The sequence below is a fragment of the Salmo salar genome, chromosome 01 (assembly GCF_965601325.2).
Source record: "Salmo salar chromosome 01, fSalSal1, whole genome shotgun sequence".
NCBI lineage: Eukaryota > Metazoa > Chordata > Actinopteri > Salmoniformes > Salmonidae > Salmo > Salmo salar.
The window spans coordinates 69022793-69146561 of record NC_138291.1 but is presented as its reverse complement, the minus strand read 5'-3'; the positions used below and the strand labels follow the sequence as shown (position 1 = coordinate 69146561).

Sequence of the window (123769 nt, the reverse complement as noted above, 5' to 3'; positions counted from 1 at the left end):
TTTGGTGAGTGCTAAACTTGCTGGGTGTCTAAATAGCTAGCCCTGTGATGCCGGGCTATCTACTGAGAATATTGCAAAATGTGCTTTCACCGAAAAGCTATTTTAAAATCGGACATATCGAGTGCATAGAGGAGTTCTGTATCTATAATTCTTAAAATAATTGTTATGCTTTTTGTGAACGTTTATCGTGAGTAATTTAGTAAATTCACTGGCAGTGTTCGGTGGGAATGCTAGTCACATGCTAGTCACATGCTAATGTAAAAAGCTGGTTTTTGATATATGAACTTGATTGAACAAAACATGCATGTATTGTATAACATAATGTCCTAGGGTTGTCATCTGATGAAGATCATCAAAGGTTAGTGTTGCATTTAGCTGTGGTTTGGGTTTATGTGACATTATATGCTAGCTTGAAAAATGGGTGTCTGATTATTTCTGGCTGGGTACTCTGCTGACATAATCTAATGTTTTGCTTTCGTTGTAAAGCCTTTTTGAAATCGGACAGTGAGGTTAGATTAACGAGAGTCTTGTCTTTAAAATGGTGTAAAATAGTCATATGTTTGAAAAATTGAAGTTTTTGCATTTTTTTAGGTATTTGAATAACGCGCCACGGGATTACACTGGCTGTTGAGTAGGTGGGCGTCCCACCTAGCCCATAGAGGTTAATTGTAGAATAATACAGAATAATATAGAATAATTGTTCATGGCTGACTATAGGGCAAAGAGGGAGACAGAAGGCCGTTTTCATCTTTCTGTCACTCTGCTCCCTCACCTGTCATAGCCAGCACCCATGTGGCATTTTAGAGCCCTTATCACCACTAAGTTTTCGAGGCAACCAGCTAGAATAAGGCCCTGCCAAGGAGGTGAGAGTGACTGAGTAAAAAAACAAGGAAAAAAACGAACCTCGTCTTTTACAGCTGAGCCAAGCAAACCAGTTCTGTGACAAATTGACAGACATTTAACCTTATATTTGTTAGACTGGTCAAGAATTTGACTGGAATTTCGACTATTCTCACTCTGGAAGGATATCCCCCTGATGAGGGGCATAGGGGGCAGCAACTGTGCCTTCCAAATGTCTGGTACTGGGAAACATGGGCATAGTGGTGTCCAGATGAGTGTTCTGTCTTACTGCTAGCTAGGCAGTGGTGGAAAAAGTACCCAATTGTCATACTTGAGTAAAAGTAAAGATACCTTAATAGAAAATGACTTATGCAAAAGTGAAAGTCACCCAGTAAAATACTACTTGAGTAAAAGTCTAAAAGTATTTGGTTTTAAATATAGTTAAGTATCAAAAGTAAATATAATTGCTCAAATATACTTAAGTATCAAAACTCAAAGTAAAAGTATAAATCATTTTAAATTCCTTATATTTAGCAAACTAGACGGCACCATTCTCTTGTTTTTTAAATTTACGGATAGCCAGTGGCACTCTCCAAAACTCAGACATAATTTACAAACGAAGCATGTGTTTAGTGAGTCCGCCAGACCAGAGGCAGTAGGGATGACCAGGGATGTTCTCTTGATAAGTGTCAATTAGAATATTTTCCTGTGCTGTTAAGCATTCAAAATGTAACGAGTACTTTTGGGTGTCAGGAAAAATGTATGGAGTAAAAAGTACATCATTTTCTTTAGGAATGTAGTGAAGTAAAAGTAAAAGTTGGCAAAAATATAAATAAGTAAATAAGAATATAAATAAGTAAAGTACAGATTACCCCCAAAAACTACATAAGTAGTACTTTACACCACTGTAGCTAGGCATCTCAGCTTGTGTCAGTAGTCTAATATGGGTTGCCATGCATCCCTGAAGAGTATGATTCTGTTGGGAAAATATATTGCTGAATAAATAATACATGCAATGTCCTTGGTTTAGGCCAGGTAATGCAGGTCTGTTTTTCTGTCTTTGTCTGAGTGACTAACTGTCTAGATACAGAACAATCCAGAAAATGCAAAAGCGTCTTGCAACCAAGAAACAGCATCCCCTACAGGGAAGTCAATGGTACTAGCAAATCATCCAAATGTTTCTCACTGACTCCAGTGCATAGACAGACCCAAGGTAGGTTAGCAACCAATATTAGATCAAGTGGATATAAGATTAAATATAAATGTGAGGTTAAAGTTGACATGAACTGTGACTGGAACTGTCAAATTACCACGATCTGCATTATCGTCAAGGATCACCCTACCGATCAAAAGCATTATTTGCGAACACAATATGCATTTGAGCTCTGTGTGTATGATTTTCTCTCGTGTGTGTGTGTGTGTGTGTGTGTGTGTGTGTGTGTGTGGTGTGTGTGTGTGTGTGTGTGTGTGTGTGTGTGTGTGTGTGTGTGTGTGTGTGTGTGTGTGTGTGTGTGTGTGTGTGTGTGTGTGTGTGTGTGTGTGTGTGAACGCAGGTACATGCGTGTATGCATACTGTTGTCCAGCAGTGTGTGAGCCTGAGGTGCAGTTAGTGTTAATTCCTGCCTTCCCAAAGAGGGTGAGTGTGCAGCAAGGCTACACATTGTGTGGGCAGTGTGGAGGCCAGGGCAGCTTCCCCGTTCCTGCAGTGGTGCTTCTTCCAGCTCAGTGACCTGGGCATGGATCATGTCTTCCTACTGCGAGGCTTCTCTGCCTTCCACAGCCTCTACCCCTTCCTCTGCACCTCAGGCATGGTTCTCCTGGAGCCCGAGAGGTATACCCTCACCATCTACCCCTCTGAGATCCTGGAGGGGGAGCTCTACCCGGGCTAATCTGCCCAGGCCTCTGACTACCACATCCTCGAGAACCTACAAATCACCCATGTGGTCAATGCTACGGCTGACTGCCAGATGCATTTCCCAGCACCCTCAGCTACCCACGGCTGAGTGTTGATGCCCAACAGGACTTGGTGGAGGTGCTTCCCCAAGCGGCGAGGTTCATCACTGGGGCCCTGAACCGCGGGGTTGGGGGTTGAGCGCTGGTGCACTGCAGCATGGGGCGGAGCCATAGCTCAGCGCTAATGCTAGCCTTCCTCATGCAGCACCAGTGCTGGACGCCATCCACTGGCTAAAGGAGAGAAGAGAATGCACAGAGCCCAATGTGCACTTCTTGAGGCAGCTGTTGACCTATGAGGAGCAGCTGTTCGGACGAAGGCTCACCTTGCTGGACGACATCCGTCTGTGATGGAGCGAGAGGGCGGGGAAATTATGTGGAATTCCCAGTGTGGTTTCTCTGTATACTTCATGGAGAGGGAGGGAGACTGTGGACAGAGCCCATTCTGATTCAAATAATCACTTTTTTAAGACATTGGAGAGTTGTCTGACCTTGATGGTCATAATACACTGCTCAAAAAAATAAAGGGAACACTTAAACAACACAATGTAACTCCAAGTCAATCACACTTCTGTGAAGTCAAACTGTCCACTTAGGAAGCAACACTGATTGACAATACATTTCCCATGCTGTTGTGCTAATGGAATAGACAACAGGTGGAAATTATAGGCAATTAGCAAGACACCCTCAATAAAGGAGTGGTTCTGCAGGTGGGGACCACAGACCACTTCTCAGTTCCTATGCTTCCTGGCTGATGTTTTGGTCACTTTTGAATGCTGGCGGTGCATTCACTCTAGTGGTAGCATGAGACGGAGTCTACAACCCACACAAGTGGCTCAGGTAGTGCAGCTCATCCAGGATGGCACATCAATGCGAGCTGTGGCAAGAAGGTTTGCTGTGTCTGTCAGCGTAGTGTCCAGAGCATGGAGGCACTACCAGGAGACAGGCCAGTACATCAGGAGACGTGGAGGAGGCCGTAGGAGGGCAACAACCCAGCAGCAGGACCGCTACCTTTGTGCAAGGAGGAGCACTGCCAGAGCCCTGCAAAATGACCTCCAGCAGGCCACAAATGTGCATGTGTCTGCTCAAACGGTCAGAAACAGACTCCATGAGGGTGGTATGAGGGCCCGACTTCCACAGGTGGGGGTTTTGCTTACAGCCCAACACCGTGCAGGACGTTTGGCATTTGCCAGAGAACACCAAGATTGGCAAATTCGCCACTGGCGCCCTGTGCTCTTCACAGATGAAAGCAGGTTCACACTGAGCACATGTGACAGACGTGACAGAGTCTGGAGACGCCGTGGAGAACATTCTGCTGCCTGCAACATCCTCCAGCATGACCGGTTTGGCGGTGGGTCAGTCATGGTGTGGGGTGGCATTTCTTTGGGGGGCCGCACAGCCCTCCATGTGCTCGCCAGAGGTAGCCTGACTGCCATTAGGTACCGAGATGAGATTCTCAGACCCCTTGTGAGACCATATGCTGGTGCGGTTGGCCCTGGGTTCCTCCTAATGCAAGACAATGCTAGACCTCATGTGGCTGGAGTGTGTCAGCAGTTCCTGCAAGAGGAAGGCATTGATGCTATGGACTGGCCCGCCCGTTCCCCAGACCTGAATCCAATTGAGCACATCTGGGACATCATGTCTCACTCCATCCACCAACGCCACGTTGCACCACAGACTGTCCAGGAGTTGGCGGATGCTTTAGTCCAGGTCTGGGAGGAGATCCCTCAGGAGACCATCTGCCACCTCATCAAGAGCATGCCCAGGCGTTGTAGGGAGGTCATAGAGGCACATGGAGGCCACACACACTACTGAGCCTCATTTTGACTTGTTTTAAGGACATTACATCAAAGTTGGATCAGCCTGTAGTGTGGTTTTCCAATTTATTTTTGAGTGTGACTCCAAATCCAGACCTCCATGGGTTGATAAATTGGATTTCCATTGATTATTTTTGTGTGATTTTGTTGTCAGCACATTCAACTATGTAAAGAAAAAAGTATTTAATAAGATTATTTCTTTCATTCAGATCTAGGATGTATTGTTTAAGTGTTCCCTTTATTTTTTTTCGCAGTATAACTTTAAGCTGTTTTGTTTTCTTTGTCATTGTTGCCCTAGATCTATGACCATCTTTTATTAAAGGTTCTTTGATGGATGATGTTTTACAGAACACTAAAACAATGATGTTGCAGCATTACATTGGATAAGGGGAGAGGAAGTGAACGTATTTGCATCAGTGATGATACCAACCTGTACATAGGCCATTTGTGTATTCATAGTTCGGTTAGAAGTTTGTTGAGCTCCAACATTTTGTCCGGTACCTGGTAGAGCTACGAATAATATAAACATATTTTCCTGATGTTTCTGCTATCACTGAACATTGCACCATTTAACAGCTATGTTAAGAAGAGAAGAGAGTCATCTGGTGGTTCTTACAGATGTTGCAAAGTAAGGATGCTCTGTATATGAAACACATGGACATAAGTTCCTGTTGAAAGAAACTCAAGAGATCGAAGTTGTGTTATTGTTAACATATTATGAGGGGAGGAAAGAAAAGCAGAGGTAATGGAGCCAGTATCTCAGTATCAGTCCCAGATTATGTGACTGGTTTATCTCATTTGTCCCCTCATCCCCATGCAGGAGCGTTCCTGTACTCTGGCAAATTGTTTAATTCCTCAATTCTACAGTGGGAAAAACAGTAGTCTCTTCTGCAATATGTATGATTCACCACTGTGGAGGTTTATTATTAATTTAGTAGGTTATAACTGTTATAACATGGTAATAAACTGTACATAAATTGGTACAATAGTATGTTTTAAAAACTGTGTCGTGACATTGGCACCATTAATGCGATGACAATTATTTTATCAAATTAATTAACTATGTTTAATTATTACAATGATTAAATTAATCATGTAACAATTAACTCATTAGCAATCTTGGGGCACCACAGAAAACCTTTGTTTTATGAGTTTCCAGAATTAACTCTATCAGAATATATCGCTATCATTTTAGTCATCCATTAATTATTATTACCTCATTTGTCAGTCTCATTCTGAATGTCGTAATATCCCATAAATCTGCACGAACCCTAATCTCTGTGATGAATCAGCGATACACAAATTGGCTTAATTATTTATTTACTAACTAACTAATGACACAGAATTACATAAAAACACACACACAGGATAGATTATATGTTGGGGGGGAGACAAAGGAATTCAACTATCATACATACAGCTGAATACACTCATCAACAATATGGATATTTAGCACCCCAACAACCGCTCATTCGAATTTAGAAATGCAGGTACATATTTGCACTTGTATGTCTTTGTCATCACACTCTGCTGAAAACACCTGATCAGTCTGTGGAGTCAGTTGACAGAAAGTCTCTGGTTGTGTTGTCCACAAGAGGTCCCCATGTCCTTTGTAGTCGTAGCGTCTTGGTCTTGGCGTGTCTGTTAGAATGGGTCTTCCAGAGGTGTAACACACAGTGTTCAGCGGGCCTTGTCCTTCACTCTGTTTGTTTAGAATAGATACCTTAGAGATATCTATAGTGGTGTGCATCAACAGTCTATCAACAGCTGCAGACTGAATGTTCCTGTGTAGTCTTCTTCTTCAGAGGGTCTTACCATTTTCTGGTATTGTAGTCCTTAATGTTAGGGACAGACGTTCCGCTAGCGGAACGCCTCACCAATATCCAATGGCGCGAATGTGGCGCGAATTACAAATACCTCAAAAATGCAAAATCTTAAATTTTTCAAAGATATGACTATTTTACACCATTTTAAAGACAAGACTCTCCTTTATGTAACCACATTGTCCAATTTCAAAAAGGCTTTACAACGAAAGCAAAACATTAGATTATGTCAGAGTACCCAGCCAGAAATAATCACACACCCATTTTTCAAGCTAGCATATATGTCACAAAAACCAAAACCACAGCTAAATGCAGCACTAACCTTTGATGATCTTCATCAGATGACATTTCTAGGACATTATGTTATACACTACATGCATGTTTTGTTCAATCAAGTTCATATTTATATCAAAAAACAGCTTTTTACATTAGCATGTTTTGTTCAGAACTAGCATACCCACCGAAAACTTCCGGTGAATTTACTAAATTACTCACGATAAACGTTGACAAAAAACATAACAAGTATTTTAAGAATTATAGATACAGAACTCCTTTATGCAATCGCGGTGTCCGATTTTAAAATAGCTTTTCGGTGAAAACACATTTTGCAATATTCTGAGTAGATAGCCCGGCCATCACGGCTAGCTATTTTGACACCCACCAAGTTTGGCACTCACCAAACTCAGATTTACTATAACAAAAATTGGATTACCTTTGCTGTTCTTCATCAGAATGCACTCCCAGGACTTCTACTTCAACACCCAATGTTGTTTTGGTTCCAAATAATCCATAGTTATATCCAAATAGCTCCGTTTTGTTCGTGCGTTCAAATCACTATCTGAAGGGTGACGCGCCGGCGCGTTTCGTGTCAAAAAATTCAAAATATTCCATTACCGTACTTCGAAGCATGTCAAACGCTGTTTAAAATCAATTTTTATGCGATTTTTCTCGTAAAATAGAGATCATTTTCCAACCGGGAGACGTTGTATCCGTTCAAACACTGAAAGTAAAACATGGAGTCGTCACATGCACGCGCACACCAGTGCCATTGTTCTCAGAAGTACCACTCTCCAAAACCCCTACTGTTTTTCGCCCAGAGACTGCAGAGTTATCATTCAATGTTCTGGCGCCTTCTGAGAGCCAATGGAAGCCTTAGAAAATGTCACGTTACAGCAGAGATCCTGTATTTTCGATAAAGAGGCTACAGAAGGCCAAGAAATGGTCAGACAAGGCACTTCCCATGTAGAATCTTCTCAGGTTTTGGCCTGCCATATCAGTTCTGTTATACTCACAGACACCATTCAAACAGTTTTCGAAACTTTAGGGTGTTTTCTATCCAAATCTACTAATTATATGCATATTCTAGTTTCTGGGCAGGAGTAATAACCAGATTAAATCGGGTACGTTTTTTATCCGGCCGTGAAAATACTGTCCCCTATCCCAAACAGGTTAAGCCATGTTTGGATAATCCCAACAACCCAACTTGTTGGGTTATTCTCGCAATCCAAATGGCTGGGTCACAATAACCCAGCATATGTTCTGTCCAATATTTACCCAGCCCTGGGTTACCAAATAACCCAAATTGTTTTTTTTTTTAACGCATTATTTTGTGCATGAAGGATCAGTGATTAGATTCCCACTAGGGTTACTGTAGGACCAGATACACCTCCATGCACAGATGAAGTCATACTAAACAGTACGGTATGACACATTTGCAGAGGATGGATACAAATGCAGAGGATGGAGCAGACAAATGCATTGTTTATTTAAAAATGAAAGTCAAAGATAGACCTAACAGTACTTCCATACAATATGTAAAGCATTCATGACAAAGTTCTATGTGCTTTTACCACTAGGCTACATATACTGTAAGCTCAAAACCATGACCAAGCCATGCTACTTTTATAACATCTCAATAACATGTTTACAACTATCTACAATGTGGCCCACAGTTATTTTCCAAATGGCTTCAAGGCATATAACGCCTACAATTGTATCCTGGATAGATAACCAGCTGACATGCATGGGTTAAAACCTCTTATTTTCTGAAACCACAACCGCCTCTCCTCTCAGGGATCAAATCACTCCTTCCTATGACCACCTCTGGGTGATCTATTTAAGCAATAAGTCCCGAGGAGGTGTGGTATATGGCCAATATAACACGGCTAAGGGCTGTTCTTAGGCACGACGCAAAGTGGCCATATATCACAAACCCCCAAGGAGCCTTATTGCTATTATAAACTGGTTATCAATGTAATTAGAGCAGTAAAACAAAATGTTTTGTCATACCTCTGGTATACGGTCTGATATACCACAGCCTTTAGCTAATCACAATTCAGGGCTCAAACCACCCTGTTTGTAATTACATATGGATCACTAATCTAAGAGAGCTACTGTTTGTTGATAATTTTCTGTTAAACAAGATACAGATGGAGTTTGATGCAAAGACAATTTTACATTATTTCCCTACTGTAGAATACATAGATACATACTGTCTTTGTTAGTGGTATTTGCCCACCTACAGAGACACTTTACTGTCCCCCTATGGATTCTAAACTCATCAAAAAAAATCAACGTCCCTTTTTTAGGACCCTGTCTTTCAAAGATAACTCGTAAAAATCCAAATAACTTCACAGATCTTCATTGTAAATGGTTTAAACACTGTTTTCCATGCTTGTTCAATGAAGCATGAACAATTTAATGAACATGCACCTTTGGAACGGTCATTAAGACACTAACAGCTTACAGACAGTAGGCAACAACTAAGGTCACAGTAATGAAAACTTAGGACACTAAAGAGGCCTTTCTACTGACTCTGAAAAGCACCAAAAGAAAGATGCCCAGGGTCCATGCTCATCTGCGTGAACGTGCCTTAGGCATGCTGCAAGGAGGCATGAGGACTGCAGATGTGGTCAGGTCAATAAATTGCAATGTCCGTACTGTGAGACGCCTAAGACAGCGCTACAGGGAGACAGGATGGACAGCTGATCCTCCTCGCAGTGGCAGACCACGTGTGACAACACCTGCACAGGATCAGTACATCCAAACATTACACCTGCGGGACAGGTACAGGATGGCAACAACAACTGCCTGAGTTACACCAGGAACTCACAATCCCTCCATCAGTGCTCAGACTGTCCGCAATGGGCTGAGAGGCTGGACTGAGGGCTTGTAGGCCTGTTGTAAGGCAGGTCCTCACCAGACATCACCGGCAACAATGTCGCCTATGGGCACAAACACACCGTCACTGGACCAGACAGGACTGGCAAAAAGTGCTCTTCACTGATGAGTCGCGGTGATGGTGATGGTCGGATTCGTGTTTATCGTCGAAGGAATGAGCGTTACACCATTCCCCCCAGAAATGTCCGGGAACTTGCAGGTGCCTTGGTGGAAGAGTGGGGTAACATCTCAAAGCGAGAACTGGCAAATCTGGTGCAGTCCATGAGGAGGAGATGCACTGCAGAACTTAATGCAGCTGGTGGCCACACTAGATACTGACTGTTACTTTTGATTTTGACCCCCCTTTGTTCAGGGACACATTATTCCATTTTGGTTAGTCACATGTCTGTGGAACTTGTTCAGATTCTGTCTCAGTTGTTGAATCTTATGGTCATACAAATATTTACATATGTTAAGTTTGCTGAAAATAAACACAGTTGACAGTGAGAGGACATTTCTTTTTTTGCTGAGTTTATAATCTAACAGGTGAGGTTAAAGTCCATCTAGATGTCAATAACTGTGTGCTTAGTGTTCGTGAAGGTTCTCATGGAAAATGCATTCCGCTCAGGTCATTGGCCATCAGACAATCCACAACTGCCATACGGAGAACAAAGCAAGGGAACTTTTTTTAACCTGTTTTATAAGGAACATTCATCTGTGGTCAATATAACCACATCAACCTGTTTCATCTGTGGATATTGGTTGGAGAGGAGAAGGAGACGAGGGACAGTGGAGGAGATTGTGGAATATCAAATAAACACCTAATGTAAAAACACCATAATGGAACAATTCAAACTCAGTGGTAAGTCCATCAGTTTTAAATGTTAAAACTATGTACATTTTCTTCAGTGTAACCATTTTAAATTTTCTGTTTCTTTGAAAACATTATCCTTGGTATTGGTCTATTTGTGTTTTATATGGTGCTTATGTCACCTGCATGTTCATGATTCTTGTGTGTGAGTGGTTACAGAAGATAATTGCGCCGGAGGAGAGGGCCGCCGTTTTAAGGTCTCCTAACCAATTGTGCTATTTTGTGGGGGTTTTTCGCGATATTTGTAAATTATTTTGTACATAATGTTTCTGCAACCGTATTTTACGGCAGAAAATAGCTTCTAGATATCAGGACAGCGGTCACTCACCTCGGATTAGACAAAGATTTTTACAACAGCAACAACAGCAAGCAGGACTCACACGATATTCTCCAAACACCCCACAGGGCAGACATCCCAATTTTTCGCAAAAGGAAGCGATGCAGAGGAAGAAGAGCGGGATGCCTCGGCCGGACCCGACGAAGGCAACTAGGAAAGCTGCCGTTTTGTCAATATTACTCGCCAACGTGCAATCATTGGACAATAAACTAGACGAGGTACGATCACGAATATCCTACCAACGGGACATCAAAAACTGTAATATCCTATGTTTCACGGAATTGTGGCTGAATGACGACATAGATATTCAGCTAGCGGGATACAAGCTGCACCGGCAGGATAGAACAGCACACTCCGGTAAAACGAGGGGGGGCGGTCTGTGCATATTTGTAAATAACATCTGGTGCACGGAGTCTCTAGATTTTGCTCGCCTGAAGTAGAGTATATTGTGATAAATTGCAGGCCACACTACTTGCCTAGAGAGTTCTCAGCTATACTTTTCGTGGCTGTTTATTTACCATCACAGACAGATGCCGGTACTAAGACCGCACTCAGCCAGCTGTATAAGGAAATAAGCAAACGGAAAACCACTCACCCAGAGGCGGCGCTCCTAGTGGCCGGAGACTTTAATGCAGAGAAACTTAAATAAGTTCTACCAAATCTCTATCAACATGTTAAATGTGCAACCACAGGGAAAACAATTCTAGATCACCTGTACTCCACACACAGAGACGCGTACAATGCTCTCCCTCGCCCTCCATTTGGTAAATCCGACCACAACTCTATCCTCCTGATTCCTGCTTACAAGCCAAAATTAAAGCAGGAAGCACCAGTGACTCGGTCTATAAAAAAATGGTCACATGAAGCAGATGCTAATCTACAGGACTGTTTTGCTATCACAGACTGGAACATGTTCCGGGATTCTTCCGATGATATTGAGGAATACATCACATCAGTCACTGGCTTTATCAATAAGTGCATCGAGGACGTCGTCCCCACAGTGACTGTACGTACATACCCCAACCAGAAGCCATGGATTACAGGCAACATTCGAGCTGAGCTAAAGGGTAGAGCTGCCGCTTTCAAGGTGCGGGATTCTAACTCAGAAGCTTACAAGAAATCCCGCTATGCCCTGCGACGAACCATCAAACAGGCAAAGCGTCAATACAGGGCTAAGATTGAATCATACTACACCGGCTCTGACGGTCATTGGATGTGGCAGGGCTTGCAAACTATTACAGACTACAAAGGGAAGCACAGCCGTGAGCTGCCCAGTGACACGAGCCTACCAGACGAGCTAAATCACTTCTATGCTCGCTTCGAGGCAAGCAACTCTGAGGCATGCATGAGAGCATCAGCTGTTCCGGACAACTGTATGATCACGCTCTCCGTAGCCGATGTTAGTAAGACCTTTAAACAGGTCAACATTCTCAAGGCTGTGGGGCCAGATGGATTACCAGGACGTGTGCTCCAGGCATGTGCTGACCAACTGGCAGGTGTCTTCACTGACATTTTCAACATGTCCCTGATTGAGTCTATAATACCAACATGCTTCAAACAGACCACCATAGTCCCTGTGCCCAAGAACACAAAGGCATCCTGCCTAAATGACTACAGACCCGTAGCACTCACGTCCATAGCCATGAAGTGCTTTGAAAGGCTGGTAATGGCTCACATCAACACCATTATCCCAGAAACCCTAGACCCAGTCCAATTTGCATACCGCCCAAACAGATCCACAGATGATGCAATCTCTATTGCACTCCACACTGCCCTTTCCCACCTGGACAAAAGGAACACCTATGTGAAAATGCTATTCATTGACTACAGCTCAGCGTTCAACACCATAGTACCCTCAAAGTCACTAAGCTAAGGAACCTGGAACTAAACACCTCCCTCTGCAACTGGATCCTGGACTTCCTGACGGGCCGCCACCAGGTGGTGAGGGTAGGTAGCAACACATCTGCCATGCTGATCCTCAACACTGGAGCTCCCCAGGGGTGCGTGCTCAGTCCCCTCCTGTACTCCCTGTTCACCCACGACTGCATGGCCAGGCACGACTCCAACAACATCATTAAGTTTGCTGACGACACAACAGTGGTAGGCCTGATCACCGACAACAACGAGACAGCCTATAGGGAGGAGGTCAGAGACCTGGCCGGGTGGTGCCAGAATAACAAGCTATCCCTCAATGTAACCAAGACTAAGGAGATGATTGTGGACTACAGGAAAAGGAGCACCGAGCACGTCCCCATTCTCATCGACGGGGCTGTAGTGGAGCAGGTTGAGAGCTTCAAATTCCTTGGTGTCCACATCAACAACAAATAAGAATGGTCCAAACACACCAAGACAGTCGTGAAGAGGGCACGACAAAGCCTATTCCCCCTCAGGAAATTAAAAAGATTTGGCATGGGTCCTGAGATCCTCAAAAGGTTCTACAGCTGCAACATCGAGAGCATCCTGACTGGTTGCATCACTGCCTGGTACGGTAATTGCTCGGCCTCCGACCGCAAGGCACTTCAGAGGGTAGTGCGTACGGCCCAGTACATCACTGGGGCTAAGCTGCCTGCCATCCAGGACCTCTGTTTATCTTATATGCATAGTCACTTTAACTATACATTCATGTACATACTACCTCAATTGTCCCGACCAACCAGTGCTCCCTGGTTGGTCGGGACAACCAGGGAGCACTGGGCTATCTGCATTGTGTCCCACCACCCGCCAACCCCTCTTTTTACGCTACTGCTACTCTCTGTTCATCATATATGCATAGTCACTTTAACCATACCCACATGTACATACTACCTCAATAAGCCTGACTAACCGGTGTCTGTATATAGCCTTGCTACTCTTATTTTCAAATGTCTTTTTACTGTTGTTTTATTTCTTTACTTACCTACACACACACCTTTTTTTTCGCACAATTGGTTAGAGCCTGTAAGTAAGCATTTCACCTGTTGTATTCGGCGCACGTGACAAATAAACTTTGATTTGACTTGCTATGTACAGTATCATCGTCCATTCAGTAAGTTCAGTTTAATAAGTACAATATAAATGGCTTATTTACATAATTACTTTTTCAATCTGATATAGTTACTAAGAGCACTTTTGTAAAAACAAACCAATCTTTCCACCCTATATTATAGATCACAGATAGAACGGTGGATATGAAATGTCTAGGAAACAACATACATTTTTCTTATGGAGTATTGTCTGAGTAAATATAGGGTATAGTCCACTTGAAGAGTTTGGGAAACCCTGTTGTAAATTACTAAAATGTCAAGGTAATTGTTTTACATACAGATCTCATATTACTGTATTGAATTATAATTTTTTTAGATATTTGTCACAAATGTATCATTTGTGCAGTTCTTTATTAAAAATGTAGTTATGGTACATTTGACAGTGTAAACCCTAGCAGTACTACTTATTTATCTGATAGTGAGGCAGATATAACAAAATAATTTGTCTCTAATATAACAACCCCATGTCATTAGATAGTGAAAATAAAACACCAAACTCTTTCAGAATTTCTTTAAAACAATAAAAGCTAATTTACCAACATTTCAGAAAATGTATATATGGCGCTTTGGAATGAAACTCTTAATGTATTGTTTTGTCATAGTATTTTGGCAGTTACAAAGACAGAACGCCCACGGTAATGGTGAAGTAAATTAATGAAGAAATAAAGATGTTAATGTGATTTATGCCATGGAAGTGATTGGTTAGCGCCCATTTTTTAGGGAGTGGAGGAACGATGGCTCTCTACCTCCATTACCTGCTGCAGTAGAGGGGTTGATGAGAGGCAGTTGGAATATGAGGATGGACCCCAGGGATACCTACCCTACTACCAGGGTCTGTCTCCTGACAGAATGGTAGTCACCGGTTTTCTATAATAGTTTAATAGTACTTAATTGCAGACACGAGATATATGCAGTTCATTGCAGTGTATTCCAATTTGTTTAAATGTTTCTATCAATAGTCTCCTGAAGTACACTCCTTCTGTATTACTCTCTGTACCATTGTGTTCCCTAAACAGTCCTTGGTGGATGAGATGGAAGAGGAGTGCTTGTACACTGAGGAGGTTTTTGCCTGATGTATGGAAGCCTCTGGTGCCATTACTCAGCTTTAGTGCAATGCTATTGGTCATGGTGTTGTATGCCCTGGCAGATCGGCTCCGCAGCTTTGTTGCTGATATCTTCATTCCCCAGTACCACTACCCGTTTGCTGTACCAATCACATTTGTCCAGGTAGGGCACGATTGGCTTAGGGTTACTATAAGAGTAATCTGTGTCAGGTTTTGAGTTGTGGTGTTTGGATTTTGCATGAGCCATCAATGTTTCTTATCATCATTAGGCCTTTGCTAAGTGGTAACTTTTAGAAATAATAATGACCAGAATTATTGTAAAATTATCTTCAGCCGGCTTGTGTGCGACTGTAGCAAAGCTGGTTTGACTTTGGATAGCCTATCTACAGGGCTAGTTAGGGACCGTCAATAAATTACACAATATAAATGGGAAAATGTTTTCATGTTGCAGACCTTTGTTGTCTCATTAAATGCTTTCAATATTTGTAAAGGAATTTCTACAATCTATAGTTGGTTCGAGATTAAGTATATGAAATTGGGAGCTATTGACATTTTAAGATATTGTTCCATGTACATTGTGTAATTTACGGATGGTCCCTAACTAGCCACATAGGGATATCAAATGTCAAACCAAATTGTAATGCCCATTGTCAATCTGGTCGCATGCAGCTGTGTTCCCAATTGATGATTGCTTGGGTGCTGCCGGCTGTGGGTATGTGGGCTTGACTGAAATAAACCCAACCCAAGGAAAACTGTTACGGAACCCTCATTATGTGACATACTATCATCTCGCAAATCTCAATTTTGGATGACACAGACTATGACCACTTATTTACAATTCATAGTCAATTTTGACACTAGAATAAATGTTTGACTTATCGATGCCAAATAGGCAATTTTCAAAAGGAGAAGTTGGTTTTTAGGGGCAGTTGCTCTTTAAAATGGCTAATGATGGCTAATGTTTGCCTGTGTTTATGGCATGTCTTTCCCAGGTGCTGGTGACTCTGCTATACTTGCTGCTCCTCCATGCCATGGGCCTAGCACCACTGAAGCCCTACTCTTTGTCTCTGGGTGAACGCCTGCTGGTGCCTTCTATTTGTGGCAGTGCCCAAGCTGTGTTGGGTGTGTGGGCAGAGGCCAGTGCCCACTCTGGCATGTATGCCCTCACCATGCGCCTGCTGCCCCTGCTCTGTGTGGGCTGGAGTCACGGCCTGCGGCTGGCAGTACCACCATCAGTCCACCTAACGAGCCTTATCACGGTCATCACTTTGACCTCCGTCACTATCACAGGTAAATGCATTTACAGTGTTTAGCTTGAGGGGAAAGTCAAAGGGGGAAATCTTAATAGTCTCATAAAATTGAATGTGTTGGCGTGTCAATCATCAGTTGTGTCAGTACACTAACTTACCCCTTCTCCCTGCAGCGTCTCAGGGTCTCCCGTCAGTGGAGGTTCTGGAGTGTCTCTACGCCCCGCTGGCCCTCCTTCTCCATAGCCTCTCTTTGACCTGGCTGGCCAAGGTGGCTGAGACCGAGCGCCAGCGCCACAGCAGCTCCCACACCTCGCCTTTTGACCTGTACTTCACCCTGATGGTGAACCAGAGCCTGGTGCTTGGCTTCCTGTGCCTGCTGCACCCAGAGGGCCCCCGGGCACTGGGCGAGGGTAGCTGGCACAGCCTGCTCTTCATGGGCTACCTGCTGGCAATACTGCTGCTGGGAGCTCTACAGCACCTCTTGGTGGACATGGCTGCTCTGACCTACTCACCGCTGGCTGCAGCGCTACTCCACACGGCACACAGATTAACAAGACCGTTGTACAGCCTGTTGTAGATGATCCAACATGTAGGAGGATGAAGTTGACCCTAGAGACTAGTCAGAAGTCAGTTGCCTCCGTCACATACACATGGTTAGCAGATGTTAATGCGAGTGTAAATGCTTGTGCTTCTGGTTCCAACAGCGAAGTAATATCTAACAATTCTCCAACACCTAATACACACATATCTAAAAGGGGTGAATGAGAATATGTACATATAAATATATGGATGAGCGATGGCCGAGCTGCAATAGATGGTATAACATACAGTATATACATATGAGTAATGTAAGATATGTAAACATTATTAAAGTGGCCAGTGATTGGGTCTCCATGTAGGCAGCAGCCTGAGTTAGTAATTACTTTTTAGCAGTCTGATGGCATTGAGAGAGAAGCTGTTCTTCAGTCTCTCGGTCCCAGCTTTGATGCACCTGTACTGACCCTGCCTTCTGGATGGTAGTGGTGTGAAAAGGCAGTGGCTCGAGTGGTTATTGTCATATCTTTTTTGCCTTCCTTTGACATCAGGTGCAATAGGTGTCATGGAGCGCAGGTAGTTTGCCCCCGGTGATGCGTTGTGCAGACCACACCACCCTCTGTAGAGCGTGGCGCAGTTGCCGTACCAGGCTGTGATACATATGCCATTTAGCAGACCCTTTTATCCGACGCAACTTAGTCACGCGTGTATAGGTTTTACATATGTACGGTCCCGGGAATCGAACCCACTACCCTTGCGTTACAAGCACCATGCACCACCAACTGAGCTACAAAGGATAAAAAGCAGGGCATGATGACCATCAAATTACAATACGAGAATAGTCTTGAACCTTATAAGCTAAAGGTCAGCCATTTTGGTCTGGGAGTTGGTCAACCATGGTTTGCCAGTGCTATGATAAGATAGTGTAAAATAATGCATTTGAAGAATTTGTATGTTTGTTAGCCATCCAAATTTAGAGGAATGACTCCATGCATTTTTCCAACTGCCAATATTCAATTCAAACAGTCAATCCACAGACATACAATACATTGGCTGAAAACAGTTGATAGGACTTAGAAAAGTTGTAAATCTACCGAATAAAAATCAGTTCAATGTGCATTTTCTACTCTACCCATTGTTGTTGCGTTAAATAGCAACAGTTAGTTATATAATAAACACTAGCCAACAGCTCACATATACAGTGGGGGGGTGGTTTATTATGGATAAGAGCGAGATCATTTTTGTCAAATAAAATATCTATTGGAAAGGCGCAGCAAACTCACCACCCTGTGAAGTTCATAACATATTTAATCTGTAAACTTTCCCCAAGTCGTAGTGGGACGACCACACAACATATCTTCGCATGACTCCAGGTTTACGTTATTAAATCAATATTTGTGCATGAAGGTGTTTCCACCACCATTTCCTGCATAATTAATGTTACTGACAAATCTCACCTTGTCTAGAATATTTTGTTGACATTTGGAATGTTTACTGACAAATTTGCTGTTTCCCATCAGGCCGGTCCTGACATGTACAGTACTTTACTGAGATGAAAAGGTTAGATGGAAACCTGGTCAGTGAGCAAGTCAACGCATTTATCTGAACATGTATTATTGAAATTGGCTGGGCTTTGGTTAATATTTAATAACAATCAAGGCACAGGGTAAGTGAAGAAAAGTTATTTTCACTGCCTTGAAACCACATTTAACTTAATTTAGAAAATGGTTACACATTTTGTCCCCAAAAAGTAATGGCTTTATTATTTGACTATTTCATGCATTCTAAGTGCTGTAAAGAAAAAAAAAATAACACATTTAAGACAGTCAGAATCAGATTAATATATCCAACAGGGATACAAGTGTCTCCGTGTTAGAATCACAAAGTTTTAGGGTTACAGTTAACTTTTAGATCCTGCCATTCTGAATGCAAACATGATCCAGTTGTCAAACCCTATCCTGATGATCAATATTGATTCTGGCCCAGTGTACTCTGAGCCAAGAGTTTAAAGTCCTGTGCAGACAGTAAGATATGGACGCTAGGTCATAATGAAAAGTCAGTGTTGGGGGGCAGGTGCTCATGAGCGGTCAGTGATGGGGGAGGGCAGGTGTTCATGAACGGTCAGTATTGGGGGGCAGGTGGATGCCAAGACTCTGCAGCAGGTTAGAGGCAGGCCCGGCCAGCCCAGCCTGGGAGCTCAGAGACTCCAGGAGGTTAGTGACCAGGTTAAGGTCTATGTTCAGGGGCTGAATCTCTTCATCATCCTCACCCAGCAGATCCTCCTTGCCGGGGCCTGCTTTACTGGTGTCCTGCTTGAACCATAGAATAAAATCGTTATTTAACATATTTCTATGCAACTAATTCAACTTATGCAGCCTCTCTCCAAATAACTCTTTTCAGAATTTGCACACTGCAACAAGAGGTAATAAATATCCACCACAAGTCAGACTTGCCTGCTGGTTGAAGCTCTGTCCGATGTTCGTGCCCATAAGCTCATGGTCCATCTCATCCATGTACTTCTTAAGACCTTCCAAAGCTTCTGGCCCTACTCCTAGCGGTCCAGTAGGACCCTTCACTCCATCATCATCATCATCATCATCATCATCATCGTCATCATCATCATCATCTAGGTCGTCTGAGTCCAACTCCTCGTCCTTAGCCCCTGAAATATTTACATAGCACATTGTTGAAAAGTTCGGACTAGACAGGCCCCGACATTATACATCGGGTTAGGGCCGGGCCTGTCTTTTTTAAATCAATAACTAGGTAAGGGCAGGGCTCAGGTATACTCTGCTGTACAGTAAAAGCATATCAAATAAAATGTTATTGGTCACCACATATTTAGCCGTTACTGCGGATGTAGCGAAATGCTTCTGTTCCTAGCTCCAACAGTGCAGTAGTATCTAACAATTCACACAAATATAAAATAATGGAATTAACAAACAAATATTAAGACGAGCAATATCAGAGTGGCATTGACTAAAATACAGTATATACACATGAGTAAAGCAGTACGTAAACATTATTAAAGTGGACAGTGATTCCATGTTTTGTATAAAGGGCAGCAGCCTCTAAAGTGCAGGGTTGAGTAGCGGCAAGTGACAGCAATTTAACAGTTTGAAGGCCTTGAGATAGAAGCTGTCTCTCAGTCTCAGCTTGGGGCAGCAGGTAGCCTAGTGGTCAGAGCCACTAACCGAAAGGTTGCTGGATCGAATCCCCGAGCTGACAAGGTATAAATCTGTTGTTCTGCCCCTGAACAAGGCAGTTATCCCACAGTTCCTAGGCCGTCATTGTAAATAAGAATTTGTTCTTAACTGACTTACCTAGTTAAAGTTAAATAAAATAAACTTAACTGTACTGAGCTCGCCTTCTGAATGATAGCGAGGTGGTTGATGTCCTTGATCTTTTTGGCCTTCCTGTGACATCGGGTGCTGAACGTGGCCTGGAGGGCAGGAAATGTGCCCCCGGTGATGCGTTTGGTAGACAACACGATTGCGGGTAGTGCAGTTGCCATACCAGGCGGTAATACAGCCCAGGATCGAGCGCGATGGGACAAGGACAAACCCTTCCCTAACCCGGATGATGTTGGGCCAATTGTGCACCGCCTCATGGGTCTCCTGGTTGCGGCCGGCTGCGACAAAGCCCGGGATCGTACCCGGATCTGTAGTGACGCCTCAAGCACTGATGCAGTGCCTTAGACTACTGCGCCACTCAGGAGTCACTCAACTGTGCATCTGTAAAAGTTGAGGGTCTTAGGAGGCTATAGAAATTTGGTTTGGCCTCTGAGGTTGAAGAAGAGCTGCTGCGCCTTCACCACACTGTCTGTGTGGGTGGACTATTTCAGATTGTCAGTGATGTGTACACAGAGGAACTTAAAACTTTCCAACTTCACTACAGTCCTGACGATGTGGATAGGGGCTTGCTCCCTCTGCAGTTTCCTGAAGTCCACGATCAGCTCCTTCGTTTTGTTGACATTGAAGCGGCCTCGTCATTGCTGGTCATCAGGCCTACTACTGTTGTGTCGTCTGCAAACTTCATTGAGTTGGAGACGTGCATGGCCATGCAGTTAATGGGTGAACAAGGAGTACATAAGGGGGCTGAGCACACACCCTTGTGGGGCCCGTGGGTTGAGGATCAGAGAAGTGTAGGTGTTGTTTCCTACCCTCACCACCTGGGGGCGGCCCGTCAGGAAGTCCAGGACCTAGTTGCACAGTGCGGGGTTCAGACCCAGGGCCCCGAGCTTAATAATGAGCTTGGAGGGTACTATGGTGTTGAAGGCTGAGCTATAGTCAATGAACAGCATTCTTACGTAGGTATTCCTCTTGTCCAGATGGGATAGGGCAATGTGATGGTGATTGCATCGTCTGTGGATCTATTGGGGCGGTAAGCAAATTGAAGTGGGTTTAGGGTGTCAGGTAAGGTAGAAGGGATATGATCCTTAACTAGCCTCTCAAAGCACTTCATGATGACAGAAGTGAGTGCTACAGGGTGATAGTCATTTAGTTCAGTTACCTTTGCTTTCTTGTGTAAAAGAACAATGAGGGACACCTTGAAGCAAGTGGGGACAGCAGACTGGGATAGGGAGAGATTGAATATGTCCGTAAACACTCCAGCCAGCTGGTCTGCGCATGCGCCGAGGACGCCGCTAGGGATGCAGTCTGGGCCGGCAGCCTTGCGGGGGTTAACACGCTAAAATGTCTTACTCACGTCAGCCACGGGGAAAGAGAGCCCACAGTCCTTGGGAGCGGGCCGCGTTGGTGGCACTGTGTTATCCTCAAAGAGGGTGAAGGGGTTTAGCTTGTCCGGGAGCAAGATGTCGGTGTCCGCAACGTGGCTCATTTTCTCTTTGTAATCAGTGATTGTCTATAGACCCTGCCACATACATGTCAGTCATTGAATTGCAACTCCACTTTGTCTCTGTACTGACATTTTGCCTGTTTGATTGCCTTATGGAGGGAATAACTACACTTTTGTAATCGACCATATTCCCTTTCATTGTGCCATGGTTAAATGTGGTAGTTCGAGCTTTCAGTTGTGCAAATGCTGCCATCTATCCAGTTTGAGTAGGTTTCAATAGTCAGTGGTAACAATATCCCCTATACACTTCCTGATGAACTCAGTCACCGTGTCCACGTATACGTCAATGTTATTCTAAGAGGCTACCTGGAACATCTCAGTACACGTGATCAAAACAATCTTGAAGCGTGGATTCCGATTGGTCAGACCAGCGTTGAATAGACCTTAGCACAAGTACTTCCTGTTGGAGTTTCTACCTATAGGAAGGGAGGAGCAAAATGGAGTCGTCATCTGATTTGTCGAAGGGAGGGGAGGGTCTTGTAGGCATTTCAAAAGGGGGAGTAGCACTGGTCCTGTGTTTTTCCCAGAACAAGTACTACAGTCAATGTGTTGATAGAACTTCGGTAGTGTTCTCCTCACATTCGCTTTGTTAAAAATCCCCAGCTACAATAAATGGAGCCTCAGGATTTGTGGTATCCAGTGTGCATAAAGTCCAGTGTAGTTCCTTGAGGGGGAATATACTCGGCTGTGACTATAACAGAAGAGAATTCTCTTGGGAGGTAATACGATCGGCACTTGATTGGGAGGTATTCTAGGTTGGGGGAACAAAAGGACTTGAGTTCCTGTATGTTATCACACCATGAGTAATTAATCATGAAACATACACCACTGCCTTTCTTCTTCCCGGAGAGTTCTTTATGCCTGTCTGCACGATGTACCAAGAACCCAGCTGGCTGTATGGACGGGGACAGTAAGTCACAAGTCCGTGAAACCGAGTATGTTACAGTCCCTGATGTCTCTCTGGAAGGAGATCCTCACCCTGAGCTCGTCTACTTTGTCCAGAGACTGAACATTAGCGAGTAATATACACTAAAGTGGTGGATGGTGTGCTCCCCTCCAGAGTCGGACTAGAAGTCCACTCCGAATACCTCTTCTCCGCCAGTGGTGTCTCAGAGCAGCCTTTGGGATAAGTTCAATTGCCCTGGGGGTACGAAAAAAAGGCTCCAATTTGGGAAAGTCATATTCCTGGTAAGTGACCGCCGCTCTGATATCCTAAACTTATTTCCGGCTGTATTTAATAACACAAAAAACGTTCTGGGCAATGTAAGAATTAACACAAAAACAACAATACTGCAAAGTTTCTTAGGAGATATAAGCAGAGCTTCCATGTCTGTCGGGGCCATCTGACTAAGACCATAACAATTTCAGAAGTGCTTCAACCTCGTCCAATAAAAAAAACAGGAGATTTCACAGAAAATAATGTTCCTCAAGTTCAGAGTGACGAATATTACACAACTGCTCGCTCATGTCTCTTCATTGAGCAGAGCAGCCCAAGTTGATCCATTGCTATGGATACTCAGACTCAGAGCATCATGAGCAGAGAGGGCTGCGCACAGGGAGCGAGTGAGACAGCGAGGAGCAGCTAATGGATTTACAAACAAAATAAGTTATTTCAGATTTCGGGCCGGGCCTTAAATTTGGCAGAATAAATCTGTCCTGGGTAGGGCATGAATGTTGCAGGCATGGGAGAGCTCTGGCTTTAAATTCATACCCGTGCAGGGCTCTAACGCAGACCACCACTTCAAGCTAGTTCTAATGTAACATATGGATTTCATAAAACAGTAGCCCTTATTCAACTACATACCCATTAGTCTGTCCAGTGCACCAGCCATGGATTCTGGATCAAACCTGAACGGCTCATTTGAATGGGACCTGTAACAAAGGCAAATTACATATACCTGAATACCCGTTAGTCAGCTAGCGTACATTAACGTTCTATACAGTATTATTGCATAGCCCTTTACGTGGGAAGCTAACTGCTAAGTAGAACAGTGTGGACAGACAGTGAATCAGCCACTCAGTCTCACCAGGGTAGTTCGGCCCCCTCGTGTGAAGACATGGTGTTGATGAAGTTCTTCATGCCCTGAGTCACAGCCACTAGGCTGTAGCTGCCCTCCTCCTCCCCTTTCTCACTCCTTCCCCCCTGCGTATGTTTGCTCAGGCTGGGCTTCGAGCCACCCAACCACACTCCACTCCCCTCTCTTTCCTCCAACAGATGCTCCAGCTCCTGGGCTGAAATATCCAGCCAACTTTCACCTGGAGATGGGGGGGGAGAGAGATAAGAGAAAAATCAGTGTTGTCATCAACCTTGAGCTCATCTTTATGGAAACAGCTTCTTTGTCCAGTTTACTACATGGGTATGTTCACTACAGGCTGATCCCTTCCCCTAATGAGCAGTCCTTATGACTGTGGTTTTATCTAACATGAAAGCCAGCATGCTACTTTGTGGTGTGAACATATCAGTTCAGTGAGTGAGATATAATAACATGAACTTTACTCAATGCACCTGAGCTGGTACAAGACTGACTGTTGTACTACAGTAAAGTGAGGTGTTGTACTCACTATCCTCTGGGGGTAGATGGGCCTCCTGTTTACTCAGCTCATCCAGGTTGTAGGGAGCACAGCTCTGTAATAGCTGAAGGACCTCCTCAGCTGGGGCCCTGCCACCTGAGCTACAAACACACACAGGATAGTGTATTCACACAGTGTTTCCCCTATATGCACTTAGCAGTGGCGCACTGCTAAAGAATTTTCAGTGTAAACTTAAATGACTAAAACCAGATAGAAAGTATGTAGAAAAGCTAATGGAGCAATATATTTTTCAATAAGATCCTCTTTAAGAACTAACAATAAAAACTAGACAGTCAGGGAGAATCTGAAATTCCCAAAACGTAATTTTGTCATGTTTGAGTCACTTAGATGGCTTGCGCCATGTCAAAATGCACATAATTGTTAGGAAATTAGCTTTACAACTGAAAGTTCTCAGCCCCATGACAAAATGTGTAGAATTGCAAGAATTTTTGTTTGAAACTGCACTTTTTTTCTCTCTGCCCCATGGTAAAAATTGCAGGAAATTAGCTTTAAAACAGCTACATTTGTCTCTGCGGCTAAGAGGGCTTCTAAAACCACGGCATTGAAAATACCACACGTGTACCTACACACACAAGCTGAGAGCACTCACCTGTGTGTTGGGGTGATTGACTGCTTAAAGAAGTTCTCTGCTGAGGTCATCAGTTTTCTGTAATGTGCAGAGCCCTCCAGCTCCCCCTGCCACAGACAACACAATAATATGTCACCAAAAGGTATAACGCTATGAATCACTGACAATTGCAATGCTAACAGCACAACACTGCTATCCTCAATGAAACGCGAAATAGAGGATTGTTATGAGTAATATAGGAGTCTGTACAATAGTTCCCCCCCCCCCCCCCCCCCTCTTACTGGTTAACGAGCAACAGAGATTAGCAGTCTCACAATCTAAACAATTATTTACTTTTGTTTGCAAGATTGCTAATCTTTTGTCTGTTGCTAACCAATAATAGAAAACCGATACTCTTGAACATGTGTAATCAGTTCACTGGGTTAACGATCAGTTGAAGCAATTGAAAATGCTGTCAAGATTACAGCGGTTTAATAACTCAAGAGATATATACATATACACACACACACACACACACACACACACACACACACACACACACACACACACACACACACACACGACACCAAATATATGCAAGCAAAGTAGACACTGCAAGCCTTGAGCCAGTCACCCTTTCTGTCAACGGCAGAGTAATGACTCACTCTGAAATAACCATTCTTCTTCAGACTGTTCAGAAATCCTTTCCACAAGGGGTTACAGCTGATGGGAGCATCAGGCACCAATGATGGCTGTCTGCATTTGGAGCACAGGATTTCAAAGCCATGGGCCTGGGAAGGTCAGAGACAAGAATAACTAAGAACTACACAATAAATAATTATCCCAAGTCTAAGAAATGTCAATATTGTTAGTGGGTGGGGGTGAACTCACCAGTTTCATGCCCAGCTCGTGGGCACGGTACTGGGGATGGGACCGGGCAGGCAGGGTGAACCCACTCCTCCGGTCGGGGGTGAAATGCTGCTGCTGCATTTGGGCGTACAGGCAACGGGTGAACGTCACCTGGAAATACAAATAGACAACATCTAAATACAGCACTAATATAGCAAAACTACACTGCATAACACAATGCAGTCGTGTTGTAATGATACCAGTATCGCGATACTAGGAAGTAAAAGAAACAAAAACAGCCTTATGTTTCCAACCAGAGTCACATTTGTATATTTTGCAAGCTATAGCACATCATATTTTACAAAAGCAGGTTTTAAAGGACCATAGAGTTTAGGCTGTGTCGTGTTCTTTTTTGCCAAAGAAAATCTATGCATCACAATATTGGTATCGTGACAACACTAAAATGCATACATCCGTCAACCAGTCAAAGGCAACTTATGTGTACTGAGGTTAGGACTCGTGTGTCGGCGGGAAAGGTCCGGAACGTCCGACAGGCCTGGAGATCTACTGGATCTCTCAGGTAGAAAGCTGACACTGCCGGGGCAACCAAGTCTGGTCTCTGTGCCAACACTGTAGCGATGCCCGCAGGCAGGAAGCAGTGAGCATGGTGAAGGTTTGCCTGGATCTTCTCTGGATATCTGTGAAGCCAGATACACCGACTCACAGTCATTATGACAGTAGGCTTGAATGTGTGGCTAGACGTACAAAGCTATATACCCTTAAATATGTATTTCTGAGCGATCATAAGGCCCAAATCTACCCTCAAACAGATACCTTACAATCACTTAGTCATATTGTTGTCTCTGCTGCTTCACTCACCCCTCCAGTCTTTTCCCCAGGGCAGTGCGGATCTTGGGGCTTGCGAGACAGGCCTGCGTGTGGGATGACAGCAGTGCCAGAGCATGGGTCACACTGGGCACCGCATCCCTGGGCAGTCCAACATCACCAGAGCGGGAGGGACAAGGCAGGATGTACAGCTCACCTCTGTGGAGGAACACCTAGCAGACCAGAATCAGAGAGAAACACAGATTGTGAGAGACCGGAGTGAGCGAGACCTGATATGCACCTACAGAGACAACAAACAAAGGTATAATCAGGTATGTGAAGCGATGTACAGAGAGTGATAAACAGATTGTAATCATCACACGTAGACATCTTACTCTGTTTTCACTGCTCTCTGGATTCAACCACTTGGGAAGATGGTCTGCTGCTTCAATCAGAAGGAACTCCCCATCATTGTCCTCTAACCTGTATCAAGTTAAAGTAAATATCAGTAGGAAAGAACACACAAAAGAAGAATTGAAACCAACTGGAAGTATTACAAGGCTTTGCAGACTGTGTTCCACTCTACCTGGCAGCAAGTTCAGGGAAGGCTTGCGTGATTTGGAGGAGGAGGTATACGATAAACCACTCATCCTCCACACTGTCCCCAAACACAGTGCTACCTCCAATGTGTGCAGGAACTCCCCCTGCAGGTACAATCAAGATATCACCATTCAATCAGTCAAAGCTTGAAATTAATTTATATAACAAATACTTAAAACCTTGAAGAACATTTGTATCCAGATCAGGACAAGCACTGTACCTTTCTCAGTGTGGTACTTGAGGTTGAATGGCTGCTGTTGCCAGATATACTGCATAAGGAGAGGTGCAACCTTGGCCAAAATCTCCTCCACTAGGTGTTGCAGACATAGCTCGTCAGCCTGTGTGTCTGAGAGGTTTGGCTGAACCAAGAAGAGATCATACTGGACCATGTCCTCTTGTATGGCTGTTCTCCTAAGTAGGTCCATAGTGGGGATGGCTTGATGAACCTATGATATAAGCAATAACAAGAGAAGTGATGTTTCTTGACTTTGATATCAGCAGAGACTGTTGTAGGTCAGGACATTGTGACATAGAGTGCATTAAGAAAGTAATCAGACCCCTTGACTTTTTCCACATTGTTACATTAGCCTTATTCTAAAATGTATTAAATAAATTTTTCCCCTCAATCTACACACGATATCCCATAATTACAAAGAGTAAACACGTTTAGAATTTTTGCAAATGTATAAAAAATAAAACTGAAATACATTAACATAAGTATTCAGACCCTTTGCTATGAGACTCGAAATTGAGCTTTAGGTGGATCCTTTTTCCATTGACCATCCTTGAGATGTTTTATACAACTTTATAATAAAAAAAATAAACCTTTATTTAACTAGGCAAGTCAGTTAAGAACAAATTCTTATTTACAATGATGACCTACACCGGACGACGCTGGGTAAATTGTGCGCCGCCCTATGGGACTCCCAGTCACAGCCGGATGAGATACAGCCTGTATTCGAACTAGGGACTGTAGTGACGCAGTGCCTTAGACCACTGTGTCACTCGGGGAGTCCACCTGTGGTAAATTCAGTTGATTGGACATGATTTGCAAAGACACAAACACACCTGTCTATATAAGGTCCTACAGTTGACACTGCACGTCAGAGCAAAAACCAACCCATGAGGTCGAAGGAATTGTCCGTAGAGCTCCGAGACAGGATCTAGGGAAGGGTTCCAAAAAATATCTACAGCATTTAAGGTCCCCAAGAACACAGTGGCATCCATTCTTAAATGAAAGTAGTTTGGAACCACCAAGACCCTTCCTAGCGCTGGCCGCCGGGCCAAACTGAGCAATCGGGGGGAAAAGGGTCTTGGTCAGGGAGGTGACCAAGAACCTGACAGAGCTCCAGAGTTCCTCTGTGGAAGTAGTTGTCCTTCTGGAAGGTTCTCCCATCTCTACAGCACTCCACCAATCAGGCCTGATGGTAGTGGCCAGACGGAAGCCACTCATCAGGAAAAGGCACATGACAGCCCGTTTGGAGTTCGCAAAAAGGATCCTAAAAGACTCACCACAAAACAAGAATTTATGGTCTGATGAAACCAAGATTGAACTCTTTGGCCTGAACGCCATCACGTCTAGAGGAGACCTGGCACCACCTACGGTGAAGCATGGTTGTGGCAGCCTCATACTGTGGAGATGCAAAGTAAGATCCTTGATGAAAAGAGCACTCAAGACCTGGCCCAGCGAGAGCACAAATCAAAGTTTGTCACGTGCACCGAATAAAACAGGTGTAGACCTTAGTGAAATGCTTACTCACAGGCTCTAACCAAGTGTGAAAAAAAAGGTATTATGTGAACAATAGGTAAGTAAAGAAATAAAACAGTAAAAAGACAGTGAAAAATAACAGTAGCGAGGCTACATATAGTACATACAGACACTACCTCAATCAGCCTGACTAACCGGTATGTACATGGAGATATGGTTAAAATGACTATGCATATGATGAACAGAGAGTAGCAGTAGCGTAAAAGAGGGGATGGCGGGTGGTGGGACACAATACAGATAGCCCGGTTAACCAATGTGCGGAAGCACTGGTTGGTCGGCCCAATTGAGGTAGTATGTACATGGATGTATAGTTAGTGACTACGCATATGATAACCATAGAGTAGCAGCAGCGTAAAAGAGGGGTGGGGGGGGCACACAATGCAAATAGTCCAGGTAGCCATTTGATTACCCGTTCAGGAGTCTTATGGCTTGGGGGTAAAAACTGTTGAGAAGCCTTTTTGTCCTAGACTTGGCACTCCGGTACCGACTTGAACCCCCTGTGCAGCAAAGCTTCCCATCCAACCTGACAGAGCCTGAGAGGATCTTCAGTGAAGAATGGGAGAAACTCCCCGTATACAGGTGTGCCAAGCGAATAGCGTCATTCCCAAGAAAACTCAAGGATGTAATCACTGCCAAACGTGCTTCAAAGTACTGAGTAAAGGGTCTGAATAATTGTGATCAGATTTTTATTTTTGATCCAAACAAAAAAACTGAAAAAACGTGTTGCTTTTTCATTATGAGGTAGTGTGTAGATTAAGAAAACAATTTCGTCCATTTTAGAATAAAGCCGTAACATGTGGAAAAAGTCAAGTGGTATGAATACTTTGACTGCACTATGTACAATGACATTTGAATGATAGCTAATTGAATTATAGGAAAATAAACTATTCAGCTCGTCTTACCGATTAATGTAATGATTCGCTAGCTAACTGTTAAAGTAAACTCTAGGGTTATAGTTTGGACATGCCTCTGGAGACCTTGCTATCACGGTATAATGTAATTAGGCTAGTTAACTGTTTGCTTATGTAACTGAAATTGATCACATGCTATCTTGATCTCTCGAAGTCTTCAATGTATAGGCCTAAACTAAAAATTACAGGATATTTGCAAATGAAGTCATGACAATAAAAGTAAGCAAACTGGACTGATAGCTAGCTAGCTAACGCGATACCATTCTAGTCATGATAAAACTACGTTAGTGATAGGTATTACCTTGCCTTGTTTATTATGTATCTGATGTAACGTTGGTCTTCAAGACGGAGTCCAATAAAATTACAATTAGTTGTGAACTTCTGTCGTTCTCATGCTGTTTTTAAGACAATTTTTGTCCTACCATTAATACATCTCGGCTATAAAACTACTTTTACTATGGTTCCTATATGAAACGGATTTATCTCAGAAATAATTGTTTACTGCTATGAAAATGTGCTTTAAACGTTTAAATATTGACCAAAGGTGTAACGAATCAATAGAACATTTGTAAAATGTACATAAAATGTGTAATTACAAAAAAATATCAAAATAATTATGTGTGGCCAAAATTCCCCGGTGAGAGACGGATATAATTTAGGAGCGCGATAGGAAAATCGCACAGAGCATATGGATTTGTAGTCTTTTATATTAACGAGAAAGGTCATATTAGACGAGATTGAAATACATTTCCCATCAGGCCTATGCATTGGGTGTCCATAACATCCTTGTTGTTGTGGCGATAATCCTCTTTAGTGGTAATGGATACTGTAATATTGGTATATATTATTACACTTGCGCTGAAACATAAAATACTTTATTTTTAGGCCACGGTTTGTTTGAAGTATTATATTGTAGATCAATACTTCTCTTCCTCAGTTTTCTAGAGTAACTAAATTGGCTAGCTAGCAAGTTAGCTGCAATTACTGTTAGCCTCAATAAGTTCAGTAACAACGAGGCCAGCTAGCTAACGTTACAGTAGCTAGCTAACTTGCAAGTGTGTACGTATTGACCTGCGGGCGGGGAAAAATGGCAAACCTCTTCCAAAAGACAAAGTGGGGACAGGAATCAGAGGGATGCACGACGAGAGGGGACACTCAGGAGGGCATGAGCCGATAAAAACGGAAAAAGGATAATGATTTCGCGATACAGTAGGAGACCAGTATCGCACAATCTTGAGATGTAAGTAAAGCAAGCTTGTTTGCTAATGACCAAGCTTATCATTTTTTGCTAACAGTAATTTCTGTCATTCGAGATACTGATTTGGTAGCTAGGTAACCTAGATTGACTAACGCTACATTGTTGGTAAGTAATAGCTAACGTTACCTAATGCACAGTCCATGATCGTATGACAATGTAAAAGGAGAATGTATTGATCAGATCACATTTTTGACAGCCCATCTGTCACACCAAGGTCAGTTGCCTCCCTACACAAAGGGATGGGATAGGATAATGTTTAATGCTTTAAATTGGTTATGTAAAGTCCCACCTCATGCTTCACTCCTTGTTTGTTTGGGATTAGTGTATTTTTACAACAATACATATCAACCTACTATAGTATTAGAATGATATATCTATGTATCTATCGATGCTATTGCTTACTCATATTTAATAAAGCTGTATTTTCCTTTCTCTGCAGTCGGGGCATATCCCGAAGCAGCCTTGACCATCACCCTCTCCCAGAGGAGGTAGACGATGACTTCCTCCCCCAGCGCCTCCTCCATGACCTTCAGGAAGCTGTCTCCACTTACAACAGGTAGGACCTGTTCTCAAAGAATCGGGCGGGCGATACCAAGTACACTTGTAGGGAGCAGCAATTTTGCTTTCACATATCCTGTTTAGATGCGTGAAGCCAAGGAGACAAAAAAGAGGGAGGTAGCCAGTTAGTTACATAATCTGGTCTAAATTATTCCCTCACACACTCGACAACACACAACACTGTAATGCACAGCAACATGTAAACAGTGTCTGTCCTCTTCTGCAGCCCGGAGACGACATCTGCAGCCTCTCGCCGGTCAGACTGTCCAACGGCCACTACTGGAGACACGACGCGGTCCTGGTCTGGGATCCACAGCTACACAGGGACGGGTATCTCTACAGAGAGGAGCTCTGTCTTCTCCTGGGGCTATGATGTGAGTCTCGCCTCACCTTCTCAGCTGGCTGTCTGAATCTTACTATTCAATTGCCCTATGTTCTGAGTATTTTCAAGTGCTTATGGTGCCCTCAGAAAGTATTCATACCCCTTGATTTATTCCACATTTTGTTGTGTTACAGCCTGAATTCAAAATGGATTAAATATATGTTTTTTCTCACCCATCTACACACAATACCCCATAATGACAAAGTGAAAACAGGCTGTGATTACAGCTGTGAGTCTTTATGGGTACGTCTCTAAGAGCTTTGCACACCTGGATTGCAGAATATTTGCACATTATTCATGTCAAGTTGGTTGTTGATCTTTGTTAGACAGCCAAGTCTTGCCATAGATTTTCAAGGCGATTTAAGTCAAAACTGTAACTAGGCCACTCAGGGACATTAAATTTAATCTTGGTAAGCATCTCCTTGTGTTTTAGGTTATTGTCCTGCTGAAAGGTGAATTTGTCTCCCAGTGTCTGTTGGAAAGCAGACTGAACCAGGTTTTCCTGTAGGATTTTGCCTGTGCTTAGCTCTAAGTTGATTTTTATCCTAAAAAACTCCCTTATCCTTGCCCATAACATAACATGATGCAGCCACAGCCATGCTTGAAAATATGAAGAGTAGTAGTCAGTGATGTGTTGTGTATTCATAATGCTTTGTATTCAGGGCGTAAAGTTAATTTCTTTGCCACATTTTTTGCAGTTTTACTTTAGTGCCTTATTGCAAACATGGTGCATGTTTTGGAATAGTTTTATTCTATACAGCCTTCCTTCTTTTAACTCTGTCATTTAGGTTAGTATTGTGGCGCAACTACAGTGTCGTTGATCCATCCTCAGTTTTCTCATATCACAGCCAATAAACCCTGTAACTGTTTTAAAATCACTAGTTGGCCTCATGGTGAAATCCCTGAGAGGTTTCCTTCCTCTTCGGCAACCGAGTTAGGAAGGACGCCTGTATATTTGTAGTGACTGGGTGTATTGATACACCATCCAAAGTGTTATTAATAACTTCACCATGCTCAAAGGGATGTTCAGTGTCTGCTCTTTTTTACCCATCTACCAAAAGGTGCCCTTCTTTGCGAGGCATTAGAAAACCTCCCTGGTCTTGGTGGTTGAACCTGTGTTTGAAATTCGCTGCTCAACTGAGGGACCTTACATATATTTATATGTAAGGATCGAATCCCCGAGCGGACAAGGTAAAAATCTGTTCTGCCCCTGAACAAGGCAGTTAACCCACTGTTCCCCGGTAGGCTGTCATTGTAATTAAGAATTTGATTTTAACTGACTTGTGTGAGGTACAGAGATGAGGTAGTCATTCAAAAATTATGTTAAACACTATTATTGCACACATTTTTACTGCTGAACAATTATAGGCTTGCATTACAAAGGGGTTTAATGCTTATCGACTCAAGACATTTCAGCTTTACATTTTTATTTCATTTGTAAAAAATAAAACAAACTTTTACATTATGGGGTATTGTATGTAGGCCAGTGACACAGTCTCAGTTTAATCAATTTTAAATTCAGGCTGTAACACAACAAAATGTGGAAAAAGTCAAGGGGTGTGAATACTTTCTGAAGGCACTAGCTAGGCCTAGCCATGCTGAATGCTACAACAGTCTTTTATACAGATTTCCATTAAATTAGCCTTATCATATTTTATTGTAATGACTTAGTCTACTCTGTCTGCAGAGGTCAGTTCCCGCATGGTTTCACTTCATGGTGATTCTTAGCTTTTTAGAGCTTGCCCTCAGAAACTTTATAAAAACTCCATGATATATTTACACACAGCCATGTCCTCAGAATGCCTCATAGGAGTCATAGTCCTAACCTATATTGTACAGTAAACACAACCTGCCTGTGTAGGCACACACTCTCTCTCACAAACATATGCACGTGATACTACTTACTCCAGCACGATCACCCATACACTGCCACACACACAGTTCCCTGGGAGTTCTAGGAGCCCATCGCCATGCACACTGTAGCCTGCTGTGAAATAAACGACACTCAGCGATGTGCTGCTAATATTTGATTAGCTTGAAAAGCAACTGCCTTCTGTCATAGTGTTCCTCTGCAGGGCCTCCTCTCTCTCTACCTCTCTTCCTCCCTCCCTCCCTCCATCCCTCCATCCCTCAGGAATTTGACAAGGCGGCGTCGCGACAGGTGCAGCAGATGTTTGAGGAGATTGACGAGGAGCTTTATGAGGGGCAGGGTGGGGCGCATCTACGGGGGCTGCAAGATGAGTGTCATCAGTGGGCCTTCAGGTTCCCTCACCTACGGTGGGTCCTCACCCTACTCCCCCCCTCACCTCTCACTTCTCACACACTGTCACACATTACTGCCACTCTAGCCTTGTTCCACCACTCCTCGCCTGCAAATGTATCACTGAAAGTACTTAGGGTGCAATAAAGGGATACCTCTTAAAAGAACAGTCCAACTTGAAGGTACCTAAGATGAATCTGATTTTAGATTCATTTTCAAACCTGAGAAGAACCTACTTGCCACATAATTATAGGCTCAAAGCCCTTGAGCCCCATTCCCAATAAGATATCATAAACCATTGTCTCAGTGTGTGTTTGGGGGGGGGGGGGGGGGTTAATAAATGTTCCTATCGGTTGGATTAATTTAGGTTTTAATCACTGTTTGACCCCCTCCACCCTGCTATGTGAACCCACAGGATCCTGGGTAGTCAGCTGGTGTGTCCCAGTGACGAGGGCTTCCAGTGGTACGCCACTTCAGGGGAGGGGACCGGGACAGCCAGCAGCAGTGCAGCTGGACAAAAGGACAGCATCAGTAGCAAGCCCCAGGACAAGGACAAGCCTGGCCCCTGCACAGAGTGAGCACTAACTACTGATGCTGTTAACCCATCAATTATGGATGTCCATTTGCTTTGTGGTTTTGTGACCTACATACTGTGTGGCTTGTCAAACAGCAAGTCAACTTAAGTAAGTCAGTGTGTGTAAGTTACAAGGCATCAGTTGCGATTTTAGCATGTAAATCTTGGTGGGGCAAATCCCCCCACATTTTTTTAGATGCATGCCAGCAAACCCACTACACACCACTTAACAATATATTAATTGCAATATAACTGTGACACACGTAGGGCCTACATAAAGCTGTCCCAACAGCAGTCCCAACACCTTACCACTGCTACACCTGGCTATCAGTGGAGCCTTGTCTGGCAGCGAAACAGTTCATTCAGCCTCATTTAATGCCTTAAAAAAAAAACACAGCTGATATGGCTGACTTGCTTAAACAAATGTGGTTTTTACTAACAATTGAGATGTACCAACAAAGGCATAAGGAGTCGCCAAGCGGATAAGAGGCAATCCTTAATTTCGATTAAGACATTAATGAGCGAGCTAGGAGAGACGTAGTCAATATAACTATTTGTTCAGCACTTTTGAAATGTACAGCGACAGAATTCAGAACACGGCCGTTATTACAGTGTTCTCCCTGTACACCAAGTCAACCGTAGGTTAAATAAAGGGGGCATATAAGCAGACAATGAAAGCTCTTACAATATTCAATGATTACATTCTCTAAAACCGGCTATAGGCTATATGTGCACCACCAAGTCAGAACAGTAGGTGAAATTAGGAGGGGAAACAGGACCAAATTATTAAGGTGAGGCACATGGGCTATTAACAGCTTACTACACAACATACACTTAGTATGTTTACCAATCAAAGGCGAATCATGATGACGTCAGTGATCTTCAGGTCGGAGCTCTAGAAAGAGACCCGAATTCCAGACTTGCAATTCCGAGTTGGATGAACATTCCAAACCTATCTTTTTTAGCTAGTTCCCAGTTGTCTTGAACTCACTGAAGTCAGATTTCCCAGTTCCGAGTTAGCGCGGCAGAAATCATGCTGGATTGACAGCACGGACAATGTTGAATGTTTATCATTTTAAGCTTGGAAAAGAGACCTTTAAACCCAGAATTGGGACCACACACCCACTCCACTGAATAGCAGGCTAGTGATTGCTTTGAAATGCTTGCAGTTAGCCACTGATTCCTTCCAAACCACTCATTGTTGAGTTTGCAATCTCCAACTTGTTGTGTAATGTTTATGTCCAATGTCCAATACATTTTATCTATAATTTCACTTCATTATTTCTCTTCATATGACAAGGATTAAAACTACTAGATTTGCCAGTAGATTGTCGACTTGATTCAAGATTTTAAAAGTATGATGTTGACATGATCAGTCCAATCAAAGCTGCTGTAGATATAATGTGGTTTGATATCATTTTATCTGTGGTCAATGACCTTGAGCCTTCTTGGATGGGCACTTCTAATGTAACTCTAATTGCAGCACCCAAAGGGCTTGAATTTTCGAGCTCTACCCTTAGATTTGGCGGTGACGTAGTGTCCCAGTGAGTGACAGAACACTGAGCCAATCACGGTTCAACTAGAGAACGTTACCAACACCTACGCTCCGTATTTTCCGCTGGCTGCCCCACCACCACAGAAAGCATTGAGCTAGGCCTTACTCAAGAAAGCGAAAAAGAGAAGTTTGTATGTGGCTTTATTAACTCATAAAAAATAAAACATTTTTACATTGATTGCAAACTCATGTGACACTTATTAATGCCAAAATAACATGTAAAACAGGCATCTCCCCCCCCCAAAAAATATATAAAATAATATGTGTTATTTTTTGTATTTTTTGCAAGGCGTACATGTACTAGCTAGGCTACTTTGGCTAGCCAAAAAAATAGGACTGATGCTTTTTAGGAACCGTGTTTGTGTGTCCAGTCTGTGTGTGCAGGGTAGGAAGGCTGTGCTGTCCAGGCCCAGTGCGGATGTTGACCACCCACCTGGTACTCCCCGTGGATCCAGAGGTCATGACAGGCCCAGGGTGATCGAGACTGAAGGCCTGATGGAGGAGTACCTGGCCTTTGACTGCAGGGATTTGTGGGTCACCTCCCGGCTCTCCTGTTTAGTACCCTACAGTATATCTATAGGGGCAGTTCAATCACTTTACAGTATGGTGCACTTGATTGAGCTTGTTGCCTACTTTTGGGATTATCCTAAGGGTACCAAGTAACCTTAAACCAAGCTCAGTATTTGACAGTATTTTACATGACTTTGCCCAGGTCTGTTGTGTTGATGGTTTAATCTATGGTTTGACCTTTACAGGGATGACAAGTGGGAGCGGGGGTGCATGGGGGCTGGTCGGCGGCGGTACGGCCTGCCTCCGGTTTCTCCCTACCGCTGTCGCAGACAGGCAGTCCTCGACCTGCTGTTTGACGATGTGTGGCGAGAGCTGTTTGGCTGGATGGAGGAGCTGGTCCGCAGGCACTGGGAGGGCTGTGTGTCAGGTAGAACCACAGGGCAATGTCTTATAGGCAACGCTGGGTCATACATAGAGACTTGCCATTTACTTTTAAACCAACAAATCCATCATTGCCAAATGATGCCATCCCCACAGCATAATCTGTTGCTTGAGCCTGTGTTGACAGTATTCTGCATCCTCTTTTTGACAGACGATGAGAAAAATGCAGTGAACTTCAACCAATCCCAGTCGGATGCTCAGAACCCTTTTCTGCTCCTGTCCACACTGCCTACCCTGCTCCCCAGGCTGGGCCAAAGCAGGGTGCCCCAGCTAACAGGAACCCCGCAACCCCAGGTCAGTGACCTGAGAGGGGGGAGAAGGCCCACCAATGGGTCTACCTCCCCGCAGAGTGGAACATCCTACTGTTAGGATGTAGGATTTAGATCAATAGGATATGTTAGTAAGCACAGTGAATGGACTCTATAATAACCTTCAGATTAGTTTGAGAGTTTAGGCTTAGTTCTCAAAACTGGGAACACAATCACACACTGATGCTGAATTGTTTTCCCCTGCTGTCAGGAGTTTTTCTCACTCTGTTTTAAGGCTATCAGATAGTTCATTAACTTGAATCCTTTTTTCTTTCCTTCTTTTTGCCCCCTACTCTTTCTTGTTCCTTGGTCTGTTCCACACCCTTCTAACCACCAATCTGTCCTTCCTTACTACATCCTTTTCTCTCTCTCTCTCTCTCATTTGGTCATCCGTTTTTCTCCCAAAGACCACAAAATCAAGGGGCTCAAAGCACAAGCCCAGACGGAAATCCAAAAAGCAGAAAAAATCATCCACTGTATGCAACTCTCACCTAGAGGCAAAATGTTGCCGATCGACGCCATCCACAGCGGCATGTTTTTATTCATTCTTAGACCGAATGTGCTTGTGCCTGTTGAATAACTCAAACCATACCAATTTTAGTCACCTTCTTACCTCTTAACCAACTTTTTAGGTTTTTTTACACCCGTCTCTGTCTTTTAAAAAATGTATCAATGACAATTTTGGAATGCTTTTACTTACTACTTGCTTTAATTTACTTTTTTGTCTAACTGTTTGCTTGGTCTCAAGTGGGTGGTTGTAGGTCCTCTCCACTTGGTTGCATATAGAAAAGCTGAGTTGGGGCTAAGGTGATGTGCAAGTGTCCGTAGTGATAATGAGGTGGCTGTAGTTTTATTAGGTGAATGGCCACTTTAGGTGAATGACTCTTACTCCGTATCTCCTTCTGCCTCCCTCCCTCCTACAGTCCAGTCGGGTCCCAGTAGAGGCGGCGGTGACGCATCACAACCTCAACGAACTCATAGTCATCCACGGCATCCCCCTGCAGCAGAGGAACCTGGGAGTGATGGAGAGAGCCCAGTATGGAGATCATAAGTACTGATCATATTCATGCTGATGCTATAAGAATTTTTATTAGTATTATTATTTAGTATAAGAATCTTTATTAGTAGAGTGTAGCATTAGGAGCTAACTCTAGGGGTCAACCACTCATCACTTCTTATCGTCTTATTAAATAAGAGGTGAAGAGACGGTTATTAGCTATGGATATGTAGGTGTGTATGCATATCTTACTTTGAGTAAAGGTTAATTGCTTCCTTTTCCTTCTTAGGGACCCTGAGGAGAGGGTGATGACCCATCGGCCAGGGTCCATCGTGATTCCTTTTAGCAAGCCACGTCCTCGCCGGGTGCTAGAGCAGAGCTCCTCCTCCCTGTCCCGCCCTGCCCAGTCGGCGAGACGCCGTAACCCGCCTCCACGCACCCTTTTGCCCTTGGTTCCCAGCCTGACGCAGTCCAGTGCCGCTGGCTCCATGGATGAGGTCATCCGTGGGACGCGCCTGTGAGTTAACTTAAAGAGGGTTACCCAATCTCCATCTGGTCCCTGTCCTCCTCCATGTACACCCCTCCCTCCCTCGTTCTTCTTCTGCTATCGCTCTGAAGCTGGAGAACCGTCTGTGCAGAGAGATTACTTTGAAAGCGGTTTGCCTTTTAACTCGTGCCTTGTGGCGTTCTGTTCAGCAGAATGGAGGGGAAGGGTTGTGAGGAATTGTGTGTGTGTGTGACTGGCTAAGTACCCGAACAGATGAACTTGTCATGAACCTTGAGTGGAACAATATCTGTGTGGAGCATATCATTTACCCTTGTGTGGAGTGAGATTTCAGTCTGCTCCATGTTAAAGGGACTGTAACTTTATAGAAAGCGTGGAAGGTGAACAGAGTTGTTACTCTCTCCAGACCCACAGCCAGTGACCGCCTGGCCTCTCCTCCGATGCCTCTGAGCAGGAACACACTCCTTCCTCCCATCGGCACAGGGGACGCTGAGCCCAGGCACTCTGGACAGCACTTCAGACCTACTCAGGTATGGGACGAGTAAAACTGCATACTAGTTGTACATCTTGAACTGACTTGATAAAACACTTACTACTATCACCTGCTTATAACACAACGCAATTTTATTTTGTGTAGCGGCATAGAGACTCGTCCAGTCGTGCCCACAGTGCTGTTACAGATGAAGCAGGTAGTTTGCTTCCTCGGGATCGGCTTCATCAATTGGACGTATTCTCCCGTCCCAACACCACCCACACCTACAGGGTATGGCTATAGTCACACATTATTACCACTACAGCATGATTTAGGTATATTTTGTAGGTTTATTTTGTAAAGGATGAATGTGGAATATGTTTGCCTGCGTCCCAGTCAGTGAGATTTAACTCTGGGTTCTGTTGCAGTCGGACACCCCTTACCGCCGCTCCTTCACGGTGCTGGACAACATTGGACAGGGACGTCCTGGCAGGGCATCTGTGGGTACAGGTGGGCACCTCGTTTTACATTGCATACTGTACACACTTTCTACACATTTATTTTTGAGACCGACTGATTGAGTGAGTCTCTGTCTGGTATTCTGGCAGACTCTCTGGGCATCGGAGTGACGGGCATCAGTCTGGGCATCAGCAGCTCCTCCTTCCTGGACTCCTTTGCCCACCACCCCCTGGGCCACTCCCCCATTGAAGATGATGAGGAGCCTGACACACAAGCCCCTCCCCCAGGTCAGACACATTAAGTGGTCCTCATAATTTCTTAAAGGCTGTGGCTGCGGATCTGACTTTTCACTGACCTTTATTTACCCAGACTAAAGATCCCGAAGCTTCTGCACTTGTGTTTATTCACTACTTTATGCTTTCTCTGCTCTACTTGTAAAGAACAGTCTACTCTGGCGAACAGGTTTCGTTTGATTCAGCTTTGATCTAACTTTATTAATGTCCGCAAGATCACATAATATAAACTCATAGTGTAACATTACTGTAAGACAAAAACACCACTGCATTTTTCTTTCATGTGGCCAAAACTCAACAGGGCGCGCCACAAGGCAAAATACACAGGTAGGCTATGCTACAGTTTGCACCATTTGCTCAAAAAATTTGCTCACTGAACATCATTCAAAACACCACTGTAGGCTACTTCAAAACAACACTGTATAACTCAAGAAGATCTAAATGCATATCCCCATGAAACTGATTGAGATAAAATGGTTGGTAAAACTTGAAATTATCATTCATGATTGACAGTGGGAAATGTGAAGGGAAGGAGACCTCAAATGTGTGCATAAAGTAGAGGTAAAGAAGCACATACAGAGAACGGATGGTGATCCGCACATGCCCCGACGCTTCGGGACCTTTAATCCGTGAAAAAAAGATATGCGGCCACTCCGTTAATAAAACATGTCGCTGGGTTGTGTTTGGTAATTAAGTATGTTCATGAGAGAGTTCGGTCGTAGCCTCCGGTTACGAGGAAAGTAGTTATCTTCAAATAGAGACAAATTTGAGTATTAACTATCAATGCTCATTAACACTTGTCGTCTTTGTCCTGATCTCCTCTCTTCTCAGCTCTACTGGTGCCTGTTTCAGTCCCAGCAAGCTCCCACAACCGGGGTGGCTTCATGTCCCGCAGTAGCAGACCTGGGTTGTAGCTGCTTTGACCTCGCCCTCCTCCACCTTCTCCAACCACACTCCTCAGCACAGCAGGGTGCAAGCCCTGCTTCCAATCCCAACGGTGCCCTCAAACGACACTTTATACAGAAGCAGATCTTTCGTACAATGTACTGTGGTGATTTTATTTATTGATGCTTTTTGTTTTTCGAGAGCCTTATTTTTGTATTTTGGAACTCTCCGCTTACCTGGCTGCCAAAGATAGTAAACTGTCTCATTTACCACCTGGATGTTGGTATGTACACTACCGTTCAAAAGTTTGGGGTCACTTAGAAATGTCCTTGTTTTTGAAAGCAACGCAATTTTTTTTTTGTCCATTCCAATAACATCAAATTGATCAGAAATACAGTGTAGAAATTGTTAATGTTGTAAATGACTATTGTAGCTGGAAACTGCAGATTCTTTAAAGGAAATATCTACATAGGTGTACAGATGCCCATTATCAACAACCATCACTCCTGTGTTCCAATGGCACATTGTGTTAGCTAATCCAAGTTTATCATTTTAAAAGGCTAATTGATCAATAGAAAACCATTTTGCAATTATGTTAGCACAGCTGAAAACTGTTGTTCTGATTTAAAGAAGCAATTAAACTGGCTTTCTTTAGACTAGTTGGGTATCTGGAGCATCAGCATTTGTGGGTTCAATTACAGGCCCAAAATGGCCAGAAACAAAGAACTTTCTTCTGAAACTTGTCAGTCTATTCTTGTTCTGAGAAATGAAGGCTATTCCATGTGAGAAATTGCCAAGAAACTGAAACTCTTGTACTACGCTGTGTACTACTCCCCTCACAGAACAGCTCCAACTGGCTCTAACCAGAATAGAAAGAGGAGTGGGAGGCCCCGTTGCACAACTGAGCAAGAGGACATTAGATTGTCTAGTTTGAGAAACAGATGCCTCACAAGTCCTCAACTGGCAGCTTCATTAAATAGTACCTGCAAAACACCAGTCTCAACGTCAACAGTGAAGTGGCGACTCCGGGATGCTGGCCTTCTAGGCAGAGTTGCAAAGAAAAAGCCATATCTCAGACTGGCCAATAAAAAGAAAAGATTAAGATGGGCAAAAGAACACCGACAGAGGAAGATTGGATAAAAGTGTTATAAAGTGGGAGATTTGTACAGGGTAAAAGGGATCTTGAAGAAGGAAGGCTATCACTCCATTTTGCAACACCATGCCATACCCTGTGGACGGCTCTTAATTTGAGCCAATTTCCTCCTACAACAGGACAACGACCCAAAGCACAGCTCCAAACTTTGCAAAAACGATTTGGGGAAGAAGCAGTCAGCTGGTATTCTGTCTATAGTGGAGTGGCCTGCACAGTCACCGGATCTCAACCCTATTGAGCTGTTATGGGAGCAGCTTGACTGTATGGTAGGTAAGAAGTGCCCATCAAGCCAATCCAACTTGTGGGAGGTGCTTCAGGAAGCATGGGGTGAAATCTCTTCAGACTACCTCATCAAATTGACAACAAGAATGCCAAAGGTCTGCAAGACTGTAATTGGAGGAGTCTTTGACGAAAGCAAAGTTTGAAGGACACAATTACTATTTCAATTAAAAATCATTATTTATAACCTTGTCATCGTCTTGACTATATTTCCTATTCATTTTGCAACTCATTTCATGTATGTTTTAATGGAAAACAAGGACATTTCTAAGTGACCCCAAACTTTTGAACGGTATTGTATGTACTGTGTACTGTATCTATGGTTTGGATGTATATGTGTGAATGTATATTGTCTGTTCTTTTCTCTGATCTATCTCTATACTCTTAAGTGATTCTATGCAGGTAATGGGAAGTCAAACCAGACAGGGAGAAACAAAAGCATTTTGCACACTGACACGCTTCGTCAGGCTGCTTTGTACTTTTCTAAGGACATGATTTTTTTATTTTCCCATGTAAAAAAGACGAGCACAAAACCTCGGTTTCATATAGCATACCTTAACAGGAGGAGACAAGACATGCCTTAGACGCTAACTAAATGGGTAGGTATTTGGTGTTTTCCTCACAAGCCTTTTTGTGATGAGGGCTTAGTGTAAGCCACAGGAGACATGTGAGGGAATAGAGGGGCTGTATTAGTACTGGGACAATTCACCTCTGCAGTAGAAGCCATATGTTTTCAGCAGAGGGACTAGCTGAGCCAAGATCAGTCAGGCAATTTTTATATAAATACGTGATAGATGTGTGGCTAGAGGGCATGCAGGTAACAAGTTTTAATCCAAATTTGACCTGCCTTGTCTTAACTTCAAGGTTTTGTGCAGGGAAACGTGTACGTTTTCTGCTAAATGTAATAGTGTTTTATAAGCACATTTATGTTTCTAGTCCCTTGTGCTTAACACCAGATATATTGGTGCTCCTTTGAATTTCCTAATTATGACTGAGATGGAAGGTTCTTATCTATATTTTACAAAACAGAACTGCAGGTCCCCTTCCATTTCTATGGCTTCAACAACACAGTCAGGAGCACCAACTAACATGGAGGTATTTGACTTCTTTATAGAGTTAGGTTGCACTGGATGGTCTCCCTTGTAGATGGCATTAATATAGCTTGAAATGCAGCATAGTTCTGTATGGATTCCTTTTGAAGTTTATCCCAGTATTTTATATAGAATAATAAAGATGTGTATTCAAATAAATATAATTATTGATTGCCTCTCAAGGCTCTTGGATTATACACCGTAACATAAAACACCTCAAATACAAAATGCTATGTTTGACATGTGATAGTTATAAAGTACTAGTGTATAAAGATACTACAAATTCGACCTACAGGATAACAATTGCACTAACTAACAACTAAGTAATATTTGGTGTGGATGCATATGGAATGCACATTTCTGCCAACATGAATCTATCTAAAATGACTTGCAACACTAAACAAAAATATAAACACAACATGTAAAGTGTTGGTCCCATGTTTCATGAGCTGAAATAAAGTTTCCAGAAATGTTCCATAAGCACAAAAAGCTTATTCCTCTCCAATTTTGTGCACACATTTGTTTACCTCCCTGTTAGTGAGCATTTCTCCTTTGCCAGGATAATCCATCCACCTGACAGGTGTGGCATATCAAGAAGCTGATTAAACAGCATGATCATTACATAGGTCACCTTTGCTGGGGACAATAAAAGGCCACTCGAAAATTTGCAGTTTTGACACACAACACAATGCCACACATCTTAAGTATGAGGGAGCATGCAATTGGCATACTGACTGCAGGAATGTCCACCAGAGCTGTTGCCAGAGAATTGAATAATAATTTCTCTACCATAAGCCACCTCCAACGTCATTTTGGAGAATTTGGTAGTATGTCCAACCGGCCTCAGACCACGTGTAACCACGCCAGCCCACATCCGGCTTCTTGACCTGTGGGATCGCCTGAGACCAGCCCCCTGGACAGCTGTTGACAGTGTGGTTTTGTACAACCAAAGAACTTCTGCACAAACTGTCAGAAACCATCTCAGGGAAGCAGGCATAAGCTACGGACAACAAACACAATTGCATTTTATCGATGGCATGCACAGAGATACTGTGATGAGATCCTGAAGCCCTTTGTCGTGCCATTCATTCGCCTTCCATCACCTCATGTTTCAGCATGATAATGCTCATCCCCATGTTGCAAGGATCTGTACACAATTCCTGGATGCTGAAAATGTCTCAGTTCTTCCATGCCCTGCATACTCACCAGACATGTCATTCACGGAATATGTTTGGGGATGCTCTTGATCGATGCCTACGACAGCGTGTTCCAGTTCACAACACGGATGCGGAGATCATCCGTTCACCTACTTTGCGTCTCACAAAGACACGGCGGTTGGAACCAAAATTTGGACTCATCAGACCAAAGGACAGATTTCCACCGGTCTAATGTCCATAACTTGTGTTTCTTGGCCCAAGCAAGTCTTTTTTTCTTATTGGTTTCCTTTAGTAGTGGTTTCTTTGCAGCAATTAGACCATGAAGGCCTGATTCACGCAGTCTCCTCTGAACAGTTGATGTTGAGATGTGTATTTTACTTAAACTATTTGGGCTGCAATTTCTTAGTTGCAGTTAACTAATGAACTTATCCTCTGCATCAGAGGTAACTCTGGGTCTTACTTTCCTGTAGCGGTCCTCATGAGAGCTAGTTTCATCATAGTCTTTGATTGTTTTTGCGATTGCACTTGAAGAAACGTTCAAAGTTCTTGACATTTTCCGGATTGACTGACCTTCATGTCGCATAGAAATGATGGACTGTCATTTCTCTTTGCTTATTTGAGCTGTTCTTGCCATAATATAGACTTGGTCTTTTACCAAATAGGGCTATCTTCTGTATACCACCCCTACCTCATCACAACACAACTGATTGGCTCAAATGCATTAAGAAGGAAATAAATTCCACAAATTAACTTTTAACAAGGCACATTTCAGGTGACTACCACATGACGCTGGTTGAGAGAATGCCAAGAGTGTGCAAAGCTGTCATCAAGGCAAAGACTGGCTACTTTGAAGAATCTCAAATAAAAAATATATTTGTTTAACAATTTTTTTGTTATTACATGATTCCATATGTGTTATTTCACCATTTTAATGTCTTCACTATTATACTACAACGTACAAAATAGTAAAAATAAAGAAAAACACTTGAATGAGTAGGTGTTTCCAAACATTTGACTGGTACTGTATATATATATAGTGTCCTTTATTTTAAAGTGTTTGAAGACTTCACTTTTTTTCCTTTCCCTCCTGGTTTGGCATTCCTCCCTTTTTGAAGTATTTGTTTGAACTGCAGATTACTCCTTTAACCTTAAATTGTCTCCTACCTCGCATACGGCACACAACCATTCATTGACTGAGGTATAAAAAAACACACACAACTCACCTAGCTAGCTAGCTAGTTAGGTTGATAGCTGACAGTAGCCAACAAATTGATAAATAAAGTTACCATACGTGCTAGCTAATACATAGTTGCATACTACAGAAGTACTATTTTCTTAGTTGTTGGGCACCACAAAGTAGTTCAAAGTAATTCAAAACAGATATTGGCTGTAAACGTTATTTACAATAACGTATCAAACCTACCAGTCTTCTTTATCAAAACTGTTGAAGTAGCTAGCTGGCTAAAAACGTCACTTGCTTTGTTTACAAAATGTGGTGCTCTGTCCTGTCAACAGAGTGTAGGTTAAGGGTCAGCATACATAGGTTTGGTTTGTTCATAGCAGAAATCAGCTAGGTGAAGCAAACTTCTGCGCTTGCATACTCCCTAAAAATGTTTTTGAAAAAAGTGGCAATATTACAGTTGTTTTTCCCTCTTGCACCACCGTAGCAACAATAAAGCCATAACACTTCCTGAAACTAGTTAAGTAGTTAAGCAGAACAGCCCTTAGGAGGGAGTTATCACACAATAATCCCTGGGATCGAGGGCCTTGTTGCTTTTATAAAATGGTTGCCAAAATATTTATAAAAACATTATTTTAATGAATAAATTCGTTTTTGCATTCTGAAGATGCTACCCAAGCGGCTGGTCGTTAGTTATTTTCTCATGTTTGGACCAAGTCATTAATCCTTATCATTTTATTCATTCAATGTTTCTTCCCTAAACAAATCATTTCCATTTAGCTATCTTGCATAAATTTAATGATAATGAGAGACAAGAACGTCAATAAATAATGATTTAAAAGTATCAAATAGGCTTACATAGGCAACAACTATTATGGTTAGCAAGTTCGAGCTAACCAAGCTATAGTGACGTTTCCCATGATGGCACACGAGTGGAAGTAATGTCCATGGTCCTGGTGTTGGTAGCCTAGTGGTTAGAGAGTTGGACTAGTAACCGAAAGGTTGCAAGATTGAATCCCTGAGCCGACAAGGTAAAATCTGTCATTTTGCCCCTGAACACGCAGTTAACCCACTGTTCCTAGGCCGTCATTGAAAATAAGAATTTGTTCTTAACTGACTTGCCTAGTTAAAGAAATGTAAAATAAAAATAAATAAAATATTGACAGTCAGTGCTTGCCTCTTCTATGGTGGAGAATGGGACGTCCCACTCACATCGTTGCCAGCTAAAATGTCCCAGCACTTTCTGTTCTCAATGTTAGGGGTTGCCAATAAATCTCACAGCCATTATGTCCCTTGCCTCCTGGCCCGTATCGGATAACTTTTGCATTCTGAAGTTGCTACCCAAGTGGGATGGTCTTTAGTTCTTCTCTCATGTTTTGACCCAGTCCTTAATTCTAATCATTCTATTCATTCAATGTTGCTAAGGTAAACATATCCAAATAAAAAATATCCAATAGGCCTACACAGGCCACTGGCACTGTGCTGGTTAATGAATTAATGGAATTCCAAGTATTTATGGTTTCCATGGTGAATTATTAGTTCCATGTTTATTCTTGGGCTAGCTAGCCTGCTGGCATGGGAGTGAAAGCATTTTTAAAATGACACATTGTTGCTCAGATTGTAGAGGCTGACAGGTAGGTTTATACAACCCCCAACTGTTGCAAACCAAATAGTAGCATTGGAAAATAATGATGTGCTTTTTTTCCCCGAGGGAGATGAAGTTTATGACTTTCCTCCCTGGGCTGTGGGACAGTGGGAATTATGAGATTAACATGTCATGGTGTCCCTCAACTCCTGCATATCAACCAATCAGCATCCAGGATCCAAACAACTCATTTTATATTCAGAATTAATCTAAGATAAATCAAGAAATCTGTAATTCATTTTAACATTTCTGTTGAGGAGGTCTAAGTCACACAATTTTACATCTAGCTAAGATTTTTGGTGCATTACTTTTGAAGTTAATTTTTTTTCATGAAAACTAGTTGCTGCTGCGCTCTGTTGTTGAATCACAGCAAACACTTAATTGGAAAATCCTGTCCATAGTTCCCACCCCTACTGTTGACCAATCACAAACGAAGGGGCGTAGACTTCGGCTACCGAACTTCGACTTGCCTCAAGATAAAAACATTTAACAGCCGAAAACAAATAAGTCAAACACCAAAACGAACAAAAACATCACACATTTTAATTTAGGCATAATATAGGCACAAACTGTTTCGACTGGGAAGCATGCAACAGGCTTAACGAAAACGTGCTTATGTCGATGCAAAAATGCACTCGTATTGGTTACTTTTTTAGCGTGTTAACGTGTTTTGTGGAATCAAGACTTTCTGATATCACAGGCTGATGTCCACCCATTCTGTCTGTTGAAGCAGGTAGGGCAGCTAGGCAATCATGATCTTCAGTCATTCTCTTAAGTTTTGTAGTAATCATCCAAGTAGAGATAAATAAATGCAAGTGTTAACATTTAGGGTCACATTGATTTCTCAATTTAATCATTTTCTCAACTAACTGTCAGCAAAGAGTCAAACAAAAGAGGATATTTTATTAGATGTTGATACAGAGATAGAGATACTAATGTGTTTATTGGTGCATTTTAAGCATAGCACAATTAAAATACATCAAAGACAATGAAGCTAGTCGCTAGCTCATTTTACCTGCTTCATGCGAAAGCAGAATACAAGATAGCCTACACACTGACTTTGCGCTAAGCATCAATAGATTACCCCATCTGTGTTTTAAGCCTGTAGAATATAGAACAAAACAATGCAGCACTAAATATATACTGTAGGTTCTTACCATACGTTCTCTATCCCCATTGTAAAGTACGATCAAAGCTCCATCTGTTTCTGTTGCATATTTTTGGGCACAGTCTTTGCTGACATTTTTTGTCATCAAAAACCTCTATCCTCCTTTGTACTCAGACTCAGAATAAGTACTTGGACAACTGGCACAACTATAAACAAAAAGACAAAAAGCACAGCAGGTTACTGTAATGGAATTAATTTTGCTGGTGTGCGGTCCCCCCTCTGCTTCTCCTACCCAATCCATGGGTACCAGTGTTCAAATGCGACCACTCTTCGGCGGGTGTACCACAATTATTAACAGTCTCCCTCATAGTAGAATGGCTTTGTCATGGTAAGTCTTTGTAAATCACCTCTTTGTTGAGTCCAATGCTGCTGCAGACTACGAGACTAGGAGGGGGCAACAGCTCAGCACTCCTTCCTGGTTTTCACTGTCTTGCTGCTGTACTTTATGGGGATCCCCCAGCGTCTCATTAGATAGACATCAAACATGTAGGCGACCCCAGGCTCCAGGCCCCCGATCACGGCCGTCGTGACAGCCCGCCGAGGGTTTAGCTCCTGGAAGTATTTACACAGGACTCTCTCAGTGTCCGACCGTGACTCGGGCCCCATGCAGGGTGCCGTACCTCCCTTCTCCCCCTCGCCTTTACCCAGCCTCCGGCGGTACACGCAGTATAGGCTCCTCTCCTCTGTGCCCATCCAGGCCAGGGTGATGGATTCACAGCTCCGCAGCCTGTTGAAAGACTTAATCTGCAGGGTGGAGGGGAGCGAAGGTACCCCTTGACGATGGTAAGCAGAGGATGCCTGCATCTTAACAGAGGCCTTCAGCACCCCTAGAGCAGCTTGTCTGGGGGGCGCAGTACCCTCTCTCTCCAGGTGGATGAGGTAGGAGGGGCTGCCTTGGAGCCAGATCTGAGCCAAGTCTTCTCCCACAGCCTGGGAGCTAAGCTCTTGGCCCTTGCTGGAGACGGTGACCTTGATCTTCTCACTGCTTCCGCAGCTCTGGAGAGTGAATAGGCCACTCTGCTGCCAACCCCGGGGACGGAAGCTAAAGAACTCCCCAGAGGTTGAGCCTCCATCCCGGAAGGTCACCCACCGGAGCTCCCCTTCCCTGAGTGGTGTGATAGCTGGTCGGGCCTCCTCATGTGTTTGAGTGAACGTTCCAGTATATGCTGCACTGGTTCCATTTAGCCTGTCAATCAAAAAGACGTCAAAGTAGTACTGCGTGTCAGGGACAAGCTCTGAAACAGTGCACACGCTCTCTGTTCCCTTACAAACACATTGGAGTTCATCATGCTGGTCACGGAGCGCAGCAGGTGACCGGAGATCTGTTTCAGCATCCCACTGCTGCCACCACCAGTTTTTGAGAATCGGCCACACAGTTACTTTGCTTTGTTTGTCCTTCTTCTGCCGTTTCTTGTCTTTCTCCCGCTCTTTCCTGATGCCCTCCCGGGCAGCACAGAGGTTGCGGTAGTTGTGTTTGCGGTTGACAAGGACACAGTAGTCATAGCTGCGTTGGGTGTGCGGCAGTCTTGTGAGGGAGGTACTGGGGCCCCAGCTGAGGGTGACACTGGTCATTCCTACACCCAGGGTGTGGACATGGGGGTCAGAGGGAAGCTCTGGGAAGGCCCCTGAGGACCCAGAGCCCTGATGGAGGTACACGCTAGCCCTGGTGTCCTGGTCCTTGGGGCGCAGCCTGAGGATGTAGATAGATGCTGGGGCGTAGGAAGGACCTGTGTAGGTGTCCATGGCGTTGCCAGTGTAGGTGTGTATCTTGTCCTCAGTCCCAGGCCCTCTCCACCACACCTCTGGCATACTCTTCTTGGTACTCCCTGTGCAGAAAACACTGTTAAGCCATGGGTCATTAATATTCTGCCTCATACATGCACACACATACTTACACTCACTAGAGAGAACATACATTCACACTCATTGAAGATACAGTCTTACAGTTCAATATGTATCGTGATTACTTTTAAGGAATACAGTAGTCAACTCTAATCAATGAAGTGCAAAGAAGATTGTCCCTTATTCATATAAACCCCTTTTCACCATCATCCTTTATAATTTCTCCTTACCTTGGGAAATAAAAGGGGACCAAATGTTACACAATTGAAGTGAATAATTTAGGCAGACGTTGGGGAACATAGGGTTCACACTCTGAATGATTTATGTGTCACAGTATAACTTCATAAAGCTGTTCGTTTGTCCATCTAGAATACCCACTGATTTTAACTAAGCAGGCTGGTGAGGACCATGTTGCATAACATCATTGCTAGCCTAAATAGGCTACTTTTGGTAACTGACCTTTTTGTGCTCACCGAGAGATTATATATATATATATTTTTAATTGAATGTAGTTATGTCGCTTAGACTTATCTGTTCTTTATTTAACCCTCAAGTTCTATTTCTGCAACTCTTTGAGAGGTTTCCACCAGATTTGCTATATTTTGGGTTTCACTTAGCCCATAGAAGCGCAAATAAAAACTATTGGGCATGAATATGAGACATTTCCAATGAAATCGTAAAGGTCAGAATTTAGCTGAATTTCAGTTTATACTGTATAGGCTATTACTTGCATGCCGTTCTGTACAAATCTATCTATGTATCAATCTTATAAAAGTTATTTTAAAAAGCAGAACCCTCTCTATATGTGTTATTTTAAATGACAAATTTAAAACCCTTATCCTCAAGTATTGGCAAAACAGTGCCTTGCAAAAGTATTCATCCCCCTTGGCGTTTTTCCTATTTTGTTACATTACAACCTGTAATTTAAATTGATTTTTATTTGGATTTCATGTAATGGACATACACAAAATAGTCCAAATTTGTGAAGTGAAATGAAAAAAATAACTTGTTTCAAAAAATGTTAAAAAATGTATAAAAGGGAAAAGTGGTGCGTGCATATGTATTCACCTCCTTTGCTATGAAGCCCCTAAATAAGATCTGGTGCAACCAATTACCTTCAGAAGTCACATAATTAGTTAAATAAAGTTCACCTGTGTGCAATTTAAGTGTCACATGATCTGTCACATGATCTCAGTATATATATAATATATATACCTGTTCTGAAAGGCCCCAGAGTCTGCAACTCCACTAAGCAGGGGGCACCACCAAGAAAGCGGCACCATGAAGACCAAGGAGCTCTCCAAACAGGTCAGAGACAAAGTTGTAGAGAAGTACAGATGAGGGTTGGGTTATAAAACAATATCAGAAACTTTGAGCACCATTAAATCCATTATAAAAAAAATTATGAATATGGCTCCACAACAAACCTGCCAAGAGCGGGCCGCCCACCAAAACTCATGGACCAGTCAAATAGGGCATTATTTAGAAAGGCAACAAAGAGACCAAAGATAACCATGAAGGAGCTGCAAAGCTCCACTGCGGAGATTGGAGTATCTGTCCATAGGATCACTTTAAGCCATACACTCCACAGAGCTGGGCTTTACGGAAGAGTGGCCAGAAAAAAGCCATTGCTTACAGAAAAAAATAAGCAAACATGTTTGGTGTTCGCCAAAAGGCATGTGAGAGACTCCCAAACATATGGGAGAAGGTACTCTGGTCAAATGTAGGTTTTTGGCCATCAAGGAAAACGCTATGTCTGGCACAAACCCAGCACATCTCATCACCCCAACAACGCCATCCCCACAGTGAAGCATGGTGGTGGCAGCATCATTCTGTGGGGATGTTTTTCATCGACAGGGACTGGGAAACTGGTCAGAATTGAAGGAATAATGGATGGCGCTAAATACGGGGAAATTCTTGAGGGAGACCTGTTTCAGTCTTCAAGAGATTTGAGACTGGGACAGAGGTTCACCTTCCAGCAGGACAATGACCCTAAGCATACTGCTAAAGCAACACTCGAGTGGTTTAAGTGGAAAAATGTAAATGTCTTGGAATGGCCTAGTCAAAGCCCAGACCTCAATCCAGTTGGGAATCTGTGGTATGACTTAAAGATTGCTGTACACCAGCGGAACCCATCCAACTTGAAGGAGCTGGAGTTGTTTTGCTTGAAGAATGGGCAAAAATCACAGTGGCTAGGCGTGCCAAGCTTATAGAGACATAACCCAAGAGACTTGCAGTTGTAATTGCTGCAAAAGGTGGCTCTACATTATAATAATTATGAATTAATAATATTAATAACAAGTATTGACTTTGGGGGGGGGGTGAATAGTTAATAATTGTGCACTCTCAAGTTTTTTGTCTTATTTCTTGTTTGTTTCATAATAAAAAATATTTTGCATCTTCAAAGTGGTAGGCATGTTGTGTAAATCACACGATACAAACCCCCGAAAAAAATCTATTTTAATTCCACGTTGTAAGTGGAACAACAAAATAGGAAAAATGCCAAGGGGGTGAATACCTTCGCAAGCCACTGTACTGTATGTGAGCCAGATATAATCATACTTTAATACAAACATCCATCTAATCTCTCTTACATTCAGGAAAAAAGTGTGACATTTAGATATTACTGTCCTTCTTGCTTTGAAGGTAAAATGGTTGGGCAGATTGTCCAGTGATATACTAGGCCTGGGCTCAGTACTGTGTGTGTGTGAGTAAGAGAGAGGGAGAGAGGAAAAGAGAGAGAGGTGGAAAGAGAGAGCAAGACCAATGGACTGATTAAGTCTCTCCTATCTTGTAGACATTTATGACCAGGGTTAGTCTTTAAATGGACACTATGTCAAAAATAAATGGCTCCAGTGTGAATTGGATTGAGGTGTAATGAAACTGAATTGATATGAATAGGAATTGCATGTGAGAGGGTGTTGTGTGTAGTTGCCTTTATTTTCTATCAGTGTTTCCCACTTACAGTGTGGATTTTTAGGCGGTTTGTCCTTCAGGGTTCGGGCTGCGAGGGTCCATTCGATGGGGAGGTCACAGGGACTGACGGTCACAGACATCATCACAACCTTCTTCAATGTGAAGTACAGTCTGCACGAAGATAGGTACCACACGAAAAAGGGATTGTCTATTAAATTCTCATGTATTTTTCTTCCCCCTTTCAAATGTAACAACATACTGTTACTAAGAAAAGTACTGTACATGTAGCCGTCAAAGCATTCCAAGTGTTTTTAGAAAATGTCCACTCCTTTGTTTCTCCCATACACTGTTAAGCTCGTAAAGCAAACAAGGAGAGTTCAACTAACGATCTGTGATAAGCTTTCATCGACCTGCGCTGTACAGATGGATATCTCTTTGCTGTAACCTTCTAAAATCGTGCATAGCATGAAGACAGCAATGTTGCTTTGGAATGTTGGGCAATTATAGGACCATGAAACATTTGTCATTGGATTGCTACATTAGATATCCCTCCTCACCGTGTGCGATGACAATCCACAGAACTGCAGTCTATGGACACACAATGTTAGACTACAGGTGTCAATCCAACATCACATTTCTGTGCTTAGACATTCTGGTCTCCTTCTACAAGCTTATTGTTCATCTCCTCCACAATATAATTAGATTCAAATTCACCAATTAACCATGACTATCATTATCAATCACCAACTCAGTCAGCAATATTTGATCATCTTTGTATTTTCACCAACATAACTCATCAAGGTGAGACATTCAATATTGAGATGTAATTGACCTCTATGTTGTCATAGGCTCCGGAATATTTACTCTGCCCATTGAAAAATAGTATCATTCTTTTACATATATTTTCTGGATCAACTGCTGATGTGCTGCAGTTTATCAACAGCTGTGCCGTGCTAATGTTGTCAAGGGCAATACATAGTTTAACTGATTGATTAATTAGAATCATAATTAGCGGATTTTTTCCTCATTTAAAAAAAAATCTGTTTTGTAATGCATGGCTGCATGGATGGACAGATGGACAGCTCACAGGGATGCCCATATTCCAATTTACAGCTCCCAGGGTTAGAGCTCTACCACTGACATGATCAGCAGAGCCCGGGCCAAGCGGGTTGCTCTTCCTGCCCATGGGGCCACACTACACTCAACCACTGCCTTTCCAACAACCAAAGAAATGGCTATTAAGATTAAGGCTATCATTGTTTTTGCTCAAACCCATGAAGAATTACACAGGAAATTACCATTTGGGTAGCTTGTAATAACATAGCCTATTGTTGTGACATCATTTTAAACAGGGGCCTTTCTTAATAAGTATTTCAATCTTTGTCCAGGACACGGAACATAAACATTCAGTGTGCAATACTATCCACCTCCTCTGACGTGGTCTCTATACTGTACCTCCGGGTGCGTCCTTTGGGCAGATGTATGGAGGTGACCTTTCCATCAGGCAGCCAGGCGGTGGGGCGGAGTGGCACCTCATTCTCAGGGGCCAGAGCCGAGTGTCCTTGGGGCCAGGAGGGGCCACAGAGGAGAGTCACGGCCAGGCAGAGATACCAGGACAGGGCCATTGCTGCCATCATTCACACTGTCACCACTCTGCCGTCTCCCAGGGACTGAAAGAGCAGGGGAAAGGTCAAAAGCATCCATCAGTTCCATCACATACAGTTCTGCTCCTACTGTTCATGATGTACTAAAGAGGTCTAGCAGCAGATGATTCATTGATATGAGGAAACATTTCCGCTATTCACACGGAATTATTCATGCGGGAAAGCAAATTGCCACGCTATATTACTGGGATCTGTATAGCGCAGCTTGACACTTGGTGAAAAATCACTCATCGTACGACTTTCAAAGCGTGAAGTGGGTTGCAAATATCTCTCAGAAGTGGATTCATTTGAATATATAGATCTATTTATAGTATGCCAGTACAAATGGGTTTGTTCTCTAAATAGAGGGTATTTTTTCATGGTCGTTGCAGCCTTTGTTAACGGAAATCCGCCACTTCAGTTTGGAAAAACACAAACAACATCTGGAGGTGCTTCAGTATAATCCAATTGGGAGACAGATTCTCTTGACAAAAGCAGACAAAGCCACAAGAACTTTGAAACAGATTTCAGATTGGGCTGCTTTTTCTTTCCTGTTCTCACTGTTGTGATGATTTGTAGATATGATTACAGGTCTCGGCTCTCGTCCCCAGAGAAAAAATGCATTCATTCAAAGTCACAGTCTTCAAAAAACGCCTGCTTCTCAACGTGTGTTTGTCGGCGTCAAGGCTGTGCCCTGCAGATCAGATGACAATTGTACGTAGGTTCTAGGCATATGCATCTGAGTCTTGATCAGGCCCTGGGACCTCTGAGTTACAACAACAGTTGCATCATTACAAAGTATGGAGGATCTCATTATCCAAGTAGTGGAGTCAACACACCCATAAAGCTTTTACAGAGAGGGAGAAAGGGAGAGAGAGAGAAATGAGAGAGGGAGGTGAGAGTGAGAAAGATTGAAATATTGAGAAATGAGAGATGCAGAGTGAGGGAGAGTGAGAGAACATTTTGAGAAATGAGAAGAGGGGGAGGCTGGGGTCCAGAGTAATAAATGAGAAATGGAGCAAAAGAAGGCAAAGTGTGATGGAAGGAGGCACATATATTGAAATGATTGGTGTTTTCTACAGCTTCACGTCTAATGGGTTCATAACTGGTGCCACATACTGTATAGTGCACTCGGAAAGTATTCAGATCCTTTGACTTTTCCCACATTTTGTTATGTTACAGCCTTATTCTAAAATAGATTTGTTTTAATTGTCCATATCAATCTAGACACAAAACCCCTTAATGACAAAGCAAAAAAAAAAAATAAAAAAAATGAAATATGCCATTTACATAAGTATTGAGATGCTTTACTCAGGCCTGAATTCCAAGCGTCACATCTGGAGGAAACCAGGCACCACTCATCACCTGGCCAATACTGTCCCTACGGTGAGGCATGGTGGTGGCAGCATCATGCTGTGGGGATGTTTTTCAGCGGCAAGGACTGAGAAACTAGTCGTTCTTGAGGGAAAGATGAACAAAGTACAGAGAGATCGTTGATGAAAACCTGCTACAGAGTTCTCAGGACCTCACACTGGGGCGAAGGTTCACCTTTCAACAGGACAATGACCCTAAGCACACAGCCTAGACAACGCAGGAGTGGCTTCGGGACAAGTCTCTGTATGTCCTTGAGTGGACCAGCCAGAGCCCGGACTTGAACCTGACTGAACATTTCTGGAGACACCTGAAAATAGCTGTGCAGCGATGCTCCCCATCCAACCTGACAAAGCTTGAGAGGATCTGCAGAGAAGAATGTGAGAAACTCCCCAAATAAATCAAATCAAATCAAATCTTATTTGTCTCATACACATGGTTAGCAGATGTTAATGCGAGTTTAGCAAAATGCTTGGGCTTCTAGTTCCGACAGTGCAGTAATATCTAACAATATTACCTAACAGTAATATCTAACAAGTAATCTAACAATTCCCCAACAATTACCTAATACACACAAATCTAAAGGGGTGAATGAGAATATGTACATGTAAGTATATGGATGAGTGATGGCGAAGATGCAATAGATGGTATAAAATAGTATATACATGTGATATGAGTAATGTAAGATATGTAAACATTATTAAAGTGGCATTATTTAGAGTGCATTGTATAAAGTGACTAGTGATCCCTTTATTAAAGTGGCCAGCGATTGGGTCTTAATGTAGGCAGCAGCCTCTCTGAGTTAATGATTGCTGTTTAGCAGTCTGATGGCCTTGAGATAGAAGCTGTTTTTTAGTCTCTCAGTCCCAGCTTTGATGCACCTGTACTGACCTCACCGTCTGGATGGTAACAGTGTGAACAGGCAGTGGCTCTGGTGGTTGATGTCCTTGATGATCTTATTGGCCTTCCTGTGACATTGGGTGTTGTAGGTGTCATGGAGGGTAAGTAGTTTGCCCCCAGTGATGCATTGTGCAGACCACACCACCCTCTGGAGAGCCTTGCAGTTGAGGGTGGTGCAGTTGCCGTACCAGGCTGTGATACAGCCCGACAGGATGCTCTCGATTGTGCATCTGTAAAAGTTTGTCAGGGTTTTGGGTGACAAGACAAATTTCTTCAGCCTCCTGAGGTTGAAGAGGCGCTGTTGCGCCTTCTTCACCACACTGTCTGTGTGAGTGGACCATTTCAGTTTGTCTGTGATGTGTACGCCGAGGAACTTAAAACTTTCCACCTTCTCCACTGCTGTCCCTTCGATGTGGATAAGGGGATGCCCCCGCTACTGTTTCCTGAAGTCCACGATCATCTCCTTTTGTTTTGTTGATGTTGAGTGAGAAGTTGTTTTCCCGACACCACACTCCGAGTGCCCTCACCTCCTCCCTGTAGGCTATCTTGTCGTTGTTGGTAATCAAGCCCACTACTGTTGTGTCGTCTGCAAACTTGATGATTGAGTTTAAGGCGTGCATGGCCACGCAGTCGTGGGTTAACAGGGAGTACAGGAGGGGGATGAGCACGCACCCTTGTGGGGCCCCAGTGTTGAGGGTCAGCGAAGTTGAGATGTTGTTTCCTACCTTTACTACCTGGGAGTGGCCGGTCAGAAAGTCCAGGACCCAATTGCACAGAGCGGGTTTGAGACCCAGGGCCTCCAGCTTGATGATGAGCTTGGAGGGTACTATGATGTTGAATGCTGAGCTGTAGTCAATGAACAGCACTCTTACATAGGTATTAATTTTCTCCAGATGGGATAGGGCAGTGTGCAGTGTGATGGCGATTGCGTCGTCTGTGGATCTGTTGGGGCGGTATGCAAACTGAAGTGGGTCTAGGGTGGCCGGTAAGGTGGAGGTGATATGATACTTGACTAGTCTTCAAAGCCCTTTCATGATGACAGAAGTGAATGCTACGGGGTGGTAGTCACTTAGTTCAGTTATCTTTGCCTTCTTGGGTACAGGAACAATGGCAGCCATCTTGAAGCAGGTGAGGACAACAGACTGGGATAAGGAACGATTGAATATGTTCGTAAACACATCAGCCAGCTGGTCTGCGCATGCTTTGAGGACGCGACTAAGGATGCTGTCTGGTCCGGCATCATTGCGAGAGTTAACACGTTTAAATGTTTTACTCACGTCAGCCACGGAGAAGAGGGGGGGGCGGGGGCGCAGTCCTTGTTAGCGGCCCGCGACAGTGGCACTGTATAATCCACAAAGAAGGTGTTTAGTTTGTCTGGAAGCGTGACATCGGTGTCTGTGACGTGGCTGGATTTCTTTTTGTAGTCCGTGATTTCCTGTAGACCCTGCCACATACGTTTAGTGTCTGAGCCATTGAATTGCGACTCCACCTTGTCCCTGTACTGGCATTTCGCTTGTTTGACTGCCTTGCGGAGGGAATAGGTACACTGTTTATATTCAGACATTTTCCCAGACCTCTTTCCATGGTTAAATGCGATGGATCGCGCTTTCAGTTTTGCGCTAATGCCACATCCACGGTTTCTAGTTAGGGTAGGTTTTAATAGTCACAGTGGGTACAACATCTCCAATGCACTTCTTTATAAACGCACTCACAGAGTCAGCGTATAAGTCAATGTTGTTCTCTGAGTCTGACCAGAACATATTCCAGTCCGCGTGAGCAAAACATTGTCCAAAACATCAACCAGGTGTGCCAAGCTTGTAGCGTCATACCCAAGAAGACTCGAGGCTGTAATCGCTGCCAAAAGTGTTTCAACAAAGTACTGAGTAAAGGGTCTGAATACTTGTGCAAATGTAATATTTCAGTATTTTGGTTTTAATAAATTTGCCTGTTTTTGCTCTGTCGTTATGGGGTATTGTGTGTAGATTGATGAGGGGGAAAAAACGATTTAATACATTTTAGAATAGGGCTGGAACGTCACAAAATGAGAAAAAAGTGAAGGGGTCTGAATACTTTCCAAGCGCACAGTATGCTGCGTACTTCTAGGCCCATATTTATATTTACAAGACTGAGTGCTGATCTAGGATCAGCATATCAAGCGTCTCAAAGTATGATGTTTTTATTTATTTGAACCGTCAATTTTTACACAATGCTTTTTTTTCTGCATTTCTGACTGGATTTATATATCTGGATGAAATAAAGACAACCTCTCTTTTAGTGGAGTATATCTGGGCCTCAATTTCACTTGGTTACAGGAAAATGGTTACAGAATATGTGGGATTGAAGATGCAATCTTCAGAACTGCAGCCAGATAATTAACTCTCTTCGCCACCAGGGGATAGCTTTGGCCTTGTGGAGCTTTTTTATCAGTCAAATATGGTCAAATAAGGACACATAACACAATTTCTGAGTTATTAAAATGTTCACATCCTCTTCAAATTCTGTGTACTTGTAAGACTGTAATTTGTGATTTTCTTTCTTCATCATGTGTTGAAAGTCTTGTGAAATGTGATTTTAGTTGGAAAGAGCTTCCTTTATATAACTTGTATTCTTATGTATTCATATGCTTCTTATATACAGACTCTGAACCATCAAACTAAATACGTTTTTTTTTACCTTTTCTCAATTTCAAAATCACATTTCATAAGATTCTCAACATATGTGATGAAGAAAGAAAATCATAATATACAGTGTTACAATTACACAGAATATGAAGAGGATGGGAACATTTTAATAACTGTTCTGTGTTGTGTCCTGATTGACCATGTTTGACTGGGGGAAAAAACACAAGGCCATAGCTATCCACTGGTGTCGCAGAAGGTTAATTATCTTTCTAGTGGAACCAAACATTGCAGGTTCAAAGCCTGCATGTGCAAATTGTCAACATATGATGTGAATAAGTATGTTTGTGTAATTAAATGTCCTATGAATGAAATAATGTGCACATTATCAACATATTAAGTGTAGAACATATGGGTGTCTTTGTATGATTAAATGTTGTTCAAATGTCCTGTGAATGAAATGTAAAAGGAATGTTTCTCTATATCACCCAAAAGTACACTATGCAAATTGACAAACACAATGGGGATGTATTCCAATCTGCTTATGTTTTAAGGAGCTACACAAACTTAAATATAACATTTTCTAAACGTTCTTGAAATGTTCTGAGGACCTCAAAGAAAAGGTCAAATGTATATTGTGTGAACATCAATGAAATATCACCTTAAACATAAAACAATGCTATGAACGTCATAAAAATGAACTTACAACTGAACAGTTCTAGTGTTTTGGGAACCTATCTCTTGTGATAGTCTCACAATGTTCCCACAACCTAAATAAATGTTTTAGGAACTTTTGAAGAACATCAAAAATGTTTTCTGGGAATGTTCTTACAACTTCAAGCAACATTATTTTCAACCTAATAGAAACATTGTTATAATGAGCACAAATGGACAGTTTTTGTGTTTTTGGAACATATCTCTTGTCGTATCGACACAATGTTCCCATAACCTAATGAAACATGCTGGGAACATTAAAATAACAGACAAAATGTGCTCTGGGAAAATTCTTGTAAAACCAGGTGAATGTTTTTGCACCCTAAAAAAAACATTGTAGAATCTTCCGCACAACTGTACAGTTTTTATGTTTGGGAACATACTGAATCATTAGTAATGTCCCCACAATGTTTCCACCAAATTGTTCCCACAACATAATGAAACATTCTGGGAACCTTTAAAGAACAAATGAAATGTGTTCTGGGAACGTTCTTTTAACATCAAGTGAAGGTTTTATACTCCCTAAAAGAAGCGCCGTATAATCATCTGCACAATTGGACAGTTTTTGTGTTTTGGGAACATATATTTTTGTTCTCATTACACTCTTCCCACAACCAAATGAAACATTCTAGGAGCCTTTAAAAAACAGATTAAATGTGTTCTAGGAATGTTCTTGCAACATCAGGCAAATGTTTTATACAATCATTCTATAATCATCACCACGACTGGACAGTGTTTGTGTTATGAGAAGATTTACTCAGACCTAACAAATGTTCTGGGAACTTTCACAGAACCAATTTTGGTTTGCTTTGGTATCGGTATAGACACTGTGTCAGATGTCTTCTGTCCTAGACTTAGGGGGTCCCATCTGCCTCCTGTGAGTGGGTTAGAGGGACAGATTAAATGGCATGGGTAGGTCCCCAAAGGATTTTATGTATCCTCACTAATATGGGATATGGTTTGGGGGGACATGATATGGCGAGGGAGTCGGAGGTGGAGTGTAGAGGGTGCTTCTACCCCACTGCTAGTGTGTCTGAGTGTGTTAGCCGTCTCTCTCCCTTATATCCACCACCCCCTCTTTCTCACCATCCCTTTCGCTCTCTCTCTCACACTCTCGCTCGCTCGCTCTCACACACACACACACACACACACACACACACACACACACACACACACACACACACACACACACACACACACACACACACACACACACATTATTGCTAGATCTCTCTGATGTCCTCCTTCATTATGTCCTCTTTCCTTCTGCTATCACTTCCCACTTCACAGTCACACTTAGCAACTCTTATGGGGAGCTAGAGGAACATACTGAGATACCGGCTGACAGAGAGACAGAGAAAAAGGCAGGTTGACTGACAGAGAGACATGCAAGTGATTGACAGACAAGCGGTCATAGTGAAACAGTGGTTTAGAGGAAAGCTACAGTATGTAGAAAATGAAGTAAATAAAACCCAGAAAAAATACATAAAAATCTTCACTATTTGCATCATCTGTTTGTCCCACCGACAACAAACCCAAAGTACTCCAAACCCCCACACAGCTTTCTCCAACCTCCTGAGGCTGAGAGAAAAAAATGAACTGCTCTGATGTAGAAACAAGTTTGAATAACATCCAGACTTGTTTATCGATATGAACATTTCAAGATGATGCACACACAGGCACTTGACAACAACATGCTTGTCCTTACCTCACAGAGCAGACAGACTCTCCCACTCCAGAGCAGAATATGAGGGATGAGAGGAGAGATGGATGAAATAAAAAGGCAGGTTGACTGACAGAGAGACAGACAAATGATTGACAGACAAGCAGTCATAGTGAAACATACAGTGGTTTAAAGGAAAGCTATAGTATGTAGAAAATTAGGTGAAAAAAACACAAAAAAACATAAAAGCTTCATTATTTGCGTCATGTACTTGTCCCACCGACAACAAACCCAAAGTACTCCAAACCCCCACACAGCTTTCTCCAACCTCCTGAGGCTGAGAGAAAAAAATGAACTGCTCTGATGTAGAAACAAGTTTGAATAACATCCAGACTTGTTTATCGATGTGAACATTTCAAGATAATGCACACACAGGCACTTGACAACAACATGCTTGTCCTTACCTCACAGTGCAGACAGACTCTCCCACTCCAGAGCAGAATATGAGGGATGAGAGGAGAGATGAACGAAAGGAGGATGAGAGATGGACGGGAGGAGGAGCTCGAGCAAACAACACAGGTTGTTGTTGGATGCCCCTTTCCCTCCCTTGGAGCTTGCTTTCTGCTTTAGTAGGTGTCCGGCTGCCTCAGCACCACTCTCAGTGTGGTGTCAGGTCCCAAAGCACAGTATTGGGTATCTGTAGGTCCCACTCAGTCACACGTGGAGCCTTACCCCATACGAGTCCTACAAGATCTGTGATCGCTATGTGAATGTCATCGTCTGTGAGTGAAGCTTCTCTCTCTTCTCTTCTCTATCCTCTTCTCCTATTTCTCTCTAGTTTTTTTCCCTCTCAAATGTCTCTCCTCTTCTCCAGTCCAGTTCAGATCTCAGTGAGCAGCACAAATCAAACAGAGGTAGGCACACGTGTGTAGTGTGTGTGTATGTGTGTTCAGGGTGGTGAGGTCACAGAGTGGGAGTGGGGGTGGTGGTGAGGGGAGTGTGTGTGTGCAGAAGGTGGGGGGGAGTTGTCAGAGGTAGTGGTGGAGAATGGAGAGGGGGTGAATGATGATACAAAACTTGCCCACATTAACCATTTGCTGGACGATCTGATAAGATCTATATTGAGTATGAACTGTGGGAGCTTGACGTCACATTTTCTTCTGCCATTTGATTTGGTGCCTCTAATTGACTATGAACACAAGAATAACAAACAGCAGTCATGTCAATGACAAACCACAATGCAGCAGAGTGTTGTGAACTGAAAATGTACACAACGTAGGGCAAGAAACAAAAATCTAAGTTGGGGTGGAGTGGTGTGGTATGGTATGGTGTGAGGAGGTATGGGTCAAGTACAGCTCTCAGAGGAGCAAGGTGCACATTGACACACAAAGACACACAATGGAGAACCGCATGTAGGTACTCTTTCTTCCGGTCTTCAGTCAATATCATCAGAAAACCAAAGAGGCTGTTTGCATTGTGTGCTAACTCCCCTCTCTTTTCTCTCGCCAGGGCTTTTCCCACCCATTCACTAGCTACTTCAGTAGGACTATTGAGGTCCTCTGAATGGAGCCACTTCACCCAGAGGGAGTATTGTCTGTCCTTAGACAAACCTGAGAGCCCTCTGCAATATGGGGGCTTAAAGCAAAACCTCCTGGAAAAAAATAGATTAATATATTAATGATCAGAGCAGTGGCAAAATCTGTTTCCCCTTTTAGGAAGGACCCCTCACTGCTGCTGGACTCTCTTTCAAAGCTAACAGCTCTCCCCTCTCTCTCTCTCCCTGGCCCACTTTAGAATCCCTCTGAAGTTTTAAAAGTTGACAATCTGGCAGAGCACGATATGGCTGATGCGTTTGAAGGCAAGATTCTGATTAACCTTTTGGGGTTATAGCCTATATACAACTGACTGTCCGTATATTTAATTTATTTCAGTGCTGCTGTTTAGTGCAGGAAATGGATCAGCGTATCTGATGGAGCCAAAGTAATGTCAGAAGAATATTCCTGTCCCATAATTCACCTCTCTCCCGTTGTATCTGTAAGGTAACTCAGCCTGCATGCTGGCATATGACAGGTATATCAGGACAGACACCCACAAAATGCACACTATCTCTCCGTCTGTCGTTTTCTCTCTCTCTGGTGGGATCTGCACCATCAGCGCTGGCCTGAATATTTATTTTGATCCCACAGCTTTCCCTCTCTTGTGTTGCCTTTAATAACTTATCGACAAACAGTCACTGGACTAACTCGATCCGCTGAGAGCAACAAAAACCAAGACAGAAAATGTAATTTAAATAATTGCATGGCAGAAACCACAAAATTGCTGGTTTCATTTATTATTTATGTCTGCTTACGAGTCATGCATAATGCAGCAGGCCGTCTTTATGACAATCATGTATTAAATATCATGTTTTTAAGGCCAGGGCTCAGTCGTATGGGACAGACAGCTGGGCTACTGTCTGCAGAGCGGTAGTGGCACAGTACTGCGACTATGTTGTAAAGTGTTGCGTGGGCAGTGTTTGAGAAAGAAAGAAAGAAAGAAAGAAAGAAAGAAAGAAAGAAAGAAAGAAAGAAAGAAAGAAAGAAAGAAAGAAAGAAAGAAAGAAAGAAAGAAAGAAAGAAAGAAAGAAAGGGCGCTAGCTGACAACGGGTTAACAGGAATCTTTATTTTTAACAACATATCAACACCAGCCACCCATCTGCTCCTGAGCTGGCAGAGAGTCCCTTGAGAGAGAGAGAGGAGAGAGAGAGAGAGAGAGAGGAGAGAGAGAGAGAGAGAGAGAGAGAGAGGAGAGAGAGAGAGAGAGAGAGAGAGAGAGAGAGAGAGAGAGAGAGGAGAGAGAGAGAGAGAGAGAGGACAAACACCATCTCAGATCAGATCACCAGGGGGAGAGGAAAAGGTTGGGTTGGGAGGTGGGAAAGATTGAGCTACTCAACTTCCAACATGACAACAGAAAGAGAAGAGAATGATTGTAGGTGAGTGTGAGTAAGTAGGGAGGGACAACTGGCTGGGATGGGATAGGCAGCCTTTGGATCAGTATTAGCCTCCCCTGGGTGTGGGAGGGTAGATTTGAAGGTGGGGCAGGCGGTCCTGAGGTAATAAGTGGGAATGTATCAACGTGAGGGGGATGAAGACACAAAGAGGGAGGGGACACTGGGACCTCCAGGGGTGGCGCCAACAATTCATTTCATTTTCACAGATAAAGGAGCAAGTCCCCTGGGATGGGGGAGCAATTGAAGCTGGGACTTTGTATTCAGATCTCCTTTCTCCTCGCCGTGGTGACTGCCTTAACAGCTTGATTTGCAGGTCACTCATTAGCAAATACAGTCTGCTCTCAATTGGCTCTGGCTGATCTCCGATCACATACCTATATCTCTTCATTTACAGCTGCCCTCGCCGTCTGTTTTTTTTCCTATCTTCTTTTTTCTAACTCTGATATGTTTTACAGCCTCCAGTGGTCTCGTCTTCATCAAAAGTGATGAGAGCGAATCTGAGACGTCAGGAAAAAATCTTGTTTTGATTCTTTGGTTTTTTTCTGGACACATTGCAACTCTCATTCCTCATTTGCCCCATGTCTGGGAAGCATCTCTATCCTATGTTGAATATTGAAATATCTCTCTCTCTCTTTCTCTCCCCATCCTCCTGGCGAAGCAAAATATGAGGGCTAATTAGTCCAGAGACACCAGTGGAACGGAAGAACCCACCCCGGGCCACGTACATCCCCTACTGATCTTTGAGAGTACACACACACACGTACGCACACACGCACGCACACACGCACATACACAAAACAAAAACTAGAGCTATGGAAAAGCTGAGGCAACAGCTGAAATACCTCAATATGATAGAATGTACTGGAATGTATAAGCCTGTTAAGGGCTAAGGATTTGGATCTTTGACATTACAAGAAGTCATTATTTCTACATTTCCTCTTGACAAATATCATACGCTGTGGCTAATATTCCCCACATCAAACCTCTTCTCACATACTTTATTTTTCCCCTAACTTTACTTCTTTCCGACTATTCCATCCCCCTCCCGTTCTTTTTCTAATTTCTGATCCCTCCCCTCCATTATCCCTCGTTCCCTTCCCTGGTCACGGCGTCTCACACTAAGCTTCCTCGCCTTCCATCATCTCTTTTCCATCTCTTACCTCTATCATAGTATCCCACTGTCTCTGTGAGTCTTTCTCCATCTCTCTTTCCCACAGTAATTGGATGCTTGATCCATGCGACACGTCCTCTTGGTTCTTAATGAGCCCCTCTCTCCTCAGGCCATCCCCATACAGACACTAACGGGGCAGCCAGGTCTCATAGACATTTATTACAGGCCATTTCTCCACACAGATGAATGTACAGTGACCGTCACAAAACAGATGTCGTAAATCAAAAACTGTCACACTCAGTACTGTGTTTGTTAGGGGAGTATGATGCTGGAAGTGGAGAAAAGTGGATCATCTTTGATGCTTATTATTGTAGATAGCAGTGATAAACAGATGCACATGTAGACAAGCGAGAGGAGATGTGTTGATGTCCAGATCAAAGGTGGTTGTTGGGCTTCATGGGACACAGCTTACTGGATCCCATTTTCATAGCTGTCAGAGAGAGAAAGAAACATTTGCTGTAATTTAAAAATTTGCTGTAATCAAATTTTCTTCAATTAAAGATGAAACACACGACACACTAGGATCTACAGGTAATGTAGCATAATTTAGATAGTGAGGGTAAGTGATTGCACCCACACATGAAGTTGTGGAACCAGCTCTCTGAGCGATCCACCAGACAGGAGATCCATTCATGCAGGGTCACCTTACTGTTCTTGTTATGGTCACATGACCTGCTTACAGAGAATATACATAAACAAACATATAGGCCTACTGTTGCAAATACACACACACACACACACACACACACACACACACACACACACACACACACACACACACACACACACACACACACACACACACACACACACACACACACACACACACACAGGCACACACACAAACACGAAGGGCAAATTAAGCACACAAACACAAAGGACACATGCAAACAAACACATCTGCATACAATATGCACAGACTGACATTTGTCTTCACCCACAAAGAAACATTATCTTTGAAGGGTACCATTTCCATTTGTGCTAATCCACACACAACGGGAAGCTCAGTGGGTAATAAACATTATCATTGCTGGGAATGGCTTGACATTGAGCCGGCCAGCCCCACTCCCACAAAACATGTCACTGCAGACTGGCAGCACACACACAAGATTTACGACTGAGGCGGGAGAGGGGGAGGGGGAGATAGAGAGAGACAGAGATTGAATAGACATAGTAGGAAGGAAAGAGAGCGATTAGGACATGGGTTATGGAGGAGGAAGTGATAGAGGGATGGAAGAGATAGTGAAAAATCGGAAATACATACATTGTCATCCTACAAGAAACATGGTATAGAGGAGATAGACCCGCTGGTTGACCTCTAGGTTACAGAGAGCTGGTAGTCCCATCCACCAAATGACCAGGTGTGAAACAGGGAAGGGACTCAGGGGGTATGCTAATTTGGTATAGAGCAGACCTAACTCACTCCATGGAATTAATAAAAAACAGGAACATTTTACATTTGGCTAGAAATTCAAAAGGAAATGATCTTAACAGAGAAAAATGTCCTCCTGTGTGCCACCTATATCCCCCACTAGAATCCCCATACTTTAATGAAGACAGCTGCTCCATTCTGGAGGGGAAATCAATCATTTCCAGGCCCAGGGACATGTACTAGTCTGTGGCGACCTAAATGCCAGAACCGGACAAGAACCTGACACCCTCAGCACACAGGGGGACAAACACCTGCCTGGAGGTGACAGCATTCCCTCCCCCATATGCCCCCCTAGGCACAACTATGACAACATAACCAACAAAAACGGGTCACAACTCGTGCAGCTCTGTCACATGCTGGGCATGTACATAGTCAATGGTAGGGTTCGAGGGGACTCCTATGGTAGGTACACCTATTACTCATCTCTTGGCAGTAGTACTGTAGGCTAATTTATCACTAACCTCAACCCAGAGTCTCTTAGGGCGTTCACAGTCAGCACACTGACACTCCTATCAGACCACAGCAAAATCACAGTCTACCTGAACAGAGCAATACTCAATCATGAGGCATCAAAGCCAAAGGAACTGAGTAATATTAAGAAATGCTATAGATGGAAGGAATGTAGTGTGGAAACCTATCAAAAAACAATTAGGCAAAAACAAATTCAATCCCTTCTAGACAACTTCCTGGACAAAATGTTCCACTGTAATAGTGAAGGTGTAAATTTGCCAGTAGAAAATGTTAACAGTATATTTGACCTCTCAGCTTCCCTATCTAATCTAAAAAATGTAAACTGAAAACTGAAGAAAATGAACAACAATGACAATGGTTTGATGAAGAATACAAAAACCTAAGAAATAAATTGAGAAACCTGTCCATCCAAAAACATAGAGACCCAGAAAACCTGAGTCTATGCCTTCACTATGGTGAATCACTGAAACAATAAAGAAATACACTACGGAAAAAGAAGGAACAGCACGTCAGAAATCAGCTCAATGTAATTGAAGAATCAATAGACTCTAACCACTTCTGGGAAAATTGGAAAACACTAAACAAACAACAACACAAATAATAATCTATCCAAAATGGAGATGTATGGGTAAACCACTTCTCCAATATTTTTGGCTCTATAACAAAGAACAAACAGCAAAAACATACACATGATCAAATAGAAATCCTAGAATCAACTATTAAAGACTACCAGAACCCACTGGATTCTCCAATTACCTTGAATGAACTACAGGACAAAATAAAAACCCTCCAACCCAAAAAGGCCTGTGGTGTTGATGGTATCCTCAATGAAATATACAGAAAACAAATTCCAATTGGCTATACTAAAACTCTTTAACATCATCCTTAGCGCTGGCATCTTTCCCAATATTTGGAACCAAGGACTGATCACCCCAATCCACAAAAGTGGGGACAAATTTGACCCCAATAACTACCATGGGATATGCGTCAACAGCAACCTTCGGAAAATCCTCTGCATTATCATTAACAGCAGACTCATACATTTCCTCAGTGAAAACAATGTCCTGAGCAAATGTCAAATTGGCTTTTTAGCAAATTATCATACGACAGACCATGTATTCACCCTGCACACCCAATTGACAAACAAACAAACCAAAACAAAGGCAAAGTCTTCTCATGCTTTTTTGATTTCTAAAAAGCCTTAGACTCAATTTGGCATAAGGGTCTGCTATAAAAATTGATGGAAAGTGGTGTTTGGGGAAAAACATACGACGTTATAAAATCCATGTATACAAACAACAAGTGTGCAGTTAAAATAACACACACACATTTCTTCCCACAGGGCCATGGGGTGAGACAGGGATGCAGCTTAATCCCCACCCTCTTCAACATATATATCAACGAATTGGCGAGGGCACTAGAAAAGTCTGCAGCACTCAGCCTCACCCTACTAGAATCTGAAGTCAATGTCTACTGATGATCTGGTGCTTCTGTCACCAACCAAGGAGGGCCTACAGCAGCACCTAGATCTTCTGCACAGATTCTGCCAGACCTGGGCCCTGACAGTAAATCTCAGTCAGACCAAAATAATGGTGTTCCAAAAAAGGTCCAGTCGCCAGGACCACAAATACAAATTCCATCTAGACACATCAGCGCCACAGGTAAATTCCACAAAGCTGTGAACGATCTGAGAGACAAGGCAAGAAGGGCATTCTATGCCATCAAAAGGAACATCAAATTCAACATACCAATTAGGATTTGGCTAAAAATACTTGAATCAGGTATAGAACCCATTGGCCTTTATGGTTGTGAGATCTGGGGTTTGCTCACCAACCAAGATTTCACAAAATGAGACAAACACCAAATTGGGACTCTGCATACAGAATTCTGCAAAAATATCCTCAGTGTACAACGTAAAACACCAAATAACGAACGCAGAGCAGAATTAGGCCGATACCCGCTAATTATCAAAATCCAGAAAAGAGACGGTAAATTATACAACCACCGAAAAGGAAGCGATGCCCAAACCTTCCTTAACAAAGCCATCACCTACAGAGAGATGAACCTGGAGAAGAGTCCCCTAAGCAAGCTGGTATTGAGACTCTGTTCACAAACACAAACAGACCCCAGGACAGCAACACAATTAGACCCAACCAAATCATGAGAAAACAAAAAGATAATTACTTGACAAATTGGAAAGAATTAACAAAAAACAGAGCATACTAGAATGCTATTTGGCCCTAAACAGAGAGTACACAGTGGCAGAATACCTGACTACAGTGACTGACCCAAATTTAAGGAAAGCTTTGACTATGTACAGACTCAGTGAGCATAGCATTGCTGTTGAGAAAGGCTGCCGTAGGCAGACCTGGCTCCCAAGAGAAGACAGGCTATGTGCACACTGCCCACAAAATGAGGTGGAAATTGAGCTGCACTTCCTAACCTCCTGCCAAATGTATGCCCATATTAGAGACACATATTTCCCTCAGATTACACAGATCCACAAAGAATTCGAAAACAAACCCGATTTTGATAAACTCCCATATCTACTGGGTGAAATACCACAGTGTGCCATCACAGCAGAAAGATTTGTGACCTGTTGCCACAAGAAAAGGGCAACCATTGAAGAGCAAACACCATTGTAAATACAACCCAAATGCATGTTTATTTATTTTCCCTTTTGTACTTTAACCATTTGCACATCATTACAACACTATATAAACTCAGCAAAAAAATAAATGTCCCTTTTTAAGGACCCTGTCTTTCAAAGATAATTCGTAAAATTCCAAATAACTTCACAGATCTTCATTGTAAAGGGTTTAAACACTGTTTCTCATGCTTGTTCAATGAACCATAAACAATTAATGAACATGCACCTGTGGAACGGTAGTTAAGACGCTAACAGCTTACAGACAGTAGGCAATTAAGGTCACAGTTATGAAAACTTAGGACACTAAAGAGGCCTTTCTACTGACTCTGAAAAACACAGAAAGAAAGATGCCAGGGTCCCTACTCATCTGCGTGAACGTGCCTTAGGCATGCTACAAGGAGGCATGAGTACTGCAAATGTGGCCAGGGCAATATATTGCAGTCGGTACTGCGAGACACCTAAGACAGCGCTATAGGGAGACAGGACGGACAGGACGGCTGATCATCCTCGCAGTGGCAGACCACGTGTAACAACACCTGCACAGGATCATTACATCTGAACATCACACCCGCGGGACAGGAACAGGATGGCAACAACAACTGCCCGAGTTACACCAGGAACGCCTGTACGCTCCTGTACACTGGAGCGGGATCGATTTGGAGGTGGAGGGTCCGTCACGGTCTGGGGCGGTGTGTCACAGCATCATCGGACTGAGCTTGTTGTCATTGCAGGCAATCTCAATGCTGTGCGTTACAGAGAAGACATCCTCCTCCCTCATGTGGTACCCTTCCTGAAGGCTCATCCTGACATGATCCTCCAGCATGACAATGCTACCAGCCATATTGCTCGTTCTGTGCGTGATTTCCTGCAAGACAGGAATGTCAGTGTTTTGCCATGGCCAGCAAAGAGCCTGGAGCTCAATCCCATTGAGCACGTCTGGGACCTGTTGGATCGGAGGGTGAGGGCTAGGCCCATTCCCCCCAGAAATGTCCGGGAACTTGCAGGTGCCTTGATGGAAGAGTGGGGTAACATCTCACAGCAATAACTGGCAAATCTGGTGCAGTCCATGAGGAGGAGATGCACTGCAGTACTTAATGCAGCTGGTGGCCACACCAGATACTGACTGTTACTTTTGATTTTGACCCCCACTTTGTTCAGGGACACATTATTCAATTTCTGTTAGTCACATGTCTGTGGAATTTGTTCAGTTTTGTCTCAGTTGTTGAATCTTGTTATGTTCATACAAATATTTACACATGTTAAGTTTGCTGAAAATAAACGCAGTTGACAGCGAGATGACGTTTTTTGTTGTTGCTGAGTTTACATAATGTGACATTTGTAATGTCTTTATTCTTTTGGAATTTCTGCGAGTGTAATGTTTACTGTTCATTTGTATTGTTTATTTCACTTTGTATAGTATCTACTTCACTTGCTTGCAATGTTAACATATGTTTCCCATGCCAATAAAGCCCCTTGAATTGAATTGAGGAGAATGATGAGTGGGGAGGGGGGTTGGCTGGTTAGTAGAGGGAGAGGGGGGCTCAGAGGAAGGCTGATTGGCACAGAGGATGTCTGTTGAGGATGGGGTGCAGAGAGCACATGTGAATGGGAGGTGCAACATGGAATGGGGTAAATGCCATGACATGGTGAGACATTTTAACCCTCTACATTCAGGAAATCATTTGACATTCCATTTTGCAAATAGGTAATTGCCCCAAATGTCACATTTTTTCATAACATTCTCAATTAATAAGTTTAATTGATAAGTGTTTTCTTTATTGATTGAGATGGAATTATATTGATAGTTGGCAACTGATAAAGACAATAATGAACATAGTGGGGATTTGTATCTGTCATAATTTGTATGTGGTGCATAGAGGATAAAGTACAGTGAGGGAAAAAAGTATTTGATCCCCTGCTGATTTTGTACGTTTGCCCACTGACAAAGAAATGATTAGTCTATAATTTTAATGGTAGGATTATTTGTTACATTTATTTGAACAGTGAGAGACAGAATAACAACAACAAAAAATCCAGAAAAACACATCAAAAATGTTATAAAATGATTTGCATTTTAATGAGGGAAATAAGTATTTGACCCCTCTGCAAAACATGACTTAGTACTTGGTGGCAAAACGATTGTTGGCAATCACAGAGGTCAGACATTTCTTGTAGTTGGCCACCAGGTTTGCACACATCTCAGGAGGGATTTTGTCCCACTCCTCTTCGCACATCTTCTCCAAGTCAGTAAGGTTTTGAGGCTGACATTTGGCAACTCGAACCTTCAGCTCCCTCCACAGATTTTATATGGGATTAAGGTCTGGAGACTGGCTAGGCCACTCCAGGACCTTAATGTTCTTCTTCTTGAGCCACTCCTTTGTTGCCTTGGCCGTGTGTTTTGGGTCATTGTCATGCTGGAATACCCATCCACGACCCATTTTCAATGCCATGGTTGAGGGAAGGAGGTTCTCACCCAAGATTTGACGCTACATGGCTCCGTCCATCGTCCCTTTGATGCGGTGAAGTTGTCCTGTCCCCTTAGCAGAAAAACACCCCCAAAGCATAATGTTTCCACCTCCATGTTTGACGGTGGGGATGGTGTTCTTGGTGTCATAAGCAGCATTCCTCCTCCTCCAAACACGGCGAGTTGAGTTGATGCCAATGAGCTCCATTTTGGTCTCATCTGCCCACAACACTTTCACCCAGTTGTCCTCTGAATCATTCAGATGTTCATTGGCAAACTTCAGACGGGCATGTATACGTATTCTTGAGCAGGGCGACCTTGCGGGCGCTGCAGGATTTCAGTCCTTTACGGCATTGTGTGTTACCAATTGTTTTCTTGGTGACTATGCTGCCTTGAGATCATTGACAAGATCCTCCCGTGTAGTTCTGGGCTGATTCCTCACCGTTCTCATGATCATTGCAACTCCACGAGGTGAGATCTTGCATGGAGCCCCAGGCCGAGGGAGATTTTTTTGTTATTCTGTCTCTCAATGATCAAATAAACCTACCATTAAAATTATAGACAGATCATTTCTTTGTCAGTGGGCAAACGTACAAAATCAGCAGGGGATCAAATACTTTTTTCCCTCACTCTAAATGTGAATGTCTAGTGTGTATTCAGAGTGGGGCTCACTGGAAGAAGAAGTTAGCACATTGCTCGAGAGGCATCCTCTTGTAGCGCAACTTCCTCAGGTCCCTCTGGCTCAGCTTCCCGTCCTTGTTCTTGTCCAGCAGGGCAAACCTCCGCTACACAATTCAGGAAAAGAAAGAGAGGTAACATCTCAGCAGAAGAATATTAAATGACAAAAATGTGCCATTCATGCCCAGGTTCTCCTATTTGGCAATAACTACAAAGAGGATGGACAGAGTGGGAGGGAGGAGGAAGGAGGACAACGAGAAGGTTAAGGATGTGATTTGTTGAATAGATAAAGGAATGGCGAGAGGACAGGAAGGCAGGGATGGGGATATAATATTACCACCCAGTTAACTTTCTTATTGAATAATTGAGTGATTATTGACAGTCTATTTATACTGGGGTTCCTGTAAGCCCCCTCATTCTGAGTTGTGGAAGACCACACAATAAGCTAAACAGGAGCTTGTTAACCTTAGCAATTTAACACCACAACACAAATCATAGTGGTCTTATGCCAAAGTGCTCTCCATGCCCTTCAATATAGTTCATGATAAGTGTAATCAGGTGCAGTAGCACTTGGGTAGAGCTAAATCTTGCAAACACTGCAGCCCTCCAGGACCATAGTTGCCAAGCCCTTTTCTTCTGTCTTGTCTGTTACCTGGGCTAGTTGGGTGCGCTGGGCATGGCTCAGGCAGCTCTGGGGCAGGGCGTAGGGGGCATAAGACTCTCCCATACGACTCAATAGGAGGAACCAGTCCATTAGGCGGTATGGGAATTGGCCATACTCCTCCTCTGTGCAGTTTGCCTTGGGAACTTGGAAACAAACATAAGAAAGCATGAAGTGGGAACTGGACTTGAAGAAGGCTTATTATGTAGGTACAGTACTGTGAGTTTGTGTGTCCTACCAAGACAGGGCCCTATATGAGCCAGTCCAATGCGACGTCTCTTGCGGCAGGCTTCTCTATGCAGCAGACACTCGTTGCCATAGGTCTTTCCCAGAACACTGCACACTGGTGCCCCCTGCCTGCACACACAAATCATTACACGTGTAATGAATAAAGCTTACTTATGCTTATTGATCAAAACAGTTTGCGCATGTATTTTGACACATTTTGTGACGTTTTCATTCATTTTGGTGTTCGGCAGGTTTTTTTTGGGCTATTCGAGAACACAAATTTTTTTCTTGAGGCAAGCTGATGTTCGATAGCCGAAGTCTACGCCCATTCGCCAGTGATTGGTCAACAGTAGGGATTCTTCAATACAGTGTTTGCTGTCATTCAATGACAGATGACTAGTTTTCATGCAATTATTTTCACTTGAGAAATACTGCTCCAAACATCTTAGTTAGATGTACAATTGCGTGACTAAGACCTGCAAAAATTTCTAAATAATTACCAATTTCTTGATCTATCTTAGATCGATTCTGACTATTTTGAGGAAGTGTTACTGTAAGGGAGAACGGGGACGAAAGTTACTCAGAGATTGATAGAGCTAGGTAAATTAGTTGAAATTAAATAGACCGAGAATAGAACTACTGCAATGTTACTTTTGTACCTGCTGGCAGGGTGGGAAGGAAGTAACAGCCATCTCCATGATTCTGGTTTGTAATGGTCATTAACTTTCAGCAAATGTACTATCAGACATAATTTCATGTTTGTGTTGATTTGAATAGTTAATGCAATAGGTTCTGTCACGTCCTGACCAGCAGATGGAGCTATTGTATTAGTTTTGGGGTCAGGACGTGGCAGTTTTGTGTGTGTGAATGTTTGTTGGTGATTGGGACTTCCAATTGAAGGCAGGTGTGTTGAGTTGCCTTTGATTGGAAGTCCTAAATAGGTGTGTGTGTGTTTTTCTTTGGGGTTGTGGGTAGTTGTTTTGCACTGCGTATGTTAGCCTGCAAACTGTTGCTGTCGTGTTATTGTTTTCCTGTGGATGCCTTACTTGAGTCTATTAAAGTATGAGTATTGACAGTCTCGCTGCGCCTTGGTCCTCTTCTCTCCAGTACGACATTTTCCGTGACGAGTACGACATTTTTTGTGACAGAACTACCCACCACCAAAGGACCAAGCAGCGGAAGAACGAGGAGGAACAATGGACCTGGGAGGACAAGTTAAGGGAGCTAAGGGAACCCGAGAGGCAGCCCCAAGATTTTTTTTGGGGGGGGGCATAAGGGCTGTTTGACGGGGCAAGGATGGAGCCCCAGGCCAGCTCCCCGCACTAGCCCTGAGGTGCGTGTCTCCAGGCTGGCACATCTAGTACCAGCCCCACGCATCAGGCGTCTAGTGCGTCAGCCCAGCCTCGCCAGTCAAGAGTCACCAGAGCTGCCCGCCAGTCAAGAGTCACCAGAGCTGCCTGCCAGTCAAGAGTCACCAGAGCTGCCCGCCAGTCATAAGTCGCCAGAGCTGCCCGCCAGTCGTAAGTCGCCAGAGCTGCCCGCCAGTCGTAAGTCGCTAGAGCTGCCCGCCAGTCGTAAGTCGCCAGAGCTGCCCGCCAGTCAAGAGTCGCCAGAGCTGCCCGCCAGTCAAGAGTCGCCAGAGCTGCCCGCCAGTCGTAAGTCACCAGAGCTGCCTACCAGTCAGGAGCCGCCAGAGCCGCCCGCTAGTCAGGAGCCGCCAGAGCCGCCCGCTAGTCAGGAGATGCCAGAGTGGCCCGTCTGCCCGGAGATGCCAGAGTGGCCCGTCTGCCCGGAGCCGCCAGAGTGGCCTGACTGCCCGGAGCCGCTAGAGTGGCCCGACTGCCCGGAGCCGCCAGAGTGGCCCGACTGCCCGGAGCCGCCAGAGTGGCCCGACTGCCCGGAGCCGCCAGAGTGGCCCGACTGCCGGAGCCGCCAGAGTGGCCCGACTGCCCGGAGCCGCCAGAGTGGCCCGACTGCCCTCCGGCCCAGCCCGAGTGGCCCTCCTGTCCTCCGGCCCAGCCCGAGAGGCCCTCGTGTCCTCCGGCCCAGCCCGAGTGGCCCTCCTGTCCTCCGGCCCAGCCCGAGGGGCCCTCCTGTCCTCCGGCCCAGCCCGAGGGGCCCTCCCGTCCTCCGGCCCAGCCCGAGGGGCCACCGAAGTGGGCGACGCCGAGGGTGGAGCAAGGTCCACGTCCTGCACCTGAGCCACCTCCAGGATAGGTGGGTTGGGGAGGGAGGGTGTAGCACAGTGCCGTCGTTGACGGCAGCCACCCTCCCTTCCCTCCCTTATTGTTTAGGGGTTATTGTTTAATGGGTTTTGTTGGGGATTTTTTTTGTTGTTGTGTGTTTTCTGTTGGTAGGTGCATTCCGGGGTCTGCACCTTGGGGGGGGGGGGGGTACTGTCACATCCTGACCAGCAGATGGAGCTATTGTATTAGTTTTGGGGTCAGGACGTGGCAGTTTTGTGTGTGTGAATGTTTGTTGGTGATTGGGACTTCCAATTGAAGGCAGGTGTGTTGAGTTGCCTTTGATTGGAAGTCCTATATAGGTGTGTGTGTTTTTCTTTGGGGTTGTGGGTAGTTGTTTTGCACTGTGTTTGTTAGCCTGCAAACTGTTGCTGTCGTGTTATGGTTTTCCTGTGGATGCCTTACTTGAGTCTATTAAAGTATGAGTATTCACAGTCTCGCTGCGCCTTGGTCCTCTTCTCTCCAGTACGACATTTTCCGTGACGAGTACGACATTTTTTGTGACAGGTTCGTAATTTATGAAAATGAACATCGCAATGTTGTGCAACCACAATATTTTGCCTTAGAATATTAATCGGTGTAATGCACCTGTCTTGAATATAACTGAATTAAGTTTGTGGTGTGGCCCTACCATGGGCAGGTCTTCGGACACACACACTTTGGGACGAGGACTCTGTTGTCCTGCACCACTTGGCACCAGGAGCCCATTGGACTGTGACACTTCAGCAGCTCACACAGTTGGACTGGGACATGGGGAGGGATGGAGGGAGAAATGGAGAAACAGTGGAGGAAGTGACTGTCACTAGGCTTTAAATATTAACTGAGTTTGTGCATGAATTTAATGTTGGATGTAAACCAACTAGGACAGAGTTAACAAAGACAGCAGACTTGTCTCACCTGGGTCCACTCTACCCAGGTATGGTCTCAGACTGTCCTCAGCCTGCCTTTGTTTGCGCTGGGATCTTCCTCCCTGAACAACACACAGAATTCAGGAGCAAAAAGAGACAGACCGCTATGTTATCAGTTTGTAACTTTGAATAGACCCAGAACATGTGTTGTCTTTTCATGCTGTGATCTTTGAGGCCGCTGTACTAGTACAGCATATTTAAGGCCCTATCCACTCAACATGAGTTGATAACTTCAATTGCTCTGTTCTGGAGAAATACTTTTTTATTGAATTATATTTTAGGTGGTTGGGTTCTCAGACAAATAGAGGCCAACCAACAGTCAGAGCCTCTCCCAAATTATTAGATGTCTCTTCAACCATAATAAATATGTACATGCCTGCCTGCCTAAAGCGGCGCAGGTCCTAATCCAGGCACTTGTCATCTCCCGTCTGGATTACTGCAACTCGCTGTTGGCTGGGCTCCCTGCCTGTGCCATTAAACCCCTACAACTCATCCAGAACGCCGCAGCCCGTCTGGTGTTCAACCTTCCCAAGTTCTCTCACGTCACCCCGCTCCTCCGCTCTCTCCACTGGCTTCCAGTTGAAGCTCGCATCCGCTACAAGACCATGGTGATTGCCTACGGAGCTGTGAAGGGTACGGCACCTCCATACCTTCAGGCTCTGATCAGGCCCTACACCCAAACAAGGGCACTGCGTTCATCCACCTCTGGCCTGCTGGCCCCCCTACCTCTGAGGAAGCACAGTTCCCGCTCAGCCCAGTCAAAACTGTTCGCTGCTCTGGCACCCCAATGGTGGAACAAGCTCCCTCACGACGCCAGGACAGCGGAGTCAATCACCACCTTCCGGAGACACCTGAAACCCCACCTCTTTAAGGAATACCTAGGATAGGATAAAGTAATCCTTCTAACCCCCCCCCCCCCCCTTAAAAGATTTAGATGCACTATTGTAAAGTGGTTGTTCCACTGGATATCATAAGGTGAATGCACCAATTTGTAAGTCGCTCTGGATAAGAGCGTCTGCTAAATGACTTAAATGTAATGTAAATGTAAATGTAAATAAAATTGTATTTTACTTGTCACATGCTTCATAAACAACAGGTGTAGACTAACAGTGAAATGCTTACTTACGGGTCCTTCGTCAACAATGCAGGGTTAAAGATAAAAAATAAAATATAAATAGTGACACGAGGAAATACACTGTGAATAACAAATAACAATGACAAGTAAAAATAACATGGCTATATTCAGGGAGTACCAGTACCGAGTTGATGTGCGAGGTAATTGAGGTAGTTATTTGCATATAGTTAGGGTTAAAGTGACTGGGCAATAGGATAGATAATAGACAGTAGCAGCAGCATGTAGCCATTTGATTAGCTATTTAGCAGTCTTGTTTAGCAGTCTTATTGCTAGGGGGTAAAAGCTGTTTAGGGTCCTGTTGGTTCCAGACTTGGTGCACTGGTACTGTTTGCCGTGTGGTATCGGTGAGAACAGTCTATAGCTTGGGTGGCTAGAGTCTTTGAAAATGTTTTGGGCCTTCCTATTACACCGCCTGGTATGGAGGTCCTGGATGGCAGGGAGCTCAGCCCCAGTGATATACTGGGCCGTACTCACCACCCTTTTTTAACGCCTTTCGGTCGGGTGTCTTGCAGTTGCCATCAGTCAAGATGCTCTCAATGGTGCAGCTGTATAACGTTTTGAGGATCTGAGGGCCCATGCCAAATCTCAGCCTTCTGAGGGGGAAGAGGCGCTTTCCAGTGCTGCATTTGTAAATTGGGAGGTGCCAGAATAAAAAGTAAGCGCGAGAAGGGGGTGACCTGGAGAGTTCTGAGGTACCAGAACGCATTACAAAAAAAATTACAAAATAATCACCTTTATAGTAAAGCATTGCGTGCATATCATCTCATTTGTGTAGTGGCATAGAACAGTAGAGTAGAGGCACTTACAGAAGTTGCACATATGGGGAACATTTTTAGTAGCCTAGGGTGCGGGAAAAATGTGACCTTTTATAAATGCATTTCATTCAATTCTACATAATTTTACATGAATGGAGACTTTGGCAGAGTATTTTTTAATACCGCACATATGATCGAAATGGCAGGGTACTTTGACACTGACAAACTGAGAATCTGAAATCAATAAAAATGACCTTGTCTTGAATCCATCAATAGCCTAGGCCCAGGTGTGTGGAGACACATATTATAGGCTACAATATGATAAGGAAATTATAGTCCTAAAAATGGCGATGGCTGATGGCTCCTGCCAAAAGCCTATCTCTCCCTTGTTTTACTTTGTAAAACAATATTTGGAAGTTGACCAAATATTTAGGTAGCCTACAGCATAGCGTATTCTCTTTTCAGCAGGAGCCATTTGCTTTCTAAACTGTTTTCCCTCGATTGAATTTGAAATATTGCGAATGGCCTGTTTTGTCTGCATGTTGTTTTTTTCACTGACAGATTTGCCGTGCGTTCCTGACTGTAGGCTATTCCTGTCATTGGGCTACAATCAACAGCTAGGTTATTTTTTTTAAGAAACTATTGATCTGCTTTTGCTAAATTATAGGCCTTCTCATGGTGTAGTTGCCTATTCTGAATAATTTCATGCATTTCTGAACAGACAGCAGTAATTATATACTTTTAGCAAATGTATTTCAATTTATCAGGGGTGCTGCAGTTCCTTCAGAAACCTTCGTGCAATTCTATAAGAAAATACATGATGAAGTGCAATGCTGGAGAGATGAGAGTTGCAGGCTCATTTCTATCAGAGCAGTGAGGGAGAGAGATCATATAAAGTGAATCTCATTCTAGCTATGTGAGAGAAACTGTACTGGCGTGCTTCTCACACAGCCACAGCCAAACGTTGGTCTCAATCATAGGTTACAATGTTACGCAAACCATAAACCCAGACAGGCCCATCCCGAATCAACCTTTACAATATTAGGCCCCGGCTGAAAATCTACTTTTTCACGTTATGTTTTTTGTGGGTTTGGGATAATTAACGGAAGAGGAATTTTTACATTGCAAGAACTGAGAAAAAAAATGTCATGCCACGAGAGGTACCGGATCCGGCCAAATAGGTTCCGGTGTTGTGGGGAAAAGCTCCCCCCTGACAGAATTCAACCCCCCCTCAATTCTTCATTGCTGCGACTTGCTTGAACACGCACACACTCAATTCTTCATTGCTGCGACTTGCTTACTAGTTTAAATTTCTGATCACGTTAGGCTGCTTTTAATTATTTTTTTTTATTATGTTGGTTAATCGCGGGGAAGCACTAATAATGTCTGCAGTTTTCGGTTTGGCTATAAACATCCTATATGTTTAAAAGAACACACATACATTAATTATTCATTTAGGTTGCCTATCCTGATTTGATGTTTGTTTCGAAATAAAATATTTGACTCTGATGTGTGCCACAGAAAGAATTTGACTCTAGCCACAAAATTAAGGAAATTAGAAGGGAGGGAGGATTTCGGAAAGGCTATTTTATTGCCTGCCGAAATCCCCCCCCCCCCCCCTTCTGTTTTGGGACTGCAAGGCCTGGCACACTTTAGAATCATTCTGGTAGCTCATCTTTCCCTGCTGGAATCCCTGCATTCTCAGATTCACATCTGTTATTAATCTCTATATTGTAATCAATTGTCACGTTCTGACCAGCAGAGGGCGTAATTGTGTTAGTCTTGGTCAGGATGTGGCAGGTGGTTTGTGTTTGTTAAATGTTGTGTTGGTGATTGGGACTTCCAATTGAAGGCAGGTGTGTTGAGTTGCCTTTGATTGGAAGTCCTATATAGGTGTGTGTGTTTTTCTTTGGGGTTGTGGGTGGTTGTCCTTGCACTGCATTGTATGTGCCTGCAAGACTGTTGCTGTTGTAAGTACTGTTTATTGTTGTTTTCAAGTGGATGCTTTACGTGTTTTATTTAATAAACATGAGTGTCCACAATCCCGCTGCGCCTTGGTCCTCTTCTCTCCATGACAACTATTGTGACATCAATAAAGTTTTTCAAAATGCTGTACTTTTATTAACATATACAGTTGAAGTCGGAAGTTTACATACACTTAGGTTGGAGTCATTAAAACTCCACTCCACTAATTTCTTGTTAACAAACTATAGTTTTGGCAAGTCGGTTAGGACATCTACTTTGTGCATGACACAAGTAATTTTTCCAACAATTGTTTACAGACAGATTATTTCACTTATAATTCACTGTATCACAATTCCAGTGGGTCAGAAGTTCCATACACTAAGTTGACGGTACCGTTAAACAACTTGGAAAATTCCAGAAAATGATGTCATGGCTTTAGAAGCTTCTGATAGGCTAATTGACTTAATTTGAGTCAATTGGAGGTGTACCTGTGGATGTATTTCAAGGCCTACCTTTAAACTCAGTGCGTCTTTGCTTGACATCATGGGAAAATCAACAGAAATCAGCCAACACCTCAGAAAAACAATTGTAGACCTTCACAAGTCTGGTTCATCCTTGGGAGCAATTTCCAAACGCCTGAAGGTACCACATTCATCTGTTCAAACAATAGTACACAAGTATAAACACCATGGGACCACGTAGCCGTCGTACCCCTTAGGAAGGAGACGCATTCTGTCTCCTAGAGATGAACGTACTTTGGTGCAAAAAGTGCAAATCAATCCCAGAACAACAGCAAAGGACCTTGTGAAGAAGCTGGAGGAAGCAGGTACAAAAGTATCTATATCCACAGTAAAATGAGTCATATATCGACATAACCTGAAAGGCCGCTCAGCAAGAAAGAAGCCACTGCTCCAAAACCGCCATAAAAAAGCCAGACTACGGTTTACAACTGCACATGAGGACAAAGATCATACTTTTTGGAGAAATGTCCTCTGGTCTGATGAAACAAAAATATAACTATTTGGTCATAATGACCATTGTTATGTTTGGAGGAAAAAGGGGGAGGCTTGCAAGCTGAAGAACACCATCCCAAAAAGCATGGGGGTGGCAGCATCATGTTGTGGGGTGCTTTGCTGCAGGAGGGACTGGTGCACTTCACAAAATAGATGGCATCATAAGGCAGGAATATTATGTGGATATATTGAAGCAACATCTCAAGACATCAGTCAGGAAGTTAAAGCTTGGTCGCAAATGGGTCTTCCAAATGGACAATGACCCCAAGCATACTTCCAAAGTTGTGGCAAAATCGCTTAAGGACAACAAAGTCAGGGTATTGGAGTGGCCATCACAAAGCCACGACCTCAACCCCATAGAAAATATGTGGGCAGAACTGAAAAAGTGTGTGCGAGCAAGGAGGCCTTCAAACCTGACTCAGTTACACCAGCTCTGTCAGGAGGAATGGGCCAAAATTCACCCAACTTATTGTGGGAAGCTTGTGGAAGGCTACCTGAAATGTTTCACCCAAGTTAAACAATTTAAAGGCAAAGCTACCAAATACTAATTGAGTGTATGTAAACTTCTGACCCACAATCATTCTCTCTACTATTATTCTGACATTTCACATTCTTAAAATAAAGTGGTGATCCTAACTGACCTAAGAAAGGGAATTTATACTAGGATTAAATGTCAGGGATTGTGAAAAAGTGAGTTTACATGTATTTGGCTAAGGTGTATGTAAACTTCCGACTTCAACTGTATGTTCAGATCATTCCTGAGAGAGAAGGGGCGTAATATCTCCAGATGGGCGTGTGGTACCCTTCCTCACCCATGCCAACCATCTGTTACTTCTTGTGGGGTCCTTCCCTTGAAAGTAAGTTTGAGAGTATAAGTAATGCACAATTCATCTACTGAAAATATACTGACTAACAGGCAAACAGAACTGTCAAATTATAGTATGTATAGCTGTGTCGTTGTATACTTGCGAATTATAATCTTAAGTGTAACAACTTTGTTGGGGAAAATTTAAATGCCAATCACATTTTTTTCATAGTTTGCTGAATGTGTTCTGAAGGAGGAGTTGATTGTCCTTTCAAATACGGATAAAGATGTCAACATCATGATAGAAAAAATAGCAGTCACTCTCCTCCAAAACATTGGTATGTTCAATTTTTTATTTAATATAATTATAGATAAAAAAACAACATTTTTATGGATCTTTCAAGGTTATCTTTGATCCAACGACTAGATGGCCACTAAAACACATGTATTTAAATGATTTTGTTACAAGAAACCTATACTGTTCCCTGTTCCCCGTTTGCTCAGAAAAATACATGTAAAGATATATAGACTACTTGACATTATGTTTTGCTAGATGACCTGAGCCAGCTGTGCCACTTCTGTGGGGAGGTGGACAATAATGAGGAAGACACTAACTGTGTAATTGCTTGTTCACTTCTAAAGGCACAGTTTTACGAGAACAAATTTGTATAAGCAGTAATATTTCTAGAGGTAGTATTATCAGCTTTGTCTGATACTGAAATAATTGTAATTCCAGAAAATGTATTTAAAGTTTTAAATATATTAACATTTTTCATCATAAATTTCAGATTGGTTGTGATCGCAGGCCACGATGGTTCCACCAGTCCTGTATGAAAACCATCCCACCATTGGAGGATTATGTCTGCGTTGCCTGTGAGGACTAGGTTAGGCTTGAGTTCCAGGCGACGGTATCACCTGGAAAACTTTCCATAAAAGTGGACTAAATGTTCAGTCGAGCTGTTGCAACTTTCCAATTTGTTTATTTGATTTATTGTCATTATATCTTATTATGCAAAGATTTACATTTGTATTTCCTATTTAATGTTTGTTAACAAACTTAACTTTCTGAGATGTTATTGTGTTATTGTGTCTTTATTTTCTTAAAAATTACAAAATGTTTCTTTAGACTCTAATTTTGCTTTCTGTGGCACACACTACTGGTCAAGATGAGCTACCAGAATGATTCTAAAGTGTGCCAGGCCTTGCAGTCCCAAAATAGAAGAGGGGGGGGGGGGGGGGGGGATTTCGGCAGGCAAGAAAATAGCTTTGCCGAACCCCCCCGCCCCCCTTTTAATTCCCTTAACTTTGTGGCTAGACTCAAGTACTTTCTGTGGCACACATCAGAGTCAAATACTTTCTATAGAACAAACTTCACATCAGGATAGGCAACCTAAATGAATAATTAATGTATGTGTGTTATATTAAACATAGAGGGAGTAAAATGTAGGTAAGCAATAAACATTTCAGAACAACTATTAGTCGAATAAGACACGGGAGAGATGACGCATTTTGGCAAGGAGATATATTTATGGATTAATACACTTGAAACAACATGCCAAAGCGAAAATCTGCAGACATTACTAGTGTCTCCCCCGCGATCAAACCGACATAAGAATTTAATGAAATGCAGCGTAACGTGATCATAAATCTCAACTAACAATCAAGTCACAGCAATGAAGAATTGAGTGCGTGCGAGTTTTGCAAAGGGGGGGAGAGTTCTGGCAGGGGGGAGCTTTTCGGCACAACACCTGAACAAAACAGTCCAAAACGGAGAGGTGCCGGGTCCCAGCAGGATCTGGCTCAAATTAAGCGCTGGCTCTTTCATGCCCTCTTCACAACTGTGTGAGTGTGTGTGGACCATGTTAATTCTTTAGTGATGTGGACACCGAGGAACTTGAAGGTCTCAACCCGCTCCACCACAGCCCCATCAACATTATCAGTCTGCCACTGATCATTTTTTTAAATATTCAAGCCAATCCAGTGTCCATAAGTTATTTCACTTTATATATGGAAGCTATATGGATTGATGGCTTTTTTTGAGTATATGGAAGCTTGACTGGCACAAAAACAGCCCCCCACCCCTGAATCTATCCTCAATCTACTACAGGGGCTTTGTAGTCTGAGCCAGACCCACATCTGCCCTTAACATATGCTCCATTCTAATGAGAAACATGTGTATTGTGACCCAAAATTCTGGAGCCTCAGCTCCCAAAGCCCAATTTAACACAAATGTATCGCCTAAAAACTCCAACTCGATTCTATTTCGATAACAAACAGAGAAATGTTGGTTTACCTTCATCTAATTCCAAAATGTGGGACCATTTCTCAATGTGTATGCTACAAGCTTTCCTACTTCAGTAAGCCCAAATATTTTTCCTTCTGTTGGTTTGACATGCCAAGTGATTTCCTCAGCTGTACACACATTTTTACCTGGTGCCTGGCTGGATATTAAAGTATGCATTGACTTCTATGAACAGTTCTCAATGTATAACAGTCCCACCTTTCCGTACCACCTGGGATGGAAATATACATTTCTCAGGTTACCAGGGGTGTATTCAGTGAAATGAAACATTTAGAACGCTGCAGATAAATATGTAATGAATAGAGCTTACAGCATTTAGTATTCTACATGACAGACCATAGACTGTGACAGACAGACAATCATATTGTATGTTCTATAACATTTCTGTCCGAACCTTCTGTAACATTGTACTCTTTTGAACAGGTCCCAGCCTCCTAATGTAATGAGGAGAAAGGTTATACTCACCATGGCCAGGTCAGGGTGAATGGTCAGGACCAGCAGGCAGAGCAGGTTCATAGTCAGGTGCATCGTGGTCAAGATGGCAGGCTGACCGCAGGAGAAAGGAGTTTCTAACAGGTCAATTCATCTGTAATACCACTTGTATATCAAACGAATAAAATAAATAATCTAAACATTCAAACAATATCCTTTTATATGATTTTTATGCACACACTAAAACAAATGAAGTAACTGAGGAGTGAAAGACAATACAACTTTCAGATTGTCCATTTATCCATAAATGCTTGTATAACAGACACATATTTCTTAATTTTCTCCTTCCCTAATGCAGCGTATTTATTGTAATTTCCCTCCATTATTTACCAGTCATTCCAATAATGTAGAATAAAACAATGAAGCTCAGTCAGAAGAAAGCAATAATTTCCCATTACTGTACTGTAGGAGCCAGATTGAGTTACATGGAGAGGACATTAGACATCAACAGAGGAAGTCATTATATGGAACAAGTCATGTTCCTCCACTGCTTCAAAAATCTTACCAGTTTCACTTGCTTCTGTCCTCCGTTGCTATTCCCCTTGTTCTCCTGCGTCTTGCCAGCTGCATAGCTTTTCCTCTCCTATTCACACACTTTTTGAAGGTATCTGTTTTTATGTGCCAATTCTGCTCCCATACTTTCTCTCTCCTTTTATTTGATTGTCTATTTTTACATTTTTACCTTATCTGCCCCTCCTCCCTCCTTTCTGCCTCCTCCTCTAACCGAAATGTTCCCTCACTTCAGTTCACATTATCCCCCGTTGAGAGGCCACATCAGCAGACCCAAAATACTCAGAGCAAAATACTTCAGTCATTAGTCAGTCAATCAATTAGACAAAAACAGAAAATGCTATTCAAGACATAGGTAAAGGTAACTGTTGAAAGAGAGTGTATGAATAGGGCTTAACTGTACCTATGATGTAGAAAGAGGAAGAGTGAATGAGTGAGTGAGAGAGATGGGGGAGGGCAAGAGACTTAGAGACAGAGAGACAGAGAGACACAGAGACACACAGAGAGAGAGAGAGAGAGAGAGAGAGAGAGAGAGAGAGAGAGAGAGAGAGAGAGAGAGAGAGAGAGAGAGAGAGAGAGAGAGAGAGAGAGAGAGAGAGAGAGAGATATGTATTGTCTGAGCCCATGTGCTCTCTGGCCTGTAAATATGTCTGTGAACGAGTGCCAACCTCAATGAGAACCAGTTTCCCTTCCCTACAAACCTGTCATCGTGCACACCTCAAATACACTGCAGAGGTGAATGGGGATAATAGCAACTTTTGTATGTTCAGTGTTGTGAAAGAATGAAGCCCATAGCAATTACTATCCTCCATTTTCAGAGAACCTCATAGGTATGAACATACATTTATCTTCATCAATCCTCATAAAGGAACAAACTTTGCACAGTTTGTCAGGGCTGAAGATACTGATGTGGGGAGGAAAGCTCCCACTTAGCCCAGTCCAAGCTCTTCTCTGTCCTGGCACCTTAATGGTGGAACCAGCTTCCCTCACAGCAGAGTCCCTGCCCATCTTCCGAAAACATCTACATCTGAAACCCTACCTCTCTATGTATATCTTAAATAATCTCATAATCCACCCCTCTTGTACCCCCAAACATACAAAAAAGCCTTTTGTGAACTAACACTCGCACTTGACTCTTTTCCCCTCTACTCGCACTGACTTTGCTGATAGCTACTTTATTGAAGAAAAATTTACTTACTATGACTGTGATATGTGGTTGTCCCACCTAGCTATCTTAAAATGAATGCACTATAAATTACTAAAATGTAAAAAATGTGGGGAACGACTTAGTGAGTAGGCCACAGGGGTATTCAACTCTTACCCTATGAGGTCCGAAGCCTGCTGGTTTTACATTTACATTTACATTTAAGTCATTTAGCAGACACTCTTATCCAGAGCGACTTACAAAATGGTGCATTCACCTTATGATATCCAGTGGAACAACCACTTTACAATAGTGCATCTAAATCTTTTAAGGGGGGGGGGGGGGGGGGTAGAAGGATTACTTTATCCTATCCTAGGTATTCCTTAAAGAGGTGGGGTTTCAGGTGTCTCCGGAAGGTGGTGATTGACTCCGCTGTCCTGGCGTCGTGAGGGAGCTTGTTCCACCATTGGGGTGCCAGAGCAGCGAACAGTTTTGACTGGGCTGAGCGGGAACTGTGCTTCCTCAGAGGTAGGGGGGCCAGCAGGCCAGTGGTGGATGAACGCAGTGCCCTTGTTTGGGTGTAGGGCCTGATCAGAGCCTGAAGGTATGGAGGTGCCGTTCCCTTCACAGCTCCGTAGGCAATCACCATGGTCTTGTAGCGGATGCGAGCTTCAACTGGAAGCCAGTGGAGAGAGCGAAGGAGCGGGGTGACGTGAGAGAACTTGGGAAGGTTGAACACCAGACGGGCTGCGGCGTTCTGGATGAGTTGTAGGGGTTTAATGGCACAGGCAGGGAGTTTTCTGTCTTACCTAATAAGTAATAGCACACAGCTGGTGTCCCAGGTCTAAATCAGTCCCTGATTAGAGAGGAACAATGAAAATAATGCAGTGGAACTGGCTTCAATGTCCAGAGTTGAGTTTGATGGGGCTAGGTTATCAATGTCAGGAGAAGCTTAACACTGTCATCTTGTGGCCATTATGATGCACGACTACTATATTTTGGGTGAATGAGTTTGTTGATGGTACTGTATACAGTACATGGTACAACAGCAGAACCTCAATTATTATTCCGAACTTTGAGTTAGCTAACCTAATTTCTCTATTTTCTTTCTGAATTAAATGCTCTCAGATTTCTCACTAGATTAAAATGTCATGACCTTCTGAAACTTCGCTTGAAACGCATGATCGTCAAAGGGGATTTGAGAGCGAACTGGAGTGGAAAGAAAACGTACTGTCATCCCTCTGAAAACAGTTCAGAGTTTGTGTGAGAGAGTGAGTGTGTGAGTGAGAGAATTTCTCCAATCTCTTATTTTCATGATTACATGTTTTTTTTGCAAATCTTATAAACACCTTACTCTCTGATAACACATTATGGTAGCATAAACCTGCTATCTATACTGTAGCAGCCTATATCCCAAAATGTGCACAAAACCTGATACCAGTTAGCGCGCGCACAAGAGAGCGGGAGGAAAGTATGACAGCTGACGTCAGTGTCAACAGCGCTACAGTAGACTACAGAATGGTTGAGGTCGAAGCTGGGTGAGGGCTGAAAAACAGGTAGAATAGTTATTTAAATGAATATAGAGATAGCCCTACAACATTTCCAATGACTTGTACTTCTGTTACCGCACCGTTCAAACGGTTGTTTTATGAAACAAACCATTTGCACCACTTATTATCGTACACGTTGAGATTAGAGGTGTCGCCAAGCCATTGAGATCCAGGTGACTTCCGAACGCTCCGCCCATCGAGTAGAAGAGGATGTTGTTTTTGAAATGATAAGAAATCATGCATCTCCTCTGGGAATTCGGCCGAACTGTAACGTAGGATTTCGTTTTCATCGAAAAAGTGTGTTTTCTGGTGGACATTTCAGTTACTTCACGGTACGTCCACGTGGATACATTGTTTCTCTGCATGACTGGTGCTTCCGAACATCATTTGACTTTATCGTTACATTGTAGCCTATCGGTGTTGACAGCGCGTAATACTCCGCTGTAGCTTGCGTTTATCTTCGCAACACTGCAACCTGGGGATATTTATAAGGTTCTTTACATTAGGCCTATTGCAATAGTTGAATTGGAACCACATTTCAACGTCAATATAATTAACAACATGAATAGGTTTAAATCCTCTTTCTGTCAATTTTGTTAGTATTTCCACTTATTGTTCACATTCTAAAGAAAACTGTTCTTATATAGATAAACAAACTTGGTGATAACAAGAGGATTACTTCAACTTCAGGACAGTAGCCACTTCCTTCACCTGACAATTATCTTCTTTGGAACTTGAACCCAGTAAACATTTAACTCTGCCCTTCCAGGTAAGAGTCAATATCACACTTTTTCTAATCACTATGCTAATTCAAAATCCTGCCATATTGTACCTCAAATGAATCTACTGTGGTAGTTTTCTTTATCCATGGTATTCTGAGCATGTCTCCTGTCATATGGAAAGAGGAGATACTGTACATAGACATAATATTAACATGATAACAACAATAACATGTCAGTAAGTCATTATTAAGGGTTAGCCCTTAAGTCCTTCTGTAGAAGAGTAAATAATATAAAGTACAATACATGGGCAACTTGTCAATGAGGTTACATTTGCCATTTACTCAAAGACATATTTTCTGAAATGTCCATAGTATCAAAACTTGACTCAATGCAATGGCTCATATGGTTGTTCTCCTGTCTCTCTTGACTGTTCTGTTTAGTCACCATTTTTGACTTGCACTGTTAGAGCTCAGAGCTTAAGAATTTAACTGTGCCCTGCAATTACATCTGCGACCCTGCGCATTTGACTATTAAACTCATCTAATATAATCTATTCAGACAGTCTGCTGGGTCTAGCCATGATTAACAACTCATGTCAACTTAGTAGAGGTCGACCGATTATGATTTTTCACCGCCGATACCGATTATTGGCAGGGCCAAAAAGCCGATGCCGATTAATCGGCCAATTTGTTAAAAAAAAAAAAAAATTTGTAATAATGACAATTACAACAATACTGAATGAACACTTATTTTACCTTAATATAATACATCAATAAAATCTATTTAGCCTCAAATAAATACTGAAACATGTTCAATTTGGTTTAAAAAATGCAAAAAAAAGTGTTGGAGAAGAAAGTAAAAGTGCAATTATGTGCCATGTAAAAAGGCTAACATTTAAGTTCCTTGCTCAGAACATGAGAACATATGAAAGCTGGTGGTTCCTTTTAACCTCTTACATCTAGACGTTCCGCTAGCGGAACACCTGCTCCAATATCCAATGATGGGCGTGGTGCGAAATACAAACTCCTCTAAAATCCGAAAACTTCCATTTTTCAAACATATGACTATTTTACAGCATTTTAAAGACAAGACTCTCGTTAATCTAACCACACTGTCCGATTTCAAAAAGGCTTTACAGCGAAAGCAAAGCATTAGATTATGTCAGCAGAGTACCCAGCCAGAAATAATCAGACACACATTTTTCAAGCTAGCATATAATGTCACAAAAAACAAAACCACAGCTAAATGCAGCACTAACCTTTGATGATCTTCATCAGATGACAACCCTAGGACATTATGTTATACAATGCATGCATGTTTTGTTCAATCAAGTTCATATTTATATCAAAAACCAGCTTTTTTACATTAGCATGTGACGTTCAGAACTAGCATACCCCCCGCAAACATCCGGTGAATTTACTAAATTACTCACGATAAACGTTCACAAAAAACATAACAATTATTTAAAGAATTATAGATACAGAACTCCTCTATGCACTCGATATGTCCGATTTTAAAATAGCTTTTCGGTGAAAGCACATTTTGCAATATTCTCAGTAGATAGCCCAGCCATCACGGCTAGCCATTTAGACACCGACCAAGTTTAGCCCTGACCAAACTCCAATTTACTATTACAAAAGTTTGATTACCTTTGTTGTCTTCGTCAGAATGCACTCCCAGGACTGCGACTTCAATAACAAATGTTGGTTTGGTCCAAAATAATCCATCGTTATATCCAAATAGCGGCGTTTTGTTCGTGCGTTCAAGACACCATCCGAAGTGTAAATAAGGGTCACGAGCATGGCGCAATTAATGACAAAAGATTTCTAAATATTCCATTACCGTACTTCAAAGCATGTCAACCGCTGTTTAAAATACATTTTTATGCCATTTTTCTCGTAAAAAAGCGATAATATTCCGACCGGGAATCTGCGTTTAGGTAAACAGACGAAAGAAAACATCGCATGGGGTCGACGCGGGCACGCGCCTGAGTCTCACAGTACTGTAACCAGCCACTACCCAAACGCGCTACTTTTTTTCAACCAGAGCCTGCAAAGCCACGATTCGGCTTTTTGCCGCCTTCTGAGAGCCCATGGGAGCCGTAGGAAGTGTCACGTAACAGCAGAGATCCTCTGTAATGGATAGAGATAATCAAAAAGGGCAAGAAATTGTCAGACAGGGCACTTCCTGCATGGAATCTTCTCAGGTTTTGGCCTGCCAAATGAGTTCTGTTACACTCACAGACACCATTCAAACAGTTTTAGAAACTTTGGAGTGTTTTCTATCCAAAGCTAATAATTATATGCATATTCCAGTTTCTGGGCAGGAGTAATAATCAGATTAAATCGGGTACGTTTTTTATCCGGCTGTGAAAATACTGCCCCCTAGCCATAACAGGTTAACATGAGTCTTCAATATTCCCTGGTAAGAAGTTTTAGGTTGTAGTTATTATAGGAATTATCGGACTATACGATTTGTATTTCATATACCTTTGACTATTGGATGTTATTATAGGCACTTTAGTATTGCCAGTGTAACAGTATAGCTTCCGTTCCTCTCCTCGCTCCTACCTGGGCTCGAACCAGGAACACATCGACAACAGCCACCCTCGAAGCAGCGTTACCCATGCAGAGCAAGGGGAACAACTACTCCAAGTCTCAGAGCGAGTGACGTTTGAAACGCTATTAGCATGCACCCCGCTAACTAGCTAGCCATTTCACATCGGTTACACCAGCCTAATCTCGGGAGTTGATAGGCTTGAAGTCATAAACAGCACAATGCTTGAAGCATTGCGAAGAGCTGCTGGCAAATGCATGAAAGTGCTGTTTGAATGAATGCTTACGAGCCTGCTGGTGCCTACCATCGCTCAGTCAGACTGCTCTATCAAATCATAGACTTAATTATAACATAATAACACTGTAACGATCGTCTGGAAGAGGGGACCAAGATGCAGCGTAGTAAGTGGTCATAATGATTTTTAATGAGACACTTCAAAAACAAACGTAATAATAATAATAAAAAAAAGAAATCGGCAAATCGGTGTCCAAAAATTCTGATTTCCGATTGTTATGAAAACTTGAAATTGATCCTAATTAATCGGCCATTCCGATTAATCGGTCGACTACAACCTAGTATATTCTCATCTGTCAATCGAGCATCCTATGGCCAATAGTAAAATCGCTCTCTCTCCCTACTGCTCTCCATCCACGCAGAAGACGCACCATGTTTTATGCAACGTTATAACCCTGGGGCTGTGACTCAAAACATCTCCTGGAAAAGTTACTTTACCATGAATGTTTATGTTATGCTTAGATATTTATTTAATAGTGCAATAAAAAGAACCGTGGGATTTATGTAATTTGTCAGTTCATTGATGGATAAATATGAGTATTTCATTCAAGCTTTTGAATTTGTTTATAGTGTGAGTTTCACTATTATAGGGTTATAAGTGTCTTGAATTTTGGTTCACATTTGTATAAGAGAGCACCTAATACACATGATCCCGATACACAATCTACCAAGACCTGTTATTCTCGATTGACACTTGACACTGTCTGCCAAGTGAAATAGATAACCCAGACAGTGCTAAGCTCCCTGTATCATCACCCCATATCTACTAGTGAGCTGGACATATATTGATGCTCTGGTGGATGTTTTCTCTTCCACTTCCACATATCTCTGTGTGTGTTCCCCTGGTACCTGTTTGTGTAGGCCCCAGCCTGCTGCTGCGTTGACTATGTTGTGTTTACGACCACACTACCCCACAACAGCTGACTGTCTCCACTGAGGGTCTGCCCATGTAGGACCCCCCAACCTGTAGTATCAGGGTCTAATTGGGTGTGTGTGTGTGTCTGTGTATATATGTGCATGTATTTCTCATACCCACAGTCTTTCATTGGCAGTGTGTGAAACCGTATCACATACCAGTCATACCCAGTAATCATGGTGTCCCTGAAAACTGTCTAGTTGAGCAGATACAATGTCATTATTAGACCACACCACCTTCCCTGTAGCTCAGTTGGTAGAGCATGGTGTTTGCAATGCCAGGGTTGTGGGTTCGATTCCCACGGGGGGCCAAGTATGAAAAAAAAAAAATGTATGAAATGAAAAAAAATGAAATGTATGCATTCACTACTGTAAGTCGCTCTGGATAAGAGCGTCTGCTAAATGACTAAAATGTAAATGTATAAAGGTAGTTGGTCACTGGACTGTGTCACTGAGAGTCAAGAGTTTTCTTGAATTTACAAGTAACCTGATACTTTTAAGGTGAGTTAGCAATGAATAACAGAGCAGTTTAATGTTGGTCTCATCTCCTTTATTGCCAGAGTGTCCTGGCAATGTAATCTCATGTCTGTTGTTTTTCATTGTATTGTGGTTTAGCAATGTGTTATAACATTGCTATATCAATTTAATGTCTGACCGCGGAGAGGCCTTGAGTAACAGTGCTCAATAGAAGACCGGGTGTGTGTGTGTGTCTGTGTGCGTAGCGTACATGTTTGTTTTTGTTTCACTTTCTAGGACTAGTGAACAATCAATGCCAGAGTGGGTCACAAACCCCACTCTGTAATGATAAGACCCAGTAGAGCTGGTTGTGATGTGGGGGTTGATGTGACTTAGACAGTAGTCTGATCTGTTTCTCCCTTTCTCCACACTCTCACTATGAGGCCTATCATTACAGCTATATTTAGTCATGCTTATTAATCCTATCTGACCGTTGGGCTGTGTTTCACAGTCCGGTGGAAGGTGTGTGTGGCACTGTTTTGAGTCTTTCATTGTCATTATTAGCAACATTTAATCCCATATTTGTTTAACCTAAATTCGTAATATACAGACTGTCTTTATGTACAATTGGACTTTCCACTAGCCAAAAGCAACACTGTGGCATGGATGTGAAGGGCTTGTGCACACAGGTGTGATGGGTACGATTATGCAACTCTGATTGGGAGCTCCAGGTGTGGAGAGTGTTTTTAATCATAAGATGTTTAAGAGCCTCATTGTATTTGTTACCTAGATTAATAATGTGCAGGGGTTACTAATACTGGCAGACAGGTGTGTTGTTTGAATGGGAATGTATGATATTTACACAGTGTATGTGTATTCTGAGGATAGATACAGGACATCAGCATGACGTGTCCCACCTCAAATCAAATTTTTGCTGGCATGTGTGCTGGCTGCCATCTTGGCTCTAATGTGTTTGGATGACAAGCAGCATACAATGCCTTCAGAAAGTATTCACAGCCCTTGACCTTTTCCACATTTTGTTGTGTTACAACTGACATTTAAAATGTATTAAATTGAGATTGGTTGTCACTGGCCTACACACAATACCCCATAATGTGAAAGTAGAATTATGTGATTTTTGTGGGGAATTTTTACAAATTATGTCACGTCCTGACCAGTATAAGGGTTATTTGATATTGTAGTTTGGTCAGGACGTGGCAGAGGGTATTTGTTTTATGTGGTTCAGGGTGGTGGTTTATTTAGTAGGGCGTTTGATTTATTATTTCCGGGTTTTTGGGGTTATGTTCTAGGTTTGTATTCTATGTTCTTTCTGGTTTGTTGTATGTTTAGGTTGATGGGGGTTGGACTCTCAATTGGAGGCAGGTGCTTTCTCGTTGCCTCTGATTGAGAGTCCTATATATGGGTAATTGTTTGGTTTGGTGTTGTGGGAGATTGATTCTTGTTTTGCTTGTGTGAGCATTACAAGACTGTTTTGTTGTTTGTGCGTTTCGTTGTTTTTGGTGTTCTCTTTATTTAAAATAAATGATAAGATGAGCATCCATATTCCTGCTGCGTTTTGGTCCTCCATTCCAGACGACAACCGTTACAGAATCTCCCACCACAAATGGACCAAGCAGTGGAGTAAGGAGCAAGGGCAATTCGATATGGACTGGCGGGAGAGATGGACCTGGGAGGAAATTCTGGACGGGGCTGGACCTTGGCACCACGCTGGGGAATACCGTCGCCCACGGGAGGAAATCAAGGCAGCCAAGGCGGAGAGGCGGAGGTACGAGGCCTTGTACGCGCTGAGGGAGAAGCACGAGAGGCACCCCCAATAATTTTTGTGGGGGTGGCACACGGGTAGTTTGGCTGGGCCAAGGATGAGCCATAAGCCAGCTACCCGTGTTTATATGTAGGACCGTATGGAGTGGAGGGCGCCGTGTTTTGCTGAAGTGCGCACAATCTCGCCCATACGCACGCACAGTCCAGTGCGAGTTATTCCAGCCCCTCGGAGATGCCGTGCTAGAGTGGGCATCCAGCCTGGTAGGAGGATGCCTGCGCAGCGCGTCTGGTCACCGGTGCGCCTCCTAGGACCAGGCTACCCTACGCCCGCTCTACGCACGGCAACCATCAGGGCCCTGCACAGCCCAGTTCGGCCTGTACTAGCACCCCGCTCGTACAGGGCTACTAGTTCCATCCAGCCAGGACGGGTTGTGCAGGAGGTGAGATCAAGACCGCCTGTGCGCCTCCATGGCCCGGTGTTTCCAGTTCCTGTCTCTCGTGCGGACCTGGAAGTGCGAAACCCCAGTCTGGCACGTCCAGTAAGCCTTGAGACAATTGAGACATGAATTGTATACTGTATGTGTGGCATTCAGAGGGTGAATGGGAAAGACAAAATATTTACCGTAATTTCCGGACTATTAAGCGCACCTGAATATAAGCCGCACCCACTGAATTTAAAGAAAATATTATTTTGAACATAAATAAGCCGCAGGTGCCTACTGGTACATTGAAACAAATGAACTTTACACAGGCTTTAACGAAACACGGCTTGTAACAAAAATAAATAGGCTTTAACGAAACACGTCTTGTAACAAAAAAGAAAAAATTAGCAGTAAGCTTTAGTTGTCTTTTTGCACTGAGTCAATTCCTCACGCTGCTGTTTCCAACGTCTTATCATCGACGTTGCTCCCGTGCAGCAGCTCTATTTCCTTTTCCAACAGCCAGATCAATCGCCTTCAACTTGAAAGCTGCATCATATGCATTTCTCCGTGTCTTTGCCATGATGAGGGTGACAAAATGACTACCGTAATCAGAATGATGGGAAGTTTGAGAGCGCTTGATTTAATCTAAACAGTAAACCAAAAAGTTGTTTGACCTTAACCCGTTCGGCAATTTCATTGGAAAGCTAATTAATTTCATTAATGAAAGCTTCATGCCGCCAAAAAACTGAGCACGTCACAGAATGTGTTTTTTTTTTAGAAAAAAAAAATTTAAAGCAGGAAAAATCTATATATTAGCCGCGTCATTGTTTAAGCCGTGAGGTTCAAAGCCTGGGAAAAAAGTTGCGGCTTATAGTCTGGAATTTACGGGAAGTGCCTTTGAACAGGGTATGGTAGTAGGTGCCAGCGCACCGGTTTGAATGTGTCAAGAACTGCAACGCTGCTTGGTTTTTCATGGTCAACAGTTTCCCGTGTGTATCAAGAATGGTCCAACACCCAAAGGACATCCAGCCAACTTGACACGACTGTGGGAAGCATTGGAGTCAACATGGGCCAGAATCACCGTGTAGCGCTTTCGACACCTTGTAGTCCATGCTCCGACGAATTGAGGCTGTTCTGAGGGAAAAAGGGGGTACAACTCAATATTAGGAAGGTGTTCCTAATGTTTTGTGTATAGAGGAAGTTCACCCTGTGCTGCAGTCACAGGGGTTAAATCCATCAGGTAGACAGAGCTATTAAAAGACTAGCCCTACTATTTTAAACACATCGTGGACTAAGTAGCTTTAAGGTGTGTATTGAATCCAGCTGCAATATTTTTATTGAACCTTTATTTTATCAGGGAGTCATACTGAGACCAAGGGCTCTTTTACAGATGAGCTCTGAATTATACTGAACAAAAATATAAACACAATATGTAAAATGTTGATTCCATGTTTCATGAGCAGAAATTAAAGATCCCAGATGCACAAAATGCTTATTTTTCTCGTTTGTTTTGCACAAATTTGTTTACATCCCTGTTAGTTAGCATTTCTCCTTTGCCAAGATAATCCATCCTCTTGACAGGTGTGGCATATCGATAAGATGATTAAACAGCATGATCATTACACAGGTACACCTTGTGCTGGGAACGATAAAAGGCCACTCTAAAATGTGCAGTTTTGTGACAGCACAATTCCACAGATGTCTTGAGGGTGTATGCAATTGGCATGTTTACTGCAAAAATGTCCACCAGAGCTGTTGCTAGATAATTGAATGTTACTTTCTCTGCAATAAGCCGCCTCTATTGTCGTTTTAGAGAATTTGGCACTACCTCCAACCTGACTCACAACCGTAGACCACGTGTAACCACACCAGCCCAGGACCTCCACATCTGGCTTCTTCACCTGTGGGATTATCTGAGATCAGCTACCCAGACAGCTGATGAAACTGAGGACTACTTCAGTCTGTAATAAAGCCCAATTTGCTGGGCCTGGGTCCCTATTGCTGAGCCACAGTCATGTGAAATCCATAGATTAGGGCCTAATTAATTTATTGACTGATTTCCATATGTACTGTCCTCCGTATGCGTTACTGTGCATAAAATCAGTCTGATGCATGCTGTCTGACAGTAGTGCCAGCCCTTACAGTTGCTGTTTTTTGCCGCTGTAGTGTTGTTGAAGAGACGAGCGATGTAGACGAGGTGAGTGATTGCACGAGTCAGTGACTTCCACGTGGAGAATATTGAAAAGCGTAAGGATCCAAGCTGCTTGCGTGAAGTTGTCTTCAGTGTGGACTATTGGGGGCAAACGTCAGCATCTGAGGAGGGGTTGATGAGCTCAAAAGTGTCCCTTTCAAGACTGAGAGACTGGCGTGTCAGAAACGCTGGGCCAGAGAGCCAGGTTGTGTCTGAGAGGTAAGCTGCAGGGATGAATCTCATCGCATGATCTGCAGGGTTATGATCTGTAGGTACATAGCAGCACTGTTCTAGACGAGTAGATCTCCTTATCCAATGGACTCGATTGCTTACATAGACGTAGAAACAACGGGTCTCATTGTAGATGTAGTCTAACACCACCTTGCTGTCTGTGTGGAAGGTTGTATCATCAAGCTCAGTGTCTATTTCTGAGGTGATGTGCTCGGTCATCTCAACTGCCAAGACTGCGCAGAGTTCCAACCTTGGAATCGTGTGTTCTGGGTGTGGCTTCAGTTTTTCTTTACCCATAACAAAGCCCATGTGACTCAATCCTTTGACGTCTGTCACTTTGAGGTAGGCAACTGTGGCTATTGCCTTTATGGATGCATCCGAGAATAAGCATAGTTCTCTTCGTCTCACTTCTGAGAGTGAGACCTTAGGGGCCCTAGGGAGGCTCTAGGGATGTGGAGGTTACATTGCTCTTTCAAAGACTCTCTCCATGCAACCCATGACTCCTCCATTTCTGGAGACAGGGTAGAGTCCCATTCGCCGTTGGCCATTGTGAGCTCCCTGGGAATAGACTTGCCTTGAATGGTGACAGGGGCCACAAATCCCAGTGGGTCGTACAGACTGTTAATAGCACTCCTCGGCGTGTGAAGTGCTTCTCATCTTTGGCTACCTTGAAGGTGAAAGTGTCGGTCCTGAGGTCCCAGTTGAGACCCAAGCTGTGCTGCATAGGCAGAGTGTCTGACCCTATGTCGAGATCTTTGAGGTTGTTTGCGTGATCTTGAGATGGAAATGCTTCCATTACCTCCTTCTTGTTCGAGGCAATCTTGTGTAACCTCAGATTAGAGTTGGCGAGAATCTCTTGTGTTCTCTTGAGCAGCGTGACTGCATCTTGGACTGTAGGAAATTACTTTAAGCCATCATCGACATAGAAGTCACGTTCCACAAACTGTCTGACATCAGGATCGTAGTCTGGTTCTCCTTGTTGAACAGACTGTCTGAGGCCGTAGATGGCCACTGCTGGAGAGGGACTGTTGCCTGGAACCACAGGAATCTCAGGAAGTTACGGTCTTCTTCTTTCACCAGGAAACAGTGGAACATTTGTTGAATATCTGCTGTAACAGCAACAGATTCCTTATGGAAACGAATAAGCACCCCAAGGAGTGTGTTGTTGAGATCAGGCCCAGTCATGAGAACGTCATTGAGGGACACTACATCTTATTGGGCACTAGAGTCAAAAACCACACGGATTTGACCAAGCTTCTTTGGGTGATAGACAACAAATGTAGGTAGGTACCACCGTTCTTCTTCCTCTTTCAGGGGCGGAGCCTCTTCAACATGACCATTCTCAAAAGTCTTCTCCATGAAAGGGACGAAGTGGTCTTTCATCTCGGGCTTCCTAAGGAAGCTGCATCTGAGAGAGGAGAAGAGTTTCAGCGCTAAAGGTCTATTGTCGGGGAGACGACGTCTTGGTGACTTGAATGGTAATGGTGTAACCCAGCTGTTACGGTCATCCTTCCTGATCCCTTCCTTCATGATTTTCAGAAAAGAGCTGTTTTCGATGGAGAAGTCCACTTTATTGTCGTCTCTAGTTTGCTGGAACACATTGCAGCCCAAGTGAACTTCCTCTTTGTCGCAAGGAAGACTTTTGTAGCAGCATAATCAGGTTGATCGGGAGCTTGGGCATTCCGGAATCTTTCTTTCACCAAGACGAGGTTGGGACATGGCTTGAAGAGAGTAGGGCGTCCTTTCTCCAAATTGTTTGTGTAAAAGATACTCACAGAGAGAGGCTTGTGAATGCTCCCCAGGCAGACATTGCCTATTTTTACCCATCCAAGGTCAAGCTTCTGGGCGTATGGTGAGTCATGGGGCCCATTAACTTTCTTGCGCAGCTTATGGACTCTGATAATGTCTCTTCCAAGAAGGAGCATGATGGAGCCTTAGGTTCGATTTCTGGGATGTGGTGAGCAAGGGGTTTCAGGTAAGCATAGTGGAGCGCTGCGTCTGGAGTTGGGATCTCAGATCGGTTGTTCGGGATGTCATTGCACTCGATGAGAGTTGGCAGCGGAAGACTGACTTGCCCATCCATTGATTCTACCTGGTAGCCATTGGCTCTTCTTCCTACTGTCTCCATCACTCCAGCGCAGGTCTTAAGGGAGTAGAGAGAGCTGGGGCCTTGTACCCTGAAGATATCGAAGAACTCAGACCGAACCAATGATCTGTTGCTTTGCTGGTCGAGGATGGCATAGAATTTTACTGCTCTATCTCGGTAGCCTGCTGGGTAGATTTTGACAAGGCAGATCTTAGAGCAAGGCCTGTCGGTGAGGATCCCACCGCAGACTTGCGTACACTGAGACGTTACGTCGGAAGGAGGTGTGGGCTCTTCCTCCCCACAGTCCTCTGTAGGAAGGTCAGATTTTTTGACCCAGGTAGTCCTGGATGAAGGGCGGTGTTATGACTCTCGCTCTCACATTCTGTGCAGCTAACGCTTGACTTGCAGTTCTTGGCAATGTGAAAAGATTAACAACATCTAAAGCATATGCCATTCTCTTTCAGGAAAGCCTTGCATTGGTCTAGTGGTTTCTCACGGAAGGCTTCCATAAGGGGTGAGGCTTCTTGTGGATAGGGCACTGCCGTTCGGCTTTCTTGGTAGGCTTGTCTGAGTTGGAGGAGGTAGTGGGGGATACCTCTGTTTTGTGAACTGAAACTTCTCTCATTGCCTAGCCTTTTTCTCACTAATGTCCTGTCACTGGTGAAAAAATGTACGAAATACAACTAAGAATCATCTCACAAAAAAGGATTATGGATTGCAGCGTCATGATTTTCACAGAAACATGGCTAAACAACAGGATACCCGACAGGATACCCGACAACGCTATTGGGCTAGAGGGGCGCGACATCTTCAAGGCTGATCGTACGGCAGAGGACTCTGGTAAGACCAGAGGAGGTGCTCTGTGCATTTATGTAAACAAAGCATGGGGTACAGACAGTAACATGACCGGGAGTCACTGCTCAACCAATCTGGAGTACCTGATGATTAGGTGCAGGCCTATCTACTTGCCTCGGGAGCTTACATACATTGTTGTTACTGCAGCCTATATACCTCTGGATGCTAATGCTAAACTAGCAATGGAAGAACTGCAGGTTTCTATTAGCAAACAGCAAACTGCTCATCCTGATGGTGCTTTTATTGTTGCAGGGTTATTTTAACCATTCAAATCTTAAAACTGTTTTTCCCAAATTCCACCAAAATGTATCCTGCCCCACTAGAGGAGACAATACACAAGACCACGTGTATAAATGTGTGAAACCATCAGTGAGGACAGTCAAAGTGTGGCCAGAGGGGTCAGACTCATTACTACAGCACCAGTTTCAACACACAGACTGGAGATTGTTTGCCACTCAGGCCACCCTTGACTCCCATTTGAACATTGAAACATGTGCTTCTTCCGTTCTGGATTACATCAACATCTGCATCAACAATGTCACCACCCATAAACTAATAAAGACTTTCCCCAACCAGAAGACTTGGATGAACAGAGAGATCCGACTACTGCTAAGGCACACAACGCTGCATTTAGATCCGGCGATGCGGAAGCCTACAGCTCACCCAGGACCAACCTGAAAAAGGGCATCAAGATGGCTAAACATGAACACAAACTGCGGATTGAGGAGAACTTCAACAACATCTCCGACCCTCGACGCATGTGGCAGGGCGTCCAAGCCATCACAGACTACCGGCCCAAAAACCCTACCCCCCACAGCCAGCGACGTCTCCATCGCCAACGAGTTAAACAGGTTCTATGTTCGCTTCGACAGGGACAACAAAGTTCCAGCCATCAAAGCTGAGCTCCCTCCAGACGACCTCCCCCGCAGACTATCCATCGCAGATGTGTTGTCTGCACTGAGCAGGGTTAATGCACGCAAGGCTGCTGGTCCTGATGGCGTCCCCTGTCGGTGCTCAGAGCATGTGCTAGGCAGCTGGCCGAGGTCTTCACTGACATTATCAACCTGTCACTGGCCCAGGCGGTTGTCCCCACGTGCTTCAAGATCGCAACCATTGTGCCAGTGCCGAAGCAATCGACCGCATCAAGCCTGAATGACTCCCGACCTGTTGCACTCACCCCCACAATCATTAAGTGCTTCGAAAGACTGGTTTTGGCCTACCTTAAGTCCTGCCTCCCTCCAACACTGGATCCCCACCAGTTTGCCTACCGACAACGCCATCTCCACAGCTTTACACTTTGCCCTGACACACCTGTACAAAACCAACACCTATGTGAGAATGCTGTTTATAGACTTTAGCTCAGCATTCAATACGGTCATTCCCTCTAGGCCGGTCACCAAACTCCATGACCTAGGGATCAGCCCCTCTCTCTGTAACTGGACTTTGGACTTCCTAACCAACAGACCCCAGTCTGTCAGGTTAGACAACTTCACCTCCTCAACCCTGAACCTGAACACCGGTGTGCCACAGGGCTGCGTGCTGAGCCCCCTCCTGTTCTTCCTCTTCACCTAAGACTGTGTTCCTGTAAACGGTCCCAACACCATCGTCAAGTTCGCAGACGATACCACGGTAGTAGGCCTGATCAGTGACAATGACGAGTCAGCCTAAACGGAGGAGGTCAAGCACCTGGCTGCATGTTGCACTGACAACAACCTGGCCCTCAATGCAAAGAAAACCAAGGAGCTCATTGTGGATTACAGGAAGTCTAAAAGCTGTAGCTACGCCCCAGTTCTTATTGATGGCACTGAGGTGGAGCGTGTGCCCAGCTTCAAACCTCAACCCTGGTCAAAAAGGTGCAGCAGCGCCTGTACTTTTTGAGGAGGCTGAAGAAGGCCCGCCTGTCTCCTAAGATCCTGGTGAACTTTTACCGCTGCACGGTCGAGACAATTCTGACTAACTGCACCACAGTGTGGTTTGGCAGATACTCCATGGCTGACCGGAAGGCCCTGCAATGGGTGGTGAAAACCGCCAAGCACATCACTGGTGCCCAGCTCCCTGCCACTGAAGACCCCCAGCGCAAGCGGTGTCTGCGTAGGGCGCGCGGCATCATCAGGGACCCTTCACATCCATGCCACAAACTGTTTTCCCTCCTACCATCAGGCAGGTGGTACAGGTCTCTACGTTCCCGCACTAGCAGGCTCAAGAACAGTTTCTTTCCAGCTACTGCAACCCTGCTGAACTCTGTGACATGGCACTAGCCATATCCACCCGCCCACCAATTAGTACTGCCTCTCAGGGACCTTGTTGCACTACTCTCTTTGCACTCTTCACAATACTACTGGACTGACATGCTTTGCAAATTCTGATTAAGGACATTATTCAGTGGTACATGCACGTCTACCTCGGTAACCTCATCGATGCTATCCCTGCATTTAAGTTGCATGCCTCCTTGCACTTTCAATTTGCCTTCATTGCACATTTAGACTTGCCATTTGCCTTCATTGCACATTTAGACATCGCACTTAATAACATACAATGTACTTAATTGTTTTACTTGTAAATGTTTTTGCACTCATTTATTTGCACTTCTTGTCAGATGCTAACTGCATTTCGTTGTACTGTACTTGTACTTGTTCAATGACAATAAAGTTGAATCTAATCTAATCTACATTCCCTGGTTCGATTCCAGGCTGTATCACATCTGGCCATGATTGGGAGTCCCATAGGGCGGCAAACAATTGGCCCAGCGTCGTCCGGATTTGGCCGGGGTAGGCCGTCATTGTAAATAATAATTTGTTCTTAACTTCATCGGGGTAGGGGGCAGTATTTTGACGTCCGGATGAAAAGCGTGCCCGTAGTAAACTGCCTGCTTCTCAGGCCCAGAAGGTAGGATATGCATATTATTAGTAGATTTGGATAGAAAACACTCTGAAGTTTCTAAAACTGTTTGAATTATGTATGTGAGTATAACAGAACTCATATGGCAGGCAAAAACCTGAGAAAAAATCCAACCAGGAAGTGTGGAAATCTGAGGTTTGTAGTTTTTCAAGTGATTGCCTAAATGACATTTTGCACTTCCTAAGGCTTCCACTAGATGTCAACAGTCTTTAGAACGTTGGTTCATGCTTCTACTGTGAATGGGGAGCGAATAAGAGCTCTTGGAATCAGATGACTGAGATAATGACATGAGCTCAATCACATGCACTCCCGTGAGAGTTAGGTGTGTTCCTTTTCATTTCTGAAGACAAAGGAATCATCCGGTTGGAATATTATGGAAGATTTATGATAAAAACATCCTAAAGATTGATTCTATACATCGTTTGACATATTTCTACAAACTGTAATGGAACTTTTTAAATTTTTTGTCTGAACTTACTGCGCGAGCACAGTGCATTTGGATTACTCGCTACTTTTTAGTAGCCTACCGAAGTGCTAACAACTTGGAGTTATTTGGACATCAATTATGAACTTTGTTGAAAGAAACCACATTTGTTGTGGACATGGGATTCCTGGAAGTGCCAATGGATGAAGATAATCAAAGGTAAGGGATTATTGACAATAGTAATTTTGATATTACATGGTTACAAGATGGTGCTAACCTGTATAGCCTAGCCTATTGTTCTTAGCACAGCACCCGGTTTATTGCAAATTGTGATTTCCCAGTAAAGTTATTTTGAAATCTGGCAATGCAGTAGCATTTACGAAATGTTAAACTATGAATATTTGAATGACAATATTATAATTTACCAATGTTTTCGAATAATAATTTTGTAATTTGTAACGTTGTTCACCGGAAGCATTTCAGAGAAGAAAAAAATCTGAATTTCACCGCTACTGTAAAATGCTGTTTTTGGATATAAATATGAACTTGATGGAACAAAAAATGCATGTATTGTATAACATAAGTGTGTCATCTGATGGAGATTGTCAAAGGTTAGTGCATAATTTTAGCTGGTTTCTGCTTTTGGTGACGCCTGACCTTGAATTGAAAATGGATGTTTGTACTTTTGTGGCTATGTACTGTCCTAACATAATCTAACTTTATGCTTTTGCCGTAAAGCCTCTTTGAAAATCGAACAATGTGGTTAGATTAAGGAGATGTTTATCTTTTAAATTGTGTAAAATAGTTGATTGTTTGAGAAATTGAAATTATTAGATTTTTGACGTTTTGAATTTCCAGCCTTGCTAGCAATCCCGTCTCAGGGTTCATTGCTACCCCCGAGCCCCAACAGGTTAACCAAAAAACAGCTAAATGCAGCACTAACCTTTTACAAATTTCATCAGATGACACTCCTAGGACATCATGTTACACAATACATGCATTCTTTTGTTCGATAAAGTTCATATTTATATATAAAAACAGAATTTTACATCGGCGCGTAACGTTGACTAACTATTTTCCCTCAAATGCATCCGGTGAAACAGCACTACAATTTACTAAATTACTATTCAAAAACATTTTTAAAATGTAATATTGTCATTCTAAGATTTATAGATGAATATCTCTTGAAAGCACCTGTAATGCCAGATTTAAAAATAACTTTACTGGGTAATCACACTTTGCGATAAAAGGGGATGCGATACTCAGAAAATAGGCTAGCAATACAGGTCAGCGCCATCTTGGAACAATCGCATATCAAATCTAGTCTTGTATACTATTGTCAATAATCCCTTACCTTTGATTGTCTTCATCAGAAAGCACTTCCAGGATCCCAGGTCCACAACAAATGTATTTTTGTTCGAAAAAGTTGATCCTTTATGTTCCAATAGCTTGTTCTTGTTAGCGCGTTCTGAAGGCTGCACCAAAAGTTCCGTCGTGCGCGGGACACCTCTTTCGAAAAAATGCATTTTTTTTAACATTTAGGTTCGTTCAAACATGTCAAACGTTGTATAACATAAATCTTTAGGGCCTTTTTCAACCAGAGCTCCAATAAGATTCAAGGGGGACGATTGCATTGTCTTTCAAAACGTTTCGAAAGGGGAGGGTAACCAGGGGCGCCGGCGTCATAATGGTGATGGCCCTCTCCATGTGACCACTTTCCACAGCGTCTCATTCAGTCAGTTTTCACAGTAGAAGGCTCAAATCACTTTGTAAAGACTGGGGACATCTAGTGGAAGCAATAGGAAGTGCTCAATGAACCATTGCTCACTGTGTGATTTACAGGCAAAGTGGTGAAGTTGAGTCCGCAATTCAGAATTCCACATACTGTTACGATCTGTCTCGGGGTTTTGACTGCCATATGAGTTCTGTTATACTCACAGACACCATTCAAACAGTTTTAGAAACTTTAGGGTGTTTTCTATCCAGAAGTATTAATTATATGCATATCCTAGCTTCTGAGTTTGAGTAGGAGGCCGTTTAAAATGGGCACAAATTTCTTGAAAAAAATCGCTGTAGCGCCCCCTATCCTAGGCGAACGACAAGAGGTTAATTTGTACCAGTTTCCATCTCTGTACAAAGCCAGGGTCTTCAAGCTATGGAAAATGGCACAACATTTAATAATAATAATACTTGATTGTACTTTTCTTGACACCCAAAGCATTTTATAGTGTAAGGGGAAACTCACCACCCTAATCCCACTTACATGCTCGTTATTTGTTTTATTGGCCCATCCAACTTTGTTTTTACATGTTTGTCTTTTTTTACAGATATTTTGTTACCTATACATTATTCAGACACTTTACATACATGGTACTTTTGTACACAGTATTAGATGATAGGAATACAGTTTGATACACACATTGCACATCGTTATTGCAAGAGTATGTAATAATGAGGACCATAAGTGCCATGGGATCTTTAGTGACCACAGAGTTAGGATACCTGTTTAAAGTCCCATCTTCTTCAATTTTATTGAGGAACATTCCATTGTTAGTTATTACTTCCAATTACATTATTAAAATTAAATTAATGTTGTAAAAGTGATCTTTGAACTTACTGCCTTCTTGTTAATTTCAACAGCATATTTCTCTTTCTTTTGTTCGTTTGTCTTTCCCCTGGTGGCATTATTCATACATCTTTGTGCCCACAACTTAAGTACAAATATTTTAAACTATTACTAAGTCGTTTTTTGGGGTATCTGTACTTTACTATTTATATTTTTGCCAACTTTTACTTTTACTTCACTACATTCCTAAAGAAAATAATGGACTTTTTACTCCATACATTTCCCTGACACCCAAAAGTACTCGTTACATTTTGACAGAAAAATGGTCCTATTCACACACATCAAGAGAACTTCCCTGGTCATTTCTACTGCCTCTGATCTGGTGGACTCACTAAACACAAATGCTTTGTTTGTAAATTATGTCTGAGTGTTGGTGTGCCCCAGGCTATCTCTCAATAAAAAATAAAAAAATAACATTGCCATCTGCTTAACATAATAAGAAATTGTTTATACTTTTACTTTTGATACTTAAGTACATTTGAGCAATTGAATTTACTTTGATACTTAAGTATATTTAAAACCAAATCCTTTTAGACTTTTACTCAAGTAGTATTTTACTGGGTGACTTTCACTTTTACTTGAGTCATTTTCTATTAAGGTATCTTTCCACCACTTTTGTGCATCTGTTGAAGGTCAAGAATATGATATATTACTGTTAGAATGAAAGTATTGTTGGGAAACTAACAATTTTGATCTATCTAACATAACTCCTATGTGCTTGGGATGGAATTCCTTATGCAAGTTAGCTCATTTTAAATGAGAGTAGCAAAAGTTAGCTACTGGTTATGTGGGCTCCCAAGTGGCGCAGCGGTCTGCATCTGAGTGCAAGTGGCGTCATTGCAGTCCCTTGTTCGAATCCAGGCTGCATCACATCTGGCTGTGATTCGGAGTCCCATAGGGTGGCGCACAATTGGCCCAGCTTCGTCCATGTTTGGCCGGAGTAGGCCGTCATTGTAAATAAGAATTTGTTCTTAACTGACTTGCCTAGTTAAAGAAAGGTTACACATGTAAAGAATAAAAGACAACTTACTATTTTGCCCAAAACTTTTGTCCTTTCTCAATGTTATGAATTTTAGTGAAGTTACCAATTATTGTTCCTGAGTGTATTTAGTTATTTGGTCCTCAAACTTGATCTCAAGATATGCCATCTCGAAAATTAGGTGTTTCCCGCGAACCTGAATATGCATCATCACACTCCCTCATCTAATTGGTTCGGTAGGCGGGCCTTGTGACTTTGTGGCTGTTGTAACTAGTGACGACCCATGAGCAGAGTGCATACAAAGCGAGCTGCTTATGCGCCGGGAGTGAGTGACAGACAGAGAGGAGCAGTTAATGGATTTACTTACGGAGGAAGTTATTTCAGGTTTTGGGCAGGGCAGGGCCGGTCCTTAAATTTGGCAGAAGCAATCAGGCCAGGGTAGGGTAGAGCCTGAACATCCCGGGCATGGGTAGGGACTGTTTGGCGCCGGAGAGGATGGCTGCCGTTTTATTGGCTCTTAACCAACCGTGCTATTTTTTTCACATTGTTTGTAACTTATTTTGTACATAATGTTGCTGCTACCATCTCTTATGACCGAAAATAACTTCTGGGCATCAGAACAGCGATTACTCACCTTGAATTGGGCGACTCATTTTTCTTTAATGAGTCGAACGGAAGGGATTTACTGCAGACACCCGAACAGGCCCTCACCCCCGTCACTCGCAGGAGAAAGAGACAGAGATTTCACGTAAGGAGATCGGGGTGCCTTGTGAGGATCAGGCGATGAGTGGCTAATCTACATTTGCCATTCGTACTGTTAGGCAACGTACAATTGCTGGAAAATAAATGGGACGATCTAAAAGCATGTATATTCTACCAACGGGACATTAATAACATACAGCTGGCGGGTTATACACTCTATCGGCAGGATAGAACAGCTGCCTCTGCTAAGACAAGGGGTGTGTGTATTTGTAAACAACAGCTGGTGCACAATATCTAAGGAAGTATCTCATGATTAGCTCTAGACCACACTATCTACCTAGAGAGTTTTTATCTGTATTTTTCGTTGCCGTCTACATACCACCACAGACCGATGCTGGCAACAGAAATAATGTAGTTATCAGTATTTATTCAAAATGAACAGCTGATTTTCCAAAGGGAAGGGAAAAACTAGAAACCCATTTTAGGCCAATGTAGAGTAAACTGGAAAAAATCCCCAATGTCTTTTAACAGGACAATCAAGCAAGCTCCTGGAAAATACACAAATAATCAACATGTAGCCTACCCATTAACTATTTACATATATTATTGACTGTCACATTAGGCGGCTGAGAGAGCAAAGCATGAAGTGGCACAAACTGCTTGGTGTTCTGCGCCAGCAGCGGGCCTGTGCTACTTCTCCCACTGAGGTCACCCACCTGAAACGACTTTGGATACACCAAGGGGACGGCAGTGGGGTGGCAAATGTACGGATTTAGAGATGATCCTCCGACTTCACTCAATGAGCCGTATACGGCCATAAGCAAACAGCAAAATGTAAATCCAGAGGCGGTGCTCCTAGTGGCCGGGGACTTTAATGCAGGGAAACTTAAATCAGTTTTACCTCATTTCTATCAGCATGTCAAATGTGCAACCAGAGGGAAAAAAACTCTAGACCACCTTTACTCCACACACAGAGACGCGTAGAAAGCTCTCCCTCGCCCTCCATTTGTCAAATCTGACCATAATTCTATCCTCCTGATTCCTGCTATCAAGCTAAAATTAAAGCAGGGAAGCTGCTATCCTCTGTTGTTATCTATGCATAGTCACTTTAGTAACTCTACCTACATGTACTTATTACCTCAATTACCTCAACTAACCGGTGCCCCTGCACATTGACTCTGTACCGGTACCCCCTGTATATAGCCTCGCTATTATTATTTTACTGCTGCTCTTTAATTATTTGTTACTTTCATTTGTTACTTTTTTTTAGGTATTTTCTTAAGACTGCATTGTTGGTTAAGGGCTTGTAAGTAAGCATTCCACTGTAGGGTCTACACCTGTTGTATTCGGCACATGTTACAAATAACATTTCATTTCATTTGAGAAAAATTCATGCCTGTGCAGGGCTTCCTTCTATTATTCATTATTTAATTAATTCATTATGGTCTGATAGTCTGAGTTGACCAACTCTTAAGCCACATTACACTATAGTTCCCATAATTTCTATAGTTCCCATGATCCTTTTGAGGGATTTCTCTGATGATGGACAATGAAAAAACAATGGTGCCTGTGTGCATGGCCCATAAGCTTGGACGAGCGACAATAGAGACACCGACTAGCAGCTTATCCCATCACATGCACATGAAGGAAATGGACCATACTTGTCACGGTATCCCTGTGTCTGATAAACCTGCCTGACATGCAAATCCCCCTCCATGACCCCCTGACCTTATCTTCTTAAGGGGAGCGGCATGTATAGCAGTAGCAGGGTATTAAGAACAGCCCTTATTATTATCATTATGCAGTGGGCTGCTTTGTGTCTGTCTGTGTGTGTGTGTGTGTGTGTGTGTGTGTGTGTGTGTGTGTGTGTGTGTGTGTGTGTGTGTGTGTGTGTGGGTGTGTGTGTGTGTGTGTGTGTGTGTGTCTGTGTGTGTGTCTGTGTGTGTGTGTGTTGCCTCTGTTCTGGAGCTGATACAGATTATTATTAATGGGTCTGGGAATGATGAACCATTGGATAAGGAGGATAAAGGTTCTTTAGCAGGTACTGCAGGAAAGGGAACCTATCCTACATACAGAAACTAAAACTTCCCCCACCATTTGAACAAAATATTATTAACTATCATGACATTTTGATCTGTGATATCAATAAGCCTTGCTCATGGTGTTCTGGTGTGTTGTATGATAATGTAGCTGTGTTAGAATTCCAGGGTAACTGACATTGACAGTGCAAACATTCTACGAGACAATATTGAGAAAGAAAAGCAGGATGAAATGGATTTACTTTTTTATTTACATTTACTGAATTCATCCATCAGCTTTGTTAAATGCCAGGAAAACACAAGAGGTCCCATCTAAACACATCTACAGTAGTAATGAATAGAGAAGACAATGGGAAAGTCCACCAAATATCTTTCAAAGTTCATTCTGCATTGTCTATGGTTTACAAATATAGCCCTCTAGATTAAGAGTAACAAACTGATATTCAAGTGAAATAACAGATGATTGTTTCTAATACTATACAGTACATCCAACAAAGGATTCAGGGATTGACTCCAGAATGTCTACTCTTTTCACCTTGCATATCTTTACATAGAAAAAAACAAGAATGAGTTGGCTTTGATCTCGTGTCAGACTTCCACCTTTGACACCGAACGCCTTAGGGACAGAATCCTTGTGTTAATGGCGGTATTCTGTCTAGTCATTGGGCCAAATAAATTATTACGAATCTAGGAATCATTATCTGCCTCACTGCTACAACATATAAAGGGTAGCCAGGTGACGTACGATCCCTCCTGGCTGCGTTGGAAGACCACCGCATCAATTCTTCAGACAACAACCGCTGAGTAGCTCCACCAAGCTGTATAATAGCAGTGCCTAAAACACCATGGTCAATTTCTGTGCCGTATTTGTTTGCTCCAACAAGGCAGGAAAGACAATAGGGTAAAAATCATTTTACAGATTACCCGTAATCATGAAACACAGAGGAGATAATATTCATGAACTGTCAGAAAAGTGAAGAAATCTTTTTTCCCGTCAAGACCTGAACCCAGACAGCTGTCATATAGGGTCTGCTTTGATCATTTCATCACTGGTAAGTCTGATTTCGAGTTTAGTTTTGTTGTTATGCTAACCAGGTGTTAACAACAAGACTAAGTAGCCAACATTAGATAGCTTGTAGTCTACTGTATCTAGCATGTGTCTCGCTCATAGGCAGCGTGTGAGTTTCACGTTTTGGGGAAGCTGTTTTTTTTCACCATAAAAATGCACCTTTATAATAAAGAATTGCGTGCATCTATAATTTAAGCCTACTATTCCCAATGTGATGAGTAGATTGGATAGTCATAATTTAGGCTATTAAAATAACTTAGTCTAATCACGTTGCATGGCTGATTGCATAGTGGCAAAGGCCTATAGGCTATATCAGAAAAATGTCTTCTCTTTGCATGTGACCTTTTATAACACATTTCATGCAATTCTACTACACTTAATATGACTGGAGACATTAGCAGAATAATTTTTTAGTACAACAAATAAGAGGACCTACTCTGCTGACACTGACAAACAGATCAATCAAAATGACCTTGTCTTGAATACAACCATCTTATCTAGGCCTGCGTGAAGGGCAGACACATATTGTACAATATAACGTTCATCTAGCCTGGAAGAAGACATTATTATCCCAAAAACCTTTCCATTGGCCCTGACACAATGATAATCTGTTGAGAAAATGTATGAACATGACTGCATAGGACAAAGGCCTCAATGGAATAAGGTGCAATTACACTGTAACAGAATTACGCTGAGACTCAGATTTTTCACTTTCCAAACAAAAATAATTTACTGGAAAAACTGTGCAGATGCAAAGTTCGGTAACATAATTACTGTATAATCTCCCTCAGATTTTTTTTGTTACCAAACGTTGTATCTGCACAGTTATTCCTCTAAATGTGTTTTTGTAATATTTTCTGTGGAAATTGTTCAATGTAGTCCTTGTGCATAGAGTTGTACGGTTTGTTAAACTTTGAAATCAATGGTTTTGGTTTGGTATACATTTTCAAGTAAAAGATCAGTGTAATTCCGTTACCGTGGCATTGCCCTAGGACAACCTGCTGTGTTGACTATTGGTTGTTCCAGCTTAACAATATATTTATATGCAGCTAAAACACCTGAATGAATTAAAGACAACCAAACAATCAAGAGCCCTGATGGTATAGGTGACCTGAAGAAGTGGTATTCTAACATCAGGTGCGCTTTGTATTTGTTTATGTACTATGTTCACCAGCTGACCTTTCTCAAGACACACATGTGGTCTGGTTTCCCACTGTGAAGACGAGCAATGCTGCAGCAGTACGAGATTCTACTTCTACTACTTCGTCCTTTTCCAGATATGAAAGGAGACATCCCTCAGTTAGATAAAATGGTCGTCATGACAAAAGTTTCCCCTTAAACTTAATGAAGGGTGTAGCAATAACTGCTGATTGAAAAGAAACACAGTTTCACAGTAATATATTTACGTACACATGTCATTTGGAACAACATGTAAAATACTATTGTTGATGATATTATAAACATACTGTACTTTAATAATAGGCTACATTGTTATATGGGTGAAATAACAAGTATTTTGTGTCATCTCTGCTTTGCTTTGCCCCATTGAATAAATGTATTTCTAATAGCCTAACTATGGATGTCAATTAGCAGCCCCCTGCACCTCTCTGATTCAGAGGGGTTGGGATAAATGCTGAAGACACATTTCAGTTGGACAACTGACTAGGCATCCCCCCTTTTCTTTCTCTCTTTCTTTCTCTCTTTCTTTCTTCTTCTTTCTTTCTTTCTTCTTTCTTTCTTTCTTTCTTTCTTTCTTCTTTCTTTCTTTCTTTCTTTCTTTCTTTCTTTCTTTCTTTCTATTACAATTTAAACACATTTAGCATCGAAAATGTAATTGTTGTGGTAGTGAAGCTAAAACTACAAATTCTAGCTCATTTTTCAAAAAACAAGCCTGAAACTCTTTATAAAGACTGTTGACATCTAGTGGAAGCCCTAGGAACTGCAATCTGGGAGGTATTCCTTTGATTTTCCCATAAACAAGGATTTGGATGGGCAGACATCTCAAAACAAATAATTCTGGATGGATTCTCCTCGGGGTTATGCCTGCCATATCAGTCATGTTATACTCACAGACATTATTTTAACAGTTTTAGAAACTTCAGAGTGTATTCTATCCAATGCTACCAATTATATCTTAGCTTCTGGGCCTGAGTAACAGGCAGTTTACTTTGGGCATGTCAGTCATCCGAATTACCGAATACTGCCACCGGCCCTCAAGAAGTTATCAACCAATTAGGTTTGATGAGTTGAATAGGTGTTAGTGCTGGGCTGGGACAGAAGCCTGCACACCCAGCGTGGTTGGACTGCTACAGTTGTAATAGGTTTATACACTGTGTGTGATTTTTAAACTGTATATTTGTTTACAACATTTGCTAACACACATAACCCATGGTATACAAGGATGTACCCGTATTATCTTGGGACATTCATTGGGACCTCTTCATCTGCAGAGACAGTTTCACAGCTCTCTGTATCTGAGGGAAAGGAAGAGGCTGCATTATAGAGTTATGTCGGTTCTTCCAGTTACTGGCTTCATTAATAAGTGCATCGGGGACGATGTCCCCCAGTGGTCAGGTTGCAGTTGTAAATGAGAACTTGTTCTCAACTGGCCTACCTGGTTAAATAAAGGTGAAATAAATTAAAGTGACCATACGTACATATCCCAACCGGAAGCCATGGATTACAGGCAACATCCGCACTGAGCCAAAGGCTAGAGCTGCAATCATGGAGCAACTTTTGCTGCCAGCGAAAATGACATAAGGAAGTAGTCAAGACGACTAGCTTGATTGAGCCTCCGCCATGTATATTTCACTAGGTCAGGATATTTCAGCCTCCATATATCCACTAGTTCCAATATATCCATAATATTTGTAATTTCTTGAAGTGCACGAGGGTGATAGTTTGTAATGTGATTTCCTTTACGGGCCATTGAGATACTTAAAACCGTATTATAATCTCCCACCATTGTATTTGATTAATGTATAGCCTGTAAACTCGATAAATTATTATATATATATTAAAGAAGCGTGGATTATCATTATCTGGACCACATAGACTAATGAGCCAAGTCTGTTTATGGTCCAATAGCATATTTAGAAGGATCCACCTTCCTTGCGGATCGGTTTCAACAGTTTGCACATTCAGATGAAAATGATTGTTCATTAATATGATCACTCCTTTGTATTATGATCAATCAAATGGCTGCCTGGCTTTGACCCCCTTTTTTTGCACTGACTCTCTTATTTAAAAAAAAAAAAAATGGATAAAATATTGATATATATATATTTTTTTTCACCTTTAACCAGGTAGGCTAGTTGAGAACAAGTTCTCATTGCAACTGCAACCTGGCCAAGATAAAGCATAGCAATTCGACACATACAACAACACAGAGTTACACATGGAATAAACAAAACATACAGTCAATAATACAGTAGAAAAAAAAAAAATCCAAAAGTCTATATACAGTGAGTGCAAATGAGGTAAGATAAGGGAGATAAGGCAATAAATAGGCCATGGTGGCGAAGTAATTACAATATAGCAATTAAACACTGGAATGGTAGATGTGCAGAAGATGAATGTGCAAGTAGAGGTACTGGGGTGCAAAGGAGCAAGATAAATAAAATAAATAACAGTAATGGGATGAGGTAGATAGATGGGCTGTTTACAGATGGGCTATGTACAGGTGCAGTGATCTGTGAGCTGCTCTGACAGCTGGTGCTTAAAGCTAGTGAGGGAGATATGAGTCTCCAGCTTCAGTGATTTTTGCAGTTCGTTCCAGTTTTTGGTAGCAGAGAACTGGAAGGAAAGGCGACCAAAGGAGGAATTGGCTTTGGGGGTTACCAGTGAGATATACCTGCTGGAGCGCGTGCTACGAGTGGGTGCTGCTATGGTGACCAGTGAGCTGAGATAAGGCGGGGCTTTACCTAGCAGAGACTTGTAGATAACCTGTAGCCAGTGGGTTTGGCGACGAGTATGAAGCGAGGGCCAACCAACGAGAGTGTACAGGTCGCAGTGGTGGGTAGTGTATGGGGCTTTGGTGACCAAACGGATGGCACTGTGATAGACTGCATCCAATTTGTTGAGTAGAGTGTTGGAGGCTATTTTATAGATGACATCGCCAAAGTCGAGGTTCGGTAGGATGGTCAGTTTTACGAGGGTATGTTTGGCAGCATGAGTGAAGGATGCTTTGTTGCAATATAGGAAGCCGATTCCAGATGTAATTTTGGATTGGAGATGCTTAATGTGAGTCTGGAAGGAGAGTTTACAGTCTAACCAGACACCGAGGTATTTGTAGTTGTCCACGTATTCTAAGTCAGAGCCGTCCAGAGTAGTGATGCTGGACGGGCGGGCAGGTGCGGGCAGTGATCGATTGAATAGCATGCATTTAGTTTTACTTGCATTTAAGAGCAGTTGGAGGCCACGGAAGGAGAGTTGTATGGCATTGAAGCTCATCTGGAGGTTAGTTAACACAGTGTCCAAAGAGGGGCCAGAAGTATACAGAATGGTGTCGTCTGCGTTGAGGTGGATCAGAGAATCACCAGCAGCAAGCGCAACATCATTGATGTATACAGAGAAGAGAGTCGGCCCGAGAATTGAACCCTGTGGCACCTCCATAGAGACTGCCAGAGGTCCGGACAACAGGCCCTCCGATTTGACACAGTGAACTCTATCAGAGAAGTAGTTGGTAAACCAGGCGAGGCAATCATTTGAGAAACCAAGGCTGTCGAGTCTTCCAATAAGAATGTGGTGATTGATAGAGTCGAAAGCCTTGGCCAGGTCGATGAATACAGCTGCACAGTAATGTCTGTTATTGATGGCGGTTATGATGTCGTTTAGGACCTTGAGCGTGGCTGAGGTGCACCCATGACCAGCTCTGAAACCAGATTGCATAGCGGAGAAGGTACGGTGGGATTTGAAATGGTCGGTAATCTGTTTGTTAACTTGGCTTTCGAAGACCTTAGAAAGACAGGGTAGGATAGATATAGGTCTGTAGCAGTTTGGGTCTAGATTGTCACCCCCTTGGAAGAGGGGGATGACCGCGGCAGCTTTCCAATCTTTGGGAATCTCAGACGATACGAAAGAGAGGTTGAACAGGCTAGTAATAAGGGTTGCAACAATTTCGGCAGATAGTTTTAGAAAGAGAGGGTCCAGATTGTCTAGCCCAGCTGATTTGTAGGGGTCCAGATTTTGCAGCTCTTTCAGAACATCAGCTATCTGGATTTGGGTGAAGGAGAAATGGTGGGGGCTTTGGCGGGTTGCTGTGGAGGGTGCAGTTGACCGGGGTTAGACGTAGCCAGGTGGAAAGCATGGCCATCCGTAGAGAAATGCTTGTTGAAATTCTCAATTATAGTGGATTTATTGGTGGTAACAGTGTTTCCTAGCCTCAGAGCAGTGGGCAGCTGGGAGGAGGTGCTCTTATTCTCCATGGACTTTACAGTGTCCCAGAACTTGAGTTTGTACTACAGGATGCAAATTTCTGTTTGAAAAAGCTAGCCTTAGCTTTCCTAACTGCCTGTGTATATTTGTTCCCAACTTCCCTGAAAAGTTGCATATCACGGGGGATATTCGATGCTAATGCCGAATGCCACAGGATGCTTTTGTTCTGGTCAAGGGCAGACAGGTCTGGAGTGAACCAAGGACTATATCTATTCCTAGATCAATTGTTTTTGAATGGGGCATGCTTATTTAAGATGGTGAGGAAGGCACTTTTAAAGAATAACCAGGCATCCTCTACTGACAGGATGAGGTCAATGTCATTCCAGCATACCCCTGCCAGGTCGATTGGAAAGGCTTGCTCGCAGAAGTGTTTTAGGGAGCGTTTGACAGTGATGAGGGGTGGTCGTTTGGTCACAGACCCATTACGGATGCAGGCAATGAGGCAGTTTACTACTATAGCCCAGAGAAAGGCATTGCATTACACATTCAAAATGGCGAAAAAGACAGTCAAAAAATAAATCATAAGAAACAATGTTTTGAAGTTTGTCCTTTATCTAGGAGATATAAGAAAGCTCAGGAAATATATCTATTTATTTTTACACATATTTAACCCCTTTTTTTGGGTAAGCATAAAACTATTGTACCTTCATACTTCACAATTTAAAAATTACTGGTTACCTTCAGACAAGTCCTGTGACACTTGTCGGGATCGTAGAGCAAAACGGATAACACCATCATGTTCTTGAGAATCTCCCCTTCACACAGTGGGGTTAGTTTGTAGGCCAAACGGTTCAGACGCTACAAACAGAAGTTGGCACATCGACGGTACTGACTTCAGACGAGTTCCGTGACACTTGTGGGGGTCGTAGAGCAGAATGGAGGCCACCATTGTGGTCAAACTGTTCAGATGCTACATATGTTTTCATGAGAAGACCGATTTTGCGGGATGTCTCATGGTCTAACAAACAGACTTTAGTCTGACAGAATTTGGTACCTCTTTTTTTCACACACATGCATGAAAGTATGAAGTTGTAACATTTAAAAATCTCTTTCTCTGTGTCTCTTTCTCCATCTCTCTCTCTCTGCAGTCCTGTGTGACACTGTGCACCTCCATGACTGTGCAGGTAGCTGTTGGAAAAGAAGGCTCCCATCAAGTCTGCCATGGTGTCCAGATTTCCTGAGTTCGGGGTCCGACCCGCCACAGGGGTCACCAGCTCCCTGCCCAATGGAACCACCCAGCCCACCCCCCCAGCAAGACCCAGTGGGGTGGTCGGTACCTCTTCCTTCTCTCTAAAATGGAGAAAAGACGGTGGTAGTACTCCCACCACCACCACTAGCCCTGAAGATGGTGCATGTCCAGAGGAACGAGGGGACAAGTCCCAGACTCAGCACTCCCCAGGGGGGAGGGAGATCAAGAAACCCACCCCATCCACCCCTAATGGGGTCAGGAGGTCTGGTTTGTCTGTGTCCTCTACTTCCAGCTCCAAGGCCATCCCCTGCCAGGCCACAAAGACAAGCCCCAAGGCAGAGCCCAGACAGGGGCAGAGCCCCTCCCTCAGTGGGGGCCCCAAACCAGGCCAGAATGGAGCTACTGCTGGCTCAAGATGGTCAGGCTCAGGGCTGGTGAGGCCGCGGGCCAGCTCCAGCTCCCCTCGCAGCAGCTCTAGAGACAGCCTCTCCCAGTCCAGCGACAGCCTCAAGTCCCTCATGCAGGATAGCATGGTGCGCTCACAACTTTTTTCAAGGAAATCATTTTCATTCATTTTCATTATTGCAGTTGATAAGCAATTTTTTTTTCTTCTCAGATTTGCTGAGGGAGATGAGGGTGGCTATGATCCTGTTCTTTAGCAGGTGCAGATTCACAAAATCAGCCTTGGTGCATTGGATTGAAAATGTTACAATTAACAAACCTTGGTTACTGTGCTAATCTTGATATTTGAAACAGGGGAGTAGAGCTTGAGGAGTAAGGAATTAAGAGTCCTTGGAGAATTTAACACTTTTTCAACCTCAAGCAGATCCCATTCCCGACCAACATGCCTTTGGCACGCTCCTTTTCCTTTAATCGGGCAGTGGAGCTGGCCAAGCCTCTGGCCAACACTCAGCTACAACCACCCAGGACAAACCACATCAAACCCCCCCAGATGTTGAACGGGAGGCTGGGCCATGGGTTGGGCCTCGGCCTGGGCCCAGGGATTGGGACAGGGCTGGGACTGGGGCTGTGGAAGCTTCAGTGTCCTAGGAACCCCTCTTCAGCCTACTCCCCCTCCATAACCTCTAGTGCCCTGAAAAAGCCTCTCCTCCCCAACTGTGTTCTTAACAAGCCCTCTGCTTTGGGCTATAGACTGATGCGGTCTGGCCAGCCCAAGCAGCAAAAACCCCTGTTTACAGGAAGGTTGACGGGGGAGGTCAGGGCTGGAGGGGTGGGGGGCGGGGATACGGCAGAGTCGCCCCCCTCACCCTCACCCCAGATCCCCTCAGTGACAGTAACAGGACCTCAGGGGGGCAGCTCAGGGGGACACGGGAGGGGCTAGAGGACATGTCTCTTTCCTCAGCCTCATCGCTCTATCGAGGAGACACCAACGAGAAGTTCTTGGATGATTTTGATAACCTGACTGATGGGGACAGGGATGTCCCTGACAACAAGAAGAGACGTAGTACTGCCACTCAGATACGCCTGCGTAGCTTCCTGAATGAGACCATGGACTGGGCTGGGATGGGCCTCTCAGGTAAGCTTAAAAAAACATCTGCTAGAATCACATCATCTTCTACTGTTGTGATTTGTTTTTACTAGTTGCCACAATTGACAGCTCTAGTGCTCTTGATAACACTACTCTAGTCCCGCGATTCCTGACAGTCAATAAAAGGTACAGTATGAACTGTTTGGCCTGTGTGTGTCCCCTGTGCAGGGCAGAATGAAGAAGTAGGGGTGAGGGCATCCCTTAGCATCAAGTCCCCAGAGAGGGTAGACTTCCTCCAGGGCTCATCTCTGGAGCTGTCCTCCTCCAATAGCTCGAGAGGCACCTACAAGTGGGATGAGGAGGGTTTAGAGCCCCTGGGACAGAGCACGCACCCATGTGAGTGCTACGACTACTCAAACCACCTCAACAACATAGTGAGTCAACGCTTGGTTTGCCCCAAGGTACCAAATTCATACACACAGAAACACCTATATTTACCTGGCTGGTTAGATAGCCTAGACATAGAGAGAGTCATGAGAGTCATTGTTTAGATGTGGCAAAACTGTTTTTTTTGTTGTCCACAATTGCCTTGTCTTCCACCTTGCATACACTTGATATAGTATCACTGACTAGTAATGATGTACTGTCATTTCTGTATGGTGTACACTACATAGTTATTTCATCTGATTGTCTAGTGTTGTTATTCACCAGAGGCCTGATACAGTGTGTACCTTTGACCCTATTGTGTCAGTCTTGTCCTCCCAGCATGCCTACCTGCCCTAGATCCCGCTGCTAAATATTTGGTTAATTGGATCCTTAATAGGGATTAGGAAAACAAAGACAGAAAGGGAACAGGAATGCCAAGGCTGCCAACCACCCACTCCCAACCAAGGTCTCCCTCCCTCTGGGTTCCCAGATTCTGGAATGTCTACATAGCTCCTTACAAGTCACATATTATCTCCTGAAGATAATCTGACAGTTTTTCCTGTTTTCCTCTCTGTGTTCTGGTGCCATTGTCTCTGGAAGTTTTAAAACGCTTAATGACAGGGATTTAAATAAGTTAATCAGCTTTGTATTTTCTTCCCTTCTTCTGGGGTTTACCATTACATGTAGACACGGGACTGTTGCTCTAACAGTGGTTTAAAGACAACTGAGACCATGTGTATTGATAAGAGAGCTGTCTGGGGATGCCAACTGTTCTGAGTGGGTGTGAGTGACTTTCTGACTAGAAAATCATTGTACTGATACAATTACAATAAAACAATATTGTGTCTGGTAGACCTAGTGGGATAGAGTCCATCTAACATACTGTGTCATAATTGTTTGGCCTATTAGAAAAGTCAAAGCATCCTTGAGATGTGCTGCATTAATTTGGAACGTGATTCAGCGCATACACAGCATGTGTGTAGGGCGACACCTTGTGGGCAACTGTGCAATGCCATTTGTTTCACTAATAAAGAAGCATAGATAGAATAAAAACACAACAACCTTCAACACATTCAATGTTTTGTGTCTTTAAGGCTATTTGAGATAAATAGTTTAGAGAAAGTTATGAAAAGAGGCAGCAAAGGAGTAAGACAGAGAAGGAGATAAATATGAATGGAGCGGGAAAGAGAGAGTGGGAAAGAGTCGCCTGCAGACTGATTATCTTCATGGGAAGTCATTGTAAATAAGAACTTGTTCTTAACTGACTTGCCTAGTTAAATAAAGGTTAAAAACATGTTTTTATAATAATAATTAGATGATAGAAAATTGGCTCAATAAATGGAACGAGTCTAACTCGCTATCATTTTGTCATGTTGGAATAGACAATGAATACCAGTCTGGCACATAGACCAGAAGAAGGATGTAAGACATGCAGAATAATTGCTGGGCTGGGTATTCCAGAGGACCTGGTACCCTCCCCTGCCCTGTCGGGAACTGACATCTAGACAGACATGTAAGTATCTTAACAGAGGAAACTGACAGCCTTGATGGTCTGGTGTTGGATTAACCAGACAAACGTGTTATTATCCTGCGTTGTACAAGAGCTTCATAACACTAATGAGAACTGAGTCAGAAAACTCTGTTTTTCCCCAGATAAATCAAATCACGGTCATCATCCTAGTTTTGCTGGCTTGCAATTGCTCTATGACCCCACTTGATGGCAGTGTGAATTTATCCTAAGACACAAGAGTGTGTTTGTGTGTGTGTGGTTGTGGTTGTGGTAAGATTCACCTGGCTTCCATGGTGCACTGTTGATGATTTCCTATAGCCTACTGTTGAGAAGTAGACTGCCAGCTTCTCAATTAGAAGTCCTCTTGGCCTTATATAAGATGATTTTAATGCATTATAATGAAATTACTTTAATCTTCCGGCTAGCCTATTGCATTCACCACTGTCCGCCACAAATGCACAAGCTTAGATGAATCTCTCTGAGAACAAATC

General features: G+C 43.1%; 5 protein-coding genes across 15 annotated transcripts; 2 read left to right on the top strand and 3 right to left on the bottom strand.

Moving 5' to 3' along the window:
* The first annotated feature begins 10178 nt into the window (after positions 1 to 10178).
* Positions 10179 to 17039, top strand: LOC106608780 (uncharacterized). 4 transcript variants are annotated; one of them, XM_014206911.3, is made up of 5 exons: positions 10179 to 10451; positions 14541 to 14672; positions 14837 to 15047; positions 15877 to 16174; positions 16308 to 17039. In XM_014206911.3, the coding sequence occupies exons 2-5, from the start codon at positions 14596 to 14598 to the stop codon at positions 16709 to 16711; spliced, it is 990 nt and encodes a 329-aa protein (XP_014062386.1). In that variant the 5' UTR covers positions 10179 to 10451; positions 14541 to 14595; the 3' UTR covers positions 16712 to 17039. The 4 variants fall into 4 exon arrangements, with proteins under 4 accessions (XP_014062386.1, XP_014062406.1, XP_014062396.1 ...); XM_014206931.3 differs by lacking the exon at positions 14541 to 14672 and having other exon boundaries at positions 10180 to 10451; positions 14968 to 15047; XM_014206921.3 differs by lacking the exon at positions 14541 to 14672 and having other exon boundaries at positions 10182 to 10451.
* Positions 17040 to 17865: 826 nt separating this feature from the next.
* On the bottom strand, positions 17866 to 30074 carry ecd (ecdysoneless homolog (Drosophila)). Of its 3 annotated transcripts, none has more exons than XM_014204832.3 (14): positions 29919 to 30074; positions 27159 to 27384; positions 26925 to 27042; positions 26734 to 26821; positions 26393 to 26571; positions 26019 to 26211; positions 25556 to 25684; positions 25330 to 25455; positions 24707 to 24792; positions 24088 to 24197; positions 23553 to 23781; positions 23330 to 23397; positions 19122 to 19330; positions 17866 to 18980 (listed from the first exon to the last, which is right to left on the bottom strand). In XM_014204832.3, the coding sequence occupies exons 2-14, from the start codon at positions 27361 to 27363 to the stop codon at positions 18780 to 18782; spliced, it is 1941 nt and encodes a 646-aa protein (XP_014060307.3). In that variant the 5' UTR covers positions 27364 to 27384; positions 29919 to 30074; the 3' UTR covers positions 17866 to 18779. The 3 variants fall into 3 exon arrangements, with proteins under 3 accessions (XP_014060307.3, XP_014060327.3, XP_014060318.3); XM_014204852.3 differs by having other exon boundaries at positions 17866 to 18977; XM_014204843.3 differs by having other exon boundaries at positions 29924 to 30066.
* Positions 30075 to 30381: 307 nt separating this feature from the next.
* On the top strand, positions 30382 to 43773 carry LOC106607615 (protein FAM149B1). Of its 5 annotated transcripts, none has more exons than XM_082976174.1 (16): positions 30382 to 30857; positions 31315 to 31431; positions 31660 to 31807; positions 33950 to 34092; positions 34491 to 34649; positions 36576 to 36734; positions 36960 to 37141; positions 37307 to 37449; positions 38387 to 38514; positions 38750 to 38977; positions 39372 to 39495; positions 39603 to 39728; positions 39866 to 39947; positions 40046 to 40183; positions 40491 to 40516; positions 41021 to 43773. In XM_082976174.1, the coding sequence occupies exons 1-16, from the start codon at positions 30811 to 30813 to the stop codon at positions 41255 to 41257; spliced, it is 2187 nt and encodes a 728-aa protein (XP_082832300.1). In that variant the 5' UTR covers positions 30382 to 30810; the 3' UTR covers positions 41258 to 43773. The 5 variants fall into 5 exon arrangements, with proteins under 5 accessions (XP_082832300.1, XP_082832295.1, XP_082832292.1 ...); XM_082976169.1 differs by having other exon boundaries at positions 33878 to 34092; positions 38387 to 38499; XM_082976166.1 differs by having other exon boundaries at positions 33878 to 34092.
* Positions 43774 to 48108: 4335 nt separating this feature from the next.
* LOC106607607 (protein NDNF) lies at positions 48109 to 63333 on the bottom strand. 2 transcript variants are annotated; one of them, XM_014204744.3, is made up of 4 exons: positions 62879 to 63333; positions 54961 to 55175; positions 53555 to 53676; positions 48109 to 50573 (listed from the first exon to the last, which is right to left on the bottom strand). In XM_014204744.3, exons 2-4 carry the CDS (start codon positions 55140 to 55142, stop codon positions 49150 to 49152), a joined length of 1728 nt encoding a protein of 575 aa, XP_014060219.1. In that variant the 5' UTR covers positions 55143 to 55175; positions 62879 to 63333; the 3' UTR covers positions 48109 to 49149. The 2 variants fall into 2 exon arrangements, with proteins under 2 accessions (XP_014060219.1, XP_082832286.1); XM_082976160.1 differs by lacking the exon at positions 62879 to 63333 and adding an exon at positions 62460 to 62570.
* A 3375-nt stretch (positions 63334 to 66708) lies between these two features.
* LOC106608765 (SPARC) lies at positions 66709 to 87618 on the bottom strand. Its single transcript, XM_014206892.3, has 9 exons — positions 87283 to 87618; positions 86751 to 86831; positions 78300 to 78372; positions 78034 to 78145; positions 75170 to 75288; positions 74923 to 75077; positions 74265 to 74377; positions 67153 to 67247; positions 66709 to 67005 (listed from the first exon to the last, which is right to left on the bottom strand). Exons 2-9 carry the CDS (start codon positions 86811 to 86813, stop codon positions 66950 to 66952), a joined length of 786 nt encoding a protein of 261 aa, XP_014062367.2. The 5' UTR covers positions 86814 to 86831; positions 87283 to 87618; the 3' UTR covers positions 66709 to 66949.
* Between the last annotated feature and the right edge of the window lie 36151 nt (positions 87619 to 123769).

Excerpts from the sequence above, each read along its gene's own strand:
- ecd (XM_014204832.3), bottom strand. The coding sequence starts at position 27,363 with ATGGACCTACTTAGGAGAACAGCCATACAAGAGGACATGGTCCAGTAT. Across the intron at positions 25,456-25,555 it reads ACGAGCTGGGCATGAAACTG|GCCCATGGCTTTGAAATCCT; the intron begins GTGAGTTCACCC and ends TGACCTTCCCAG. Across the intron at positions 23,398-23,552 it reads GAGGGGGCCGAACTACCCTG|GTCCCATTCAAATGAGCCGT; the intron begins GTGAGACTGAGT and ends CCTTTGTTACAG.
- LOC106607607 (XM_014204744.3), bottom strand. The coding sequence starts at position 55,142 with ATGATGGCAGCAATGGCCCTGTCCTGGTATCTCTGCCTGGCCGTGACT. Across the intron at positions 53,677-54,960 it reads CCCAAAGGACGCACCCGGAG|ACTGTACTTCACATTGAAGA; the intron begins GTACAGTATAGA and ends ATCTTCGTGCAG. Across the intron at positions 50,574-53,554 it reads ACCGCCTAAAAATCCACACT|GGAGTACCAAGAAGAGTATG; the intron begins GTAAGTGGGAAA and ends TTTTCTGCACAG.
- LOC106608780 (XM_014206911.3), top strand. The coding sequence starts at position 14,596 with ATGAGAGGCAGTTGGAATATGAGGATGGACCCCAGGGATACCTACCCT. Across the intron at positions 15,048-15,876 it reads TACCAATCACATTTGTCCAG|GTGCTGGTGACTCTGCTATA; the intron begins GTAGGGCACGAT and ends TGTCTTTCCCAG. Across the intron at positions 16,175-16,307 it reads GACCTCCGTCACTATCACAG|CGTCTCAGGGTCTCCCGTCA; the intron begins GTAAATGCATTT and ends TTCTCCCTGCAG.
- LOC106608765 (XM_014206892.3), bottom strand. The coding sequence starts at position 86,813 with ATGCACCTGACTATGAACCTGCTCTGCCTGCTGGTCCTGACCATTCAC. Across the intron at positions 78,146-78,299 it reads CCTGGGTAGAGTGGACCCAG|TCCAACTGTGTGAGCTGCTG; the intron begins GTGAGACAAGTC and ends CCCATGTCCCAG. Across the intron at positions 67,006-67,152 it reads CTGGTTCCACAACTTCATGT|CTATGAAAATGGGATCCAGT; the intron begins GTGGGTGCAATC and ends TCTCTCTGACAG.
- LOC106607615 (XM_082976166.1), top strand. The coding sequence starts at position 30,811 with ATGATTTCGCGATACAGTAGGAGACCAGTATCGCACAATCTTGAGAT. Across the intron at positions 31,808-33,877 it reads TCTTCTCCTGGGGCTATGAT|TGTTCCTCTGCAGGGCCTCC; the intron begins GTGAGTCTCGCC and ends CTTCTGTCATAG. Across the intron at positions 34,650-36,575 it reads AAGCCTGGCCCCTGCACAGA|TCTGTGTGTGCAGGGTAGGA; the intron begins GTGAGCACTAAC and ends TTGTGTGTCCAG.